Source organism: Zingiber officinale, chromosome 2B, assembly GCF_018446385.1.
Source record: "Zingiber officinale cultivar Zhangliang chromosome 2B, Zo_v1.1, whole genome shotgun sequence".
NCBI classification, from domain to species: Eukaryota; Viridiplantae; Streptophyta; class Magnoliopsida; order Zingiberales; family Zingiberaceae; genus Zingiber; species Zingiber officinale.
Window position 1 is genome coordinate 132,936,088 of NC_055989.1, and position 144,179 is coordinate 133,080,266.

Sequence of the window (144,179 nt, forward strand, 5' to 3'; positions counted from 1 at the left end):
AGAACCTAGGGTATGGATAAAATTTTATCTATGGCACAACTGATCGACGACAGCATGACGCAGATAAGTTTTCTAGTACGGGCACCTGGACTAGGTCTGGGCACTCAGACCAGGCTGAACTAGCCTGGGGCCAGGGCACGAGCCCGGGATGCCCAAACTGGGCTAGACAGTCAACAACCTGTTGACTATCTGATTTCTCTCGTTCTAGCTCCGCTCACTTGAGTGATTTTGGCCATCCGGAATAAGGCTCACCCAAACTCATTTTCTGGCCTTCATGAGCAATCTTCCGCTCTGGTTTCTCGTCCCTCGGAAACATTGTGTGACTCTCATCCGCCAGCGTACTCTTCCATAGCACCTCATCTCTCGGATGCATGGAGCCTGTCGACACTCTCCCATGTCATCCTTCTCGTTAACTGCGTCTTTCGCTCGACTTCCTGTGCTTCTAAGTTCCTGCACACTTAGACACAAAGGCATCAAATTAACAACAAGACCTAACTTGATTTGGTTGATCACATCAAAACCTCCACAGAATACTTACAGATCGATGACCTGCTAGAAGGGGTTGAATAGCTTGGTTACCCCAAATTGTTTGTTTCTCTACAAATCGTTAGTTGCATAGCGAAATAATATAAACAAAGTAAAAAAAGAAAACAAACTTTAACAAGGTTATGTAACATGGTTCGGAGAGAGCTTGCTCCTACTCCATGGCTTGCCCTTGAGCTGGATGATCCTTCAATCCTTCGATGAATTAGTTCTCGACAATCTTCGGCTAAATCTTACTCCTTCTCAATGGAGTGAAACCTCTCATAAATCTCTCTTCCTCTTTACAAGATGAAAACTTAGCTTAGGAGGAAGAGAATTGACTTAAACGCTTGAGAGAATGACTTTGAGTATTCTAGCAAGAATCGGTAACCTCTTTCATCCCTCAAAGCTCCTTTAAATAGAGTGGAAAGAGTTTATCCCAATCAACTCATTTCTACGTATCAGTCGGCTGGCAAACTCATCAGTCGACCGGTGCTACTGTTGGTTATAGCCAACGACTACTTCATAGAATCAGGGATTCTACCAATGGTCACCAACAGCCACTTACCAGTCGATTGGTAGTTGCTGGCTGAGCAAACAAAATACCTCTGTTCGCTCCCAGTCGACTACTCAGCCAACTGGACTAGTCGACTGCAAATTCCATTAGTCGACTGATCTCGGTTACACACTTAACTCTCATACTCCAGACTCTCATCCTCTTTGGAGTTGCCCTTTAAAACCCTCTTCCTCAGCCTTCTTCCCTCAAATGCACTTGAGTCTGCGGCTCCTCTCTGTGCCATCCTTCACATTGCCTCAAAGTCTGCTTCCCTCGGCTTCACTCCACTGCTCCTCGCCCGGCGATCCCTCTGATGCTTTCCACATCATCTTTCATTGATCTCAAGGACCTGAGCCCTTGGATGAACTTCCCAAACTTGGCCACACCAAGCTTCTCATTTGTGGTTCTCCAAGTCTTGCATTATTAGTACCCCAAGGTAGTTTTGATATGATCAACCAAGTCAAGTTAGATCCTGTTGGATTTTAAGCCCTGTGTCTAAGTGTGTAGGAACTTATGATCACAAAAAGTCGAGCAAAAGACATAACTAGCGAGAAAAATGACACGGGAGAAAGCTGATGGGCTCGATGCGTTAGAGGGACGAGGTGCACAATGTTTTCGAGGGACGAGAAGCCGGAGCAGAAGATTGCTCGAAGGCTGGAAGTTGGGTTCGGGTAAGCTCTATTCCGAGAGGCTAAGATCACCCAAGTGGAGATGGAGCCGAAGAGGAAGACCCGGACCTAAGCGAGCAGGAACCGGAGTAAGAACCCGGACCAAACAAATTAACAAGATGTTAACTTGGGTTCGGGTGTCTAAATGATAAAACTTATCCAGATCACGTCAAACACTATCTGTTGTAATGGGGATAACGTTTTATCCCCTCCAGGTGTCTGGAACCCTTCTAGGCGCCCCGACTAGGGCTATAAATACAACCTCGGTCTCAGAAGTCTAAAAAAGAATAAGAATAATACTAAAGAACACTTGTAAATGATTTCTTTTGTCTAGCTTTTTATTTTTAGTACTTCAACCACTGTAAAGAGGTTTCTCTGCCTGAAGGAGAAATTAGTGCGCTTTCCACTTTCTTAGATTAACAACCTCCCCGATTGTAACCAAATAATTTGTTGTGCCTCTTCCTTTCATTATTTAGTCTTTATTCCTTTATATGCAAGTGTTAATTTTGTTAAAGGTATAAAGTTTGAGGAAGGTTGTTTTTCTTTACAGGGCTATTCACCCTCCTCTAGTCGGCCGCCAAGGGTCCTAACATGCATGACTTAACCACACATATCAAACTAATATGAAATCTAACTTAAACTCTTTGACAAACACATCAAAACCATGATCGTATTTGATCAAACCTAGGTCGATTGTACCCACACCTTGGCCCAAACTTGGACGGATGCCTGGGCCTGAGCGGCAACGAGCTCGCTTGACGAGCTGGCTGACCACTTTAGTCAACATTCCACTGGGGTAATTTTGCTTGTCACTCAAACATTTATACTTCTCCATGCGCTCTAGTTAACCACTCTTTTATTTTAACAGTTTTGGGTAGATGGCTTAGCCATATGCCAAAGGTTGGCCCAATTGAGTCATGAGCGTAAACTGTCACAGGACCCGATTGGAGGGACGGGCACATCCCAAGTCTTAGCCGATCGGCTATCTGCAACCGTCCGATCAAACATGTAACTCATGTTGCATTACAATAGGCAAAATACCCGACAGCTCATGGGTCGCCCATGCAAAATATCATTATTGTGTTTTAGGCAGACGATCAATTCTACCTTTTTCTCAGGGCTCAGATCGACTGCAATATAAGTAGTAGCCTCTAATCGATTAGGATGGATTTGTACTTCCCCTTTTTCTTCATAGATTAGATTTGGGGGAGTTTCTTAGATTATATTAACTTTGAGCCACTGAATTTTTCGAGGGGCCCAAGATTCAGTCTTCACGATATTCACGTAGCATTTATGGGCTCCAAGTTGATCTCCTCTGACTTTGCCGATTGAGTCATCTACTGAAAATTTAATTTTTTGACAGAATGTAGAGATGAAAACCCAAAATTCGTTCAACGTCGGCTGGCCAAGTACCACATTATATGTTGAGGGTGTGCCAACTACAATTAAATTCGTTCGGTGGGTCCTTATGAGTGGCTCTTCCCTGAGAGATAGCCATCCGGATTTGCCAGATCGGCTGTACTTCATTTCTTGTAAACCCATATAGCAGTGTTGTCATTGGCTGAAGCTCATTCTTGTCTATTTGAAGTTGATTGAACATCTTTTTGAAGATGATGTTGACCGAGTTGCGTGTGTCAATAAAGATTCATGAATAGTAGAATAGCGATACAACTTTAATAATGAGGGCATCATCACAGGGTATCTCTACCCCTTCTAAGTCTTTAGGACCAAAACTAATTTGGGATCCATGTGTTTTCTTCTTACTGCACTTGACCGCATGAATTTCTAGTCATCGTGCATGTGATTTTCTTATCCGGTTGGAATCACCGTCGGTTGGGTCACCCGCTATCATAACTATGTCCCCTCGAGCGGTATTGCCACAATTTTCTTCCTCCCGAGTCGGTTGGTATGGCGACCACTCGACTGACGTTCGTGTAGGTCTCTGGTTGTCCTTTTGTAGAGGCAATGGTTGGTTCTAATCGGCTGGCACGTTGTTTCAACCTAGGGGTTCATTCGGTTGACGATAACATTGGGGCTTAGGAGAAGGAGATTGCTGGCAGAATTCTTGATGTGTCAGTTGGCATGGGCCTTGGTTGAAGTGGTAGCAATGTTTTGTGTCGTGAGTCCCTGAGCAATGGTAGATGCAAAACATTAGAGTCCATGATTGAGACTCAGGGACTCACGGTCGATTAGCTTCCACATGCTGGACCGTGTATGACCTTGACTCATGTTGCTGTGGCAGAGGGCCTAGTCGGGGCCCTATTGGAGGTAAATTGTTGTTGTCCGATCGACACTCAGGAGCGACACCATGCTCAAGAACTACTTTTTTTTTAGCTAACTGAGATTTGTCAACATTAACGTATTTGGTGGCTTGTCTGAGAAGATAGTCAAAATCCCTCGGAGACTTCCTAATGAGGGATTGGAAAAAGTCATTATCTATAAGTCCCTAGGAGAAGACACTTACCAAAATTTCTAAGGTGACCGAGGGGATATCCATGACAACTTGATTAAATCACTTAATGTAAGCCCTCAGCATCCCCTTTGGCCCCTACTTTAGTGAGAACAAATTCACCTTAGTCTTGTGGTAACGATGACTACTGGCAAAGTGATGAAGGAAGATCGTTGGGAAGCCCTTGAAACTACAGATGAACTGACAGTAGTTGTTTAAACCATCTTTGTGCTGAACCCACCAAAGTAGTGAGGAACACTAGACACTTGATTTCGTCCGTATACTTGTGGAGTATGACCATGTTTTCAAATTTTAGTAAGTGGTTCTCAAGGTCGGTTTCTCCTACGTACTTCCCGATTGACAAGGGGTCGATAATGTTCTAGTAGTTTGTCCTTCAGGATTTCTCGAGAAAATGACATATCTATCCACTCGGGAGAATCACTCACCATAGATGTTTTACCTTTACGATTAGCTTGGCAGAGCCATTTTAGGAAGATGACTCTTGAGGCCTCTCCACTTGACCCATATCATTGAGGGGCATTTGGAACAAAGCCATGTGATATATAATTGGTGATCGAGGCACTAGAGGCACGCAGGTCAGTAGAACAAGTACTTGATGATATGTAGCCAAGGGAGGTTGGGTCGGCTAGAACCTGATCGAGTCCACCACTCAGGTTCCGTGTTCAGTCGGTCGCTCAGTCATCGAGATAGCTAGGTCGTTCGACAAACAGCTCTCGGCTGTCTCTTATTGTTGTTGCACCATTATAGCAGCTCGAGTGTTTACCATCCACATGTCTTAGATACATGTGAGATTCACACAGAAGGCGTCAAATATGATCTTGTCTGAAAGCTAAGAAAATGGTTAGTTGGGAGCGTGGCTCTGATGTTGAGCAGATAAAAACTCCTCGTTGCCTTGCCTATCACAAAGAGCATTAGTTGTCGAGCAAGGAAAGGAGTCCCCGATATTGGTCCTTCGATGATCACATCAGTGATTGGTTTTTTAGAGATAAATAGTGAATTGAACAGCAATAACGAGCATGTGAAACTATATAGCGTCGTGTACCAGTGCTGTAGAAGGAGATCCCTTTTTATAGTATCATTGTTATGTTTGTACAGGAATGTCGAAGCACTTCTAAAAAAGGACATATCATAAAGTGACTTTGACACTTTTCCTAAAATGAATCCTTAAATTTCTATGATTTGACAGGCTGGAAACTTTGAAAGCACAATTTACCCGCAGAATATCTTTTGTCCACCACGGCACAAAATGCTAAAAAGGGATGCAAGGTCGTTTGCCCACTGGACCCACCATAGGCTCTCCTGGCCCGACAATCAACTCCCTACTATAGTCCGATCGACAATCGTTCATGAGAATCATCAGCTTGACTTTGTTGAGCATAGTCGGCGATTCAATCTTCACTTGGCCTTTTCATTTGGTTCGAGCGCACAATGTGTCTGATCGACCAGTGAGTTTTATCGACTGGAGCAATTGATCGAGCTTAATTAATTCCTGGCCTCAGGCCTTCTCTTCTTGGCCAACAGTTTCGATCAAATGAGTTCTCGATCCATCTAAAACTTCGTCTATGAGTAAGGAGATAGTAGATCGGGATCCAAGGCCTGATCGACCATAGGGTCCGATCATGCCTAGGGCCCAGTCGGGTGAGCTCCCTATTGATGACTTAGAAGGTTGACTACCTCTTGACTTTGAACGCCCTGTCAGTCAACCTCCTGAATTTTGACCCGCATTCAGGGGGGTCCATCCTAATCGCCGTATCATTACGTATGCAATTGGATTTTAAACTCATTTACTAAATATCCATAATATAATTTATATTTTAAGAGATTTTATATCACAACTAGTGAACATCTCTATATATGTAATTTTAAATGTATTAAAATATTCCCTAGTTGACGAATTGATGTGTTTAGGCGTCATCGATTCTGTGAAACTGGCACAAATTATACTTCTTAGTATAACTAAGCAACTATTTCTCACTTACCGGAGATATTGGGATGGCGAGAGTCAAATGTGGATGCTAGTTATGATTGTTGATACAGTCTGACCTGGCTGTTGTTTTGATGTTGACACTGATTTAAGTTTGTATCAGATATTAATTAAACTCAGATTGATTACTGATCAAGGTTGATCAGATGGAAGGGAAAAATCCAAGTATGGAAACTTGGCACGCGGAGTCGGAGAGGGCTTGGTAGCTCGTTCTCTGGACTAGGTCAGAGAGGGCTTGGTAGCTCGTTCTCTGGACCGGACGGAGTCGGAAAGGGCTCGACAGCTCGTTCTCCGGACTAGGTCAGAGAGGGCTCGGTAGCTCGTTCTCTGGACTGGACGTGGAAGTCGGAGAGGCTCGGTAGCTCGTTCTCCGAACTAGGTCAGAGAGGGCTCGGTAGCTCATTCTCTAGACCAGGAAGGCTTTAGGGTTTAGGGCTGGAAAGCTCTAAACCTACATAGGCATTGGATCGGTCTGTTGACCGATCCAGTGATACTATGGTTATCTGATCGGTCACCAGACCGATCAGTAACCAATCAGTAACTCTCTGTGAGAATTATTGATCGGTCTGGTGACCGATCAGTAACCAATCAGTAAGTAACCAATCAGTAACTCTCTGTGAGAATTACTGATCGGTCTGGTGACCGATCAGGAGGCAACGGATTTCGGGAGAAAGGATAGGGGATCGGTCTGTGGACCGATCCACCTATAGCCTGATTGGTCCACAGACCGATCAGAGCCTTCCTGGACCGATCAGGCTATGGCCTGATCGGTCAGAAAGGTTGTGGATCGGTCTGCTGACCGATCCACGATAATGTCTGTAGTTTCTGCTGTTTCTCTGCAACTTCTGATTCGTCTGATTTAACCATCTGCTGTGAGCTTTTTAATTTGCAGGTTGCAGGTATCATGCCAATGCTTAAATTCAAATTAAACTTCATCAGGAGAATAAAACAAAGGTTTCTTTCTACTGTGTTTCACTGCAAATGGTGCAATTGGAGCATCAACGTTCACTGGCTGCGATCTGGCTGCGATCTGTTGATAGTCAGCTTGACTCTTGCTTATTGGTTCGAGCTCAGAGACACCTGTGAAGAACATGGGTTCTATTGGTGTGAGTTCAGAGAATCAGATGAGGAGGAAGAGTGATTGGCGACGCCTTAGCTTGCAGCAGCGATTCGGTGCAAGTTGACAGTGATTCTGTACAGGTTGAACACAGTGGAAAAACAGAGGCATAAGAAGAAGGAAGATGATAGAAGAACTAGAATCGATCAAGCAAGTGAAAAGTTTTTTTTCGAGCTCTTGACTGAGAAGCTGTTGTTTTCCTTCTTGCGCTCTGTTGTCGTCTTCGTGTGGCTGTGAGCGTATTCTTCATTCTTTCTAGCCATTGATTGCTGTAAGTCTTGTGCTTCATTTACATATCTCTGAAGACTTTGTGGAGAGGTTACTCCACCGAGAAGGAGGAAATCTTTAGCCGGAATCTATCCGGGGTGTGATCTACCGAAAGATCAAGGAATCGTCCACCTTACGGACACGCCGAGGAGTAGGGGCAAGTTATCCCCGAACCTCGTACATACTGGTGTTAGTAGTGCTTGTCTTTCTTTTTCGTGTATTACATTTTTGTTTGCATATTTCCGCTGCGCTAACGATTTGTAGGAAGAAATTCCTTAAGCGTTTAGAGGAGGCTATTCACACCCCCTCTCTCTAGCCATCCGAAGATCCTAACAATGATGAAGTGACATACTGTAAGACTTCATGTAGTTCTCTATGTATATGAATATGTCAATGAAGCTCTTATTATAGCTTGAGTAAAAGTTTCCTTCGACCTAAATATTCAAGTCATCTTAGTCATTGAGACTTATACTTTAACATCTTAAGCAAGTATCTCCTTAGATATGTGAAAGTAGGATGCTTGGGTATAAGTCAAAGTGTCATAATGTCTTTAGATATCCCGTAGAGGATTCACCACTCTTTACAATAAGAGATGCATATCATATGATCACTTGTCAGGATTGTTACTCAAAGTCTTTGACCAAAGTAATACATGTTAAGAGTATAATACTCTTGGACACATGTCTGAGTAATTTGAATATATAGAACAAGGAAATATTACTTGAGCTAGGTGTGACGTAGTCAGCCTAGTGGGGACTACCATATATAAACTATGCCTTTAACTAAGTGAGTATAAGACGAGTGAAAGGAACGAGACATAATTTATTGATCCCGGTTAGGCCGGCAAAAGGGGATGAATTGCCTTGAAATTTCAATTATACCTTTATCATTCTTTCGACTTTAACTAAGACATACTTGTTAATAAAAAGAAATTAATTACATAAAAGAATAAATGAGGCTACCAGATGTTGGGACCAAAATGTAGCTAGAGGGGGGGTGAATAGCTCGTCGCGATCGTCATGCTCGTCGTTGCTTGCTTCTTGGGATGATGTGCAGCGAAAATACAAGAAACACAAACAACAACGCTAACTCTAGGGATTTACTTGGTATCTACTTCAAGAAGAGATGACTAGTCCAAGGATCCACACACTCACGCACCCTCCACTATAAAAACACTCATTCTCGGTAACTACCGAAGGCGGAGAAGCCTTACAACCTCATAATACAACAATGAAAAAGAAAGAAGCAAAATACAAATGAATCTTACAAGATTATAATGAAAACCCTAGCTTCTTCTTCTTCTTATTGCAACTTGCCTCTTGACTTGGATGAGCCTCCAAGAACTGGTGGTGAGGAAGAAAAGATCACTGTGGAGAGCTGCTGTGATCGTCTGTGAAGAAGAGATGAAGAACTGCCGAAGGAATCGTTCGCCAACGGCTTTATCCTGGCCAATGGTCGAATCCCAATCGATTGGATTGCTCCCAATCAATTGGGGAGGCTTTGGATCGATCGGCCGATCGATCCAGAGCGCCTCTGTGCTCTCCGGAAATACCCTGAATCGATTGCTCAATCGATTCAAAGCTTCTCGCGCGATTTCCAGCGCTCCAATCGATTGCCAGATTGATTGGAGACTTCAATCAATCAATTGATCGATTCAAAAGCTTACTGTTCGCTCAGAAACTCTCCCAATCGATTGACCAATCGATTGAGGAAGTTTCAATCAATTACCTAATCGATCCACAGCTTTTCTGCATAAAATCATGTCGCCCAATCGATTGAACCCCCCAATCGATTGTCCAATTGATTGGAAATCAAAAATCTGTGTAGAGCTTGAAATTAGCTTCGTTTTGCATCCGAGATCACCTCATTCTGATATCCGAGTCAAAAGCTATGGTCTTCGAAAGTTACTACGTCTGAACTTTCTAGTTCCATGCCAACTCTCTATTGGACTTACGACAGCTAAGAGTTTGGTCAACTTTTGATTCATCTGGACTTTCTCTTTGTGCCAAGTGTCCGGTCCTCCATTACCCACTTGAACTTCCTTCCACCAGATGTCCGGTCACTCTTGACCCATCTGGATTTCCTTGTGCCTCACTTCATGTTGGTTGCTACTCGGAAAGCCTAGAGGTTCCACTGTACAAAAATTTTGTACAAAGGTCTGAACCTTTTCCTAGCTACCATGTGTTCTTTTAAATTAAATTTTGGACCGCCTGCGGAACTTAACACGTTTGATCCAAAACTTAATCTATTCGTTCTTTTAGGTTTTGACTTGGGTCTCCTGCGGAACTTAACACGTTCGACCCAAATCACCTTAAGTTATTAATTCCATTAAATATTATTTTCCATAATTGATTCCCAGTACTGACGTGGCGAGGCACACGGCCTTCTTGGATATGGGAGCAACCACCACCGACTAGACAAAACCTTTTATGGAAAGCTAATATTTAATTTCCTAAAATAACTTTAGGTTAACCGAAAAGAACAATCAAATCACAAGGAAAAATAAAACAAAAGAACACAACATCGAAAAACATATTCGAAACACTAAAATCATATGCCTCTTGTATTTGGTATTATTTTCAAAAATAACTAGTATGATGCGGAAAAGAAAAATACTAGTTATACCTTTTAGAAAGACCTCTTGATCTTCTACCATATTCCTCTTCTAACCTCGGACGTTGTGTGGGCAACGATCTTCCGAGATGAGAACCACCTTTCCACCTTCCTTCTTTCTTCTAGATTTCGGCCACAATAAACTCCTCCAAGGATGAAGAATTTCGGCCACCACCAATGCTCCAAGGGATGCTAGAGACGAGGCTTGCTTTCTCTCCTTCTTCTCCTTCCTTGATCCGGCCACAAACAAAAGCTCCACCAAGAGATGAATTTCGGCCAACAAGAGGAGAGGAGAGAAATAAGGTCGGCCACCAAAACCAAAGAGGAAAAGAGGGAGAAAAATAATAGAAGTTCATCTCATGAAGACTCCTCTACCTCCTCTTTTATAATCCTTGGTTTTGGCAAATAAGGAAACTTTAATAAAAACTTCCTTAATTCCTTTGCCATGAAAAAGAAAATTTAATTAATTAAAATCAAATTCCTCTTCTTAATCAACATGGCCGGCCACACAACAAACCTCCAATCAAAGGAAATTTAATTCAATCAAGAATTAAAACCTTCCTAATTTGTTTCCGGAAATTTATAAAAATTTCTCCAATAATTTAATCCCTTCATGATTGGTTTATAAAAAGGAAATTTAATAAATTAAAATCTTTCTTTTAAACAGATAAAAAGAAAATTATCTCTAAAAATTAAAATCTCTTTTAATCTACAAATAAGGAAAGATATCAAATCTTTTCTTAATCTTTTGTAGAAACTAATAAAAGAGAATTATTAATTTTTTAAACTTTCTTTTAAATCATGAACATGATTAAAAAGGAAAGTTTTTACCAAAATTAAAATCAACCTTTTAATCTACAAATAAGGAAAGAGATTTAGCTCTTCTCTTAATCTTTTGTAGAATCTTATAAAAGGAAAGATTTAAATTTTTAAACTCTCTTTTAAAACATGTTATCCACATAAGAAAAATTTTAAAAAATAAAAATCCTTTTTATTTTAATTTGGGCCGGCCACACCAAGCTTGAACCCAAGCTAGGGCCGACCACCTTGAAGCACCCATGAACCAAACTTTGGTCGGCCCTAGCTTAGTCTCCAAGCTAGCTTGGCCGGCCCCTTATGGGATGGGTAAGAAGGTGGGTATAGGTGGGTATAGTACTCTATAATTAAGAGGCTATGATAGGGACCGAGAGGAGGAATTGGTTTTGGTCTCCCGATAAAATTAAGCATCTCGTGTTCGCCCCGAACACACAACTTAATTTTATCAATAATAATTCATTCCACTAAAGAACTATTATTGAACTACCGCACCAATCCCAAATTACATTTTGGGCTCCTTCTTATTATGAGTGTGTTAGTCTCCCTGTGTTTAAGATAACAAATGTCCACTAATTTAGTAAGTTATTGACAACTCACTTAATTAATATCTAGCTCCAAGAGTAGTACCACTCAACTTCATCGTCATGTCGGACTAAGTCCACCTGCAGGGTTTAACATGACAATCCTTATGAGCTCCTCTTGGGGACATTCTCAACTTAGATTACTAGGACACAGTTTCCTTCTATAATCAATAACACACACTATAAGTGATATCATTTCCCAACTTATCGGGCTTATTGATTCATCGAACTAAATCTCACTCATTGATAAATTAAAGAAATAAATATCAAATATATGTGCTTGTTATTTTATTAGGATTAAGAGCACACGCTTCCATAATAATTGAGGTCTTTGTTCCTTTATAAAGTCAGTATAAAAGAAACGACCTCTAATGGTCCTACTCAATACACTCTTAGTGTACCAGTGTAATTATATAGTTAAGATAAACTAACACCTAATTACACTACGACCTTCCAATGGTTTGTTCCTTTCCATCATGGTCGTGAGCTACTGTTTATAATTTATAAGGTACTGATAATATGATCCTCTGTGTGTGACACCACACACCATATTATCTACAATATAAATTAATTGAACAACTACATTTATCATAAATGTAGTCATTTGACCAATGTGATTCTTATTTCTAGATAAATGTTTATACCAAAAGCTAGGCTTTTAGTATACATCCTAACACTTCACTCACCATGTCTTTCCATCTGCCTAGCTTCACTCACTAGGTCTTTCACCTGGCTTCACTCACCAGGATTTTCCCACTGCCTGGCTTCACTCACCGGGACTTTCCATCTGCCTAGCTTCACTCACCAGGACTTTCACCTAGCTTCACTCACTAGGACTTCTCATCTGCCTGGCTTCACTCACCAGGACTTTCACCTAGCTTCACTTACTAGGATTTTCCAGTCAAGTATCCAGTCAACCTTGACCTATTTGACTCTTCTTCACAATCTCCCCACATGAACAATTGCACCTGCAATCTTCATGTATTATCTCAATGTATTGTCAAACATCGAAACCCAAACATCAAGACTCAAGCTTGAGCCAACTCAAGCTTAGTCAAACAAGTCAACCTTGACCTAGGGATATTGCACCAACAATCTCCCCCTTTTTGATGTTTGACAATACCTTTAAGTTAGGCTAATCTCATAACCTCAACTTTCTTCATGTCAATGTATGAATGATGATTTCCTTCATTCTCCCCCTTTCCTAGAGAGCAAACTCCCTTTTTAGGTAATAAAGGCCTAACTTAACCACACACCAGATTTACTTGGTTTGTAACTGGAGAGGTTGCTAATTCAAGACAAGTGAAGCGTACTATTGAAACTCCTTTGAGCGAGATTAGAGGTGGAGAAGCCCCGTACAATGATTAACAGTTCAAAAAATGAAAACAAAATTTATAAGTTCTTAATCAAGTGTTGTTTAAATGAAGAGGACCAAGGTTCTATTTATAGTTTGCTGGTCAAAAGTGTCTGTTGGCTGATGTGGCATCTCTATGCGCCTCCAGCGGTGCACTTTATCTACTCGCAATAGCTCTTCAATGGCGCAATGATCAATTTTTATCGATATTCACGCGTTTGGATCGGTTAGGGCACTTAGACTATTGCTGAAGTGGACCTAAACTTTATCTGCTGCAACGTCTCGAAGATAAGGCGCTTGTTCGATACCAGGTCACTCCGGCTTCTCGTCCCTTGGAAGCGTTGCACACATCCTTCTCATTCTTCAGTGTATTCTTTCGCAGTTCCTCGTCCCTCAGATGCATCGAGCTAGTCGACCCACTTCTTGTGTCATCCTTCTCACTATCTATGTCTTCCCTTCAACTTCTTGTGTTCCTAAGTTCCTGCACACTTACACACAAAGATCAAATACAACATGATCTAACTTAACTCAATTGATCACATAAAAAATTATCCAAGGTATTTACAATCTCTCTATTTTTTATATTCATCAACCCAAGGTTAAGTTAGGATAACAAAAACAAACAATAACATAAGTAAATATTGATTTTGCAATTTACTATAATAATTTGGCAATTATAACAAGTAGTAACAAAAGTTTAAATTCTAAAACTTATTTCTCCTCCTAAACTTATTATTCTTCCCCTTTGATTAGATTAAAAAAAGAAATATATATCGAAAACATCCGTAAAATTTTCTAAGGATGATTGAAATAGTAAACAAGTTTCAGAAATTTTTTCAAGATTTACTTTTCGAATATTCAAATTTCTAAAAATTAAAAACTAGATTTGTCAAAAAAAAATACTTTAAAAATTATTTTAAAGTGTCAAAAAAAAATCTTGAAATTTTTTTTATAAATAATAATCATAATAATTTGAGAATATGATAAAAATTTAAAGTATAGAATATTTTTTATTTTGATCGTATAAAATATTTTAAACAGGTAAAATTATTTTTAAAAATAAAATATTTAAAATTAGTTTTACAATTCTAAAAATAGGGCTGTTTTTTTAAATATTCAAAACACAAGGATAATTATCCAAAAAATTAGGTTTTTCAAAAGTTTATCTTTGAAAAATTTTAATTTTTAAATTACACTTTTCAATAAAAAATTCACAATAAATTATATAATCTTTGAAAAATCCTAAACAAATTATACTAATATATTATCCATTTTTGAAATATAGGGAAAACATTTCAACAAAAAATATAAATATATTTTAACAAATATAATTCGTCTAATATAGAAACATATATTTTTAAAAAATAAATATTTAAAAATTAATTTTTACCTTTAAAAATATTTCTAATTTTTCTGAGTGTGTAAAATAAAACATTTATTTGTAAAAAAAAAAAAAATTTGAAAATACAATTTTTGAGAATTTTTAATATTCAAAATTATTTTTTTTGGTAATTAATTTATGAAAAATTATTTATCAATCAAAAAATTCTGAAAATATTTCTGCTAACAGAAAATCTATGGTTTTATCACAGTTATAATTTTGAGAATAAAATTCAAACAATAAGTTTGTACAAAAAATAGCATATCAATTAAGTCAAACAAAAACTCTAATCTAGTAAATTTATTATTAATTTGATGGAGATCTAGATTAGGTATACTTTTTGAGCCTAATATAGGTTCCTACCTACTTGATTCAAACCCAGAAGCCCAATTGATCGGCTGATCGATTGACCTCCCTTGACTTGCTTAACTCAAGTTCAAGAGTCTCCAAATCCAACATCCGGTCAACTGTGACCTATTGGAACTTCTCATGCCTAGCATCCGGTCAACCTTGATTTGTTGAGACTTCTTCACCAAGTGCCCGGTCAATCCTTTAACCCACTTGGACTTTTCTCCTCATGCCAAGTGTCCAGTCATCCTTGATCCACTTGGACTTACCGTCTCATGCCAAGTGTCCGATCCTCCATGACCCACTTAGACTTTCTTCCACTAGATGTCCGGTCACCCTTGACCCATCTAGATTTTCTTATGCCAAGTGTCTGGTCACTCCTTTGACCTACTTGGACTTCCCAACACTAGGTGTCCGGTCAACCTTGACCCACCTGGATTTCCACGGGCCTTGTTTCACTCACCAGGTCTTTCCTTCTACCTAGCTTCACTTACTAGGGCTTTCCATCTGCTTGGCTTCACTCACCAGGACTCTCCATCTGCCTGACTTCACTTACCAGGACTCTCCATCTGCCTACCTTTGTTGGGATCTTAGATGGCTAGAGGGGGGGGGGGGTGAATAGCCTCTTAAACACTTTAAACACAAATTTCTACAAAGAAACTTGTTAGCACAGCGGAATTAGGAAACTAAAACAAAGAGGAAACAAGCACACTAACACACGGATTTACGAGGTTCGGGAATAACTTGCCCCTACTCCTCGGCATATCCGTAAGGTGGACGACCCCTGATCTTCGGTAGATCGCACCCCGGATAAATTCCGGCTAAAGATCCTCCTTCTCGGTGGAGTAACCTCTCCTCAAAGTCTCAAGAAATATATATGTTAAAGCACAAGACTTACAGAGCTCGGTGGCAAAAGAAGAATGAACTAACGCTTACAACCACGCGAGGATCAGTGGAAACAGAGAACTCACAGATAGCAGTTTCTCACCCGAGAGCTCAAGAACTTAGCACACCTCAACGATCAACAGAACGTTTTGTTTTCTTTTTTCACTTTCTTGCTTTCTAGTTGTTCTTTCCTCTCGCTTTTTACTGCTTCTTAAGCCCCTATTCTCTGCTGTCACAGATCGTGGTCAAACTGCACAGGATCATCGCTGCAGCCAATCCCTCTTCCTCCTTACCTGGTTCTCTGAACTCACACCAATGAAATCACAGTCTTCACTGGTGTCTTCTGAACTCGAACCAATCACCAGGAGTCAAGCGGATCGCAGCCAGATCACACCAGTAGCCGTTGATACTTCAAATGCACCATGCGCCGCGAATCACAGCAGAAAGGCCATTTGTCGTATTCCTCTTATGGACTTAATTTGAAATTAGGCTTGGAATGATACCTGTGATCCTGCAAACTCAAAGGCTAACAGCACAGAGGGTTATATCACATGAATCAGGCAGATCAAATGCAGTGGAGGAATCGCAGAAACAGCGAACAAATCTGATTGTATCACGGTCTCGTGAGACCGAGGAACCCTATCCTTCGTCTACTGTAGAGGTCTGATATCCTGGATCTACGAAGAAGACACAGAATCTCGCCGTTCTTCTCAACGGCTAGGCCTGACCGATCAGGCTCCAACCTGATCGGTCTGGGAGTTTTCTGATCGGTCTACGGACCGATCAAATACATATGTTATTGATGTTTTCTCGCTGACGTGGTAAGTACCACAGTAATACCGCACATAGGCGCCGACCGATCCATGGAAACTTAGTTTCACTGGATCGGTCGCCGACCGATCCAATGTACCATGGAATGTCCACTTAGGTCCCTCTCTGACCTAATCCGGAGAACGAGCTACCGAGCCCTCTCTGACCTAGTCCAGAGAATGAGCTATCGAGCCCTCTCCGACTTCCACGTCTGGTCCAGAGAACGAGCTACCGAACCCTCTCGGACCTAGTCCGGAGAACGAGCTACTGATCCCTCTCTCGACTTCGTCCGGTCCAGAGAACGAGCTACCGAGCCCTCTCTGACCTAGTCCGGAGAACGAGCTACCGAGCCCTCTCTGACCTAGTCCGGAGAACGAGCTATCGAGCCCTCTCCGACTTCCACTTGCCAAGTTCCCATACTTGGACTTCTCCGTGCCAAATCTCCATACTTGGATTTTTCCCGTGCCACTTGATCAACCTTGATAATTAATCAAACCGAGTTTAATTAACATCTGATACAAACTTAAATCCGTGTCAACATCAAAACAACAGCCAAGTCAGACTGTATCAACAATCTCCCCCTTTTTGTTGTTTGACAACACGATTTAAGTTTGGATCAGAAATGTTCTTATTTTCATAATTTTAGGGGAATCAAGATCCTCCCCCTAAGATGGATACACTACTAAATCAATAACGGGAATCAAGATCCTTCCCGTTATCTTCTCCCCTAAAATCAAGCCTTCATACATCTCTAAACTTAGGTATCCTCTCCCCCTTTGTCAAACACCGAAAAGGTGCAAATGAGGTGATAAAACTCAAAAGACTCCCCCTTAACCCATACTGTCTTTTTCTTAATGTACCTAGAATTCCCTCTAAGTGTATTATGAGACAGTAATAAAGAAATAAGAGGCAGTCAAGATAAAGCATATGAACAGCATATCAATAGCCAATAGGAAATGACACATAAAGAAAAACAGGAAAATGAGTAGCATAAATAGATGAAATAAGCAAATATCCAGGTCATACAAAAATATCCAACAAAATAGCATCCAAAACACAGACAGTCAAAGTGACAAACAGAATGTATCAATCAACGTCCTTAACACGATGAACATCATCATCATCTGCGGGAGGCACGTAACCCTGAGGCGGCATGCTGGAGCTCGAAGGTGGATGACCCGAGAAATGCTGCGGAGGTGGGTAGTTGGCCATCCAGCCCAGAAGCAGCTGCTGCGTCACCAACTGCTGACTGCGTAAGTCATCGTAGCGCTGGTCGATCCGAACACGCAGTCTATGGAGCTCAGCAGACAACAGCTCATCGTGCTGATCGAAGCGGCTCTCTAGCTCAGCGATCTGCCAGCACAGATCAGGATCGGCCTCATCAGCAGTAGGAGGAGGAGTAGCAACCTGTCGAGGAAGTGCCCGTGGTAACTCTCCCAGACCTCTCCCATCCTTCCACCGAACAGCCCCATTCTGTCCCAAGATACCGGACTTGGAAAATGCCCGTTTCCCAAGTCTGTAATCATGTTTGACCATCTTCACTATCCTACCCTTAGACACATCTATCAGAAGGGTCTCGAGCCAATCTGTAATTATATGCCCATAAGGCATATAAACAGTGGAGCTGCTAGGCTGAGTATATGAGATGATCGAAGAATAGATGCTCGACATGATATCAAAATCGAGACGCCGACGCAAACCATAAAGCATCAGGCAGTGGTATGGTCGGATCTCTGCTAGAGGTTTGGATGTGATTGGAAGAAGACAGTTTGTGACTATCTTAAAAAGAATATAGTCAGGAGGAGATAGTCTCAGAGCCGCAAAAGTCGGAAACTCGACATCCAACTCATCCAGTCCATCCGGTCTAGGGTGTCCAAAGAAATACTCATAGATAGTGTCAGGTGATACATCAAGTGGAGGAGGTAATTGTTCTGGTAAATCAGGATAAATGGGAAAAGGATCTCCTGAACACATTCGGCAACCTAGATACCCAAAGAATTCTACGACGGAGAAATCGATAGTTCTCTTAGCGACTCTGGTTTTATAAGCACCATCACTGGTCTGATGAAGATTGTTGTAGAATTCAGATACTAGGTCATAGTTGATGTCCCTTTCTAGGTAGACTAACGAGTCAAGTTTATAATATGCCAGGGTTTCGGATACAGAGGGACAAAACTCATCCATGTACTTTCGATCCACAGATCGACATGGTAGTAGCTTGAATGTCCTATGTTGAAACGCTTGTTTAAACTGTCGGTTCGGGAATCTCGAAGAAGAGGAAGGTTGAGGTCGGGAGGGTGCCTAGGACTTGGATTTCTCAGCAGATGACTTAAATGTACCCTTACCGGCTGATTTCTTCCTAAATAGGTCAAAAATGGGACATGGTCAGGGCAAATGGGAGTCCACGGGAGCCACAGAGTCGAGAACCGAGACAACACACAGAGATACACTTGAAAAGAAACTAAAATGCCAAAAATAAATAGATTTCGGGGAGAAAGGAAGTTACCTGGGCGCCATTTGAGGCTTTCGGAGAAGATGGAGAGAAGAGTCGGGACTGAGGAGTGGTTCGGCTAGGGTTTTCGGCGTGAAATGAGAGGACGAAGGATTGGGGGAAGTTAAAGGGGGTGATCAGATCATAAGATCGGACGGCTGTCCGAATAGGAGAAATCCTGACCGATCAGGGAACGTCCTGATCGGTCAGGGAGTGTCCTGATCGGTCGTGGAGACCGATCAGGGAGCTTCCTGATCGGTCCCTGGACCGATCAGATGTGGATCAGTAAGGTCGATGCGTGCCAGTGTCTCCTGATTGGTCGTGGAGACCAATCAGATATCGAACAGAGAGGTGGAACTCTCCTGATCGGTCGTAGAGACCGATCAGATATCATCCTGATCGGTCCCTGGACTGATCAGTGTCTGATAATCAGTGATTTTAGTCTCTGAAATTCGTATCGAAGGCTCTGAAACTTGGTTCAACAACTTCCAAGTTCAGAACCTAGGATCTGAAGAGCCCACAGATTATATTCAGTGATACCAATGAATATTTCCTAATGATGAGCTCTAATGATTTGGAATTATTTAGGGCTCGAAAGTTTCAGACACTTCATAACAAATGTGTTGAATCTCAAAGTTTCAAAACCAGAGAAGTTTGTTTTGTTTGTTTGCTGAAACTAAGGTAATAAATCTGACTCAGGCTATCGGTTCAAAATATATCCTTGCTATGAGTAGTTACAAGTTTGTCAAAATATGTCAAAATTTCTTCACCAACTTGTCCTATTTTCAATCAAAATCAGGAAGGTATCAATCAAGGGTATCAATCAACACATGAACAAGGTTAGATGATTTCTAGACACAGGTCCAACCAAGATTCCTTGGTTGGAATATATGAGTAAGATCTAGGAGCCAAATACACATGAATTATGTAATGACCTTCCCCATACTCAATTTATGTCTCTTCAACCTAATTATTCAAGCGATGCATGATACATTTTGAATAATTTGGTTGATTCTAGCATCTCACCCCATATTTAGCAAACAAAAATAATTTGTTAAACCTTATAGTTTGTGTGAGATGTCCCCAAGTTGTCCAAATTAATTTCCCAATTTCTCTTGTCATTTTAATGGTCCTTATTGATCATGATGTGGTCAAAATGACTTATTGAGCCAAACACATTCCCAATTCCCTCCTTAAATGACTAAATTAATTTTTCGGAAGGGGTTTGGTGAAAATATCGGCTAGGTTTGACTTTGACTCAACATATGTGAGTGCAATGTCTCCCCTAGCTACGTGATCTCTAATGAAGTGATGACGCACTTCAATGTGTTTGGTCCTTGAATGATGGACTGGATTTTTCGTTAGGTTTATTGTGCTAATGTTGTCACACAACACTTGCACTCCCTTATATGAAAGTCCATAATCTTCTAGAGTGTGAATCATCCACAACAATTGTGATACAATCTCTCCCATGGCAATGTATTCAGCCTCGGTCGTGGAGAGAGCAACACAATGTTGCTTCCGACTTGACCAACTAACCAATGATGATCCTAAGAATTGGCAACCCCCACTAGTGCTTTTCCGATCCAATTTGTATCCAGCATAATCGGAATCGGTATAGCCTATCAAATTAAAAGACTTCGTACGAGGGTACCACAGTCCTACTCTAATTGTGCCCTTGAGATATCTTAGAATTCTCTTAACTGCAGTTAAATGAGATTCCTTGGCACAAACTTGATATATGGCGCACATGCCCACAGCAAAAAGTATGTCCGGTCGACTAGCTGTGAGATATAGAAGACTACCAATCATGCTTCTATATTGCGTTAGATCAACTGGTTTCCCACTCTCATCATTGTCAAGACGAGTGTTTGTCGCCATTGGAGTGGATACTTCCTTAGAGTCACTCATTTTGAATTTTTTGAGCATCTCTTGAGTGTATTTTGTCTGATGGACATAAATTCCATCTCGAGTTTGTTTGATTTCAAGTCCAAGGAAGAATGTCAATTCTCCTACTAGACTCATCTCAAACTCACTTTCCATGTGAGTGATAAATTCATTCAAATAGTCTTTGTTATTTGAGCCACAAATTATGTCATCGACATACACTTGGGCTACAAAAATATTTTCACCATCTCTACGCAGAAATAGTGTTGGATCTATTTGACCTCTCACAAAACCCTTTTCTAGTAGGTAAGTTGACAACCTTTCGTACCAAGCTCGAGGTGCTTGTTTAAGCCCATAAAGAGCTTTCTTGAGCTTGTACACGTGGTTTGGAGCTTCGGTATTCACAAACCCTGGTGGTTGTTCAACATAGACCTCTTCTTTGATGAATCTGTTTAAGAAGGCCGATTTAACGTCCATTTGATAGAGCTTGAAACCTCTATGTGCAGCAAAAGCTAGCATTAAACGAATGGACTCTAATCGTGCCATGGGAGCATAAGTCTCATCATAATCGAGGCCTTCGACTTGACTATAGCCCTTGGCTACAAGTCTTGCCTTGTTTCTTACGACTTCTCCCTTTTGGTTTAACTTATTTTTGAAGACCCATTTAGTTCCAATAATAGTGGTCTTCTTAGGTCTAGGAACTAAGTCCCACACTTGGCTCCTTTCAAATTGACCTAACTCATCTTGCATAGCTATGATCCAGTTAGGATCGTGCAATGCCTCATCAACTATTTTTGGTTCAATTTCTGAGATCAAGGCGACCTCAATTAGACTCATTTCTAAAGAATGATCTAGTCCTAACCCCTTGTTGGATGTCTCCCACAATCTGGTCTTGGGGATGACTAGAGGCTATCCTAGATTGGCTTGGTGTTGGCGGTGCCTCATGAATGGTCTCACTAGGCACAGGCAGAGACTCAAAATGATCAGCCTGAGCCCTTTGTTGCCTTTGCTCATCGTCATCAGAGTCAACCTCGACTCTTTCTTCATTTTGATCATTTAAACTTAGATTTCTAAGTTCAAGTTGAATTTCTCCTACATCCCTTGATTGATCATTCGATTTAGGGATTTCTTCAAATGCTACATCTGAGGACTCTTCAATCAATTTAGTCCTATTGTTGTAGACTCGATAGACTTTGCTGAAGAGAGAGTACCCGACCAGTATCCCTTTATCAGCCTTAGCCGTGAACTTTCCAAGATGATCCTTGGTGTTCAAGATAAACACCTTACAACCAAACACCCTAAGATGTTTAATTGTAGGGGGTTTCCCAAACCAAAGTTCATGAGGAGTTTTTCCTAAAAACCTATGTATCAGGACTCGGTTTTGCACATAGCAAGCTGTATTCACAGCTTCAGCCCACAAGTAGCTCGGTAGTGAGTACTCATTGAGCATGCTTCGTGCAACCTCTTGCAAAGCTCGGTTCTTTCTCTCCACAACCCCATTTTGCTGTGGGGTCCTTGGAGTAGAGAACTCATGCCTATATCCTTTTTCTTGACAAAACTCTAAAAATCTATGGTTTTGAAATTCTCCACCATGATCACTTCTAATTGTTTTAATTGTTGTTGATTTTTCATTTTCAGTTCTTCTACAAAAAGAAATAAAAATATCTATGGTGTGATCCTTATTTTTCAAAAAGAAAGTCCATGTATATCTAGTAAAATCATCAATAATCACTAAGAAATATCTACTACCATTCAAAGAAATGACACTACTACAATCAAACAAGTCCATATGCAGTAAATCTAAAACAGTAGAGGTACTTACAGCGCTTTTACCTTTATGAGTTGCTTTTGTTTGCTTACCCTTTTGACATGCATCACATAGTTTTGTCTTTTGGTACTTGATGCTTGGTAAGCTTCGCACTAATCCTTTGTTGGTCAGCTTTCTAATATTCTTCATGTTCACATGAGCCAACCTCCTATGCCAAAGCCATGATTCTTCTTCTTTTGACATGAAACACTTAGCAGAGGCATTAGTAGCGCTTTTAAAAGAAACTTGATAAATGTTATCTACCCTTGTGCCTACTAGTACCGTGTCAAGTGTGTCAATGTTTTTGACTAGACATTGACTCGAATGAAACTCAATTGTGTAACCCGTATCACACAATTGACTGACACTTAGGAGATTAAAAGTCATCCCCTTGACTAGAAGGACATTCTTGATTTGGAGATATTCGGATATATGAATGTCTCCAACCCCTATAACCTTAAGGTTACAATTATTACCAAAGGACACATTACCTCTATTTTTGTTTTGAATGGTAGAAAATAGTGACTTGTCCCCGGTCATGTGCTTGGAGCATCCACTATCAACAAACCAAGTTGATAGACGCTCCCCCTTTACCAATGCCTACAAGACACTAAAGATAGATGTTTTAGGTACCCAAATCTTAGGACCTAATGCATCTACAATGAAAGACTTAGGCACCCATGCCTTTGTTACCTTCTTCCTAGTCTCATGAACCCTAGAAACATGCGATCTATGAAATTGGGTTCTTGACACTAAAGAAATAAAACTAGACTCCTTAGGTTGGTATCCTAATCAAGCCTTGTTGTAGACCGCCCTTTGGGCATTTAGAATCATGTCTAGGGTCTTAGAGCTAGTTGAGAATTTTTCAAGCATTTTCTTGAGTTTCTCAACCTCACCCTTCAAGGCCTTGTTCTCATCCTCAAGGACCTCTAGATGTAGGTCATCAACCTCATCTTCCCTAAGGGCCCTCAAGTTTTCTACTTCTTCTTTTAATGATTTATTTTCTGTTTTTGATTTTTTAAGCAAGGTAGACAAATGTGTAATAGTCTTATAGCATTTTTCTAAGTGAGAAGAGGTTACCTCTTCATCATCCGAAGATGATGAAGCCGCGGCTGAAGTGCTTGAGTCATCACTCTCGGATTCGGACTCCTCCCTTGCCATGAGTGCCAATTGCCGAGTACTCTTCTCCTTCTTCTCTTCCTCCTCCGATGAGCTTGAGGAAGATTCATCCCAAGTGGCCTTGAGAGCTTTCTTCTTCTTGGCTCTTTCCTCCTTCTTTTTGGCCCGTTCCTCCTTCTTGAGTTTTGGACACTCACTCCGGTAGTGGCCTTTCTTGCTACACTCATAACATGTAACATTAGTCTTATCGATATTTTGATCATTAGGTTTACCTTTTCCTTTGTATCTTCGGCTTCTTCTCATAATTCTCCTCACGAAGTTGGTCATCTCGCTTGATGATGATCCGCCTTCATCATCAGACTCGGAGGAGGATGTAGATGAAGAAATCTCTTTCTCCTTCTTCTTTTCCCTCTTTCTTCTTCCATCCTTGTTCTTTGGTCCTGCAACTAAGGTAATACCTTTATCTCTTTGACCTTTGTTAGCAAGTTCATGAAGTTCCATTTCACAAAAGAATTCGTCTAATTTAACAATGAAAAGATCCTTGGAAACCTTGTAGGCATCTACCATAGATGACCACAAGGCATTCCTTGGAAAGGCTTTAAGAGAGTACCTTACTAGATCGCGATTCTCCACGCGTTCATCTACGGAATGTAGACCATTGATGATTTCCTTGAACCTCCCTTCACTCACTAGAGCTTTCACCTGACTTCACTCATCAGGATTTTTCCACTACCTGGCTTCACTCACCAGGATTTACAACTGCCTAACCTCCAGTTAGGAATTTTTCAGTCAAGTATCCGGTCAACCCTTTAACCTACTTGACTCTTCTTCACATCTAATTGGTCAACACTTGACCAGAGGAAAATTGCACTAACATTCTCCCCAATCGAATGATTGCATCTGCAATCTCCACATAGTGTCAAACATCGAAACCCAAACATCAAGACTCAAACTTGAGCCAACTCAAGCTTAGTCAACCTGACTCAAGGGATATTGCACCAATATAACTCATGGAAAGTGCCTTCTGGCCCTTCCGTTGACCTGAAGGCGCCTTCAACACAGATTTTTACAATGAACAGAGACATTCTTTATTCCTAAAACTTATTTTGGGAAGGCACCTTCCAACGACCATTTACACCTCTTTCTTCACTTTTCTCCTTCAAAACCCTAACTATGTCCCTTAGGTACCCTCTAACTCGATTTATCTAGTTGGTTTTCTATATTTGTGTATTTTTTTTTATATTTGCATATATACACTACTTTAGGAAGTGACAGAATGTTATTCCGCCCAGGCTAGTTCCAGCAGTACCCCCTCTGCTGATGCCAAATTTCCTACCGAGGGTTGTAAGCTAGACTTCCTAGAGCGTTCATATATTATATTAAAATCTAGGTTTCTAAGTAGAATGTTCTTTACATGTTACTGTGCCCCTATTATAGAAGTTATAGATTATTATAAGTTAGATAGGTCAGTTTACTGTAGTCATCCAGTAAACTTAAACTTATGTGCCCAATTTTAAAACAACTTAGTTGAGATTGATGACTTACTATACTCCACTAGAGTAGGCGGTAAGGATTTTAGATTCTCACACACTCTATTGTATGATAGTTTAGGATTTAGGAGGTTTGCATGCTCTTTTTGTGTTATCCTAGTAGAGATTTGTCATTTGGCGAACCCTACTCCCATATTACATTGAATACTATCTATATGTATTTTTTGGGGGAACCCATTGTAACTAACTTCAAGTCTCTCTATCTCAGGATTCAGGACTATATCCTGTATAGAGTTCTGACTACCTATATTTTGCTGATCACATCTCGCGATATTGCAATGATGCGATCCTCCCACTCTTTCTTCCTTTATATATTATGCCAGCGACTAGACATCGACATTGCATTACATATATTTCAGAATGTCATTCATGCATCTAGTCTCATCACTAGGCAACAGGTTCATATATCCTATTGTCACATTTTGACTTTCATATTTTCGACCATAGGGGTGGATATAACCCAGGGTACATCTACTTCCCTTAGCGTATATGATAAGATTGGTTAGTGTCAGATTACATTAGTGAATATAGATGTTACCGCTTAAAGGGGGACTGACTTGGAGAGTGGGCCCTCATCCAGACATTCTAAACGAGGTCGAGGATGATATCCCACTTGTCATTCTGTTCAAGGGGGAGGAGATACCAGCATTTATGATGGAAGAGCTCGTTGGACCTCTTCCAACTTCGACCCAGCCCTCGACCTTGCTTTTTGTAGAGAACCGACTTGCTCGACTAAAGGAATCTTCCGTACAAATCTGGCAGTCAGTCTTGGAGGGATTCACCTCTCTCCAGGGGGAGATGACCACCGGATATCTCTCTCCGGGAGGAGATGACCACCGGATTCAGGCAGTTTGACCTACAGATATAGTCGATACTTCAGGCTTTACAAGTGACTGATCAACCCCCACCTCCACCTGCTGATGATAACCAAACTTGATTGTATTCAGTGTACTTATATATATTATGTATCTATTTGACTTGATCTATATAGTCAGTTACTCTTTAACCACTTTATTTGGATAATCTAGGAAATTTCTTTTTAAAATAGTAGGATATGCTTTTCATTAAAACAAATTTTCAAGTGATTTATAAATTCTAGGAAAATTTATTACTTATGTTTTCTAAAAATTTTCATTTCCCTAGTTTTTCAAAATTTGTGTTGACCTTAGCCTAGATTTAACCCATAGAAGTATGATCCTATAAATCTAGGTAACGATCATCTCACAAACACACTAAGTCTACCATGATTGTGTATTCAAACACTTAGAATGACGTGAGATACATAGACATTCTGTCTAAACTTTAGATGCTTATATCTGTGCATCAACGTAAATCTGGATGAAAAATACAAACAATACTTTGATTAAGTTAAGTAGTACTTTTTTGGTAAATTTCTAACTGGATATTATTACCTAAATTGACTAACCAAGTGAATATTATTATATTATAATAGTTAGTTAGTAACTAATGTTTAGAAATTTAAGGATAATTTTAAATTTTTTTAACAATATCAAATTCAGGAGGAGGACATTTAAAAACCACTTTCAAAAGAGTTTTATTTCAATTTTTTGTTATTTTTTTTAAAATGTTGGTTTAAAAATTCTTTTGAAATCTTACTAAAACTTGCTTCTAAAATATTCTGACACATTTTCAAATTTCATTATTTATTTTGAAAAATAAAATATAAATGCTTTGAAAATTACATTGAACTGCTTTAACATATTTGAAAAATATTTTAAAAGATGTTTTTGAAAACACTTTGGAAAATTTTTGAAAAAATTTATAAAATTCTTACTTTGACAAACTTTTTAAATTATGTTTGAAAACTACAAATTACTTTGCAACAAACTATTTTTTTAACAAGTGTTTTAAAATCTATCTTGAAAAATAGTTTATAAAATTCTTGCAAAATTTATTTTTACAAATGATTTTTTTTTGCAAAAGTAGTTTTGAAAATTTCTTTTAAAACACTTTAGAAATTTTTTTAACTTGTCCCTCCAATAACCGTACAGGTTTTTGTGATCACTTTGAAAGTTTTATTACTTGTCATGCTTACTTAAGTTTTATTACATTTTTTATAATTTGGTACATTTATCTGCGTATTTTTTTTATGAATGGAAAAGGGGAAGGTTAGATTTTAAGTAAGAAAATCAATGAAAATTTGAAAAACTTAACACTAGAATGATAAAGATTCTCTTAAAGTCATTTATTTTTGTATATTTTTTTAACTTTAATCCAAGTTGTCATTGCATTAAAAAGGAGGAGATTGTTGGTGCAGTTAGCATCAATGATCAAATCTGAATTTTGATGAATGATAAGTGGATTAAAGTTAGATGTATTGTTGATCTAACCTTATTACTGAGTGTGCAGAGTTGACTAACTTGATGAGTCAAGAGGACCTGACACCAGACATGAAGTATAGTCAGGATGTACGATTCCCAATTGGCGAAGTCCAAATGTGGGATTCTAGCAGGAGGTCGGGATATTCTATTCTCGACGGGTGGAAATCCGGATATGCTATTCTGGCAGGAGGTCGGGATGTTCGATTCCCGATAGGTGAAGTCCAGATGTGCAATTTCAGCAGGAAGACCTGGTGGGTCAATTGGATGTCAAGAAGGTAACTTGATACTTGGTAAATGGAGGTAAGTCACTGGAGGGAGGATGTATCCCGATTTTGGAGATAGTAGACATCGATCCAATTTAGGTCATTTTGAAAACCTAAATTTAGACCCTGACTAGATTCTGGTCTAGAGGATAGAGTCTAATTAAATTAATCATATTACTATTGTGCTAAATTTGTTTTGCAAATTAAATATTTTTGTGTTGGATTAACACATTTTATAGGGAAAAGGAAGCACAAAGGGCTCAGGTGAACAATACCTGAGGGGCTTTCTATGTACGAAAAGCGTTTTGAGTACTGTTCATAGAAGGAACCTTCGGGAGCTTGAGATAGAATGTTTAGTCAATGATAAGGAGCATATTTGTAGGGACAAAAGTTTGCCTATGGAAGACGCCTTCAGTTCTATGAAAGACGCCTTAGGAGGCATTCAACCAAGGCTTCATACACATCTCATCTATGATTTTCTACATGTTCGTTTAACATTCCGACTTCTTGCTGCTCTGCTACGACATTTTTGCGCCCGACTACTGCCGAGAAGCCTTCCAACACAAAGCGCAGTTCGATCGTCTTCGAAAGTGTTGGGTAACAAAGTTTAGTTTTGTACTTAATTATTGCAAAAGGAAAAGTGTAGCGTGTTATATTTTTTCCTATTCTTTTTGTACTTGATCCCCTTTTTTTGCGGTTCCAGAAGAGGTTATTAGTGGATTACCCGTTGATAGGTCCACGAGACTTGAGTCTTAGAGTAGGAGTCGCCGAAGGTTCTGAACCAAGTAAAACCGACCGAGTTTCTATTTTTCGAGTTTAATTTTCCGCTGCACACTTTGTTTTCAAATTAAAAAAAAATTAAAACCACGTGATTCACGCCCCTCCCCTCACGTGCGTCTCGATCCAATAGTAGTATCTAATTTTCTTTTTGCCTTGAAGAAGCTTCGTTACCTGTTTCTTACCAAAGTTATTAAACTTAATTTTTGTTTGAAAACTTTCTTACCATAAAAGTTGTTTCGTCTTCGTCAAGTGATGTGTTAGAGTCTGGTTCAATCTTTTCAGCTTTGAATGCTATATTCTGGGTTAGCTCCTTTTCTTTTGTAATTTTTGCACATCTAGACTCGTATAATTCAAAAGTTGAGAATTGTTCTTCTAGAGTACATACATCTAAGTCTTTAGAGATGTAGTATACATCTACTAAAGATGACCATTATGTTCTTGGAAAGGCGTTGAGAGCGTATCGGATTGAGTCACAATTCGTTATCGACTCTCTGAGGTTGCTGAGTTGGGTGATCAGTTCCTTGATCTTTGCATGGAGTTGAACAACTTTCTCTCCCTTGTTGATCATCCGGAGGTTTCTTAGCTAATTCCAAAGGATGTCCCGTCTCGCTAGCTTGGCTTTCAAGGTGCCTTCATGGAGCTCCAAAAATTTCTACCAGAGATCTTTGGCAGAGTTATAGACGCCAATTTGGTTAACTTCTTGCGGTAGCAGTACAATTAGTAGATGAAATTCTACTTTGCTGTTGGCCACAAAGTCGACCTGCTGCTTTTTGTTCCAGAGCTGTTCCTCTTTTTGTTCTCCATTTTCATCCCTAGATACTTCAAAACTATTTTTTAACGTTAGAAATATATCAAAATCGGTTTTAAAATATACCTCCATTTTACACTTTCAAAGAGCAAATTCTCCTTTGAACTTCGGTGGATGAATGACTGAATATGCCATCGTCTTGTTGCTTCAGTCAACGGTTAGTCTTTCTGAGGCGGTTGGACTCTGATACAAGTCGTTGATCCCAGTTAGACCGACAAGAGGGAGTGAATTGCCCTGAAATTACAATTATATTTTCTTGTTCTTTTGACCTTAACTAAGACCACTTGTTAATAAAAAGAAATTAATTGCATAAAATAATAAAACGAGGCTACTGGATTTACTTGATTTGTAATCAGGGAAATTGCTAATCTAAGACAAGTGAAGCGTACTATTGAACTCCTTCTTCGATCAAAATCAGAGGTGGAGAAGTCTCGTATAATGATTAGTAGCTTAGAAAATGAAACCAGAATTTAGAAGTTCTTATTCTAAGGATTGTTCAAATGAAGAGGACCAAGGTTTTAGTTATAACCTATTGATCAAAAGTGTCCATTGGCTGACGTGGCATCTCCAGGTGCTTGGAGTGGATCCGTACGCCCCCAACAGTACACTTTATCTGCTCGCAACGACTCTTCAACGATGCGATGATAAATCTTTATCGGTACTTGAGCGCTTGAACCGATCTAGGTGTTTGGACTGTTACTGGCGTGAACCCAAACTTTATCTACAGTAACGTCTGGAAAATAAGGTGCATCTTCGATACTAAATTGGTCCGGGTACCTGGAGTCCCGATGCTTAGACTTGATCAGGACATCTGTGTTGACTTTGTCCGACTATGGCTCCAGTAGGAGCCGACTCATGATAAATTGACTCGGTAGAAGAGAACTCATCCGAATTTGACCCCATAGGAGCCGACTCTATAGGAACCTACTCGTCAGAAACCCGGCTTGTTAAAAGCATTTTTATTTCACACAGAACTTATTTGACATGATGCTCGCAATTAAATCATGACACTAAACTTTTCACTAATTTTAACCCACTTTTTCGTTCAAAACATCTATGAAAATGTTTAAATAGAACGTGACAGAGCAATTTTAATTTATATTTAAGTCATTTTAATTAATATTAGCATAAAACAATGCTGAAAATAGTTTGAGCCAAACTTATTGCCCTAAAAAGATGGCATCGCAACGAACATGGAATATTCCGTCTGGTTCTCACCTCCGTAGACGCCGCTTACCTACGCGTGTTTGTCTCTTCAAATATGCCTTCACCGGATCCTTCTCCTGCCGCCATTGAAGCCGTCACATCATCGCTCGGTATAAAGCCCTTTCTCTCCGATCTCCGCCGTGCAGGTGAAGAAGAAGGATTGGGCGATGGCCAGCGCTACGGTAGTGGTGGTATTCGATTTCGACAAGACCATCATCGACTGCGACAGCGACGACTGGGTCGTCAACCAGTTGGGGCTCAGGGATGTCTTCGAGCTGCTTCTTCCCACGATGCAGTGGAATCTCCTCATGGTTCGTCATCGACCGACTTTATTCGTTTTTTTTTGTTTGCATTGCTAGATGAAAAATCGTTTCTCGTGCGTGGATGTTGAGCTTGATATGTCGATCCCTTTTCATGTTGTTTTGTTGTGAATCAATGCCAGGGTAGGATGATGAGCGTGCTGCACTCGCGGGGCAAGTCCATTGAAGCTATCGCAGAGTGCCTGAGGAGAGCGCCTGTGGATCCCCATGTCATCGAAGCCATCAAGACAGCTTATTCTCTAGGGTTTCATTCATCTCTTTACCCTTGTTATTCGTGTTTCTGTTTTATTATTCTGCACCTATTTATTGGGTCTTTCATAAATTCTTAGCTATTGTCATAGATAATCTAACCAATCGTTCATCGATGACCCAGTGGTTGTTGCCTGATCTACGTACGATTTGTGGTTCAGGTGTGAGCTCAGGGTGGTGAGTGATGCCAATCTGTTCTTCATAGAGACAATACTCAAGCATCATGGATTGCTGGAGTGTTTTTCTGAAATTAACACAAACCCTAGCTATGTCGATGAGGAAGGGAGGCTAAGGATCTTACCCTGCCATGATTTTACCATTTCGTCTCATGGTTGCAGTCTCTGCCCTGCCAATATGTGCAAGGTAAATTCGTTTTATTCCCTTATTTATTTCCCCCTAAAGTTGCTTGGATAATTGTAATTGGTAGACAATAGCTTGTTCCATGGCTTATTATTGTTGTTGTTTTGGAATATGATGAGAGTTAAAGGAGATCCTATGATCAAAGGTATATAACTAGTTATTTCACTTAGTTTTTAAGAACAAATTAAAAGAAACTTTTAGCTAAGCGATCAATTAACTTCACAATATGATTCCAACCTAAGTTCTGGAATTAGGCCATTTAGATTGGACAAAGAATTAATCAAATGCTTTTAGTGATTTTGTATTTTCTTTTTTCAATCATGGGGAAAAAAATCAAACAAATTGAATATTAGTTTGAGCAAGTTTATAGGAGTAGTAGATTCAAATTGTTGGGACGGCACAAAGGATGATATCATAAGCTGGGACCTTGTTATTTCTCTGCTACCAAAATTTTCAACTTTTTTTCTCATATCGTAGTTCTTATTTATGCATTTCAAATTTGTATTGCAGATTAATTTTGGCTTTTGCGAATTAATTAGGTATTTTGTTCATAGTTAGAGTTACCCAGTCAAAATATGGGTGCAACATATCTAATCAGCTTTATGCACTCAGTCGTCTTTTTCCTGAATGCAGGGAAAGATCATTGATCGAATCCGATCAACCTCTTCCACCGAAGGAAAAAAGCGATTCATCTACCTGGGCGATGGCAAGGGCGACTACTGCCCATCCCTCAAGCTAAATCAAGGCGACTTTGTGATGCCAAGGAAGAACTACCCCTTGTGGAATCTCATACTTGGCAATCGCCAACTGCTTAAAGCTGAAGTGCATGAATGGAGCAATGGGGAGGAACTGAAGTTGATCCTTCTTCAGCTCATCAACAGGGCCATCGATGGCGGCAACTACAGGACCCCCACACAGGTGCTCTCGGTCGATTGCAAACATGTGCCAGTAGCTGTTTCTGGAGCAGAAGATCGACCTATTCCTCTTCGCATTCCTCAGTAGCTATGCATTGTTTCCAATTTCTATGGATGTCGACGATCTTACTGATGAGAAAGATACTGATTGGGAAGAGGACGGTTGAGTTTCTTACATTGATTCCTGACTATCAGTTAAGGCGTCATAAACTAATCAAATAAATATTCCTTATATATACTGTATAAATATTTTGTAAGAATCAAATAAAAAATTAATTATTTAACATTGGTTGTTTTTTTTTTAAAAAAAAACTGAATTCGTTTGACTTTGAGTTTGCCTACCCAATAATCCATCGTCACTATCACCGTATCTCGACCGTCCTGAGAGGACGACGATAAATTAAATTGCAGAAGCAAACAGGCTCAACAACTTTGCTTCCTTCGTCATCTCAATTGAAACCCAAAAATAGAGCTTCGTTCTCATCATCATCGATACACTGATATATATATATATATATGTGGCCTTCCAAGAACCAAAACAAATCCATGGATTCATCCGACGACGACGCCTCACTCTCCTTCTCGTTCAAATTTGAAGCCATCGGCGATCCTCCTCCGCAGGAGCCGGCCGACCTCCTCTTCTCCAGCGGACGGTTTTTCACCGAGAGCAGCAGGAGCTATGGGAGTGAGAAGGGGATGATCAGCTCTCCGGCGAAGCGGGTGTCGTTCAAGTTGTGCGATGCGCACGGCCGCCGGAGTGTTGGTGGTGGTGGATCAGGCGTGAGGAGAGTGGGATCGATTGGAATTGGAAGAGTGAGGAATATTGGTGTGCCTGAGAAGGGAGGCGGCGGGCAGAAGATGCGGCGAGTTGGGGTGCTGGGGATGCTTGCGGCGGCTTGCCGGCAGTGCCACGCATTTGAGCCAAACAAGTACGTAGCTGAAGAGAGAGCGGCGCCGCCTAACAATTGTAGAAGAAAGATGGTCGCTACTTGAAGAAGAGTCGATTTTTTTAAAAAATGTGTTATTTTTTACTGGATTTTTTTTGTTATACTATATTTTGAATCTCTGCCATATTTTGTAAATTTAATTACAAATTTAAGACATTGATGAAATAATTTATATTCTGATTCAATAATTATAATATTTTTGTTTGAGCCATCGATGAAATTCTAGAAATGCCCAATAGAATTCAGATTCAGATTCGCGAAGTTGGGCCCAAGTAGAAGTCGGGTCCATAGGATATTGGACGGTCCTGATTCATTGTTCGCGTGTTCCAAATGATCCTCTTCCGTTCCAATCAGGGCTTCAGCGATAACTACGTCGAAATGGCGGCCTGCCTTCGCTCCTCCTCTTTTGACTTCTTCCTCGCTGCGTAGGTTGGCAGAGCAAGGCGGCATCTAGCAGCTCGACCCCGGGCAAAATGGTAAGCGTCGGCTTCTTACGATTTGACTCATTGTGTAGATTTCCTTTCTTGGTGGATGTTTTGTTTAAATTCTTCCTAGAGATTATGAGAAAGTGAACGTGGCTGGAATTTTTGGCTTTCCCCCTTGTTCTCTGTTGTTTGATAGCTGTATTCAAATTTGGTATCAAATTTTCTAGACTTCACTGTATCAGTCCGAAGTAATAAGCAACAATTTATGAATATTAGTTTCTAATAGTTTAATAGACTGTAAAAATGCTATCAAAAAGGTATTTTTGTGTTAGGTTAGTGAATTTAGTGTTGAAGGTTAATTTACATTATAACAGTTAAAAACATCAAAACAGGTTTGAAAGTGTTTACACGCCTTAGATTCAATTCTTGTTCATTGTTCTTGTTCAAACTTTGTGTTATTTCCTCTCTGGCACTACTCTGTTTCAACCATCTTAAAGAGTTAATTCATTCATAACCATGGAGTCCACTCAAGAATTTGCCATCAAGATTTTTTTTTAAAAAAAATTCAATAGTAAATTTCATATGTGAAAAGAAAAACCCTAGTATGAGGGGGCCAAACCTGACCTCATACTACAATTTACAAGGACTCCAAAGATTTACATGTATATTCAAACTAAGATAACTCCTCTCGATACTTACATTCTAAGATCTCAAAACAAAAAGACTTCACTTACAAACTCTTTAACAAAATAACACCAACATACCAAAGAGGTTTCTTCCACTTCCTTAAGACTTGTATCTCCAAATAATCACCAACAATGAACGCTTGAGAATATGCCTCCAAGCTCACAAAAATAAGTCCATACCATGATCTCCAAACAGACTACTCCATTCCAATTCTTGCACACATCAGAAGTGCAAGAATTACAAGTGATTATCACATCACCGAATCACCGATAGAGGAAGCCAAAACAATTGTACCAATGGGAATACCAATAAAAATCAGGTACCAAAAAGACTTACATCAATTTCTTGAAACCAAAACCATCCAAACACACTTCAGATTTATGATACCATCTCAAATCAATAGAATATACATCCAAGCACCAAACAAGCTTCCTCATCCATAAGCTTTCACCAATATAAAAAACCCATCAGAAAAAACACCAGCTTCCATATCAATACCACCAATAGAATTACATCAGCTCCTTACAACATCACAAGGAGAAAAACACGTTGAACTAATTGCAGCTCCACAATTTTGCCGAAACAATTCGAATAACAGCAGCCCTCCCCCATTCCAAAAACAAACAATAGCATTAACAATCATCATCATTTTTGCAGGTTTAAACATACACTCATCAATCAATTACCACATAGCAGAAGTTGAGAATCAAAACTCCATGGTAATAATGAAACTGCACTAAACAGATGCTGGATTCATTAAATATCAAAGCTATCAAAACAAGCTTACCAACATCACCAATAAAACCTCATCAACTTCTGATCAAAACAAATCATAGCCTCAGGGTATTTAAAAGAACATTTCCTAATCACAAGAAACAAGAATCCACCACCAAATAAAAGAAATAACTTCTCCAATCCAAACTGAACTACACCATTGCAAAGAAAAGTTTGAATTCCCGGCCCAAGAAAACCCTTTACTATAACCACCAATCCACAACACAAAGAAGCCACCAAATCACAAAGATCTTGCAAAACCCTTTACAAAAATATTCAAAGAAAACCTCCCAGAAGCCAACCCAAAAGATCCTCAACTTCCTTTATGCTGTACAAAATTCCTTTAACGTACTCACCTAACCGAAGCACCAGAAAACATGCCAAGCTCTGTCATCAACTCCAAAAGAAACCCCTTTAAAACTAGGAAATACCAATAACCAGCAGAACCCTCACATTTTGGGAACCTCCAGCCGGCAAAACACCAAAAAGACCATTCCACAAGTGCTTCACAATATGAAAAGAAGGAAACCTGTAGCAAAATACAAAACCCCTGTGCTTGTGACACACAAACCAAAAATCTCAAAATCCATGCCTTCAAAAGCTAGACATGCACCCTTGAGGTTTTCCATAAAATAGCCATATCAGAAACTCCATATAAACAAACATAAACCCATACCAGAACAGATCCATAAAAATTCAGAAACCCATATCAGAGAAACCAATCTTCATGAAACACCACAAATCTACTTTTCTAATAACATCACATTTCAACAAAATAAAAGCTGTCTTCATGTCCAACTCCACACTCCCCTATGTATCAGGTTTACATGAAAGTCTCACATAAGGAAGACCAATCCTCTCCAATTTACAGATTCCAGAAAGCTCCTTGTTAATAGAGTGACTAAATAAAACAATGTCCTCAGAATAGCCAAAAGCTTAGCAAGGTGGTCAACCGCTGCATTTGCCTCTCTATTTTCATGGGAACAATGAACATTATACTTACCAATCAGGTTCTTAATTTTTTTTTTTTTAAATGTCTAAACTCCCAGCACACAAAAGGAGATCGAATAATTTGTAAAGCAACCATGGAATCAGATTCAAGCCATAAAGGAAAATAAAAGTTATCAATACAAAATTGCAAACCTTTACAAATGGCAAATAATTCTGCTCTAACATTTGTTTCCATACCAATAGATCCCTGCATAGCTCTAATAACCAATCCATTAGAAGCTCTAACAATAAACCCATAAGAAGAGGGACCCGGGTTGCTGTTTGAGCACCCATCAGTGTTGAGCTTATAGACACCCACTTCGGGCTTTTGCCACTTCACCATAGTAACTATATTGATCGACTTAATCTCAGCATGTATCCCAAGCAACTAAGCTACTAAAATGTAACCTTTCCAATGACAATTCTTAATAAACTCAGCAACACTACCATGACAGATATATTGCATAATATTCCTAATAATTTTTTGCACCGATGAGGTAATACCACGATGCTTAGCATAATTCCGAGCCACCCACAAAAACCAAATAATAAGGAAAGGTATCACCTCATGGACATTGCCTTGATGAGACCATCCAACTCCAACCATCCAACTCTCGAACATGATAAAATTTCTAACCTGAAAAAGATGTGCAAAATAGGACCATACCTCAAGAGCAATTGTCCCATTGAAAAAAAGATATAGAGATATTTGGAATCAACAATCTACTCCAACAAGCCTTCCAAATTAAATGGGAGTGATGTGAAGTTCTAACACAATTCCATACAGGTTTTAGAGAGAATTGGCCATCTTTAGAAGGTCTCCACACTAATGTATCTGGTTCATTCATGAAAATAGGTAGCTCACCAATCTCTTTCACAATAACATACGGAAGGGCTTCCCAAAGTTTAACCAGATTCCAACCCTGCTCATCAATAAAATTTGAAACCAAAGCATTTAGAATCCCTAAAACAGTATAAGACCGAAATAATGGACCACTATCAAGCCAATAAACGATACTACAATTTAATTGATAATGCAGTAGCTACATCCGAAAGTCTCCTCATCCCCAATCCTCCTAATTTTGGTCTACAAATTTTGGACCAAGAAATCCAATGTGTATTCTTTTTTGAACCCAAAGATCCCCAAAAAAAAATTAGCAAACATCATTTCAATCTGATGAAGCATTACTAAAGGAGGAAGTATAATCCGCAATAAATAAAAAGGCAAGGAACACAACACACTTCAAATAAGAAGTAATCGACCCCCATGTGAGAGCCATGAGATATTCCATCCAAGAAGCTTTTTCCTTATTTTTCTAAAAGAGGCTGAAAATAAACTGACTTTCTATTTCAAGAAAATATAGGAACCCCCAAATAAATAATTGGGAACTGCCCTTACTGAAACTCGGAAATGGTAGCAATCAACTTTCTACGCTCGACACATATTCCTTTAGAAGGAAAAAACTGACTCTTAGCCTCATTAATCAATTGACCCGAACAAGCTTCATATGTCCTCAAAAAATCTTTAACTCTTTTCACACCATTAATAGAACCATTCATTAAGATCATAATATCATCTGCATACGCAAGATGTGATATCTTAACCCCACATCCAGATTCAAAGAACATTTGAGGACATTTATTAAAAAGAGAATCCAATCCCCTACAAAGAAATTCAGCAACAATAATAAATAATAGTGGGGAAATAGGATCCCCTTGTCGAAGGCCTCGTTTTGCTTGAAAGAAATCAGACAAATGACCATTAATACGCACAGAAAACCAACATGCATCAACACATCTTCTAATAAGATCAATAACAGAATCAGAAAACCCAAAAGCCGCCATTACTTTAAATAAGAAACACCATTGAACCTGTCATAAGCCTTAGTCATATCAAGCTTTAGAATTAAGTTACCACCTCTCACATGATAATTCAATTTGTGATTAAGCTCCTGAGCCAAAAGAATATTATTTGATATTAAACGACCTGACACAAAGCCACTTTGCAAGGGAGATATAATTTTCTCTAGTGTTTGTCTCAATCTAATAGAAATCAATTTAGAAACAATCTTGTTTGAGACATTACACAAACTAATTAGCCTGAAATCTTGCCATTGCTGTGGACTATCAATCTTCGGTAAAAGGACAATGGTAGTGGCAACCATTCCCTTTGGAAGATGTCCCTCTCTGAAAAAGTCCAAAACAGCTTGATATACATCTTCCTTAATAATCTCCCAGCAAGCAACATAAAAGGCCACTAAAAAATCATCTGGACCAGCTGCACTATCTTCACACATATCCAAAATAACCTACTTAATCTCCTCCATAGAAGGTAATGCACATAAAACAGAATTCTTATTAGCACTAATCAATGAAGGAATATGCTCCCTATCTATTTTGGTGCAATCAAATTCCTCTCACGTCAACAAGTCCTCAAAAAAATCTGCACCCGAAGCTTGAATAAGCTCCGGCTTGTCCAAGCAAATCCTCTCATTCCATATCCGAAAGATCCTATTTGTCATTCTCCTTTTTTGTACCATACTATGGAAGAATTTAGTGTTTCGGTCACCTTCACCCATCCACCTAATAGCTGCCTTTTTTCTTTCAAAAAGTCTCCTCTGTATATAAAGTTTGAAACAAAGAAGTCTGCTTCTTAGCCGTATTCAATTTATTCACTTCAATGAGATCCAGATCAAAAGACTTTTCAGCAATAGAAAATTCCTCTTCAGCTTGCTTGACCTTGTCATGAATGTTCCCAAACACATCTGTGTTCCACCATTTCAAATGAGCTTTTAACCTCAAGTTTAAATTGCAGTTTATGAAGTCCAAAGCCATCACAAGGCAACATCCAATTCAGCCTAGCCGTGAGCAAAAAAATTGTGATGTTTAATCCACATATTTTGAAATCGAAATGATGACACCGGTTGAGAAAATCAGGAAATGAAATAAATAAAGGGCAGTGATCAGAAGCATCTCTACTTAAATCTCCACCCGAACTGAAACATATGGTTATTCCATGATAGAGAAATAAGTATTCTATCCAAACGCTTCCAAATTTTATTATTAGTCTACGTAAATCTGTCTCCCATAAAACCAGCATCCAATAAACCAACTAACATAAAAAAATTATTAAAATCATCCACTATATACCCAACTTAGGAAGAATTCTTGCAGAATGCTCATTATGACATTAAAATCTCCACCCACTAACCAGAAATCATCAACATCAGGCTGGATATCTAAAAGCTTTCCCCAAAGAACATTTCTTTCAATTCTTGTGCTTTTAGTAGAAACCACAGTCACCAACATACTAATAGGGAATATATGAGATTGTAATTTAAGATGTAAAAATTGTTCATGATCCATCAACATAGTACAATCTACATTATTATCATAAAGAAATCAAATTTTCCCAGAACAGTTTGTCACGCCATGATTAAAACCCAACCTCCTAGTGATAAAAAGATGCATCAAAAGAAACAAAAGGCAGGCTCAAGGATACCCATAAAATTAGCATGATGATATTTTTTCAAGAACAGTGTTCTCCTAAGAGATTGGAATTATCCTAGACATTTAATTTTTTTTTAAGAAGTTCTTTGAGCATTTGCTTTGCTTCGAGTTACCCTTTGATTAACAACCGGATGTTGTTGGATGGCCAAATCCTTATGCAAGACATCATTTTTCTCAAGGATCACACTTGAAAAATCTGAAAGAGAAGAGCTTCTTTGTAAATGCACAGAAACAGATGTATCAGACTCATCCGTATCCACAAAAGATTTGGACATTCCCACACCAACATTTCCAACCTGCATCTCTAAAAGAAGAAGAACCTCCTGATTGCTCTACATTATCAGCCATTTGATTCAATTGACAAACTGCTAAACACTTTCCTGTAGATGAAACAAATGCTGTAGGCGATTCTGCATCCTTCACAGACAAGGTCGGCACAGCTAGAAGCTCCAACTTTAACAATTCTCTGTGTTCAGAAACTGAGCCAGCCTTTTTCACTGTAAACACCTCTGCCCGAATGGAATTCTTCACCTTTTCATTCTGACCAGCCACTGTTTGCTCTGATCCAACACACAAAAGACCACTATCTTCAATTAAGTTCATATCCTTCTGACTTTGATGCCCACCAGCCACATTTAAATCAGAATTAGAATCCAAAATTTCAACTAAATCTCCAATCACCAAGACTTCTTCCCTCATCTGTTCACTACTTGTCTTCCCATCAAAACTTCTATTTTTATTCCTTTCTTGCGCAATTCCATCTGTACTAATAATCACCTCATCCCGGTTCAGTTTTGCGTCTTCTTGCATGGTACATTGCTCAACTTCCTCCAAAGCACAAAGAGGTTGGAATCTATTTCCACCTTCATTATCTTCTTTGGCCGCCATTTCCATTCTATTGGAACTCACCTTTTTCTGAATCCAAACCTGATTTGCCACATCTTTATTATTAAGCATCAAGATGTGTCTCCTTTAAATCAGCAGTATTCTCTTTTTCTTTCCCAGCATTCCTCCTTCGATTTATAATCACTCTTAAATCCTCATTATCAACATTAGTCTCCATCTTATCAGACCTCCACATAGGTTTTGGCTTCTTGCCATTAGCATAACAATCATCTACAGAATGGCCCAGATGCAAACAATCTACACAGTATTTAGGGTGTTTTTCAAACACCACTTTTTGCAGCCTCTTTTCCTCACCAATGCCAATCCAAAAATGGTCTACCTTTGACTTTAAGAGATCCATTTCCACACATACCTGAGCCATAAACAATCTGGTTCCATCAGCCGTTGCTTCATCGATTTTAATCGGTTTCCCAATAATGCGAGCCATTGAAAACAAACACCTCTTGTCATATATATGAATAGGCAGATCTGGAAGCTGAATCCAAACAGGAACAATAGAGGATTCTGCCTCATAGGAGAAATGAGGAAACCACTTAAAAATTCTCAAAGGAACACCTCCAATGAACCAAACATCTCGAGCCCAAATACAAGCCATATCCTCGTTTGAAGTAAGATGCAATAAAATGTATCCGGAATGCAAAAACCGAACATTATAAAAGTTAGACAATCCCAAATTCTCAAAAGCTTGTAAAACAACCATATTATTTGGCCTCTGGCCAGGAAACTTTCCAATTAATGTGAATTCGTAAGGTTTAGCCATTCTAGCGATCTCATCCTCAGAGTAAAATATACCTAGTTTATTGTTGTAGATCGTTGCAGGCTTGCTCTCCTCCGCAAGGTCAGCGAAGCTCTTCTTCGAGGTGCACGGAGACTGTGGCTTCAAAGGGGTAGCATAGGAGACCTTGGTAGGGGCTGACTCCAGGTGGAGATAGGAAGAGGGGGGAAGTGTGATGGATCCGGTGCCGACGGCATGCCAGCGCCGCAAGTGAGAGGGTCACCGCCCAAATTGCCCAAAAAGAGAGAGCCGGGGGAGTAGACGGTTAGGGGTTTTTTCCAAACTTTGTCAAACTAGATAGGCTTGATGGAACGGGAACAAACTTCAATCGGTGGAAAGACAAGTTGATGTTCTTTCTCACCGCATTGAGGATCGCTTACGTGCTCAACCTTAATCTTCTTGCGATCACATCACCCACAGATGATGATTTGGAAGAATTAAGGAAGCAACGGGTCAAGCGGGAGGAGGATGAAGTGCTATGTAGGGGTCACATTTTCAACACACTTTCGGACACACTCTATGATTTGGTACGGCGGTGAAGAATCTAAGAGAGATTTGGACAACTTTGGAGCGTGAATATGTCATCCAAAAACAAGGATAAGATAAGTTTCTTGTTAAAAACTATTTTGGGTTTAAGTTAGATGATAATTCTCCTCTAATGGATCAAATTCATAATCAACAAGTGATAGTTTCAAAACTTAAGAACTATGGGGTAGAAATTTCAGAATCTATGCAAGTAGGTGCTATGATTACCAAGTTGCCATCTTCATGGAATGATTATTGATCCGGCGGTAAGAATGGGGGACCCACTTCCTGAAGGGTCCCAGCCTGAGGACGGATGGAGGGCTGACTAAGCGGGTAATGGCCGCGTCGAGCAGTCGAGCAGGTCCGAGCGGAGCCAGAGATAACCCAGCCATGGGCTTGGGTTTCCGACGCCAAGGCGGGAGGACTGAATGGCCGAGCGGGTGTCTGCCCGGCTGGGACCGAAGGGCCGAGCGGGTGGTCCGTTCGGCCAGGATAAGGGCGAGGATACAAAGGTTAGCCGAGCGGCCTATTCGTTCGGCTCGGGATATGGGATGTCAGCAAAGGCATGTCTGATGATTATGCCGTACACAAGATTGCATGATGGAGGATCTCGCCGTCACATCATGGAGAGGTTGATACAGTAGAGGTATGGCCTTATGGATGCCCTTCTGACAAACCCATACCTGGGCATGGTCGAAAGCAGGTGATTGCTTTGATTGGCGCGCCCAGGCTCCTTCGAGAGGTCTATATAAGGTCTCCATTTCTTCACCGGAGGTAGGTCTTCAATCTCTGAAGCCACCTCTTTGTTATTCCTCGCCTGACTTGATCGGCGGAGGGCCGTCGCCGGTACACCCTTCCGGCTCGGTTTTGTTGCAGGTGGCTTCAGAGATCTAGCCCAGCGTCCTTTGACTTCTGGTTCGGACAGGATCAATTTGGCGCCGTCTGTGGGAACGCACCTGCAGCCGAGCAGAAGCAATGGACGAGGCTGGAAGACTACATACCGTGGCACTCTCACAAGAAGAGTTTGATGCTATAGTCGAGGCGAGGGCAGCCAAGATAGTGGCGCGGCAAAAGGAGAAAGCACAAGCTGAGCGAGCGCAACAGCAAACAACCTCGGCTTCAGCAGGCCGGGCGACACAGGCAGATCGCCCGGAATATGTTTCAGCAGGAGGATTCCCTCGGGCTCTCTTCCGTACTCCCCCAGAAATCGCGCCTGCCCACGGGGAGCAAGGATCTTCATCCGATGAGCCTCCCATTCGGGATCATAGGAAGGCCAAAGCTCCCCGAGCGGACGCACCACCCGAGCAGGTTCACCGACAATTCTCTGAAGCCATACATCGGGATCCGTTACCAAAATACTATACACCACCGCCGATCGGAGCTTACAATGGAACGACCGACCCCGACGATTATTTGGGGAAGTTCGACAGCATCGCCACCTTGCATCAGTACTCTGATGGTGTAAAGTGCCGGGTATTTCTCACCACTCTATCGGAATCTGCACATAGGTGGTTTCGGAGGCTGTCGGACGACTCTATCACTAGCTTCCAGGAGTTCCTTCATCACTTTGCGAGCAGCCGACGTTATCAAAGGACAAGCGTCAGCCTGTTCACCATCAAACAAGAACCAAGAGAATCTCTCCGGGCGTATATACAGCGGTTTAATCAAATAGCGATGGACATCCCCACAGCCACCTCGGAGACGATGGTAAACGCATTCACGCAAGGCCTCGCGGAAGGGGATTTCTTCCGCACGCTCATTCGCAAACCGCCCAGAGACTACGACCACATGCTACACCGGGCGAATGAGTATATAAATGTGGAAGAGGCGGAGGCTGCCCGACGGAAGGGAACTCATGCCGAACGTCCGGCCCAAGCCGAACGAAAGCAGCCCGCTGCCCATCAGCCACCAAGAGGACCAAGAGTTGAGGCATCCCGGGCACATCATGCGAAGTCCCTGGTCCGAGCGGCCAAGGATGAAGAAAAAGAGGGTATGGACCCCAATGTTTTGCTCTTTCCATAATACTGACTCCCACAACACCCGCGACTGTCGGGGCCTGCCTTCAATCACCCATCCCGTACGACGGGGTGGCCCTCGTCGATCGCCTTCACCCGACCGCCGGCAGCGGCATCAAGAGTCCGGTCGGCGAACATATAGGAGATCTCCCGAACAGCGTTTCCCTCCAAGGCATGAAGATCGCTCTCGAAGGTCCAATGAGCGACCTAGGCAGTCCGCTCGGGAAGAGGAGAACAGAAACAACACCTCCCGGGGAGAAATCAATATTATTGCGGGTGGGCCGACCGGAGGAGATTCACACAGGGCGAGAAAAGAAAGCGCTCGGCAGCATGCGGTGAGGTGTAGTAAGGAGAAAGCCAAGGATCCGAGATTCGTTCCGGGCCCAAGGATCCGGAAGGAGTTGAGGTGCCCTATGATGATGCCCTCATTATTAAAGCGGTGATAGCTAACTACACCATCCATTGATCTTTCGTTGATACAGGCAGCTCGGTCAACATCATTTTCGAAAGGCCTTTGATCAACTAAATCGATAAGCTGAGCTCCCGATGACAACCCCCCTCTACGGGTTTCCGGTCAGACAGGTAAGACTGGCTATCTCCTTAGGGAAGAACCGCTCCGGAGAACGAGGACAACAAACTTTGTGGTGGTCGACTCCCCTTCATCCTACAACGTGATACTGGGGCGACCGGCGTTAAGCGAATTCCGAGCTGCTGTGTCGACGTTCTATCAGAAGATCAAATTCCCGGTCGAGGACAAAATCGGTGAAGTACGAGGAGATCAGTTAGCCGCTCGGAAATGCTATGTGGAAATGGTCCGAGCCGAATCCAGCGCCGCGCGAAAGGCTCCACGGATCGAGGTACACGCCATAACCGAGAAACCTCCTGCTTTAATTTATGATGAAAAGGAGGAGGTTCAGATCCATCCAAGCCGATCGGAGGCTACAACCTTTATTGCCGCCGACCTGGAGGACGAACAGAAAGAAGAAGTGGTCAAATGCCTCCAGATGAATCATGACGTCTTCGCCTGGTCGACGCATGAGCTGCCTGGTGTCTCCCCCAGCATAGCCCAACATAAGCTTCACGTCCGGCCGGACGCTCGGCCAGTAAAACAAAGGAGAAGAGATTTCAGCGCCGAGCAGAATATTATCATTCGAGCGGAAGTAGAAAGGCTCTTAGAGGCCGGCCACATACGGGAGGTTCAATTCCCAAGCTGGTTAGCCAATGTGGTGCTCGTCTCCAAGCCGGGCAACAAATGGAGGGTATGCATCGACTTCAGAGATCTGAACAAAGCCTGCCCGAAGGATTTCTACCCTCTGCCCCGAATCGACCAGCTCGTAGATTCTACAGTCGGATGCGAGCTTATATGTATGCTGGACGCCTACCAAGGCTATCATCAAGTGCCGCTCGCCCCGGAAGATCAGGAAAAAGTTAGCTTCGTTACACCGGATGGGACGTATTGCTATACGGTGATGCCGTTCGGACTGAAGAATGCCGGAGCAACATATCAAAGATTGATGAATAGGGTCTTCCGCGAGCAAATCGGACACAACCTGGAGGTCTATGTAGATGACATCCTCATCAAATCCTTCCGAGCGGCCACTTTATGCAAAGATATGGAAGAAACCTTCCATACACTCAGAAAATATGGGGTCAAGCTAAATCCTCATAAGTGTTTGTTCGGCGCCAAAGGAGGACGTTTCTTGGGCTATATTGTGACCGAACGGGGTATTGAAGCTAATCCTAGCAAGGTGAAGGCTCTTCAGGACATGCCACCGCCCAGAAACATGAGGGAAGTACAGAGGCTGACCGGTCGGATTACAGCGCTATCACGCTTCATCTCCAGGACTGCCGACCGGAGCCTTCCGTTCTTCAAAATCCTCCGCAAAGCTACAAAGTTCCAATGGAATGAAGACTGCGATCGGGCCTTTGAAGAACTGAAGACGTACTTAAATTCCCTACTGTTAGGACCAAAAGTAGCTATTTATCCTCAACCGAGCATGCTGTGGGATCGGCGTTAGTCCGGTCGGGAGGTGAGGAGCAACCTGTATATTTCCTTAGTCATATCTTGAAAGATGTTGAAACCCGCTACACCGGACTCGAGAAGTTGGCCTTTGCTTTGATCCTTGCCGCTCGGAGGCTTCGTCCTTATTTCCTGGCGCACACGATTATCGTCAAGACCAATAGCCCGTTGGGACGAGTGCTTTTAAATCCAGAAGCTTCCGGACGGCTCATCAAATGGACAACCGAGCTAAGCGAATTTCAAGCCTTAGCTGATTTCGTGACAGAGGTGTAGAACCCGGAACCTGAAGCTGTGTGGAAAGTGTTCGTGGATGGATCGTCCACTAGACACGGGAGCGGAATTGGCATAGTTTTGCTGTCCCCACAAGGAGAGCGGATGCAGCTCTCCGTCCGGCTAGATTACCGAGCGACCAACAATGAAGCAGAATATGAAGCCCTTATTGCTGGATTGCAGGCCGCTCGGCACGTTGGAGCCGTCCGGGTCATCCTCTATTCAGATTCCCAGTTGGCTGCTCAGCAAATCTCAGGGATTTTCGAGATAAATAGTACAAGGCTCAAGCTCTACGTGGAGGCTATTGAAAAACTTAAGCTCAACTTTAGGGAGGTGATTATTCAGAAGATCCCCCGGGCGGAGAATCAAGTCGCGGATGAATTGGCCAAGCTGGCAAGCGCGTTATCCCCGGTCGGCTCTCAGAAGCCGATCGAGCAAGTATCTTTAGTAGCACATGTCGATCGGATGGAGGGCATCACATACCCGAGCGACTGGAGGACAACTATTGTGGAGTTTTTGCGCTCGGGAGCTACCCCATCCGACCGGGAAGAAGCTCATTTACTGAAAAGAAGGGCTAGTCGATTCACCCTCGTAGGAGATCAACTCTACAAGAAGGCCTTCTCCCGTCCGCTCCTAAAATGCGTCAGCTGGGAAGATGCCGAGTACATCCTTCGAGAAGTGCACCAAGGTTCGTGCGGTGGACATCCAGGCGGACGGTCATTAACCAGGAAGATTTTGCTAGCCGGGTATTTTTGGCCAACACTTCAAAAGGATGCTGCCCGGACCGTGGCAAATTGTCTATCCTGTCAGAAGTATCACAGCATGTCCCACCGACCGGCAGATGAGATGAAAGCATCAACTGTGGCCTGCCCGTTCGACCAATGGGGGATGGACATCGTGGGACCCTTCCCCATGGCTACCGGGCAGCGGAAGTTCTTATTGGTGGCGGTCGACTACTTCTCAAAATGGGTAGAAGCTGAGCCACTTGCAAAGATATCCGAGCAGATGGTTAAAAAGTTCATATGGCAAAATATCATCTGCCGCTTTGGCATCCCAAGACGACTCGTCTCCGACAACGGACGTCAATTCACGGGGAAGTTGCTCGGGAGGTGGTGCGAAAGTTATGGCATCGAGCAGCACTTCACATCGGTGGCATACCCCCAGAGTAACGGTCAAGCCGAGGTAACCAACCGAGAGATTCTCAGAATTTTACGGACTCGGCTCGACCATGAAGGAGGCAGCTGGGTAGACGAGCTGCCGGGCGTCCTATGGGCTCTCCGCACGACACCAAAAGAGGGAACGGGCGTCACTCCATTTCACTTGGTATATGGAGGCGAAGCAGTCATCCCGATTGAAGTTGGGGTGGAGTCCGTTCGGGTGCAAAACTATGATGAAGATAACGCCGAACGGAGGAGCATGGAGCTAGACTTGGTCGAAGAGGAAAGAGCTAAAGCGTCCGTCCGGCTGATGGCGTACCGGCAACGTATGAAACAGAACTACAACCGGCGCGTGATCCCCAGAGCCTTTCAAGTAGGCGACCTAGTTTGGAAGAAAGTTAAGCCGGTCGGAGATGTCGGCAAGTTGGAAGCTCCCTGGGCAGGACCCTTTGAAGTGGTCGAGAAGCTCCGTTCGGGCGCTTATTACCTCAAGGATGCGGAAGGTCGGATGCTGGACCGGCCCTGGAGTGCAAATCACCTTCAGCCATATAGAGCTGGGTGAGAGGTGCGCTGTTGCTCTATTTTGTGTAAATTCAAAATAGCTGTACTCCTTTTGTCGCAGGAAACAAATTATTCCCAAGGCATTTTGTGTTCATAGCCGAACGGCTGGTTATCCGAAGGCCCCCGAACCGCTCGGCCGGGAGGTTTATATATGCAAGCTTAGTTAAAGATCGGGAGACTGTCCGACGTCTATAAATCCTCCGGCCGGGAAACCGGGAGACGGTCCGGCGTCTATAAACCCTCCGGCCGGGAAACCGGGAGACGGTCCGGCGTCTATAAACCCTCCGGCCGGGAAACCGGGAGACGAGCCGGCGTCTATAAACGTCCGAGCGGAAGATCGACGAGCTCCGTCGTTAAAGATCGAGAGCCGCGCCGACCGGCTATAAATATCCGCGCCGACGAGCTCCGTCGTTAAAGATCGAGAGCCGCGCCGACCGGCTATAAATATCCGAGCGGAAGACCGTCTAGCCCAGGTGTTAAACCGTATAGACGAGCCGGCGTCTATAAATCCCCGAGCAGAAGACCGACGAGCTCCGTCGTTAAAAATCGAGAGTCGGTCCGGCGACTATAAATACCCCGGGCGGACGAACGAATATCAGAGAATAAGAAACCGCGGAAACCACAAGTATTAAAACATTTAGGCCCGCTCGGGCGTTGGTCCTTCGATACTTGGCGTTTGTTGAGTTCACACTGGCTAGATACGAGTAGAGCGAGTAGGCCCTCCTGCTCGGACTTTGTTTAATGGGTTAAGCTGACCGGCCGCGTGACGGAGAACGCTTAAGAGCATGACTAACTCTAAGCATAAACGTTAAGCAAACAGAAGAATATTATGGATAGGAAGACACAAGCAAAGACATAATTACATTAAAAGGAAAGCATGCCGAACGGCAAGTACAAAAAGTTGCGCTGGGCTTAGGAAACGTAAAAACAAGGTACAGACAAGGAACACTCCTCACTCAGGGTCTTCGAAGTTGAAGAAGCCGTCCGGAATGTCGTCTATCATGGCCGCCAGATCGGAGGAGGGAATGTGCATTCCCGCAGGAAGGTGGCCACCCTTCTTCAAGTAGGCCACAGTGACCTTAACGGCCTCGGCAAAGGTCGAAGAGACGCTGCCGCCAAATTTCGTGCCAAACCTCCAGCAGTAATCTTGCAGCAGCCAGACGACTCGGCTCCCTTCCTTGTAGTTTCGAGCGCCGCCAGGGATCAGTGAATCGTGGAGGACTTTCCGATCCACCTCCGCTTTCGTGCGTTGGTGGCGCCCATCCGTTCGGCGATTAGTTGGGCTTCCGGCTCCTTAGATCGATCTAGGGCTCGGACTTGACTTTCATTTGTCCATATCGATCGCCCGCTTCTTCCATCTGCACGCCATGTCTTCGTCGCGCTTCTTCACGGGCCTTGAGTCGAGCCACCTCTGAGCGGTCGACGGCCTTCTTCGGCCTCACGGGCTTGTTTCTCCCGCTCGGCGATGGACCCCGAGACTTGGGTTTTCCATGAGGTCCTCCGGCTCGGCCGATGGCTAGTGGCGATTTGTTCCGCCATGTTGTAAGAGAAATAACAAAATCGGGAACTGAACAGTGGCATGACACAGGAAGAAAAACGAACCTACCGAGTGGCTTTCTGCATATGATTATCGCCGAGCTGCTTGGGCGTCATGAGGGCCACCCGAATCTGGGCGTCCTCGAAAAGTTTGGCGAGCGGACCCGTCAAGGTTATTTCGTGAACGGGGCTCGATGGCCGATCGGCAGACAATAAATAGTCCTCCGATGGGAATCGAAGGGTAGTCTTGATGGTCGGGTGGCCAGCCGGCACCCGCCTGGCGCGAGGACTCCCCTATGGTTGAAGTTTCACCAACCGAAGTGACGACGAGTTCGTGGAGGAGAGCCAGAGGGTATGCGGTGGGCGAGGCCACGGGGTCCTGATCTGCGACGGCGTGCGATCGGAGAAGCGATCTCGATCGGCGCCTGTGGTTCGCCCTCTTGGGTCGGCGGAAGGTGGAGCCTCTTGACGTTTCATGAACTTCGGTGGTGAATCCCGGCACTGGGGACTCGGCTCGGAGCGGAGAAGCAGGATCCGCCTCAACCTCCGTTGAGCGGCACAGGCAACCTTTGTTTGGTGATTGCGCCCCCTCTCCTGTCTGCCGGTGGGGATGAGACCCGCTCGGCGAGTTCTTTAGTAGCCGCCTCATTTCCACGGCCTTCAATTTCGGATGATCGGTAGCCTTGGAGCGCCACATCAGCAGTGGAAAAATTAAAATCGGTTAGATAAAAAGCGAAGGGAGTAAAGAGTCCTTACCCGTATGGTAGGGGAGAGCCGAACGGAGATAATCCAAAATGTACAACACCCTTGAGAAGCAATCGTCGATTTTGTCACCGTGGACAACCAGGTTGCGTGAAGGTGGATTATACGAATTTGAGCTCCGGTTGGGTCGGCAGTGATCTGTCATTTGGTTACGAATCTGGCGCTCGAAGTCGTATATAGAAGAAGAACTCCTTCCAGGGCTTGTTGGAGGTCGGCATATTCTCAAAACATTTGAAGCCTATTCTACTTTGGAAAATAAAAGTACCCACTCGGATTGTTTGGGGTAGAAGAAGTAGTGGAATATTTGGGGTCGAGTGGGATACTGTGCAGCCTAAAGAGGACGACCACCCCGCTCAGAGCCTAAAGGAATTCGGCACAAGTTGGTCGAGCGGGATGCGAAAATAATTACAAACTTCCAAAACAAAAGGATGGGTGGGAAATCTAAGGCCGCCCTGGAATTGGTCCAGAAAAAACAAATGGTACCGATCGGCGGGTTATGGGGCCGGTCGGTCGGGCTATAACTATTTCATGGTCGTCCGGATCCCGTACGTCCGAACAAGACGCCGAGCGCCCTCTTCATCAAACCGACTCTCCGTGGTCATATACCGGGACCATGAACATCAACAGGAATGCGGAAGTGCTCGCCATGACTAAAGTACCAAAAAAAGAAAGAAGGAAGCCGAAAGAAACTCGGAAACGGAGGACAGATAAGAGTTCGCAAGCAAGGGAACGAAAGGAGTTCCACGCGAAAGGGAAAGGCCGAACGAAAGGAAGGGAGAAGCTTACTGAGGGAAGATGAACGGAGAGGATCACCAGAAAGCCGAAAACCACCAAAAGGCGAGAACTAGGACAGCCGGATGAGGCAACCGCGGGCACCTTCGACGGAGGACGCGCAATGAAACAGAGAATGCAGCGTAAAGGCGAAGACGAAGGCTTTATGCGAACGAGGCTGGTCGGCCTCGTCCGTCGGATGCAGGTCACGAGAGACGAGGTCATCATCTAACCGTCCATTTCAAAATAATCGGCGTCCCATCGTACGGATCATCACCGCCACGCGAGAAGAGCCACGTGGCGCTCTGTCGCCAAGCGCAATTAATGCGCCCATACCGTTCATGCTTCGACTTAATGAAAAGGATTTGCGTGATTTTCGAGAAGATTTAGACAAGCAAACATCCACGTTGAGCGCCAAGACATCCAAAACGAAGAGCCGAGCGGCTGAATTTGACATAAGGGCCGAACGGCTCAAGGGATATTATAAGCGACGGTAAGGCGACGACCGCCCGCTCGGACACATAGTCCAGTCAGTCGGACTCACTGTCTCCTTCGACTAGACTTGAAGGGAAGGCAAGTGATATGGGTAAGAGGACCCACTTCGAAGGGTCGGCGAGGGAGTGGAGGGCGACTAAGCGGGTAATGGCTGCGTCGGCGGTCGGCGAGCGGGCGAGATAACCAATGATGGGCTTGGGTTTCGGCCTTGGCGGGGAGGGAATGGCCGAAGCGGGTGTCTGCCATTTGGACCGAAGGAGCGGGTGGTCCGTTCGGCCAGGATAAGGGCGAGGATACAAAGGTTAGCCGAGCGGCCTATTCGTTCGGCTCGGGATATGGGATGTCAGCAAAGGCATGTCTGATGATTATGCCGTACACAAGATTACACGATGGAGGATCTCGCCGTCACATCATGGAGAGGTTGATACAGTAGAGGTATGACCTTATGGATGCCCTTCTGACAAACTCATACCTGGGCATGGTCGAAAGCAGGTGATTGCTTTGATTGGCGCGCCCAGGCTCCTTCGAGAGGTCTATATAAGGTCTCCATTTCTTCACCGGAGGTAGGCTGGTCTGAATCTCTGAAGCCACCTCTTTGTTATTCCTCGCCTGACTTGAGCGTCGGAGGGCCGTCGCCGGGACACCCCTCCCGGCTCGGTTTTGTTGCAGGTTCGCCGGAGCACTCGAGGATCCAGCAGGGAGCGCCACGTCCCCAGCGTCCTTTGACTTCTGATTCGGACAGGATCAATTATCAAAAGAAATTACTTCATACTTCTGAAATTTTGACCATATCTAGTGTGTTGAAACACCTTAGAATTGAAGAAGGCACTAGGATCTTGCATAGGAAAGAAAAGAAAAGTGGTCCTAGAGTGAATTTGGTTGAGGAGAATAGATTTACTAAAAAAACCTAAAAATACCTTTTCTAGTGACAAGACGAAGAAGAGTAGAGTTTGTTACAATTGTGGCAAAAAATATAAGAATGAATTTAGTGCTAATGCTATTGAAAATGCAGAAATTGAAGCAATGGTTACACTTGGTGTGTCAACCGAACCCCACATGGCAACACCTTCCTCATCAAAGGATTGGTGGTATGACTCGGGTGCAACCATACATGTGTGCAGTGACAAAGATCAATTCAAGACATATGAAGTGCTTGAAGGACATGAAGTGATTATGGCAAATGGTGTAAGAGCCAAGGTGCTTGGCAAGGGTGATGTGCACCTTCAATTCACATCCTTAAAGAAATTAATCCTTACCAATTTACTTCATGTCCCAATCAAGAATCTTGTCTCCACGGATATCCTTAACAAGAAAGGATTGAAGGCCGTAATAGAGTCCAACAATGTAATTTTGTCTAAGAATGACATTTTTATAGGAAAGGGCATATGCTTGTAATGGTATGTTTAAGTTGAGTATCAATGAAATAAATAATATTTCTATTTATATGCTTGACTCTTCTTATTGTTTATGGCATGGTAGATTCAGACATGCTAGTCATAAAGTGTTAAAATTTATGTCTAAAAATAGACTAATCAACTATAGTGATCATAATAAACTAAATAAGTGTGAAACATGCATACAAGCAAAAATAACTAGATTGCCTTTTCCAAAAGTTGAAAGAACAAATCAAGTTCTTGAGTTAATTCATTCGGATGTGTGTGAACTTAATGGGTTACTAACAAGAGGGGGTAATAAATACTTCATCACATTCATAGATGATTTTTCAAGATTTACTTATGTGTACTTGATGAAATCAAAGGATGAAGCATTTAACTCTTTTAAGACATATAAAGCTATGTAGAAAACCAAATGAGCCAAAAGATTAAAATTTTTGAGAAGTGATAGAGGAGATGAATATCTCTCAAGTGAATTCTCAAAATTTTGTGAAGAAAGTGACATAGTGCACCAAATTAGTGCGTCATACACACCACAGCAAAATGGTTTGGCTGAAAGAAAAAATATAACTTTAAATGATATGGTTAATACCATGTTATTAAGTTCAGGATTATCAACTAATATGTGGGGTGAGGTATTGTTGGCTGCTTGTCATGTCCAAAATAGAGTTCCTTCGTTAAGGACTAAAATGTGTCCGTATGAGTTATTGAAAGGAAGAAAACCAAACCTATCATAGTTAAGGGTTTGGGGATGTGGCTTACTATAGTTCCGGATAACAAAAGAACAAAATTAGGACTTAGAGCACTCAAAAGTGTGCTAGTAGACTATGTTGAAAATTCAAAGGCATATAGATTACTTGACATTGAGAACAATGTCATAGTGGTGGGATCAAGAGATGTGCAATTTTCAGAAAGTCAATTTCTTAAGGACTTAAAAGAGGGAATGATTCCAGTTAGTGCATCAAGTTCTTTCCATGAAAAGACTTCTAGTGAGTCAAGAACCAATGAAGTTGACATCTCTAGTGAACCTAGAAGAAATCAAAGACAAAGAAAGAATGAGCATCTTTCTTCAGATTTCATATGGTCACAAAACAGTGTGTTTCTTATGGAAGGTACCATGGATTCTCTATTAAACAAAATTCTATTTTTGCTTAGTGTTGAGGAAGACCCTAAGACCTATAAAGAAACCATGGACTCTAGGGATGCAGCTTGTTGGAAAGAAGCTATAAATGATGAAATGGACTCAATACTATCTAATGGTACTTGGGTTCTAGTTAATCTACCACAAGGCTCAAAACCTATTGGTTGCAAGTGGGTGTTTAGAAAGAAACTAGCTACTAATGGAACCATTCTCACCTACAAAGTTAGGTTAGTAGCTAAAGGGTTTAGACAAAAAGAAGGAATTGATTACTTTGATTCATATGCACCCGTAGCTAGAATAACCTCTATAAGAGTAATTTTGGCTTTGACTTCCATTTTGAATCTTCATGTTCACCAGATGGATGGATGTGAAAACAACCTTTCTAAATGGTGATTTAGATGAAGAGATGTATATGGATCAATCGGAAGGCTTTGTGCTTCCTGGAAATGAGACTAAAGTGTGTAAACTAGTAAAATCTCAGTATGGTCTAAAACAAGCCCCAAAACAATGGCATGAAAAGTTTGAGGGTGTTCTACTTTCTAATGGTTTTAGATATAATAATGCAGATAAGTGCATTTACTTTAAATTCACTAGTAAAAGTAGAGTTGTAATTTGTATCTATGTTGATGACACGCTAATTGTAAGTGACACTACAAAGGGCATAGTTGAAACTAAAGAGTATCTATCTTCTAAGTTCAAAATGAAAGATCTTGATGAGGTTCATCCTATCTTAGGGATAAAAGTTAAGAGACATAGTGGCGGTTTTGCTCTTTCTCAAACTCACTATGTTGATAGGATTTTAAAGAAATATCAATATTTGAATGTGAAAGAAGCGAGTACACCTTTTGATCAAAACCTCAAAGTTTGTGATAATGATGGTAATTCGGTAGCACAACTTGAGTATGTAGTCTTATTGGAAGTCTCATATATGGTATGGGTTGTACAAGACCTGATATACCTTATGCGGTGTGCGAATTACTAGATATACAAAGAATCCAAGTAAAGAACATTGGAAAGCGTGACTAGAGTGTTTGGTTATCTAACAAGGACAAGAGATTTAAGCATTTTATACAATAATTTTCCTTGTGTTCTAGAGGGATTTACGGATGCTAATTGGATCACTAGCATAAGTGATCAAAAACCTACCAGTGGTTTTATCTTTTTACTTGGTGGTGGAGATGTTTCTTGGATCTCAAAGAAACAAACACTAATAACTCATTCGACAATGGAATCTGAGTTTGTGGCGTTAGCCTCAGCTTGTAAAGAAGTCGAGTGGCCGGGAGATCTATTACTTGATATAGATTTTTGGACTAAGTCAATGCCACCTATAACCATGTATTGTGACAGTGAAACTACTATGTCTAGACATATTAGTTTTAGGCATGCATTTATTAGAGAAATACATATGATGTTGTCTCTATTGTGTTTGTTAGAATACACAAGAATTTAGCGGATCTGCTTACCAAATCTCTAGCAAGAGATTTTGTGAGTTTGACAACATCCAGAATGGGATTGAAACTCCTAATCTAAAGTCATTTAATGATGGGAACCCAACCTCCTTCTAGTATATCCTAGATTGAGAGGTTTAAAGGGTAAAAATAAGTTATTAAATGATTGTGAGCCCCTGGTTCATGTGTACCATTCCAAGTTCAAGATCCATACTTTGTTACTCTTAAGTGAGTAGGTTGAACTTAGGTTCTTAATGCAATTTTCTCAGAAGTGTTTTATTAGGTCAATTAATAAGAATTAAGATAATGAATCCACCTATGTAATCATAAGAAGTGGTGCCGCTTCTAACAAAAGTTTGGGGTAAAGCTTTTGTAAATGGTTATGATACTAGGATGAGCACATGGCCAGTAAACGTGCTAAAAGTGTGTGAATCATAGATAAAATTGATGGTTCGTATGTGTGATAAGTTTAAGACATAGTTGAATATTGGTTTAAGCAATGAGCCACCAATCATTTGACATGGACTTGTGACTTATTTACACTAAGAGAGTTTAAGATGAAAATCACTTTCTTTTATGTGTAATATCAATAAGTGTTAGTTTGGAGTTACATTGCAAACTAAGTGGGAGAATGTTGAAGGTTAGTTTGCATTGTAACAGTTAAAAGACATCAAAACAGGTTTGAAAGTGTTTACACGCCTTAGATTCAATTCGTGTTCATTGTTCTTGTTCAAGCTTTGTGTTATTTCCTCTCCGGCGCTACTCTGTTTCAACATTTAGACTATAGGTATCTTCCGTGTATAGTTAATATTGGTTCATTATTTGGTCTACCCCCCAATTTTTGTGAAAAGCTACATGCAAATGTTTTTTTTTCTAGTTGGTGATCGCCTTATTTCTCGCAACCTGCTTCTATGTTTTATGACTATCCACGCAACTGTTAAGTCTTGTTGGCTTTCATTCTTTCCACTGACTGGTCACTTTTGTTTCATCTGATTACAGACTAAGCGCACCAAGAAGGCTGGAATTGTTGGGAAATATGGTAGTCCAATAGTTCAGTAGCTCAATCTTTGTTCATCAAGAAGGTTGTTTCTGATTTGGCCTTTTTGGCTTTCAGGTACCAGATACGGTGCAAGTTTGCGAAAGCAAATTAAAAAAATGGAGGTTTCTCAGCATGCCAAGTACTTCTGTGAATTCTGTGGGAAGGTACAATTTCTTGTTTTGACTTTCAGCTTGCTAAGTTATCTCATGCTGACTTACTGGATAAAAGCTTGATCTACATTCTATTTGTGGATAAGTTGCAACACTGATTAAGCTGAGTGATGCTGTTTTTGTGATCATTGCATCTAATTTTAGCATTCAGGTGTTGAATTTTGTCTTGTGTATTAGATTTTGAAACATAGTTGTTAGTGGTATTTGTATCATTCTTGTGAGCACAATGATGCATCCAATAATCTTTTTTAAGTGGGTGTGGCAATTCATATTGATGAAATCTTAATCATATATCAAGACAATTCATTGAAAATGTTCTGCAACTAATATATTTTGAATTTGCAGTCTCAGGCACAAATATAATATTTTTATGATCAATTCACTCCACTATGTAACTAGCTCTGCTCAACCATCTTATTTATGTTCTTTTTATGCATTGAAATTCATTCCCAAGAAGAAATCTTCTATTCTTCATATTGCATAAGAAACTTGTGAATGTTACACTTAGGATCTGTAAGTTTTGCATAAATTATTTGTTTTTTTTTAAAGTTCTTTCTTCATTTTCATGTGCTTGGTGTAATCAATGGAAAATTGAGGGGAAATGAGTTCCACTCGAGACAAAGCGGAAGTCAATTTTCCCCATGCTCTCCTTTGGAGTGGAACTCATTTTCCTCACGAGCTACTCTCTCCTTAATGACCTCCAACCCCCTCGTAATCATGTGAGCCCCTTTGCCAGCCCTGCAAGCCCTTTTACTTCTCTGGCAGCCCTGGCAAGCCATTCTGGTGAAATTATAAGAAAGTTCATGAAAATATTTCACACAAAAGGGGACCTATTCTTCCACCGGTTTCAAGGTTTTCATTTCTGAAAGTTATGATACTCCTCTTGTTTATGAGATCAACGTATCATGTCTGTATTATAGGATCACGCTAGCTGCTGATTGCCCTCTTGGGTATAAACCTCTGACTGATTATTTCTTAGAATGCAGCATCATTCCATTTCTCCTTTTTTTATAGTTTGCTGTGAAAAGAAAGGCAGTTGGAATTTGGGGCTGCAAGGACTGTGGCAAGGTCAAGGCCGGAGGTGCTTATACATTGAAGTGAGTATGAGAATCCTACTCTTGCATGGTTTGGTCATTGCATTTCCCTTTGCTCACACTTCATTCTTCTTCTTTGATAGCACTGCTAGTGCCGTGACTGTGAGGAGCACTATCCGTCGCCTGAGAGAACAAACTGAAAGTTAAAAAGGAGTGAAGCGTTGCGCAAACATGCAGCTCAAAAGTCAGCTCAGACTAGCTATTATTTTATCCAGACAAATTTAAATCTGTTTAGGCTTTTGTATGCCTACTCTTGTTAACGTTCTTTGGGCTCTTCAGTTTGTTCGTGGTTTGTGTTTGTGTAAGCACAATGCTGTATTCCATTTTTCAGAAGAGTACAATTCTAAAAACTAAATATTCATCATATAGTTTGACATTCTAAAATTCATTCTTCGATTAATTTTAAACTTTGATTGCGGTATTAAGTAATCACGCAGATCTTAGCTTCAGTGTATTAATGCTTAAGCGAAGATTAGTAAGGAGGCATTCCGGTCCGGTTCGTCCGGCTCGTCTATTTCTTCTACAGTGATGTGGTATCTGACGTGGCTATCCCATGTGTTTGCCACGCTGCGAGTCGGTTCTGCCTGGGGGTGTCGATATAAACCAGGTTGAGGGTAATGGAGTCTCGGTTCTCACTTCGCCGTGTCTTCTTCCCCAAGTAGCTTCTCCTCTTCGATCCGTGCGGCTATGGAAGTGGATCTGCCTGCCGATCTCGCTCCTCTTCTCCACGCGGCCTCCGAGTTCGCTTCCTATCCCGGTATCTTCTCTTACTCATCTCATTTCGCGCGGATCATGTTTCGATTTCTCTCGATTTGGTTTCTGCTGTAGGATTGCAAAACGATGCTTCTGTCAAGGAATTCCTCGATCGGTTCCCCCTTCATGTATTATTAAGGTTGGTCTGTCGGCTTTCTTTCCTGTGATTGTTTACTATGTTGTCGTTTTTATTTTATTTTTGTTTGGGAGTCTCATTTGGGTGATAGGGTTTAGCGTTGAATTGTATTCGGTGAACGTTGGTCGTTATCTTGCTGTCGTTGTGAATATGCACATATTAGCTTTGAATAACCTTGTCCTTTCCGTCTCTGCAGTGTTTTGCAAAGGAATGCAGATGTTAATGGAGTTGAAGATACTCTTGTTTCTTGTTTGGATAAAATATTCAGGACAAGTTACGGAGCTTCTCTGCTCCCGGACTACTCCGTAAGTAGTGACTCATGTCTTTTTTACCTTGGCACGCCTTGCGTTTGTGTTGATCTCACGGTTTGATTGCCATATTTGTTCTCAATGTACGTGGAAGAGCTTTAAATATTAGACGTTATATCTTGAGTTTAGACGTGATTGCGCTATGTAATCAGAACAATACAATCTCGTTCGGATTTATGCAATATTTGGAGTTATTGCTAATCAAATTTCATTTTTTTTTTATTACATTGCTATTTATTGTCTATATTACATGATACACTAAAAAGATAATGGGAGCCAGTGATAAAACACTAAAGCTGATTCCACTTTAGGAAACAATACTTGCTTAGTTGCTTTAACTGATTAACTAAGGAAGATATTTCTAGAAGCATCTCCAATGACTCTTGAAACTTGTGTTGGATTAAATCATCTATGTTTCCTATTAGCTTTTCATATCAGAAAACTTTGATAGTTTTTCACAACACTGATTGGCAGGTTAATGCAAATGTTCTCATTAAAATTTACATTTATATGTTGTTTTAGTTTTATAATTACATATTAATTATTTTCTCTTTCACATGTTCTGTTTTTCAGCAATTTATACAAGCAGGGCTTCAGGCAAATTCACAGTTTATTAGATGTTTGTCTTGCAAAGCAGTACGTGTATAACAATTCACTTCCTATTATTGTTACTGATTTGCCTTGAAAAAGCAAGGGAACAATTTGCTGTTACATTTTTTAAAGAAAACAATTTGTTTCCCTTGTCGCATTTGAAATTTTATATGCATATTTTTTGCTAACACACTCTTAAAGTTGATATGTGAAAGTAGGAACAAGAATTTTGATTAGAAGCATATATATATATATTTTGTTTATAATGATTCATGCATTTAAATGTCTCGCTTGAACCTGAATAGAGGATGCTCCTGCAGAAACTCTGCACCAAGCATAATATAAATTGTTAATTCATAATCTGCTTCTCGACCTTTATGATTTCATGGCATAGTTGAGCGTGGTAGATTTGTAGAATCGAGCAAGGGTCAAATCTTGGCAAAACCTTGGAAATACCCTCCCACATGGGGCCTGCTCGGTACCTGATTTACTCTTGCCTAATGGTGTAGGGCAGTCGTGGTGGCAGGGTACCTGATTTACTCCTTCCTAATGGTGTAGGGCAGTCGTGAGAGCTGCTAGGGTGACGGATTTCACCTATTGTAGAAATAGTACTGATTACTGAAACTTTTCAGATTGTGATTAACAGTGCTGATGCAGTAGGGAGAGAGAAAGAGAACAGTGGAGAGAAGTTGGACAAATCATATCCAATGAAGATCTTGTTTTATGGGAATTAGACTAGGTGCTATTGGTTAATTCAACTTTATGAACATTCCCAATTACTGAAACACCTATAATGATCATTTAAAAGTTTAAAAATTGAAACTCTATTGCATCACATAAGTTATTCTTGTCTTTGCATTGTGACATCTATGGAAATAATGAATATACCTCTTCCTATTTCTTTATTCTTGTGGTGCTATTAACATTCACATAAAAAATATTTTGACAATTCCATGTACTTAAGTTATGATATGTGTTGATCCTAAAACCTATTATAAAGTGCTGCTTCAAATGAAAATAGAAAGCAAAGCTAGCCATTAAAGATAAAACATTAAGGCAAACTATATTGAAAATTTGGAATCACTATAGGCATACTTGCCTTACAAGAGTGTATCCTTCAGAGTTTGTTGGAATAATGTATATCCTCTGCTGTTACTTCTTTATATTACTTCGTATTTTTACTACTAAACTTGATACGGATCATATCATTTTCCTGTCTATTCCGCTGCTAAATTACATGGAACGAATTAAGTAATAACCCACCCTCTACTTTTACCAGGTATCTTATCTTTTGGAGAACAGCAGCAATGTGGTTTCTTCTGTACAGGTTATTATTGAGTACAATATCTATCCACTTCTGCTTACGTGCTTAGTTCATGGGTAAGCATATTTAAACCTTCCTTGATTTTCTTGTCATTTTCTTACTTGTTCTGAAACTGGGTTACAATGACTTGAACATGGGGCTTGGAAGATGGAACATTGTTTTGATAATACACTTTATTTTGTTTCCTTTAAAATTGATCACCTGATTTTTTTTCTTTTGAAAATTGACTTAGGAATTCAACTTCTTTTTTATGCTTTATCATAACTTTCAATTCTTCAATGTCATAATTTTACTGTAATAGTATTTTGATACAATGCTTGCTGTAGACGCTTATGTTTTGGGTATGAATTGACTGTCTGTATTAGTATACCATTTTAGAGGGAGAGTATTGGTATAAATCAATGCTATTTTTAAATTTCATGATTTTTGTTAGCATGGCATGGACATGAATCTCATACTGATTTATACTGGTAAGCATCTGTGAAATTTAAGCCATTCACATCATATTTTGCTTATTTATTAATACATAGTTTTGACTTTTTGTAAGTATAGTCTTAATAAGGCTGAATAGTTCATAATTGTGGCTGTACTCTTAATAAGGCTGTATAGTTGACAATTGTGAGTTTGTTTGGTGTAACACAAAGATGAAAGAGAAAACACGATATGAAAATAGTGAAAGGATCTCTCCAGCTAAGATACGCATGACAGGAGAATTTAATTTAACTATATATTCTTATTTGTTCCTTTTGTTTTGAAATGCTTGGTTTTATACAACATTAATGTATGCTTGCATTGTTGATGCATGGTGAAATGCCATTTTCCACGGTCTGCCCTTGTGACGTTCATCTAACACACATTTCCTTAAGGCAGAGATGAAAAAACTTCAGCAGCTTCTCTTGGAGCAATTCAAAGTATTGCTAAATTTCCAGAGGGCATTGTAAGCTAAGCAGTTATCGAATTTAGTTACTCAAGTTAAATGTTCATATTATTAGGAACGCTCATGATTTTTCATTTTCATTGCATGAATTGCCTAGAGCATCATTTTTCCAACAGATGGTGAAGAGTATTCATTGATCAAGAATATAGCTGCCCAGTCTTCTTCAGTGGTATTCCACTTTTTTCTTTCTGGACAGAGAAATTTCTTTTTCTTTGTTAGTTTGAACATCAAATACAACAGCAGTACCTCATAATCCCATATGCTCAATAGCAAGATATGAGGTTTTTCTACTTCAGAGTATTGCTACATTGTCTTCTTAATATATAGTTAAGTTTCTTCTTCTATGTTAGTTTGAGTGTCCTTTTCTAGTCACTTACTTTATGCAGCTCTTCACTAAAATTTTCATGATATTTTCACATTATCTCTTAATCTCACAGTTATCACAATTATAATATAGCTGATATGTTCCTTAACCTTATAATCATGTCTGCTTGGGATTTGTTTCTGTGTTTTTAGAACCAATTATCAAAACTAAAAAATTATAATTTCCTTGAAAAGTACAAATTATTCAGTCTTTTATTATATAACCATGTATATTTCTGATTCCCAATTGAATCTGTGCTAGATCGACAACTATCTGTAGCCATGACGCAAGGGTAATTTGTTTTTTACTCATCACCTATTTCTCAATATCAGCAATAGAAGAATGCTAGTGTAAACTAAATTAGCACCAGAGAAGAGAAGCTAAAATGTTGGATGCACCAAGGCTGATGAAAATTCGTCATCTGAGATAAACCAAATAGCAATTCCTATGTGGTACTATTGAGCTACAAATTCAATCAATTAGAAATTACTATATGGTACTAACGAGGTACAAAACCAATCAATGATAGGTGATACTGATGTTCAACTGCATGTGGATCAAAGCATTAATCTGATGAGTATTAATACAAACAATGAACTTATTGTAGTGTGGTCGTAATCACATTGAATTTCAGCTTCAATCCTATCATCTTGTCCAAAAATTAAATTTTACAACATAATGTTTCAAAGCACTGGTCGCTGAGTGATCTATTAATTTAGATGCTTTAATTTCTTTCTGTGATGACTTTTTCCCTCTTATTTAGTTATTAAATTCTGATCTCATACTAATTTTGTGGTACATGCTATAAGTTGTCTATAGCTTGAAATCTAGCATTTCCTTTCTTTTCCTATCGTGATGGAATGGTACATTGTTGATAATTTTACTTTTCATAAATTTTTCTCAAGTGTTTTTTTATGATTGGTTTTTGTTCCATGATTTAGGCACGAACACGAATCTTAGCTCTCTTGGCAAAGCTATTCTCTCTTTCTAGTACTGTAGCATCTGCAATTTACAGCTCAAACCTACTTAACTTGTTTGAGATAGAAATCAACAATGGGAATGATATGTTGGCAACTCTGAGTGCTTTGGAGATTTTGTATGAGGTATGTGTCATGATTGAAAACTCGGATATCAGGGTTCCTCTACTTATTTCCTTGTCATAATTTCTCTCTTTTATGCTTGAATATGTTAACCTTGATTCGTGTCTTATATTAAACTAGAAATAGATTTGTACTTCTTTTTCTGCATACATTAATAGTTGTAGAAAAGAAGCCTATGTGTTGACTGTTGAGGTGTTTATGCAATCAACTCTAGTTTGTACCAAAGTCAATTGATGTTTCATTGTTCCATAGTAGTGCATGTAGCTGTTTAGTCAGATATTAATTGGATTCTCTGTTTACTCAGTTAGTGGAGTCTCCTCACAGTAGCATGTTCTTATTGAGGACCACTTTATTTCAGTTATTAACTAATATGATCAGGTATGAGTAGTATGTTTTTCCTTTAGATTTTAGTCGTCATTACTTCGTCTGAAATCTTTAGCTTTGTATCAGCAATTCATCAGTTGATTCAATCTTACGATCAAGAGCAGCTTTGATTAGTGGAAGGATTCTCTCTTCATCCGAGGCCTATGCAGCTGTTAATATATCAAGTAAAACACCTTACTCTGTACCATTGGTAAACTTGTTATATTTCTACTATGTTTATGGCTAGGCCTAGGGTTACAGTTTCCTCATTCCTGTTAGATATGATGATTTATTCTTGTTGAATCGCTCTTCATATTAGTTGTGCTCATATAGATCTATCTGGGAGGACAAACATAAGCAGCCCATAATTTTAAGATCTGACAATTTTGTTAATCTTGTTCCTGAACTTGACTTTCAGGTGTTACAGCCCTTCTTGAGGCCATTGATAGAAGACTAAAAGTACTTGGTAGTCAAAATACAGATGAGTCTGAAAGTGCCTTGGAAGCATTGGGCATGACGGGAGCAAGTAAGTAGATGCTTTCTGTAATTCAGAAAATTTGATGTTCATAACTTGATGCTTATATTTTAGGTTAAGCTAATTTTCATTAATTTGATCAGCATTACTTTTATCTTCAATCATGAACCTTGTTCATGCTATATCATCTATTGTCTGCCCAATTTTGGTCCTCCAAGTTCCTCTTGTCGAGTAAAGAAGTTGAAGTCATATTCATGCTATATCACCTATTTTCTCTCCTATTTTGGTACTCCGCATTCCTCTTATCAAGCAAAGAAAGCACCAAGTTTACAGCCGTGTCCTCTAGTCAGTGTCGAGTAGCACCAAATTGGCATAGACAATAGAAGTAGAACAGAGACTTGGTGCTGATTCTTTGTTGGTAAAGAAAAGAAAAAGAGATTGTCACCTCAATGTGTGAAGTCTTATATGCTGTTTTAACTTTTGCAGCAAATCAAGGAGCAAACCTCTTACTGACAAGCTCATCTTCTGTAGCAGCCCATGTGGTAGAGTCTGCTTTTGACCGTCATAGTAGAGGCAAACAGCTGGTAAGAAATTCACTCCCCCCATAAGAATATTCATATCTTGTTTTTTAAGGGTACCTGACATACTGAATAAGTTATATCATTAGGTAATTCTTGTTTTTGGAACAGTTATCTTAAGGAAAAAGAAAAGAAAGAAACTACACTATTTTCTTCCACCCTTCTGTACACTTTTTTTACTTGGACAGAATAGAGAGTGGGTAATCTTACTTGTGTTGTGTTTATTTCTGATTGATTCAAGTTGAAATAAAATACATGACTTGGAAGTAATTAAATTCTGGTATCCTCTTTTCTTCCTTGCTGGTAAATTGAAACGATAAATTAGAAAAAATAATTTAAATGGTTATAGTTTGGCAGATGTCTTTTAAGTTTTTTTTTGGATTTCCAAATTTTTTCAATCAGAAAACTGAAAAGGGTTCTATTTTTTTTCCTTCCCATCCTATTTCAGTCTGAGTAAAATACTTCAGTAAACTATAGGCTACTCTATAATAAGTTGCATCTGCTTAGATGGTTCCTCTTTTGCCCTTCTTTTTGATTTGCCAGTTAGTTATTGGTGCATTGGTCATGATATCTTGTAGTTTCTATCAATTGCAAGAAAAGGATTTGTTTGATTACCTATTTTTAGCCATTTACATACCGGTCTTAGTGATATAAGCTTATGTCTGAATTGCCTCCTTTGCTTGTCTTGTTTTTTTTGACTCATTTCGTCATGAGGTGGATATGTTGCTCAGGCTGGTCTGCATGCTCTGGCTACCATATGTGGAGCTGACCGACCAGAAAATAGCAGGGTACTGGATGATAAGGCTGAGGAAAATCTTAGGCGTCTCATCTATACTGCTGCTGCAAACACACCAAAACTTAAACCATCAGTTAGTTTCTTCTTCACATTTTTCATATTGTATCACACTTATTCTAATTTTCTTCTAAGGTGTGATGGAGCAGAATTCCAAGCGATGCTATCCGAGTGGGTTGTTATTTGTATATTGGAACTATACTTATTCACAAACATTTTTCAACCATAGTCGCACAACATGGTGTCTGAGATACATTTTACTTTAGTTGCCTGTGTCATCTACAAATTTGGTTTTGTTGAAGTTTAGTCACTATTTAAAATTTGGCTGGCAGGGATTACTTCTCTCCGCACTAAAACAGGAACCAGAAATCAGATTGGCTGTAAGTGTTTTTCTTCTTTTTTTACCCTCTTGCACAAGAAAACAGTACAACTTGTCTGATTTGCCCTTACCCTTGTGTAATCTTGTAGTCGCTGCATTTTATTCCTATTTGTAGGAACCTATGATAATGCTGAAATAATTAATTTTAATTCCACACTAATATTTCTCATTAACCAACCACAGGGATATAGAGTGGTTTCTGCCTTGGTTGCTCGGCGTTGGTGTTTGACAGAGGTTTGCTCAGAACCAGAGATTATTGATATCGTGACTGATGCAAAGATTGAGACTGCAAAAAATGGTTTGTCTTCCTACATAGATTAACATCTTCATCTCAATGTGGTTGCATTAATATGATGTAAGATTGAATGGGAAATTATTCTCCAATTTTGTATTTTACAATAATCATTCAGGCATGGATGCTCGATATGAATGTTGTGCCTCTATCAGCAAAGCTCTGTTGTCGTCAAATCTGCTCCATGATGCTGCCTTTGCCGACATAGCAGGAAAGGTATGCTTTAGTACTCAGAGTCCTTGTGCTATAAATAAAAGAGTTCTTATACTAGAGATTAAACACAAGAGGTGCAGAGACGTTGAAGTTGGTGTTCTGTTGTTGTTTCAGTTGCAGGGAGCCGTTAGAAGGGGGCCATATCTCACTAAAGAGCGCCAGGAAGCCCAGCCACTTGTTATGACGGCCGAACGATTTTGAGTCAACTATTACAACATGCTTCTAAACACAAGTACTACTTAGACATGTACTCATGGTTATAGTTTTTTCATCGCCAAACTAATTTTCTTTTTGTTTGTTGGTTGTATCCAAACAGATACCAGCTAATTATTGTGCACACGGACTACCTGATTTCCAGTATACTAATCGGTATAAAGGTGATCGTCAAAACGGTCTTTAAATCTTGGCTTGATATCCATTTTAAAGGTGGTTTTAAACTTGAATAAGATTGCCGAATTCCTTTTTTTTCCCTTTAAATTTTGAGAAAGAATTCACTCGTATGATCATTTTGATAGGTTTGTTTTTTTGTGGGGTCTAATCAACTGGTTAAACTTTAAGAATCATTTTATTTATCAATCGATTTAGCTTATAAAGTAAAAGTGTAACGAAAGGAATACATTTTATTTTAATTTGAATATTCAAATTAAAATATTTGGATTTAATTTCAAACTGTTTTGGCAAATAATAATTGCAAACGTGCCCGACTCAATCCCGTTGAATTCATATTTGTTTAATTTGATCGTACCTCTGGCATAAAACTATCAATTTATGTTTGTGTCCATTTCCATTTTGTTTCAATGCTCGTCTTTAAATTCGTTTTGAAGTTTTAACTCTATCGAAGTTTTTAATTTGATTAAGATATTTGTTTGGCACTTACATCGACAAATCTAATATTATTTTAGTAATTACATAATTGAAGTGATTAATCAGGATAGGTTCAACTAATTAGCTTAAAAGTCGAAACATTTCCCATTCTTTTTTTATATAATTATGGTTGCAGCAATTTATTTTAGGCAATAAATGGTTTATTTGTTGAACAAAAATGCACTAAAGAAAGCCTTTTTTTTAATGAGTAATGATATTGTTAATAAATAATAACGATGACAGCATGTTATTATTTGCCATATTTAAGCCCCAAAAAGGAAACGCCACGCCACCCGCCTCGAAGTGTTGCCATTTCTCCTTCGAAAGTCCGTTCCCATCGTTCCTACTCGTTTCCGTGTCGGAGGCGCCGCCGACCAAGATCTCTCGGGAGCTCCGGTCGCTAAGAGGACGTGGATCTCGTTCTCACGGCTAAGACTTCGTCGGTGCTGCGTCTGCAGAGGTGGTCGTGGCTGTGGCAATCGCGGAATGGCGTACAGGTCAGATGACGACTATGACTACCTTTTCAAGGTGGTGCTCATCGGTGACTCCGGCGTCGGAAAATCCAACCTTCTTTCTCGATTCACTCGCAACGAGTTCAACCTTGAGTCCAAGTCCACCATCGGGGTTGAGTTCGCCACCCGGAGCATCCGCGTCGAGGATAAAGTGATCAAGGCCCAGATTTGGGACACCGCAGGGCAAGAAAGGTTTGATCTTTAACCCTACTTAGTGTTATTTTAGTCGATCGATATGTTTCCATCAGTTGTATTTTCGATTTATTGTAGTTTTAATCGTTTTGGGACAATAATGCTTCAGATCAGATTTAAGACTTAGATTATATTTCTGGTGAAATCTTGAGCGCGCTAATTTCGATTTGTACAAAGTAGGGTTTTGTTAGATAAGTTCGCATCGCAAATCATTTCGTTGAGCTTGTTGTCAACGTTGGACCGCCTAATCAAATACCTGTGGGGCGTTCGTGATCCATCATCTGGAAATATCTATACCTACACACTGCAGTTTGTAATGCCAGTTCTCGTGAATTTACTTTTTTTTTTTAGAGTGATTAAGAAGTTGAGACTGAATCCTGCAGTTGTCTAGCATTATCATGATGCTCAACTAAACATGTGGGAGGGCGAAGCTAGCCTTATTTTGGATGTTAAAACATCTCTCTCCTTTTGTGGTAGGTGGCTTATAGATTCCTATCATGTGCTGATTGAACATATTCCAACCATATAATTATGACAGATTGGTAATCGAAGTTGCCCATGGCTTTGTGGTCTTAAATCATTTTGATCTGGCCATGCACGGTATATGTGGTCCTTGATTTGAAGGTTGTGAATCATATGTTTGTTCCTCCTTTGAAAAAAAGGATGTAATAAGAAGGGATCAGTTAACTTTGAGCAGAGTAATTAGCATTTTGCAGCAGAGTTCTATTTCTTAACATTGTAGGCCATATGCTGATTCTGTAAACTATCAACAGTTTGCTGCAGAGACACCTGTTGGTCATTAGTCAAGTTAGATTTCTTATGTGGAACCTTCTCGAATCTGCCAAGGCCTCTATTAAGAATCAGTATAATGAAAATTTTCATTGTGCTGCTTTATCTATTATTTGCTCCACTGACTTTTAAAGGGATATGGCATGCAAACCCCATTAATTCGCAGGGTTTATAAAATTTCAAAAATTGCTAATAGCAAGTAATATCTTCGTTGATAGAGGGTCTTGGCATTTCTAATCATGTTTAATGTCTGTTCATTCTCTTAGGAAGAGATAACAAGACTGCCTTAACTCTTTAACCCAGATATTCTTCATATTCACATTTCATCTTTTTTCCGTCTTTCCATATCTGTTAAGCACAGTGAATAATAATTGCTATTCTTTTTTTTCCTGCTGTCCTTTTGTAATTTCATTCAATAAATATATCTAACATTTGTGATGCATATATTCACTTGCAAGTTCCTAATATTGCGACTGGAGATGGCTTTTGGCGTTGTCTTTAAAAAGTATGTTTATTAATGTAATTGAGAGTTTTACATATTAGATACAAACCTATAAAGTGGAAGCAATATGCTCAATAGCAATCAAATTGCTGGGCCAATCATGCAGATACCCGAGTGGGGCATGATTCTTGTATTGCTGGGTTAGGAAAATCAAATGAATAAGCAAAAAGGATAGCTAGTCAAATAGAAAACTTATGTTTGTTCTTAATGTTTTAGCTATTGAATTCCTGGTTAGCAATATATTGGAAGACTTGTCCATGGTCACAAGCATAACATAGTTTACATTTCTTAGAAGTTAATTTGAGACTTGTCCATGACCACTACAATCATTATCTCATGCCAACTGAGTCAGTCCTGGGGCAAAAAAAAAAAAAAAGAGAACACCTTAAAAAAAAAAGTAGATCTGCTACTTTAACGACCCCCCTAGTGCTGGTCCCACGGATATGGAGAGAGATAAATATAGGTACACAGGCGTTAGGCACATAGTAGGTTAAATCCTAGGTCGTTAGTTCCTGAGAATCGACCCCTGACCATTATACAAGAGATCACCTTAAAGTATTGATATGTCAAGGATCACCTTAAAGTATGTCTACCTCTGTACTTAATATTCTCTTATATCACTTATAATTATGCTAGAGTTTTCTTTGGCATGATGAGTTCACTAATGTCATCTTGTTCATTAATACCACTCTAATATGAATCAAGTTGCTGTTCATGTAATCCTATATACAATTGAGGTTATCTCTACTATGTTTATGGTGATAGGTGTCCATTTTTAACAATGACTACAAATCAGGAACTACAGCAGTAGTTTTTTTGCACTTTTTAAATGTAATATTATATTTATATTTCCAGTTTTTCTACCCTAATACACTGTTCTATTTTCCATATTAACAGCCAACATTTTATGGTTTAGATAAAGAACCACTTCTGGGTTGGACTGTGTTTCTTTTCATGGTAAAAGAACTTCATGCTCCTTTGATTTAACATTGTCTCTTTTCCTACCTATAATAGGTATCGAGCAATCACAAGTGCATACTATCGAGGAGCAATTGGTGCACTTTTGGTGTATGATGTTACCCGGCACATAACATTTGAGAATGTGACACGGTGGTTGAAAGAGCTCAGGGATCACACTGATTCCAACATTGTGATTATGCTTGTGGGCAACAAAGAGGACTTGCGCCATCTTAGGGCAGTTCCGACTGATGAGGCAAAGACTTTCGCTGAGAACGAAAATACTTTCTTCATGGAGACTTCCGCGCTCGAGTCAATGAATGTCGAGACTGCCTTCACAGAAGTGCTCACTCAGATATACAATATAACAAGCAGGAAGGCACTAGAAGCAAGTGATGATCAAGCAAACTTACCCAAGGGGCAAACAATAAACATTAGCGACGATGTATCAGCTGTCAAGAAAGCTGGTTGTTGTTCATCTTGAAATATAATGGTCTGTCTTCTCGATCTTCCCGTTTGATATACTGGAGTAACATATTATACAAGGTGAAACTCATCGATCTAGTGAGTTTATCAGATTTGTGTTTACTGGATGAATTATTACTGCTGCTTTTATACGTTTTGTTGTAATAGTGATCGTTTTAGCACCAATAAAAAATCTTCTATATAGTTTAAGAGTTCGTTTGTTTTGTTCTTAAAGTCGTGTTCGATGTTCTTTGCTACTAGAACTTTAAAGCCATCAAAATACTCTTGATTTTTTTTATCGTTATAACTTTAATCGCTAGCATTGTTGTTACCTTGATAAGATGTTTATATAATTTTGAATTTTCAAGATTTTTTTCTTCTTTTTAACAAAATAGAGTTAATGGTTAGGAGTGAAACGAAAATGAGAACCATTTGGGCCGAAGCTTATTGCTAGCCCATTTAATGACTGGCCCAATAAAACACCAACTTGGCGAAGCGCATGGATAGACCACAGAAGCAACCGCGTGCTGTGCCTTCGCCCTCCTCCGGCGGTCGACCAACCCAGGATGATGGCGGCAACAACCTTTCTCTCATCGCCGCCGGCGATCTTCTCTTGTCGCATTCGTTCCGTACCGACCCTCTTGGGCTCCTCTTCTGGCTTCGGAAACTCCACTATCACTTCCAAACCCTTTGCTTCGACTACCAAGCGGCGGCGCGGTACCATTAGCATGGTTACCAAGTTCCCCAATGGCAGATACATAAGAGAAGACTACCTCGTGGTATGGCTCTCACTCCGACTATTCTCTTTCTATCTGTTTATTAGTTCTTTTCCCTCTTTTTTCACTTAGATCCTGCCTTACTCGGTGGTTGTGCAGAAGAAGGTCTCGTCCAAGGAGGTGAAGGATCTGGTGAAAGGCGAGAGGAGCGTCCCCCTCGTCGTCGACTTCTACGCCACGTGGTGCGGGCCTTGCATTCTGATGGCCCAGGAGCTTGAAATGGTAATCCTACAACCGCTTCCCCTTTTCTCGATCTGTAAACCTGCTTGGTTGCCCTATTAATTCATTGAAAAAGAAAAGTAGGAATCCAATCTGCCCTAGTTCATGTAGTTATGGAATTTGATTAGAGAGTTTCGCGCTGTTTAAGCACGAAATCGAGCAGTAAATCTAGTATCGGCTTATTGTTTAAGCTACATCAATAGTCCCTTCCAACATTCCTATCCCATAATTTTATATCGTCCAATTTGGGTGCCCAGGATATCAATTTGCTGTGGAAGCTTATTAAAGTTTCTGCCCTGTGACCTTGCGGCAATGGGTTCGAGTCGTGTAAACAGCTCTGCTTATAATAGACAAAATGTGTTTTGACCTTTCCCCGGGACCCCATATTGGTGAGAGCTTCATGCAATCGGCTGCTCTTTTTGAAAGCCCAATAGCCTTCTACCCCGAAACCTATTGTAAGAGTTCAACAACTCCCCAATCTGTTCAAGCAAGAGAACAGGGCCATGAACTTTTCCCTTCAGCTGAAACTAAACATCTTACTAATTATGCAAGAGATTTAGTGTAACTTGTTGGAATCTGAGAACTTTTCAGCAGCCGTTGATTCTGTTCCGAGTTGAAATATCGTAACAGTCTCTCTTTATTAACTAGTGCACAGTGCATTTGCTGCTTTTGCCTTACCTGAGCTTGAGTCTGGGGGCTAAGATGAAGGCATTTGCTGCTACTTCCCCTCCCATCCTAAGCAGGAGAAAAGGATGAAAAACCTTGTGTGAAGAAGAGGCTGTCAAAAGCCACCCTGGGTGGTGAAAACTCACTGCAACCCAATTTAAGTTCTCATTGTTTCACCAACATCTACACGGTACGAATAGCCCGATACCAAAATCCATTGATTATTGGCCTGAAAGTACCATATTTCTTTTCTCAATCGATTAGGAACCTCCACCCTAACTTGATTAATGAGTTTCTACACTTGCAATGAGTGGGTTGTATACAAGCAGCACAAATGCACACCAATCTCAACTTTTTGCAGCGTCCATAAGGTACCTTTTTAGATCTTTATTATCTTGCTTTTTTGCCTCACTAGGTTGCACTAGAACTACACAATACTTCACTCTGTTCTCTCCCTGATCCCGTCCGAAGGCTGAGTCGGACGGAGGCTGGTCGTGGTGGTCTGGTCGCTGACGGAAAGTCGTGGGCGATTCGGCTCCCACGGGCGGCTGACGATGCTGCAGGACCCTGCACACACTCAGACGATCTCCCCTCCCTCACGTTAGAGACCAGAACCCAGGGAAAAAGTCCCCGGATCAGGCCCTCCGACGCTCAAGTCAGGTCCTTTTCCCCAGAAAAAGCAGAGAGACTGAAAAAATGAAAAGTTGTGGAAAAAGTGACGAGAGAGCGCGTACGAGGAATCTCCTCTTTTTTATGCACCCGCCTTCCTTCCAGAACCTGTCATCCTGTCAGAAAACGTTAGACGCTAGGCTTTGTCGTATATCCCCGACACCTGTCATGCTGCTATTGGTCGTGAAGGCATCTTCTTGTTTAGGAACCTTCGCCTTTTCACAGGAGTTTTGTCTCGTAGTGAAGGACATCTGTCAGGCTGTCATTGGTTATGAGAGCATCCTCTCGCTTAGGAACCTCCGCCTCCGCACATCTCCCTGGTATGCAATGATTACCCTTGACGGACAGTTGTGATCCTCCGACTCCTGCACAGCTTAGCTTGTCCTATTTATCGCTGTCTGCATCTACCTCACACCCCTCGACCAGATCTCGCCTCTATGCGTTACTTGTTAGTCGGGCTAACCCTGAACAACCCTGTCGATCACGGTCTGTATTCTATACCTTGTATTTGCCGGCCCTCGACTGTAAGCCTGTAGAACGGGCTGTCTTTACACAGCCTGTCGCTTCCGACCTGTGACTGGTGACTCGCACTTCCGGATCTTCGAGTCGCAGACCTGCAGACCGAGTCGTCTCTGCACAGCCCTGCCGCTTCTGACCTTTGATTTGTGGCTTGCACTTCCGGGCCTTCGAGTCGCAGACCTGTAGACCGAGCCGTCTCTGCACAGTCCTGCCGCTTCCGACCTTTGATTTGTGGCCTGCACTTCCGGGCCTTCGAGTCGCAGACCTGCAGACCGAGCCGTTTCTACACAGCCCTGTCGCTTCCGACCTTTGATTTGTTTCCTGTCGTTTCCCCTTGTCTTTCAACTACTTTGCCTCCTTGATCAACAAGTCTGTCTGGGCCTGACTACCCCTCATGCTTGCCTCTGACTGCCTAGTCAGCCTGACCATTGACTGCTGAATCACCCTGACTATTGACCGCCACGTCCTCTTTACTTTTGACCGCTATATGGCCTTGAGCTTTCTAACCCTTTCCTCTTGGGCCTCTCCCTTGCCAACCGTATCACTCCCTGAATGCAATACTACCGCTAAGTAGTTGTTCGGTTGAAAGGAAACTGCGACTTCCAAAAGATAAAACTATCCGTGTATCTCCATCACGATGATACTCTTTTATCATTTAAAGTCCATTTTTTGCTTCTGTATTTTTGCAGCTGGCCGTGGAATACGGAGACAATGTACTTTTTGTGAAGGTGGACACTGATGAGGAATATGAATTTGCCGGGGACATGCAGGTAAATATCATTGTGCTATGGAGAGGAGCGTTTGTAGAAATTTTGATCTCTGCGAACTGTTGTGACGTGAAAGTTGGTTTGACAACAGGTTCGAGGGCTTCCAACTTTGTACTTTATCAGCCCTGATCCTAGTAAAGATGCCATCCGCACTGAAGGGCTTGTGCCGACGGAGATGATCAAGAATATAATTGATAATGAAATGTGAAAATTATGATCGATGGAGACAACCCGTGAGAAGTTGTGGTCGATGGAAATGTGGAATGGTTATGAAATGGGTTTAGTTTTTTAAAATCAGGCGCAGTTAAAGGGCGTATATATATTTTTTATTTTATTCGTCCTGCTAATGACTTAGGTGCTGCATTCAAAGAACAATATCATATATTGGATTTCAAAAATGGGTGATGTTGATTTTCAAAATAGAGCGCTGGTATTGATTTTAGGACTAATGCAATATTAAAGTGATGATGCTTGTTTTTTGAAATTCAACGCTACAATTGGATTGTCTTTGGATACAAACACTGCATGGGACGGGTAAAGTGATAAATAATTGATTTTTTTGAAAATTTTAAATACGCCCAATCCTAACTTGACGCGTGACCGACTGGGGTTGGTGCTGACTCGGATCGTAGAAATCCACGCGTCACGCGCCTACAGGTGGGAAGTGAGCGGGGAAGGTCGCATCACGGCCGTTCGTTTGTGGTCTCGCTGGTACTGGTCGTCGTCTTCTCGCTAGTCGCCGACGGAAGGTCTCTTTATATAACGAGAGAGATGCTTGTTGGATCTCGAATCCTCCCTTTTTCTTCTCTTTTATCCCTCGCCTCTCCCTCGCTCACCTCCTCCTCCTCTTCCTCGCAGGCAAATTCCTTTCTGATCTGAGATCGAGGAGGGAGAGCGAGGAAGAGAGCGCAAAGGAGCTACAATTTTTGCGGAAGGAAGCTGCTGCCTAGTTAGGTATGAACTCTCGATCTCGATCTCTTTTATTTCGCGCTAGGAGACCTAAAGATGATGCTTCCTTTGTGCGCCTTTTCGCCGTCGGTTGTTCTTGATGTTTGGTTGCGTGTGGATTTGCCTCTCCGCGTCTTCCTTCTGGTACTGGATTGAGGATCTTTGAATATTTGGTGGATGGGAATTACTCTCCTTAGCTGAAAAATCTTGGTCTTTCTTCTTTATTTCCTTCAATTCCCAGCAGGATGAGAAAATTTGCTCCTTTATAGTTTTCCCCCTTAAATATCTATTTGTTTCGTGTCGAACCCTTCTATTGTTTGAGGGTTTTTTTTGACCCGATGGACACTTATTCTGATCCTCGCCCTGTTTCCTCTAGTTGCAATTTTGGTTTCAAAGAATCCTGCGTTTGCTTTTAGAGAGTTTAGACGCTAATTTTCATGCTTAATTCTATAAGGAAAAGTGCATAATGGTTAGTATTTTGGTTTTCTTACAAACGCTTATTAGTTATAACCACTTTTATCATGGGCCTTCCGTCCTTGTTCTAAACTACCTTCGTCGTCGGTACAGTCACAACACGTACTGTTCTGGTACTAATGCAAGTCAAATGTCTAATCGAAGGATTTTACTGTTTATATTGAGACAAACGAGATTAACAGACGCAACAGTGATATCCGTAGCTTTTTCTTAATTTATTATACGATAACTCTTGTTTATTATTTTTCTATAATTATGTTAATTCTTGTGCTGAGTATGTCTATTAGTGTTTTAATGCGTTTCCAGGTTTACTTGACTGCCTCTTGTTGCTGATTCTTTCCATCAGGTAATTGTAGACTTAGCTGGAGTTCCACATGTGAATATTGACGGCCGTAGAACCTATTATTTTGTCTGCTGAGGTAAGCTGCAACTAGTGCTGGCGTAGATTTTCTTAGATCTGTTTTTAATTTACCCTTTCAGAAGTAATTCAGCACCCTCTCGTCGCACTGTGGTAGTTCTATTACTAACTTGAGCTATTGATATAAGCATCAACTCATTGAGATGGAGATCATCATTGTTATTGTTGTTTTTTCTTTTTCTTTTTGTGACAACCTTCTGGAAACATCATCAGTAGATGATTATACTTTGTCTCTTTTTTCTTGCTGTATATGACTGTTAGGATAATTAATCACCACTTTATGATTGAGCAATTTGTATTTACCTTAATTACTTCTCTTTGATCATTTTAATGGCTTAAGGGCCTCTAATACCATAGTACATGCTTTCAATGTTTAACCATGTCTTGGTAGAAAGCTACTCGTTTGAGACTTATAGTTTAAGAACGAGTTGTATCTTATGTTTATCTTATAAAACTGATCAGTGTTAAACATGTAATCTTGCAATTTTTTTACTTCAATCATCTCTTTTTAAGGTTTATATCCACTTTTTCGGCTTGTGCTACAAGCAATTATAACTGTATTCCTGTCCCCATAATGTTAATTTCCTTTCCATTTTTAATTATATTTTTACAACTGCGCTTTAGGTTTTTGGCTTAAGTAATCCATCCTAAAGATGTGTATCTTGTCCTTTCTTGCAGTTGATTTTTCTCAAGTTAAATTATATGTGTAGCTCAAATGCCCGCCTTTAGAATAAAAAGCAAATCAAACGCTGAAAGGTTGTATGATCTTCACACAAGTCGTAAATCTGTTAAAATATCAAAAAGTTCAGAAAAGCAATTCAAGGCGCTTCAACAAGGAGCACAACTGGATACTTTTTCCCAAACCCATCATGATGGTGAGCCACGTTTGTAATGGACTTTTGAAATAGAAAGCAAACAAGTTATACAGAAGTTTTATTTTATTTAATTATTTGTCTGTTTATAAGAGTGGGGTTCGTGTGATTCAGAAGCACGGATCAGCTCTTTGAATTTTAAGGAATTGATATTTAAACAATCAAGCACCAGTGCTATTGCATGTAGCAGTATTCTCTAATTTAATTACCTTGCTCAAATAACACTGATTAGAAGGTAAAGGTATTTATGCATTCTTTAAAGGAACTGATATTTAAATAATCAAGCATCAGTGCATATAGCAGTATTCTCTAATTTACCTTTCTCAAATAACACTTATAGTAAAGTTATATATGCATTCTTTTAAGTTTCGGTGTCATATAACTTTTTTATTTCAAGCATTGTTTTTTGTGTGCACACTCACATAAATCTTCTTGCTTTTGCCGTACTTGTGCAAGAGAATAGCGCAAAGATAGCTATTCACTCAAGTTTCTTCAAATATGCAATTCTCGTTTCCCACTTCATTGTAGCATTGTAGCAACAATGAAGTGGGAAACGAGAAGGAATGGATAGGGGGTTATAAATGGGAATATTTGTGGTGAAAATAAGATTTAAGCCTTCAAGATCTGAATTGTCAAATATTTCTACTTTTGTAGTATAGAATGTTCTTTCCTTTATTTTGCGGGCCTATCTTGCCTATATTTATGGCTAAGCTTGTGCAAAGTTGCATTCTAAGTCTGAAACTGCAGCTTCTATCAATGTTGAAGTATCTATATGCAAGTCAACAACTGCTGAGCTTAATGGAACCTCTATTCAATCACTGAAGCCCTCATTTTTGTCTGATCCTGGATCAATGACAAAACAGGTACTAGTTATCTTTTTATCTTACACTATTATTGAGTTATCTATCATTTGAGTGTCCATTCATATGGCATGCTTATTTTAAAAGTATTATGCAGTCAGTTTGTTGTGAAGATCAATTTATTGGGCATAATTTGGCATTTAATCACATTATACATTATATTGTATTCAGCTAGGCTAATATTCTTGGTGAAATGGTGATATGAGCTTCAAACAAAGGATCTGCTTTAGAAAATCACTCGAGTTTGCAATAATTTTACCCACATTTATATCTCACTAATGAATATGTAAGATTTCAAGGAAATGCCCAATCTTATCCAAAGTGGCAAACCACCGAAATTATGTTTCTTTGACGCTAAAAGACAAATTTTCTTAAAGGCAGTATGCACTTGATCTAACCACCCATATGTTGTATGCAAGGGCATATGTGTGATCAATATTAAAAAATAATAATAATAACAATGCAAAACAAATTCATATATATAAGTAGCACATATATAAAGTATTTACCACTTGCAATAAATGTTAAAGGTTATGCTTGCAAGTTACAAGCTAAAATATAAGGTACCTTGGGGTTTTAAGTCAATTTAGTTTAGTGTAAACTAGTTCAAATGAGCATTTTTTTAATTACATATATGCATGCTAGATATGCCATATATGACCAATATGTGGTGTCCTTCCAAATTCGCATGGTAAGTGTTGGGGTTGCAAGGTTGCAAACATAGTCCCACATTGAAAAACACATGGGAAAGATCATGAGTTTATAAGAGAGAAAAATATCTCCATTGACATGAGGCCTTTTGGGGAGAGCCCAAGAGTAAAACCATGAGGACTTAGGCCTAAAGTGGATAATATCATACCCTTGTGGAAATATCTAAATTCTTTTCGATCCTACAGTAAGCATGTCTAAGACAGTGTGATACTCTTGCTTATTGCTGTTCTCTCTGAGGGATTCCAAAACCATGATTTGTCATGGCATTTCTCTGCTAATATGTGTGTTTTTGATATGAACTTCAATATACTCATTTCATGGTTACTCAAGGCATCTCTCTGCCATTATTTCTAAATATTTGAATGCTTTGTAAGTTTTTCTGTTAGGATTTTTTTGTAATAATTTACAATTGCAGGATTCTGGTCTACCTGATGTAGAAGCAATCTCACCAAACCTTGAGGATGGTCTATCCCAGATGAAGTCACTAAATCACAGTGGTCAAGGTATTGAGTTGTTTAATGTCATAATTTTACATGCCTATCTGTTAACTCCATTAAATAGACACATTATCCTTTTGATGACATCTCATGACTCCAGTTTATTCATTTACATAACAATAACATCGTCAGTTTATGAAAATATCTGTGTGTAAGATTGTTTTCACGGTTACCTTCACATTCCTGTTAAAGTATTTGGCGTCATTTACATGATTGCTGAGCTTGAAGAAGAATCACAATAGCATTGGTTTCCATGCCATGAAATGTTGTATGCCATGGAAGCACAGATGAACGTTCTTTGTGAAAACCTTGTAAAGCTCATCATGATTATCATGGGATCAACAAAAATGATGTAGAACTTTCATTATATTTATATTGTATTCGATTTTACAAATGTGTGTAAAAAAAAAGAAGAAGAAGAAGAAGGAATTACAGTTAGTGAAAGATATTGGATAATGTAAATGAGGTTGATTGAAAAACCCTGGGAACTTCATTGACATATTGTCGATGGAATGCAAGAAGTGAGAAGTGATATTACTTTTCTCAATTCTTATTTGATTCATGATGTTCTTGTCTGTCTTTTTCTTTCATTGGTGACAATAATCTGTTAAAATGATGAAAGAAAATGTTACTGAGACATATTTTCTGTGTTTTGCAGACAAATATGAATGCTCCAGATTGCCTCATCTTGTTGCAGATGAAAGTGAAGACGGAATCTTTGTCACTGATGAATATCAAACCTGCATTTTATCAAATTTCTATGATTCTGATAGCCTTTATACCTTACCCTTTGACAGTAGCATTGGAGTTGTGGATGTCTTAAATTCCACTTTCCCTATTTATGAATTTATGAATTCTGACATAATGATTGACATGGTGGGTGGATGCATGATAGTGCCCTCCCCTTATAGAACAGTTGAAACTGGTAGTATTCATGAAACGGAATCAGTTCAAGAGAACATGAACTTTGATGAAGCATGCTTGTATTTAGCAACTCATCCTGAAAATGAACTTACTTGTGACTTTGGCAATCTAGAAGAAATAGATTGCTGCAATCAACAGTTACCTTTGAAAACTTTAACATGTTTACCAGAGGCAGTTTCATCCATTTTATTACCACCCGAAGCACAAAACAAGAGGCAAGTAACTCTTGTACTTGATCTGGATGGTAAGAACCCTTCATTACTTTTCTCTTGTTTCCTTGATCTAGAATTCTTCAGGTGTCATTTCTGCGTCTGTAGTCTATTTTCTTTACTATTCTTGATTTTAGGTGAAATTGTTAGAAGGTGAATCCTCCTCAAACACTGTTATAGAGAACATAATATCAACCGTGAAAGTTTTTAAACCTTGGTTCTTTTTGTCTATTGCAGAAACCTTGGTTCATTCTACCATGGAACACTGTGATGATGCAGATTTCACCTTTCCCATTTTCTTTGACATGAAACATCATACAGTATATGTAAGACGAAGACCATTCCTTCAATTGTTTCTCGAAAGGGTGGCACAAATGTTCAAAATCATCATATTCACTGCCAGCCAAAGTATATATGCTGAAAAGCTACTGGACATACTGGATCCAGACAGGAACATAATATCAAAGCGTGTTTACCGTGAATCATGTGTTTTCTCTGATGGCAATTATACAAAGGATCTAACCATTTTGGGAATTGACCTAGCCAAAGTTGCCATAGTTGACAATACTCCACAGGTATTGAATCTCATCTATATATTTAGGATTTCTATCAGTTCTAAAGCATGTTATTTTGCAAAAGATAACTAATATACTATGTTATGGGCCTCACAAAAATTGCATTCTCAACTGCATTTTAAGAATTTATGCACTAAATTATACATTAATTACAATTTTTTCTTGCCTTGTTATCTCAAAGGTAAACCAAGCTGCAACTATAAATCTACTTGTAACTTTCCTTTTGTATTTTCAGGTGTTTCATCTGCAAGTCAATAATGGGATACCAATCAAGAGTTGGTTTGGTGATCCATTCGATGAAGCTCTAATCCAATTACTTCTCTTCCTCGAGACATTGGTTGATGTTGATGACGTCCGTCCAATCATTGCCAAGCAATTGAGCAATAAGGAGTAGCAGCACTCTCTTTTAGGCCGAGCAATTTTCGTGATTACGAGTCATCGAGTCTTGCAGAAAACCATCCTTTGACAAGCCTCTACACATGATATTTATATAATTCAATAGTTTTCTTAGATTCTATTGGCATCTTGTTCCTTAGCTACTATAGTTAAAGAGCTGACGATTGTATCTATATTCTTAAACTCTAGCCAACAACTTTTGAGATGTATAATTATTTTTCTATTATCTGTTATTCGAGTGGGTGTACAGGAATTTAGATTGAAATAGAATGATATTGAGTTTGTGAGCAAGTTCTGCAACATTTGTCTTGCAAATCAATCGCAGTCCTAATTTTTTTCACCTTTTTCTTTGGTGTTACCAGTCGAGAAGCTGTGGGATGAGCTTGAAGCCCTTCCGTTTTCCGATGAGCATTGAGCCCGATACAATTCTGTGCCTCACCTGTCACAGATAAAAGATAATGAATTTCAAGTAGTATTTAAGCCAAAATCAAAGGAATTTTATCCTGCGCGTTGGGGGCGCGCCCTCTACCAATTATTTTAATACTTTTTTTTAGAGGTTGAGTGGTTTTTTTAGAAGCAGAAGTTGGGTTTAGAGTTAAGTATAAGATTTTTAGTATTTTTACTCGTGAATAGAACACTGTTGGGTGTTTTTGGGTTTATGGAGGTGATTCTTGTGAATAATTTCAGTGTAGGGTGTTTTTGGGTTTATGGTGATTCTAGGAAAGAGAGAGGATATCTTATTTTTCTTATCCTGTTATTAATTTGTTTACGAGTTCACCTATAAATGATTTCATAGTCAATCGTTGCCCTGACTATCTTTAAAATTTTTAGGCTGAATGTTTTCCTTATTTAACCTGCACAGGATTTATCAAATCAGGATTCTGCTTATTTCTTTTACAGTTATTATTTCGTCAAGGTACTCAGACAAAGACTGAGAAAGTTTTATGAGATTAGCTTTTTAGAAAGAGACAATGCAGAACCTTCTATGAACTAATATAAGAAGTTAGTTCTTTATAAGAAAAAGCTTTTATTGAAATATACAGAAAGCTTAGAACATGACAAATCGTGCTTGAACAGAAAGTAGATAGTAGCTAATTACAAGCTTTACATAAAGATATTAAAAGACATTACATAAGCATACTTACAGACAACTTAAATTATATTGCCGTTGAAATACTTGCACACACTGAAACACTTACACACTCACGTTCTTGAACAAGTAAAGTAATTGACATAGACAACCATAATTCATGGTCTGGTCATATGTTTTGGAGAGCTTTTGACACTTTATAGCTGAACTCAGTTTCATAATCTATAGTCATACCTTCTGGCGTAGTGAGATTCTGAATTCCATTATTCTGACGTACTGATCACTTTGGCATTAAGTTTGGCTAAAGTCAAATAATTGGGCTTATGGATTAGGTCTGAAGGTTGTTTGTCTATTTTTTCAAGCTCAGCAGTAGCTTGAGCATAAGTTTTGTTTGATTGTACTTTTCCTCTTGCCTTTAGTAAGGTATTGAGTAAGAAATTTTGGCCTATTACTACCTTGGTCGAAGTAAATGCTCATCTAAGGAGTAAAAGGCTTTATAGGATGATTTTCCACATCCTTATATGATTATTTTGACTTCTTCCCAATCATAATACATTTTTAATTGTGTTCTTGAAAAATAACATAGCAAGAGTATTTCTTGCCTTCTGGTTTATGAATTATTGTTAGAAAGTAATTTATGTTAGTATTAGTCCTAGTACCAATTATGAGATGGTTGTAAAGGGTTCATTTTGTATCATATTTCATTATTAATAAAAAGTAAAGTTGGTTATTATATTTATTTCAATTCAGTGTCGATTGAATAAGTATAATAATGTTCTTGGGTAGTAGGTTCTTATTTACAACATATCAATTGGTTGAATTGATAGTGAGATATTGTAGATATACATGGAACACTAATCTTAACTATTCCTAGTCATGCATTAATATACAAGGATAATATTAATGCGTTGAGACTAGCATGTAGGTCAACGGATGACTTGATCTCACAAGTCATGGATATGAGATATCAGGTTGACACATGTGTATATATTAGAGAATATATACTGAATGACTCGCCATGAGAATGTTTCATGGATCATTATACGAGTGTCATAAACATTCTCATATGACTATTGGTATGAATAGTCCTTAGACATGAAGTCATTACGGTTCCCTACATAAGGAGTTGTGTATTTTGGTATCGGCAAACGTCACCTGTAATAAGATGGACAATAAAGTCGATCACTGGGTATGCAATGAATTATGCGGAGGAATATGAGTGATGTAGATGGGATATATCCCTTCCATATGACGGAAGTGATATCAGTGGACCCCTTGATTAGTAGGACACAAGAAAGCATGATCATGCGCAAATAAGTCAATAAGAGATATTGAGGTTATTTGATTGAGTGTGTCTACTTAGAGATCAAGAAACACAAAAGGTTGATAAGAGGATGATACGGTCTATGCCTCATTGATCAATCTAGATATCAAAGATAGAGGGACCAAGTCATACAAGATAATAGCCACGGACAGGTTAGGTCGATCTCGACTTTTTCGTCACTTGGGTAGCAATGATGTCTTGCTAGATGTCACTCATTACTTATGTATCTAAATGTTGATTTGGATACATTGTCAACATTACGAGAACCTATTGGGTCACATACAAAGAACAAATAGATTTGGAGATGGGTTTACATGATGAATCATTGGATTAAGTCTAATCCAAATTGGACTTATTGAGTTAGACTCAATTGGATCTAATTATTGGATTGAGTCCAATTCAAACTAGACTCAAAGAGTCAATACGAATTAATGAAATAATGATTCATTATATTTGAAATTGCATGAGATCAATTGAGTAAGACTCGATTGAATTGAACTTGAGTTAGACTCAAGTGAATTCATTTACTAAGAGGATTAATGAAGATTAATTTATTGAATTTTAAAATTCAATGAATCATTCAATTTTCGAAATTGAATTCAAAATGAAGATTTTCAAATGTGGTCTTTAATGGAGTGTCAATATTTATTAATGCTCATTAAGTATTTCCATTGGATGAAAATACTTAAGCATTTTTTTTCTCATTTTTGGTGTACTTCTTCATTCTCCTTCCTCTTCTCTTCTCCTCTAGTCTAAGGCCTCCTATCAAGGTTGCTAGCACAATCTTAGGTGGTTGCCTTCTCCACTTTGTGAGTTTGTGAGACAAACGAACACTTGTTCGTGTGGATACTATAGAGGCGCGAACATGTGATCGTGCTTAGATCCAAGCTGTCTGGAGTTCGTGTGCATGCACCAAAGATATACTATCATGATATAAACTTAGTATAGATTGTAACATGTCTTTCCCTTCGCATGAATCTTCTGTAGGAACTAGAAGTTTTCCGCTACGCTTAAGCGTGTTTAGTGCCCTAGTTCCTTACAATTTCAGTGTACATTAATAACAACAATCTTGTAATTGGAACTTCTTGGTATTGTTAGAATATTCCAAATGTTGTCAAGTAAACAATTTTATATATTATCAAGTTTGTCTCTTGAGGAGAAATGGAATTGATCCTCAAGCTTTGTGAATTGTTGAAGTTCTTGATTCTTAAATCTCATAGTTTCATGGTAAAAAGATTATCAAGCTAGACATGAACTGTGCATAGAAATAGGAGAAGCTATGATGAGAATAAAAGAAAACTACTTAGAAGATGTAACAAGAGTTGCATAGGAAGCTTATTAAATAAACTTTTCAAAAGAAATAGCTCGCATAACATCATAAGAAAACAACATCTTAAACTTCTTTTATACAGTTTATAGACTTTTAATAACGAGAGATGCCAATATAGGACTAGATCTAAGGCAAAGAAAAGTCATGAGAGATCTAGAACAACTCCAAATCTTTAATTAGAACTGGATAAAATCATTTTGTAATATTTCCTAGCACTTACAACAATTTTAGAAAATTATTATAATACTGAATTAGGAGAACGACTATTTAGTAAATTACGAGGAGACCTAGATAAGGAAATTCATAAAGCATTGACAGACATGAAAGTGACACCCCAATATAACAATATATGAGTATGGACACATCATCTCAGTATTATAAAAGTTGTACTTATATTCAGATAAAAAACAGCTAAAAACCAACAATACAATTTCTGTAGTCAAATATACGCTCCCAATAATACATAGTAAATCAACATAGACAAAGAAGAAGACCCAATAGACCTGTCATTCAGGACAAACAGAAAGTTAAGCCTAACATAAACCATACCTAAACAAAAGCAAACACGTTAGACAGTCAGTTTAAACCCAAGAAAACATATGCAAATACCATCACTTGTTTTACATGTAACAAACTAGACATTTGTCCTTTGCTTGTCCAACTAAGAAAAACTTACATACTAGGGAAGAAAAACAAGTAACTTGTACCAATTTAGATTTAATAGAAATCTAATCAGATGTATCAAACACTTCGTCTATCTACTCCATTGTGTAAGTAGATGATGTAGAAGGAATTTGATTTTCTTCATATTATAAATTAGTCAATTCATTTTTAAATACCCCAACTAGGACGGTTGAGAAATATGGATTGTCTAATGAAGACTTTCCGTACAAATTCAATGACATAGAAGATCAATGGGACAACTTGCTCCCATATGAGGACATGGACTTGATGTTTCAACAGGTTCCACCTCATAAGTCTATATTTACACAAATTGACCAATCTAAATCCCTCCATGAGTGGAACTTAACATCCATGTTTTCTATGTGGATTTTATCCATCCATAGACAAACGAGGTACGTGCAAACTTTGTTGAAGGCAAGTTTGTAACTTATGTCTAGAACAAATTTTTGCTATTATAATACCCATAGTATCCCACGTAAGAGGTAGTACTTAAAATATACTACTTGAAACACGAGTATCAGTCTTAGAAACCTGACTTAACTTATAGAAATAGAATTGACTACTCTCAAGCCATACATATCCTCTGCATCACAACTGGATAAAGGAAAATCTTTAATGGTAAATGAACCAAATCCAGATATGGATACAGTTTTTATAAAAATACCCAGTATTTGCAATACAAGTCAAACCACTAATATACGGGTTCAATGTTTAGTAAATATTCATGATCATGAATTTACACTTCATGCCTTCCTTGATAGTGGCGCAATCAGTTCCACGATTGATGAAGCTATTATATTAGGTATTTTGCCACCTGATCTCATCAAAACTGTTGCACAACCTTAAGTTACTACTTAGTTTGATGGTCAAAATTAAAACTATCATATACCAAATTTGTTACCAACATACATTTACATTTTTATAACAACAGTAATACTTTTGGCACTCTCTTATCCCCTTCTAAATTATGGATTAAACCTTATTACACCCAATACACACTAAATCTTGGAACTTAACTTCCCCATCGCTCCAACCAAGCCCTCCTCCTTACTAAGGATTATGTTATTTTTCTTTCCACTCCTATCATCTCCCCCATTGTTTCCGACTATCCTTCCACCGTGCATAACCGTGGTGATACCCCTTCAAATGCTACTACCTCTACTGATCCTTCTAATATTCCTTCAATCTCCATAGTTGTTGCACCAGTTATCAGATAAACAAAGAAAATTACAATTGTCCAAATAAAAACTCATGTAAAGCTTCATGTTTGATAAATACTCAAGACTTTTCTAGCTAGTTAGCTATCCAAGTATATCATGAAAACTAAAAATATTTGGTTGTGTTAGTCCCTATCATTATCTAGAAATAATAATAGAAAATTGTGAAGACTTAGACATCCCAACAGGTTTACTTTCTCCGTCATATTTACTTCAATCATTAAAAACTCAACCCAGCTTAGACTCCCTAATTTCTATACTAGAGAAAATAGAAATCATAGAGAAAAATCCTACTAAATATTGGGAAAGAGATAAGGTATATTGCAAACTATCCATAATAAATCCAGATCTTACAATTAAGACATAAGACTTAAGATATATTAACTGGGAAATAGAAGAATTTACTATGCATATTAAACAACTATTAAATCTTGGAGCAATCCAAAGATCCACCTCTAGACATAGGAGCCCAATATTTATAGTAAATAAAGGATCGAAGCAAAAATATGGGCAATCAAGAATAATATTAATTACAAAAGATTAAATGATAATTATCAAGAAAATGAATATAAAATACTGACAAAGAACAACCACTAGCACCATGTGTAAATTTAGAATTTAGGATTTAAGATTTGAACTATAGTATTCAAGCTAAATAAATTTTTAAAAAATTTACACATAGTGCTCACAAGATGTGCACCATTGGATGTGTAGATTAACATATATAGTTTTGTTATACTACGTATCTATTTATGGATAATCCGTGAACATTTAGTGTTAACTTTTTTTTAGGATTTAATATACTCTCAACAACTTTAAAAACTGTCATTTCACCAGATTCTTCAACTAACAAATTCTGTGGGTAAAATACAAAATTAGTAAACTTGAGGGGTGCGTTAAAAATTTCTCTTTAAAGAAATCATGGAGCATCATACACTTTCCTTATTTCGATATTAGTCCTTATTTTAACATTTTTTTTCAAAAATGTTTTCGAAATTGAATTAATATCAAATGAGCCCTAATATACCTATTTTTAATATAAACATGGTTCTATTTGACTAGTAGAAAAAAGTATACCTACTGATGGAGAGACAATATTTCCAGAGTAAAATAGAAATGTTTACGGACTTTAATATTAATGAAACTTTATGATAATTATTATAATAATCATAATCGTAACATAATAATATGGCGGAGAATGGAAGGGAAGTAGCCTTCTTCCTTCCCCCTTTCACCAACCGCTCCCTTCCTCCCTTCAACCTCTCGATATCGTGGAGACGGCGACTTCTCTCCAGACTTGCTACCATTATACCTCCACTTTCTCCTCCTCCTCTTCCTCTACTCATCTATCCCCTCAAACTCCCATCTTGGTGGTTGGGTCGTTGATGGAATCCCACAACCCTTCCCTCTGATCCTCGGACCGAGGAATGCGACAGATCACCCTCTTCCGCCCACTTCGTATTATTCTCCTTCGATCTTCCTTGGATTTGATCTAGACACCTCGGCTCAGCTCTTGTTTCAGTTCCCGTGGAGAATGGCGGTCCCCGGCCCGGTGAGCCCTGGTCAGGTACGAGGAATCTTTGTGTTTCTGAATTCATTCTGATCCTCTAATTATCTTGGATGGTATTTTGAATGCAAAGCTTGCTTTTTCTAGCACTGGATTGATTGACGCACTTAATAGTTTGTGGCACGCTGTTAGATCCAGAACATCTATCATCTTTTTTTTATGGGTAGAGTTCCGTGCCAATTAGTGGTGTTGAATCTCAATTGAATTCTGGCTTTTTGTTTAGTTAGATTTCAACTAGATGAAATTCTGAAATAACAAACTACAGCGTTTGTTTTTTTTTTTTTTAACTGTTTTTGGAATTTTTTTGGACGGTCCGTATTGGTAAATGTGCAAAATCCATTATGGCACATTTTAAGTTTGTTTGGACTAGTTTACTTGCGTCTTATATTGAATGCAAATAATTGATCGTACCAAGCATAGGCATCTGTTTGCTGAATGTGGTTGCAGAGAAACATAGTACTCAGGTTATATTGGTAGTTAAAACTTTTCATCTAACTATCCCTTGATACACCCAACTAACGCAAATAGAGATAATGCATGTTTACTTACATTTGTTGCATGCTTATCATAAATTATTTATGGGTTCTTTTTTATGTTGCAGGTGTCATTTTTGCTTGGTTTTTTGCCTGTTTTTATTGCATGGTTATATTCAGAGATTTTGGAGTACCGAAAGTCTTCTTCTCCAACAAAAGTGTAAGCATTTTGTCTGAAATAGTTGATTTATCAAAAGAAGTTATTTAAACACAGGTAGTACACAAAGGGCATGAATGGTCAAATATCATATGGAAGAAATTATTTACCTAGGCTTCTTGGTTATGCATAATTTTCGTAGCAAGTTCATTTTTATATCTAAAATCATGCACTTATTAAGTGGAATTGCATAAGAGGAAATTTTTTTTTTTGAGGTCTTTGTTAACTAGGTTTGCCATGGGAGAAGAAATTAAGACATTTTGTAGATTCCTGGTCTCAAATGTTTTTGAGAATGATAATTGCATATATCCAGGAGACCTGAAAGCAATAAAACTTTGTATGTGAAAGGCACAAAGAAACTTTTCACAAGATAACTTGGTTTACAATGTTGGTGGAGGATCACATATATTCATTTAACGAGTCAACTCCTGTAACAAATATGTCACATGTAGTCTTAGAGTGACATGGAACACCTATTTCTTCATTTTTCCAAGACTTTCTTTTGGACCATAACAGTTTGTTATATCCATTAAATTACTTGCAACTTCTATTTGTATACATGTGTCATTAACGTGTAAAGTCATATGCTCAAACCAGTTGATCTTGTGTTGCCCAGTCATTCAGATGTGAATCTGGTTGGACTGGATAAAGAAGCTGAAAAGGAAGATGATCGAGCTGCTTTGCTTGAAGGAGGCTTGCCGAGATCTTCATCAAGAGGTTCTAATTCATCTTCCCGAGCAACTTTAATCAGGTCAGTTAAAGATTCCATGGGATGATAGGTTAGATGAGCCTTCCATATGTTCCATTGTGACATTGATGTTGACATTATGTTCTAGGTTTATATCATTGGATGAGTCTTTCTTGCTTGAACATCGAACAGTGCTAAGGACCATGTGAGTTCTTATGATATGAAGTATATCTATCTGATATGCTTAGGCAGTATGAATCTTGACTCCTGTTTATGTTATTAAAATCATGCAGGGCTGAATTTGGAACAATCCTTGTATACTTCTACGTCTGTGATCGGACAAATATATTTTCACAAACTACCAAGGTTCTCTCCTTCTACTTTGTTATTACTATGCTAAATGACAAGTATGCTGTAACAAATTGGTGATTTCAAAGTCTATCCTTTTATAGAGCAAGGATCTCTTATAAAAATATTTGAACTATTACCTGCTTATTCTGGTTGAGCTTCAGTGGAACGACACCTATACGTGTTTGGATCTTATTAATTTTGTTGGTTTAAGAATATTATGTCTTTAAATCTTCATGTTCTCCTCTGGCTATTGCTTTAGCATGTGATTTGACTATATGAAACACAATTACTTATTTACATTTTGCAAATAAAAGTATGTTTCTGATCTCTTTCCTTCAATTTTAAACCTTTTGTATCTTTCCTGATCTATTACTTGATTTTTCCAGAGTTACAGTCGGGACCTATTTCTTTTCCTCTATATTCTTCTAATCATAGCTTCCGCCTTGACTTCTCTAAAGAAGCACCATGACAAATCAGCTTTCACTGGAAAATCAATACTTTTCCTGAATCGTCATCAAACTGAAGAATGGAAAGGATGGATGCAGGTTGGTGTCTTTGGGTCTCTTTCCTTATATGTCTTCCATTATATTTCCTATCTGTTGGAAAATGTACACCATATTTGCTTTGATGACCCCTAGTCTTGGTATAACAATGAAGTATACCCTAAGCTGCCTATATGTGAGCTTGAATGTAAACTAATGAGTAGAATTTTGATGGAAATTAACTAACCAAATATTTTGCTTCAGAATATTGTATATTTGTTTGAGGAAGATAGACCACTACAAATCACAGCTTGCATGAGCAAGGCTCTTATAACTTAAAGAATGTGTATAGGTGACTTGGAAACGTACTGTTGTTACTAAAGCAAACCATTAAAGTTCTGCCTACTGAAATTTCCTTTAAATTTTTATTTTCATTAATGGTGATTCTAAATTGGAATTTGTGCATACCTAAATTCTTAGTCGCAACCAGTGCTGAACACATAGTATCTGGCAATTTCAAATGATTCACTTGCTAACTTTGTATTCAGCACAAAAAATCACTTTTCCAAATTGGCAAAACACTATCTCGCTACTGTTATTGATAAGCATATTTTATGCACCTTCATTTCAGGTTTTATTCTTAATGTACCATTATTTTGCTGCCACTGAAATGTACAATGCAATACGAGTATTCATTGCTGCTTATGTGTGGATGACTGGCTTTGGGAACTTCTCTTACTATTATGTCAGGAAGGATTTTAGCCTTGCTCGGTTTACTCAGGTGCTTAGATGATCTCTTAATAAGCACTTTAACTTAATCTTGATAATATTTTCTTGGTAACCTAGAGGCTTAATTTTACTCTATTATAATGCAGATGATGTGGCGGTTAAATTTCTTTGTGGCTTTTTGTTGCATTGTCCTAAACAATGATTACACCCTGTATTATATCTGTCCTATGCACACCCTTTTTACTCTCATGGTGTATGGAGCACTTGGCATTTTTAGCAAGTATAATGAGATTGGACCTGTTATGGCCATCAAGATAATTTGCTGTTTTCTCGTAGTGATCTTAGTCTGGGAAGTACCTGGGGTATTTGATCTCCTGTGGACTCCTTTTACGTTTCTGATAGGTTAGTAAGTTGTAGATGCATCAGCTACCTTATGTTACTCTAACCTTTCAAAGTTTCTAAAGGTTTCTTCTGCAGGATACAAAGATCCAGATCCTTCCAAGTCAAATTTACCACTTTTACATGAGTGGCACTTTAGATCAGGTCTTGACCGCTACATTTGGATTATTGGGATGATATATGCATATTACCACCCAACTGTAAGTTCCTTTTAATTCTTAATCAGTCCTAAATCTATGTTGTTGTAATCAGTCCTAAATCTATGTTGTTGTAATCTGTTGTGCCCTTGTTGAAACTCTGTTTAATCTCTGTTTGTCTGCATTTGGTTTATGCTTCTCTTGCTTGCTTATTTTTTCATATCCATTTTAGGTTGAAAGGTGGATGGAAAAGCTCGAAGAATCTGACACTAAAAGGAAATTCTATGTCAAAACAAGCATAGTTTCAGGTTCCTTATTGGTGAGTCATGGCTCATGATAATTTGTGTTGATATTCTTGAGTGTACCTTGTTGTGCAGATATTGAGGTATGCCGATCTTCTTTGTTTTCAGGTTGGTTATTTATGGTATGAGTACATCTACAAGCTAGATAAAATCACCTACAACAAGCTCCATCCATACACATCTTGGATCCCAATCAGGTGTGTATAACAGTTTCAGTCATACTTTAATTGCTAAATTACTCATTCAAACACATTGTGACTTTAGTTTGTGTTAATCGTAGTGTTTACATCTGCCTGCGGAACTTCACCCAGCAGCTTCGCAGTTCCTCCCTCACTCTCTTTGCGTGAGTTAAATTTGCTTCGGACCTTTTCTACAGAGATGTTTTAACTCTGACTTCATTTCTTGTTCTTCCATTGGGCAGATGGCTTGGCAAGGTTACACTAGAGACATATATTTCTCAGATCCATATTTGGCTAAGGTATGGAAAGTTTAATCTCACTGCTTCTAACTTTATTACTCCCATCTTGTTGGATCTTTTTACAGTCATGTTTAGTTTACCAACTCATTATTTTCTCGAAAAAACCTTGCAACTCAATAGGTTAAATCATGTGGCGTTACACCTTGGGTTGCTTAAACCTGACATGAAATTTTGTTTTAATAGTAATACATAGTTGGCCTGTGAAGTTTTGAGGCTAAGTTTTGTTGTACCTAGAAATCCTAATAAATTGCCTCTTGACTGCCTAGAAAGATGAAAATGAAAACTTGATCATCTTGTTGGACTTCCTGTAGTTTAAGAATTATGATGCTAGCATTGCCATAATATGTAGGAGTAAATTAATCTAATGTCTCGAAATCCTTTGTTTTGTCTCCTAAATCGATAAAGAGGAGCACTTATTAATTCTCCTAGAGATAATAGCAGAAAACGAAGTACAAGGATAGAAGCAGTGGGGAGAAAACAAAGTCAGTGTAGTAAAGGAATATTGGAACTATGATGTTTGAACGAACAATAGACTAAAGTTGGAATGAGCAACGAAACTAGATAGGTAGGAACTACCATAGGTTGTTTCGATTTTGCCTACTCTTTATCATTTTTGGATTGCTTCGATATATAATCTGTTTGCCATTTTTTTGGAAAGACTACAATTCCCCAAAACTTCTCTTTGCAATGAACTTGACATCCATCACTCATCTTCTACAGGTCAAACATGCCAAATGGCCAGCCAAAGTGGCTTCTTTGTTTCATCCCGAATTACCCTTTGCTCAATTTCCTGCTCACTACAGCAATCTATCTCTTTGTAAGTCAAATCCGCAAAAACTAAACCTAATTCCACACACATTTCTAGCTCAAACACTCAAAATGTACAATTATTGGCAGATATCCTACAGAGTATTCGGGCTGACGAATCTATTGAAGACGGCATTTATCCCTAGCAAAGACAACAAGCGCCTTTTTCATAACTTCATTGCCGGAGCAACCATTTGCGTCACGTTGTACTGCATCTCATGGATTCTACTTCACATTCCAGGAGTATCCATTTGACATGTAATGTTTTTCTTAAAGATTTTGACCACCCGCATAGAACTGCTGGATGTTGATTATCAAATCAAACCTTTGCAACAGGGACGGATAATTAATTTTCCATCAATGATTATGAAAATGAGGATGTTTTTTTTTTTGTGTCAAATCTGTGAAATGGTGATTCCCAAACATTCTGCCATTTGCATCCATGGATAGGGCCAAACAACTGCTCTTGATTTAGTTACTGAAAAAAGAACAATAGGGGAAAAATTCTAAGGTTTTGTATATTTCGTCGGGAACGTGGAACATTCATTGCCTGTAACATGATCCTTCTCAAGTAATTTCTACGTAATTTTCATTCACTTACTTTCTCTCGTTGTTTTCATATGTTTATCTTACTATTTTATTAAGAATATTTCTCCTTTACTAACTAACTTGGGTGAAGTCCAAATTATAAGTACGTTAATATTGTTTTTGCTATTGATATAAATAAATAATTTTAAGATTTATTAGTAATTTTTATAAATATTTTTATTAATGATTTAGAGTTCGAGATTCAATTGTGGCATATTATTAAGAATTCTTTTTATTAATTAATTAGAAATCTAGAGTTCTCTTTAATCTCACATTTTAGAATTGACAACACTGCGAGTAGAGAAATTTCTATAAATATCTTGGGTCGATAATGCTTAAAAAACATATTTTTCTCAGCTTTTTGGCATAGATCAAATATGATATTAAATTAAAAATAAGGGTAATTCTTAAAAATTAAATCGTGTGTGCCCAATCACTAATATATATAAAAAATAGAAGATTACCCTATCTTATAGTATTCATCTTTTAAGCATTAAGTGTATATATATATATTCAAGTTTAGAATTTAGGATTTAGCACAACTTATCTTACACACCTAATTTTTTTTTATTTAATTTTTTTACTTAATATATAATTCAACCCTAATCTTTAAAGTCAAAAGTTTATTGATATAACTGAGAGGTTAAAAAAAAATTTAAAAAAAAATCGATACTTTCAACAAGTGTGAGTGTCACTTACCATGTGTGATGTGTGTATCTAACATTTCCTTAAAAAGAAATATTTTATGATATGAGCATCTAAAATTTTTAATTTTAATCAATATAATCCAAGAAGGAAGTCTAAATCCTAAAGAAAAATCTTATTAGCTTAAATTTATTATAACTCAATCCCTAAATCCTAAAATCTTAAACCCTAAATAAATATAATGTACCTCGTGAGTATCTAAAATTTTTAATCTTAATACTATAACCAAAGAGGGAAGCTTGGACGAAAAATTTTATTGACTAAAATTCATTATAACCCAACTTTTAAATCCTAAAATTTTGAATTCTAAATACAAATAATATATCCCAAAAGTTATTGCATGAATCTAGACACCTTAGACCACTGTCATTCACGAGCACACAACGAATGGTTCGTAGCAGAGTAACTTCATGTGTGTGTATATATATATTTATATATATGAGAATTGTTATGCTACGAACTCTAATCTTGTGGATTGTTACGGATCAATTGTCATGCCATATTATTTTATTTTTTTAATACAACATTTCCTCTTTCTATTTTCTTCTTCTTATTCATTCGCTGCATGCTCGCTGCCTCGTCACCGCACCTCGTCACCGTGCCTCCCTGCGTCTCGTCTCGGTTGGCCACCCGCTTGGCCTCCAGCCACCCTCCCGGCCGCCGGCCACCCGCCAGGCCGCGCCTCGATTCCAGCCGCGATTAAAAAAATAAAATAATATGACATGGTAATTGGTCCGTAGCAATTCGTATAATAGAGTCCGTAGCATAATAATTCTTTTATATATATATATAAATATAATAGGATGTTACCATGTACACCCCGGTCGGTGGATGATCATGGGTAATTCTCTGTGAATCCAGACACCAAGATTACTCCCGGAAGTCAAGAGTGGTCGAAATCCACTCGGGGCGTTTGAGAGTGATTTAAGTATCTAGATTCATAGAGTCGTCCATAAGTCATTCATCGACCGGGTATACAGGGTAACACCATTATATATTTGTGGTGATCAATTCATCTTGCAACGTGGAGGTACAATGCATTCCCCCAACCTTAATAAAATTATTCATAATTTGACGTACTGTCCACGTTATTCAGCGGGCTCAATTAATTTTATTAATAGTTTTATCATAATTCTAACAAATATCGTTATATATATTTATACACAATTTTTGTTCGACACGATTGTATTGTGAATCTAAGCTACTAGGTTTACCCAAATACAACTACGTACCGAGTCATTTTCAAACACGAAGAACCACTACTTAGACTCGATCAACTTGGCACATCGCTACTTGGACTTTCCAAATCAGATTGGTTCACTAATTACGTTTGATCGACCCACAATCGTTTGTGTCATTTCCATCTTAAGTCTCAGATTCGATCGGGTATAAATTGTCCGATCCAATTGGCACCTTTGTTATGGCGGGGAAGATAAGTTTAAAGATATAAACGACATGCCCCAACCACTTGCCATCTACAGAGATCGTCGGGCCAATTATTGAGAGAGTAATAATTGAGGAATTAAATGCAACTGTGTAGTATTTGAGTGACTAGTTGCCTTGTAATTTTTATTATTATTATTTTTTAAAAAGGAACTTATTTAAATTAATTATGAAATGCATTAATGATGCATGGCGAGCTGCCAACAAACATAATTTATAATGATATAAATACATAAATTCCAAAAACAAAATAAATGCAACGAAAGGATGATAAAGAAATAAATTATTGCAGACATCACTTTTTTTTTTGTTTTATATGGAATTTTTACATGGAATACAGTGCGATCTTATTTTCTATTTTTTGATATATAGGACTTGGAACGGAAGGACCATAATCAGCTGACAAGAAAATAATAATAATAATGGAAAAACATAACATATTTCCACAATTAAAACAAAATCAAGAACAAATAGGTATACTATGACATTGGGCAAGAAAACAAAACAGAACTAATTAACTGGTTTTGATAATAATGGTGTCGTCACTATTAATATAAGCTCCGAAAGGAATAAAAAATGTCATATGATTCAAATTCCACTGCAATGTATTGTAAAATATTTTCTCCAGTGTAATAAAAATATACGATGTTGACTATTAGATAAGGAATCGTTTCATCCCGTTTGATAAAAAATCCGGGACATTGATAAAAAAAAGCATTTACGCTTTCGAATTTATCAAATAGATGAAAGATAGTCTAGCTCCTGAATTTGTGGGATGGATTATTAAAAAAAATTAAAATGTCCATGCAAACTTAATATAAAGCTTAAAAATGGAAGATAACGTCTTCTTGTACCTCTATTTTTATCAATTTTTTCTTATAGAGACATAAATGAATGAATAAAAATGAGTCGGTGGAAGGCATCACATTCACAGCTAGCAAGCAAGCTCTATTCCCCAGGCTTCACTAGCATGAAGCAGTGATTGAGTTATCGATCGTAATCTGCATTCATATCCATTCTCTAAATATAAATCTGTATATTCCATGCATGCACACTGTGTGACCATGCCCACCAATTCAACCCCTCGCTCCTACCCCCAACACAACATAACAGAACCCTACTAGGGCTCCCAATTTAATGCCTTCCAGAGTCCCGAGCAAGCGGTCAACCACCTCACTCGATCTCGATAAATGTCCCTCCACTCATGCTCTTGCCACAGGTACTTTCAACAGATGAATTTAGTTGGTACGTAATATATATCTATCTAGAAACTAGTGCATTCAGAAATACAAAGCTGATGGACTTGTATCCCTATCAAACCGGTGCGTATTATAAATACAAATTAAAATTACTCTATCTATAGATTCGTTAGTATATGCTTACATGTTTACTCGTAAAGTAACAAAGGTAGACCTGGACCTACTTAAATAGTTAAATTAGTGCACCTACTGACCTATCTTTATCATCATATCTTATCACATTTAGGCACTATATAATTCATGTATTAATTATCATATACTTACACATGTTGTATATACGTATCTGCAATCTAAGAAAATACTATATATTTGTGAGATTGAAAACTAAGGATCTGTATCCCAATCAACACCTCCCCCTCCCCTCTTCTATCCATCTTTATTGCACCTTTCCGTCTCAACCCTCTCCTGCTACTATATATGCATCAAGCTGCTCAGTACACTGCATTCCAAATCAACACCAATCCTTCTTATGGCTTCTCGCAGCATGACCAAATTTTGAATGTAGCAGACCGACCTCCTTTGAACTGCGAGAGCTTCCTAGCAAGTTCCGACCATGGTTTTGCTAAAGCTAGCTCTACGTTGGGAGCACAGCTGCTACAAGCTGGCCAAGAAGCTGCTCGCCCATGTCTTCCTCCAGTACAAGACCACCACCTCCAACCAGAGATCAGCATCAGGCCTCCAGACTGTCTACCCCAGTGTCACCGAGTGCAGCTCTAGCTCTAACTTAGAAGGCCAAACGATTGTGTGTGATGACTTCCATGGCACCCTCCTTAGGGCTCCCGACTCCTTGTTTCCTTACTTCATGCTCGTGGCGTTCGAGGGCGGCAGCCTCTTGAGGGCCCTCCTCCTCCTCGCGCTCTCCCCTGCCTTGTGTCTCTTGGGGAAGCACGAGTTCGGGATGAGGATCATGGCCTTCGTGACCTTCTGCGGGCTGAGGACGGGGGACCTGCGGCTGATCACTAGGACTGTGCTGCCTAAAATTTTCTTGGAGAACCTCCATCTGCAGGCATGCGAGGCGCTGAAAGGGAGGCGAGCTGTGGTGCTCACCACCTTGCCGAGGCTCATGGTGGAGGGATTCTTGAAGGAGTACTTAGAGGTGGGGGAGGTGGTGGGGGCGGAACTGCAGGTGGTGAAGGGCTGCTACTTCACGGGGGTCATCTCTTGGCCTGACAAACAGAGAGCTCTCAGGGACATGGTCAAGGCCGGTGCGGCCATTGTGAACCTCTCCAACGTCCACCACCACCACCTCTTGGCCAAGGTTTTTGGACCTGCGTTTCTTTCAGGAAATTTAAAAGACGAGTTAAAAGTGATTGTTTTATTTTTCAGGAAATTTATGTCGTGAGAGAGGAGGAATCAAGGAGTGAGAGCAGCAAAATGCCAAGAAACAAGTACCCGAAGCCACTTGTGTTTCATGACGGAAGACTGGCTTTTCTCCCGACGCCATGCGAGATGATGGCGTTCTTCATGTGGATACCCATGGCAATCCCTTTGGCCGTGTTCAGGATCGCGATGGGGATCGTTTTCCCTTATAAAATATCCATCTTCATCGCCGCCGTCACCGGAATCCGATTCCGGAGGGCCGGAGATGGGAAAGCGAACGGGGAGAAGAAGGGGGTGGTGTACGTGTGCACGCACCGGACGCTGTTGGACCCGGTGATGCTGTGCTCGGCGCTGGAGAGGACGGTGCCGGCCGTGACGTACAGCCTGAGCCGGGTGTCGGAGGCGCTGGCGCCGATGCGGACTGTGCGGTTGACCCGGGACAGGGGACGAGACGCGGCGACGATGCGGCGGCTGCTGGCGGTGGAGGGGGGCCTGGCGGTGTGCCCGGAGGGGACGACGTGCCGGGAGCCGTACCTGCTGCGGTTCAGCCCGCTGTTCGCGGAGGTGGCGGAGGAGGTGGTGCCGGTGGCTCTGGACGCGCGGGTGGGAATGCTGTACGGTACCACGGCGAGCGGGCACAAGTGGCTCGATCCGGTGGTGTTCATGATGAACCCGACGCCGGGGTACGAGGTGCATATCCTGCCGCCGGTGCGGCCGAGGGAGATGACGACAGGAGAGGAGGGGTGGAGCGCGGCGGAGGTGGCGAACCGGATCCAGAAGCAGCTGGCAGAAAAGCTGGGGTTCGAGTGCACGGCGTTGACTCGGCGGGACAAGTACATGATGTTGGCCGGGAACGAAGGAGTGGCAGCGCCGATGCACCGACGTGAACACGAGAAGCAGCCGACCGACCAATAGTCTGTAATAATTAAGCACTCCCGTTGCTGCCTGTTCCCGTAAAGTAATTAGATTTCCTGCATGTAAAAAACAAAAATTATGGTATGCAAGTCTTCGATCGTTATGTAAACCTGATATCACTATGGGAAATGTCATCTGACTTAATTATTAAGCTTAAATATTATTTTTAACTCTTGCGGGGCATTAATTTCTTTTATATAATGCAAACAATATATTGTCATTTGGTCTTCTTTCGCGCAAGACACCTTGTTGTAAATTAATCAAACTTCAGGTAGATGAATAGAATGCTCACTTTTAGGTAAATAATGAAGAGAATGTTCACGGACAAATTTAATATTCAACTTAATATCATCAATAAAATTCTTATTAACTTATTAAATAAATAAATTTATATTATCAAATTTAATAATTAATAAAATAATTTTTAAATAAAAAATCAAACAAATTTAATAACATTTAAATGAATCAACTCACTAAAAAAACAAATCAAACTAGAACAATTATTTCAACCATTTAATTTATTTTAATTTCAACTTAACTTAACTCAATTTTCTTATCAAATAAATTTAAATACCTCATTCGGCATTTACAGCCTTACTCATCCCCCTCCCTTCTCACACACGTAATAATCACAATTAAAATAAAGATAATAGATAACGTGTTAACATCAACATGATTGCTGACAATGATAAACTTCAACGGTTTCACATGATGCATATCATCAATCAAGCATTATTAGTGCTAGTTTAAAGAAAATAAAAACAGTTAAAATAAAAAAGTTAATGCAAGGGTCAATTGCCATAACCTTACTAGTAGCAAATTCAACTTTCTCATAGTAAACTCAACTTGGTCGTAGGTCCATGTGTCAGAAAAAATTTATTTTCACTTTTGCATGTGAATTTTTCATTGCTTGAACTCCCTAATGCATATTGATTTACCTAATTATCCTATTTTTTTAAAATAAAAGTCTAAAATAAAATATAATTTTTCTTAAATTCAGCATATTTAAATTAGAATATAGTATATTTTTATTAAATTGAGCACAATTTTTTTATTTTCGTCTGACCAATCAATTAATTTACTTGATTCTAATTAAATAAATTTAGGAAGAATTATATCATTATTTTTTAGAGAATAAAAATTCTCATTATTTTTTATACATATAAAAAAATCTAAAATGATATATAATTTTTTCTAAATTCAACATTATTTAACTAAAATTGAGTATATCAATCGATTAGTCAAGAAGAAAAAGAACCGTACTTAATTTGATAGAAAATATACTAGGTTATAGTTTAAATGTACTGAATTTAAAAAAAAATTATCTCATTTTAAACTTATTGTACTTAAAAAAAAATAAAGATAATTAGATAAATTGATATACATTAGAAAGGTGAAAGAGAGTTAGAAGAAAAAAAAATAGCATGCAAAGAATGAGAATAAATTTTTTTTAACATAGGGATGGAGGAAGAAGTTGAGCTTGTTATTAGGGATTTTAGGATAATTTAATGTTAATGGCATACTTTGGAGTGACTTTATAGTATAACTGACATGGATCTTGGAACATCTATACACTAGACAGAAGAAATTAAAAGGAAGATGAAAAATGAAAACTGTATATCTGCCAGCCATTGATTCAAAAGTTTAGACACATACAATCCAGACAATTTGCAATTTAAAATGGAACTTATACTCCACCTTTTTTTTTTTCTTTATGTGCATATTATGAATAGGCTGTCATTCCAAGAGCATATCCAAAATTTTAAATTTAAAGGGGTCGTATAATAAAAATCATCTACTCCTTTGAATTCAAAAATTACCCAAAGGCACTTGTCAAGGGCCTAACTACAACTTTAAACACTTGAATAATTTAAAAAGAAAAATAATGACTAAATTAGCATTTATAATCCTTAGTACATAAATCTAATATAGCATGATATAATCACTATATGAAATTCCTTGCAATTAGATTACTAATTTATGCTATGCATCCCATAAACCATCGGTCACTTTCACATTTTTTAAAATGAATGATGCAACAACATCTACATATTTACAAACATGCAATTACCAACTTCAAGTTTTTTTGCCATCTATCTTCCATTGCATATAATAGAAAGGAAAGAAAAATGAAAATCAAGGATCTAAGAGGATATAAAAACAGATTGTTAACAAACAAAAAGTTTGTACCTTGTCCTTGATCAAACCATCAGATTAAAATTTTTCAGAATTCTTAAGATCAGAAAGAACTCTTTAACCAGCCACAGATATACATGAATTAAACAGAAACACATGAATTAAACAGAAATTGTGAAATTGATTTCCAAGAAAAAAAAATGCAGTGCTGCAAAATTCCACTGTAATTTTGTATAAAATAATAAATCAGTTTAGTTATATATTTAAATAAAAAAAGCAAGGCAGTAAGATATTATCAAATATATTTTATTAAACCTCCAATAAAAACTTTTGAAGGTGACATACATCAAATTGATTGGAATAATGATAGACAGGAAGTTAGAGATTTCTTCAAGAGATTTCTAACTCAATTAAGTTTTAAGTATCAAATACAATTCTTTAACTAAAAGAAATTTGACCTTCTTTTAAATTTTCGAAGTCTTCAATGATAGCTTCTATGTTTACATTTCTGGCAATTTCTCTCTCAATATATACCATTAATGCGTCTGAGAGAAAAACATCCTCGATTTTGCTCCGAAACTTTGTTTTCACAATATTTATCACAGAAAATGATCGTTCTGTAGGAATGGAAACTAGAAGAGTAAGCACCAATACGATCACTCTAAAAATAAAGTTGTATGTAACAGACTTGTTAGTCTTCACCAACCATTGACATAATTCTGAAATGGTTGATAAATTTTTGTAGTCGAGCCCTTTGACTACATTATACTCATAATGCTTTAATTGCATCTTCAATTGCTCTTTTCCATCTTTTGTAAAATCTTGGACATAAAACTTTTCAACTAATTTACATATATCCACAACATTGAAAAACTCCACTGCATTTTGAGGATTTAAGACATTACTAAGAATAAACAATTTCATAGCATCATCACTAAAGCGCTCATTAATTGCTTGCAATTGTGAATCTATCAAAGCATAAAAGAAGTCTACATGATAATGATGTTCAATGGTAAAATTGTCTTGACAAGTACGGGCTTGACCTCGTCTATTAATATACAAAGCATTGAAATCAGGAATATCAATATTTCGAAGTTCACAAAAAGATTTCACTTTTGCAAGCAAATCATTCCACTTATTATCCCTCATCTGTTGAAGTAAATTCTTGGTAGATAATACAAGCTTCATTGCATTTATAATATCCTAAGACTTACTTTGTAAAGCCTGACAAAAGATATTTGTGATCCCCATAATCTCTTTCATAAGATGCAAAATGAATACAAAATCAAAAGAAGTCATTTCATCATAAACAAATGTTGCATCTGCTCTTTGAGAAAGAAGCTCATCATCCATAACCTTGAGCAATACCATACATGATGCACTAAACATCTTAATTAAACCTTTCAATAATCTCAAATGAGAACTCTAGCATGTATCAACAGCTCGTTGTAAAGTACCTATCTGATTAAATCTACGCCCTGTCTCAAGCTCATTAATAGCGATCAAATGTGCAATATCATCCGCATGAGCATTCTTCAATTCATCATTACGCTTACATGAAGAACCAACAATATTAACTATAAAAATTTTTCTATCAAAAAATTGATGAATAGGTGTCACATTTTTTGATGTTGTAACTAAAGCCAATTATAATCGATGAGCAAAGCAATGAACATAATAAACACTTCTACAATCTTTTATAATCAAAGATTGCAATCCATTAAACTCACCCCTCATATTATTAGCATCATCATAATCTTGACCTCTAATATTTTGAACATCCAAATTGTAGTGAGCCAAAGCAGAATATATAACATCTTTTAAAGTCAAAGTCGAAGTATCAGATACATGAACAAGGTCAAAAAAATGTTCTTAAATGAATCCATTAGTATCCACGAATCTCAATACTATAGACATTTGCTGTCTTTTTGACTTATCTTGGGCTTCATCAACAATTATACAATACTTGGCAACTCCATTTTTTTCACGAATTGTATTTTTCACTTTTACTGATAGCACATGAAGTATTTGTTTCTGAATATCATGACTTGTATACTTGGCATTTTTTGGAGCTTTCTCAATTGCCTTTGAAAGTTCGTCATTATACATAGCTAGCACATCTAAAAATTCAAGAAAATTGCCACGATTAGATGAACTAGATTTCTCATCATGACCTCTAAACGGAATTCCTTGAAATGCAAGCAACAACACCACATGTATATGAGCCTTTAATCGAAGACGATTAGTTGTGATTTGTTCATCATTAAAATTGTCGAATATCCTTGATATATGTTGTGGTTGATTCATCAAATCCTTACATGCCTTTTCAACATTACGATGGGTGAAGATACATTATCTTTACCTATGTGGCCTAGGAAAGCATAAGCTTTTCCATTTCGAACTTTCTTCTAATTATCAAATCCATCAACAGTAAATGCAGTTTGATTTGAGCATCCTGATGGTTTGTTGAAGATAAAACATAGAAAGCAATATGCTTTATCTTTAGTTGGTGAATACTCCAACCAAGAAAATTATCCATACCAAGCAAACTAAAATCTTCGAGGGTGTTTAACATTTTTATTTAATGGATATTCTTGAAGAATAGGTTGATATGCCTTCATAGTCAAATAAGCTCGATGAACCTCCTCTCGTTGGTTAGGATGATATTCCCAAATTTGTCGACGTAATCCAGGATCACGCTCTAAAGAATTGAGATCAACTTCTTCAGTTTCTATATTTTTGAATATTTTAGGAGAAATTTCAGATGGAAGATCATTGTTATTTGATCTTGTCAATGGGGTGGGTTACATGAGTAATTGGATCAAGTTCATTTGCTCTCTTCCTTTGAAAAAACCTATCAATTGTAATAGATTTTCCCATTTGAAGTATACGAAGCCTTTAGCAATGAAAAATTAGTTCAAATAAGTGAATAATAATTAATAACAAAAATATTAAATCAAACATTAAGTCAGTGAATAATAACAACATCATCAAAAAAAAAAAAATGTCAAGCTTTTTATCATTTCATCAAATATTAAATTAACAATTTCAACTTCAACTATTTAGCCATTTAGATACTTTAATTTCCAAAATCAAACATTAAGTCAGTGAATAATAACAACATCATCAAAAAAAAAATGTCAAGCTTTTTATCATTTCATCAAATATTAAATTAACAATTTCAACTTCAACTATTTAGCCATTTAGATACTTTAATTTCCAAAATCACAAGATTTGATTAAAATAATTAAAATGAATCATTTCAGTAGGAGAAAAGCAAACAAAATCAAGGAGTCTAACAAAAAGGAGAAAAATAAATAAAATCAAATAATCTAATAAAATTATGAACTTTAGACTATTCTCATGGAGAAAGAAGCTATAAATAATAACTATGTATCTATTTGTTGTTTCAAAGTCACAGGCCCACTGTAACTAAATAGTAGAATCATTACCAATTATAATATAATATGTTTGCATAATCGCATGTGTGTGCATATATCATAGGCGAAAAAAATTCTAAAGCAACCTTCAACTGGACAAGGAGGGTCATGCCATGTAATATACTAATACCGAATATTAAGATTTTTTTTCTCAGAAATTTATGGAATCATAAAACACTCCTTTACGGTAACTACCGAAGGCGGAGAAAGTTTACAAGCTCTCAGTACAAGAAGAAAGGAAAGGGGAACAAAATACAATGATATCTTACAAGTTTGCACAAGAAACCCTAACCCTAACTTCTTCCTTGCCTCTTGACTTGGACGTGCACCAGCACAAGCCTCCAAGAATTTTCAAGAACTGGCGGTGAGAGCTGTGGAGAAGTGGCTGTGAAGTAGCTGTGGAGAAAGAATCGAAGTCGTGGAAGCACTGCCGAGAGAAACGCTCGCCAACAGCTAAATACGACGCCAACGGTCGAATCCCAATCGATTGGATTGCTCCCAATCGATTGGGGAGGCTTTGGATCGATCGGTCAATCGATCCAGAGCACCTCTGTGCTCCTCAAAATCGCCTGGATCGATCGACTGATCGATCCAGGGCTTATCGCGCAAAATCGCAGCTCCCAATCGATCAACCGATCGATTGGAGGCTCTCAATCGATCGATCGATCGATTGGGAGGCTTTCTGTGCGATCGAGAATTCTCCCCAATCGATCGGCTGATCGATTGGGGAAGCCTTTGTCGCGAGGACTCACCCAATCGATCAGTTGATCGATTGGGCATGAGCCAATCGATCAGCTGATCGATCCATCTCTTCTTTTTTTTTTGCCCAAAACCAAGTCTAAAGTCCCCTAAACCAACATCCGGTCAACCATGACCCATTGGTACATCATGCCTAGCATCCGACCACCCTTGACCTGCCAGGACACCCTCATCAAGTGTCTGGTCAATCCCTTTGACTCACTTGGACTTTTCTCCTCGTGCCAAGTGTCCGGTCCTCCATGACCCACTTGGACTTTCACCAGATGTCTGGTCAAATCTTGACCAATCTGGATTTCCTCGTACCAAGTATCCGGTTAATCCCTTTGACCTACTTAGACTTCCCAACTGCCTGACTTCACTCACCAGGTCTTTCCTTACTACCTAGCTTCACTCACCAGAATTTCCCAACTACCTAGCTTCACTCACTAGGTCTTTCACCTGGCTTTACTCACCAGGACTTTCCAGTCTGCCTAACCTCCCAGTTAGGACTTTTACCTGACTTCACTCACCAGGATTTTCAAGTCAAGTATCCAGTCAACCTTGACCTACTTGACTCTCCTTCACAATCTCCCCACATGAACAATCGCACCTGCAATCTCCATGTGTTGTCTACATGTATTGTCAAACATCGAAATCCAAACATCAAGACTCGAGCTTGATCCAATTTAAGCTCAATCAACCATGTCAACCTTGACCTAGAGAATATTGTACCAACAATCTCCCCTTTTTTGATGTTTGACAATACCACTTTTAAGTTAGGCTAATCTCATAGCCTCAACTCCCTTCATGCCAATATATAAATGATGGTTTCCTTTATTCTTCCCCTTTCCCAGAGGGTAAACTCCCTTTTCAGGTAATGAAGGCCTAACTTAACCACACATTCTCCCCCTATTGACACACATCAAAAACTCTCCCCCTGAAGAGTTACCCAACGTTGTTTACAACTTCACTAGTTGTTCACAACACAATAACGAAGGTCTCATAACCTTCATTATTCTCAACGCTCATCCTTGTGCATATACCACTTGATATATTCACACACAATTCAAATGAAGGTCATATACCCTTCATTGTTATCAAATGCTCATCCGTGAGCATACACCACTTGAATAATGAAGATATCCACTCTCCATCACACTCACATGCCCAACTTTGAGCATTTTCGCTAAAGAATGTTAACCACCTTCCAAGGTGTATGAAAAAATAGATTTTCATGTCCTTAAAGAGTAGCTCCCCCTAAAGACATGCACGTAACTTCTTTCATTACACCAATAATTACTTGGAATCCCTAAACCTTTAGGAAACCTAAATTTAGAAGTTTTGAGGTTCAAAAATTCAATATTGAAACCAAACCTCAACCTAAACCTCTACTTAGTCTTCCTTGACCAATCCATCCTTGTTTTCATCATGAAAACTCCCCTTAAATGTATACAAATATGTTTTGAGGGGTTAGGAATGGTTTTATAGACTAAAAATGGTTCAAAATACTGAAAATAAGCTTTTCCAGCTAAAATCAGCATCCCTAATCGATTGACCCCTTCTGAATCGATCCACTGATCGATTCAGACTGCGTGGATCGATTGACTGATCGATCCAGTGAGCTTCTGCTCGCGGGAAAACTCCTCTCATTCGATCACCCGATCGATTGAGGCACTCCAATCAATTGGGTGATCGATTGGAGCTCTGAAAAACTGAAAATTTATTTCAGTGAATTTCAAAAACTCCCTAAAATTATACAAAAATCGAAAAATTATGAAAATTCATGTAGACATTCCTTAGGGCATATACTATCAAGGAAAAATAGTTTTCTATGAAAATACTTCATATTTTCAAAGATTGACACAAACTTCGAAACTTATAAAAACTTTAGTGTTTTCTTCCAAGTTTGTGCTCAACTATTCAATGATGATTACTATCAAAAGATATCCTTCATCAAGGTTTTCCAAAATATATTTAAAAATATTTTTAAAACCAATATCCAACCATGTTCTTTGGGCTCAATGCACATGACTTGTACATTAGCTTTCCCAATGATTGGAAAACACATAACTATGTGTTTTGATGAACCTAAAACTCATAAAAATGCACTAAATCAATATTTTGAGTTTTGTTCATCATCCTAACATCTCACTTGTATTTAATGTGTACAAAATCACAAACAAGTCACCTTATAGTTGGGATTCAATCAAAGTCCCACATTGGCGAGATTTGGTAAAGATCATGGGGTTAAAAGGATGCATGATATCTCCATTGGTATGAGGCCTTTTGGGGAGAGCCCAAGAGCAAAATCATGAGGGCTTAGGCCCAAAGTCGACAATATCATGCCATTGTGGAGATATGTGGACATCCTTTGGGTCCCAACAAGTGATATCAGAGCGAGGCCGCTCTTCATCGGAATCATCAACGGAAGGGGCAAAAAGCTAGAGGATGAATAAGTTGAAGCAAATTCATCAAAGTCAAAGAATTCTGAGATGGACTCGGATTCGACACGAGAGTGCCTCCACCATTCACAATGATGAGCTTCGATATTTAGAAATCAAGGATCGAAAATTTCTTGATGGTGGAGATAGAGCAATGGTTTGCTCTTATGGAAGGCTTCGAAGCTCCAACAAGTTCAAAGGGAAAAATTCTCAAGAGAAGTAAGTGGAACCAAGAACAAATTTAAAGGAACGAGGCCAATTATAAAGTGACCAAGCTTTTGGTCAATCTATTGCCTAGCCACATTTTGGAGCAAATTGGAGAATTCAAGGATGCCAAGGAGCTTTGGAGCAAATTGGCAACAATTCATGAGATCTCCTCCACTGTACCAGATCAAGAAGAATCCAAAGAGGGTGACTCATTGGATCAAAATCAAGAGGACTCCGAAGTTGAGAGATGCTCAATTTCCGAAGAAGAGGTCCAAGAAGCTTCATCTTCAAAGGAATACAATGAAAAGGACAAAGAGAGAGCGTACTCTTTGTTTCATGTACAAGAGAAAGATGAAGAAGCCTCCACCTCTAGGATTGAGGGGGAGCGACCTTTGTTGACATCGGATCAAGAAGAAAGAGAAGCTTCTACATCCGGGTCAAATGGAGAAGAAGACATTGCATCCTCCAAAGATCAAGAAACATCAAATGGAGGATCAAGTGTCATCCCTACATGTGAAGGTAAAAATATTTCCATTAAAAATAAAAATCATATCATATGTTTTGAATGTAGGGAACATGAGCACTACAAGAGCAAGTGCCCTAAATTGGCCAAGAAGAAGGGTCAAGTGGCACCAAAGGGCAAGGAGAAGCCAAAGGAGACCGCCCCCACAACAAAGAAGAACAAGGAGCATATTGTGTGCTTCTTGTGCAACCAAAAGGGACATTATAGAAGTCAATATCCTAAGGGGAAGAAGGCGGTCAAGCCTAAGGGAGGAAGCATGAGTAAAGGGGGAGCCTTCAAGGTAAAACAAATGGTATCAGAGCCATGGTCCAAACCAGATGCCAAGTGGGACGACCTTGAACGAAGTTGAGGGTGGGCCCGGAGTAGGTCAGGGTGACCGGATGTTCGTGGGAGGCCTGGAGCAGGTCAGGGTGATCGGATACTTGTGCGGAAGCAAGTAGGTCAGGGAGACCAGATGCTTGCAGGGAGGCCCGAAGCAGGTCAGGGTGACCAGGTACTTGCGGTGAGGTGACTAGGTCAGGGTGGCCGGATGCTCGCAGGTAGGCCTGGAATAGGTCAAGGTGACCGAGCGCGGATGCTGGCGGGTAGGCTCGGAGCAGGTCAAGGTGACCGAATACTTACGGGGACAAGTAGGTCAGGGTGACCAGATGCTCACGGGGAGGCCCGAAGCAGGTCAGGATGACCGAGTACTTGCGGGAGGGAGGGGGGTAGGGCCTGGAGCAGGTCAGGGTGACCTGGTACTTGCGGTGAGGCGAGTAGGTCAGGGTGGCCGGATGCTCGTAGGTAGGCCCGGAGTAGGTCAAGGTGACCGACCGCGGATGCTTACGGGGAGGCCTAGAGCAGGTCAGGGTGACCAGATGCTCGCGGGGAAGCCCATACCATGAGAGTAATTGTGGTCCTTCGTTTGAGGGGAGGATTGTTGGGATTCAATCAAAGTCCCACATTGGCAAGATTTGGTAAAAATCATGTGGTTAAAAGGATGCATGATATCTTCATTGGTATGAGGCATTTTGGGGAGAGCCCAAAAGCAAAACCATGAGGGTTTAGGTCCAAAGTGGACAATATCATTTCATTGTGGAGATATATGGATATCTTTTGGGTCACAACATTATACTCATAGTGTGCAGAAATGAATATGAAAATACTAACAAAATAAAAAATCTTTTTTTCTTCTAAGTTTTAAGGATTTCAAAGCCCTAAGTATGCAAGAGTAAGGAGTAAGTAAAATTGCATTTTTCTCTTCATTTGGGCTCAAGAATATGACCTTCACATTCAATGTCCAATGTCCAACGATCATTGCCGCGGCACCGCCACTTGTTCGAAGTCGTATTTGCGAAAAGGAAGATAATTAATTTATATTTACTAATAATTAATATTATTACTACTTATTATAGTACATGTTACACGTGAACTTTTAAAGGTGGCAAAGGGCACAACATTTTAAAAAACATGAACGGGGCCCTGGAAATTGACTGGAAAAATTAAAGGCCTAACCCAATTTCATAATATTTAGTTAAAGATTTACAGGTGGACGGGGAAGGGAGCCGGAAAGGACAAAATCTAGGCAGGTCCACAAATCCAGATGGCATAGGAGACAGCAGATCAAAGTAATGAGCTCTTATGATCTCTTTGATCTCACAGATATGACAGGACAGTCCACCCAATACTCATTGACCAGAATTTTAAATTAACTTACCACACGTTGAAATAGAAAGAGATACAATGAATCAAGTCACAGTTTCTCTTAATTGCAATGTCTACAAATTCCAAGCGCCCTTATAAATGAGATAAAGATTATGATCCTTCTCTAAAACTGATAACACTCAAATGAAGAAGAGTCAAAGAAAACACCTGATAGCACTTAGATGAATAAGAGAAAGATAGCAGAGAATTAATGTACTATTGGTTTCTCATTAAAAGTTCATACAAAGCATAGGCTATACATATGTCTTTATATAGCAGTAAGAAAAAACAATCCGATCCTAAAATTATGCATCTAGATCTAGCCTTAGCCTTTCATTTATTCAAAGCATATCCATTAAATACAGATATATTCTATCTTAATTATGACTTGATTTAAATAATACAACATAGCCTCCCTTAAACCAAGTCACAAATGTTAGCCATCCCAATTGCCTTCTTCAACTTGAGAAAAATCTCTGTCTTCATTGGTTTTGTAAAGATATCTGCAACTTGACATTCACTAGGACAATACTCGATGTTGATTTGTTTTTCCGCAACCCATTCTCTGATTTTATGATACTTGATATCTATATGCTTGCTGCGGCCATGAAATACTGGATTCTTAGATAATGCAATTGTTGACTTGTTATCACAAAAAATTGTCGTAGGACCATCTTGTTTGTGTTGTAGAAAATCTAAAATCTTTCTTAGCCAAATTGCTTGCATAGCACAATTTGTTGCCGCTATATATTCTGCTTCTGTTGTTGAAAGTGCTACCACCGGTTGCTTTTTAGAAGACCAAGAAAATATAGCTGAACCAAGATGAAAAGCATATCCCGATGTACTCTTTCTAGTCTCAACATCTCCAGCCCAATCACTATCTGTATATCCAATAAGTCCCACAGTTTTATTAGTAGAATACAAAATTCCATCATTAATTGTACCTTTGACATATCTAAGAATTCGCTTTGCTGCGGCCCAATGCGAATCCTTTGGTTTCTCCATAAACCTGCTAAGTACTCCAACTCCAAAAGAAATATCTGGCCTTGTAGCAACCAAATATCTTAGACTCCCAATCAAACTTTTATAAGCAGTAATATCCATACTCTTACCAGTTTCATCTTTAGACAACTTTATCTTTTCAATCACTGGAGTAGGAACTGGTTTGGAGCATTCCATCCTAAACCTTTTCAAAATATCAGAAGCATATTTCTTTTGTGAGACAAAAAACCCATCATCCATCTGAATAACTTCAAGCCCTAGGAAATAACTCATTAGACCCATATCTGTCATTTCAAATTTACTAACCAAGGCTTCCCTGAATTCTATGATTAACTTTAAGTTATTTCCGGTAAAAATCAAGTCATCAACATAAAGACAGACTATGAGTGTATCACCAGATTCAATATGCTTAACATACAAAGTATGCTCATAAGGACATCTCAAAAAACCATTTTCAATAAAATAAGAATCAATACAACTATACCATGCCCTTGGTGCTTGTTTTAAACCATATAGAGCTTTCTTCAACCTGTACACCTTATTCTCTTCCCCTTTCTTCACATATCCTGCAGGTTGTTCGACATATATTTCTTCTTCCAAGAAGCCATTCAGAAAAGCAGATTTTACATCCATTTGATACAGTTTCCAATTATTTTGAGCAGAAAGTGAAATAAGCATGCGTACTGTATCAAGTCTACTTACAGGAGCAAAGACCTCAAAATAATCAATACCTGCTTTTTGCTTGTAACCTTTTGCAACCAACCTCGCTTTAAAACGATCAATTTCACCATTTGGCTTATACTTTGTCTTGTATACCCACTTTACTCCAACTGGTTCTTTTCTTGGAGGTAATTCAGTCAATTCCCAAGTACCATTAGTTTCAATGGCTTGAATTTCCTCGTCCATTGCCTTCAACCAATGAGTCTTTTTAGCAGCATCTTCAAAAAATATAGGATCACAATCTGAAAAAAGAGCAAACTGAACAATTTCTTCATCAGACAGATCATTATCATTACTTAACACATAATCTTGCAAGCGAGCTGGTAATCGGCACTCGCGTTGTGATCTTCTAGTTGGTGCTTCAGATTGTACAGAAACTTGAACATTATCTTGAGTAGGCTGTTCATCCAGAAAGTCGTCAGGAATATCAGGAACAATAATAGACTTTTCTTTTTTTATACACCAATTCCAACTACCATGTTCATCAAAGACCACATCACGACTAATAATAACTTTCTTAGTTTCAGGGTTATATAGCTTATAAGCCTTTGATGTATCACTGTAACCAATAAAAATACACTTCTCGCCTTTATCATCAAGTTTCTTCCTCAACTTATCTGGTACATGTGCATATGCCAAACAACCAAAGATCTTGAGATATTTGACAGTCGGCTTTCTTCCACTCCAAGCTTCCTCAGGTGTCTTATCATGAACACTTCTTGTTGGACACCTGTTCAACACATAAATAGCACAAGATACAGCTTCTGCCCAGAAATGCTTAGGCAGATTTTTTGATTTCAACATACATCTTACCATATCCATAATAGTTCTATTTTTTCTCTCAGCCACTCCATTTTGTTGTGGAGTATATCTAGCTGTCATTTGATGTTGAATACCATGCTTCTTTAAAAAATCATCACACACAATATATTCTGTACCTCTATCAGTTCTTAAGATTTTGATTTCAAGTCCACTTTGTTTTTCAACAAATAATTTAAATTGCTTGAAAATATCACATGCTTCTGACTTTTGATGTAGAGGATAAACCCAAGTTTTTCGACTCAAATCATCGATAAAAGTAATAAAATACTTATTACCTCCAAGTGATGGTACTTCCACTGTGCACAAATCTGAATGTATAAGTTCTAACTGTTTTGTGGCTCTCCATGACTTGCCTACAGGAAAAGGTTCTCTATGCTTCTTGCCAATTAAACAAGTCTCACAAACATGATTAGACTTCACAATATCAGGCAACTCAAAAACAAGCTTCTTTCTTGCTAAATAATTTAATCCAGAAAAATGAAAATGCCCAAAGCGCATATGCCACAACCAATTATCATCCAAAATCTCAGAATTAAAGCAAGAAAGAAATTTATGCTGAATTTTCAAAGGAAATAATCTATTCTGAGACATTTTTACCTTTGCTATCAACTTCCCATTTCCATCTGTTATGATGCAATACCCCTGAATAATGCATATTTTATAACCCTTTTCTGATAATTGTCCCATACTTAATAAGTTTTGGTGAAGTTCTGGAACATAAAAGACATCAGATATAAAATTTTGAGAACCATCCTTCAACTGTTTACCTTTTCCCAATATTGGTACTTTTGTCTTATTTCCAAAAGTAACCTCTGATTGAATTGATTCATCTAATTCCGAGAATAACTCTCTTCTTCCACACATATGGTTACTACATCCAGTATCCAAAAACCATACGTTCTCATTTGCAGGTAAACTATTACTAGCCAAAAGTAAAGTCTCAGATTCATTAGAGTCCTCACCATAATTTCCAGCAATGTTTGCCTGGTTGCCATGATTGTTGAATTTCTTGTATCTACAATCTGCAATTTTGTGCCCATATTTTCCACAATTATAGCAGTGAGCCGAAAACCTCTCTTGCATGGCATTATCTCCACTTCTTCCTTGATTTGAGTAGTTACCTCGACCTCTTCCTCTATATCCTCTTCTTGCTCTTCCTCGACCTCTATTGAATCCTCCTCCTCTTTGACTAGAGTCAGTCGTGTTAAGAGTAACCTGACTCTTTAAAGCTTCTTCATTTGCTGGTGTTTCCGTCTTTGCTTCGATCCTGTCAATATGGCTTTCTATCATACCTTTTAATTCTGCAATTGTCAGCAGTTCAATGTCATGTGATTCTTGAATTGAGGCCACCACATGATCATACTTCAATGGTATGGTTCGAAGAATCTTCTCAACAACAGCATCATCTCCAATTTTATCACCATATAATCTCATTTTATTGACAAGATCAGTAAGACGTGAAAAATAATGCTCAACTGTTTCTGTAGATGACATCTCGCATCGATCGTATAACCTTCGTAGCGACTGCAACTTGGATTTTTGTGCTCGATCAACTCCTTTGTATGACAATTTTAAGGTGTCCCACGCCTCCTTTGCCGTCTTGGCATTTGCAATCAAACCAAAAATTGAATAATCAACTCCTTGATGAATTTGTCCCAACGCAAGTTGATCTCGACGTTGAGAGTTTGCATCGGCTCCTTCTGAAAGACCTGAATCAATAGAGCTCCAAAGATTTTGAGCTTTTAAATGTGTAGACATCATTATCTGCCAATAATTATAATCGAGCTTCCCATCTAATTTGGGACCAGACCAAACAACATTAAAATTGTTTGTCATATTTTACTACAAAAAAAAAAACGAGCTAGAAGGTTACCGGCTCTGATACCACTTTGATAACACTCAAATGAAGAAGAGTCAAAGAAAACACCTGATAGCACTTAGATGAATAAGAGAAAGATAGCAGAGAATTAATGTACTATTGGTTTCTCATTAAAAATTCATACAAAGCATAGGCTATACATATGTCTTTATATAGCAGTAAGAAAAAACAATCCGATCCTAAAATTATGCATCTAGATCTAGCCTTAGCCTTTCATTTATTCAAAGCATATCCATTAAATACGGATATATTCTATCTTAATTATGACTTGATTTAAATAATACAACAAAAACTCATTCTTTGATACCTTTCACAAACTTGTTAGGTCATCACTTATCATAGAAGTTTTGAACTATAAAGGACAAAAAATAGATATCATCAATCAACACTTATTTCTCACGGAGAAAGAAGATTCTTTAATGAATTGTTTCAAAACAAAAAAATCATTGTCAATCAATGAGTAACTCAATGGAAAGTGACCGAGCCATAGGATCACCATTAAGCGTAATTGACTATCACGAGATTCAAAATTCAGTGTAAAATGAGCATATAACATAAGGATGTGCAGGATAATATGTGAAAGAGAAAAAGGATTATCCGTAACCAAATTCTAAGTTTATATTGAATGGAGATACCTGGACGAGACGAGGAGAAAGGAGATTAACTTGATGGATTCATACTCAGATTATTGGTTCAGAGGTCTGAATGGTTTCTTATCAGAAGTAAAGAGGATCAAGATCCAGCAAGAACATGCAGACAATAATGCCGATGAAGAAATAATAAACTTGGGTTTCCTTCAAGTTTAAGAACAATGATTGGAATTTAGGCTTTTAGACTGCCATTGCCATAATAATTTAAGAAATTTGATCCCTATACTGAAACAGTCAACTTGTGTTTCTTTCATAAAGGTGAATTTTTATCATTTTACCTTTTCATTGGTTAGAGGATAACAATATTACTACAATGGGTAAAGAATTAATTTTCGATGGACACATGTTTTTGGGAAAACAAATCCTCTCACCCTCTAATTATTTGACGATTGACTATAAGCTAACTTTTCCTTCACATAGCTAAGAACGGACTGCCAGGGACGTTTAGGGTAAGTGTGCTCATCTTTACTACCGGAGTTAAGAAAAGGCAACCAAAGGCCTACATAGCAAAAAGAAACTATTGAGTGTTCCATGCAAGATTTTTAACCTTCATTTTCCAATTGCTTTTTCCACTTTTCATACCTATGCTGCTTTATCTCCATATCTTTTGTATAATCTTATTGTGGATTGATTTCTAAATTGCCAATTGCCGAAAATACTTTCATAGCTGAGGTGGAGGCTGCTGTGCTTGATGAGATGTCAAATTCACAATTTGAGAAGAGTTTAGCTTCAATTATAATGACACTAGGATCTAGTTCCTTTACCTCGCAGGCCCTAACTGGGTTCAATGTTTCTCCATATGTTTATATAGACATCAATTGAACCTTACATGCAATGTTGTTACTGGATGAAGTCCCCGTGATTTACCTTCCTTCAGGAGGAGACTACCGAAGTGACGGTTTCATTTTTGTTGCCAATATATACATCAATTGAAAACTAGATTAGTTACCAATGACTATTCTCAAATACTTGGCACTTAGATTATTAGGTCCTTTGGCAAAAAGGTGGTGAGACAATTGTCTTAAGGGAATTATCTCATATCGATCATCAATGAATTGAATGCTATGGTCGAACAATAACAGCAGAGGTGGAGGACCATTCAGCTAGCACAAGCATAAATCCTTGCTATGACCTTTGCTGTCTCGTATATTGGCCTATTACTAGAAGTGGCGGAAAAGACAGAGGAAAGAAGATAGAGAGCTTGTTGTGGGGAGTGAAGTCTATTATCTCAAGATACTAGTAATTTGCAAATTGTTGTGTCACTTCTTCCTCTTCCATATAGAAAGTATTACATACCCTACTGTAAATAAATAGAAATTGCAAAAGATGTTTAAAAGGATGCTTACTACTATAATGCCAAAAGCTCCTAATTACATCATCCAATATATGTTGATCCTTATCCTAATTAATTGCCAAAGAACCCTCATTTGGCAAAATACCAAAGAAAGATTTTTCTGCATGTCAGATAAATGAACACACTTCTTCAAGGGAATGTGCCCCTTCTAGACTTGGTTACGAGTGTGCAAAGGTGGTAAGGAGATAGTTTCCACTTCTTTTATAAGCATGTATCACAGAATCAACCTCACAAGACTTGCAAATCGACTCCATTTCATTCCCTGACATCTCGAGGTCATTATCGCTCTTGAGGTGAGATCAAGACTCTTCTGTTCATCAATTTTGAGAGGAAAGTCTTGGAAGGGTCAGAGCATCTTAGCATTTTAAATTTTTGGGAACTCCATCTGTAGTTTGACTAATTTTGTATACTATTTGCTCTTTATTACAGTGTCTTGGTGTCCTTGTAAGCTCGAGAGAATGCCAAAATAAAATGTTGTTTAAGGCTCTAAGAATCTAGGTATCACCCACTACGAGAGAATGACTTCTTTTTAAGCCTAATAAAACAATGAACACCAGCTCCCCTGTTCAACTACAACGTCTCAATGAGACAATGACAGTAATCATTACACCACGAATACTCAGGTGGCTGTTTGGTTCACCCTTATAAATTAAAATAGAAATGGATATTAATATGGCGATAAGGAAGAATCTATCTGTTATTGGTCAATTACCACGGTGTAGGTTAAAGGCAAGACAGTCAACACCAGGGTTTAAGCAAGGCTCGTCTACATGACCCGAGCGGGAAGTGGCTACATCGACTGATCGGAGGAACCACTGTCCGGTCGTCCATCTGGATGAACCAATGTCTGGTCAACTCAGTCGGCAGGAGAGTTGGCCGAGTGGGCCACTCGTCTGGCTTGGGATATGACATTATACGTATTCATAACAAACTGATAAAATAATAAAAGAGGAAAAGGCTGAGATACTTAATCAGGAGAAGAGAAAATAAAAGAGAATATTCCATCTATCATTGAATTCAACGAAGTCAAGACAAAATAGTCTTCTGCCGATAGTTAATATTAGTTCCATGAATGTAAGAAGCCAAGGCAAAGATGCCTTCTATCGGCAATTAATATGGAAGATGGAGGGTCACTAAGAAAGGTATAAAAGAGTATGCTAAGTATGAAGAAAGTAAGATTGATCTCTGTCCCTATTATTTTTTGATTTCTCTTCTCACTTCTGTTTTTAACTTAGGCGTCGGAGGGCCAATGCTAGAGACTCCTTCCCTGGTTTGATTTGTTTTGCAGAGAAAAACGAGGTCTTCGTCCAATCAGTAGAGCCACCACATTCCTTGCTTTCTAGCTTCACGCTTTCAGACAAGATCATTTTGGCGCCGTCTATGGGAACGTAACTTGCATCCGAATGAGAAGATAGAAGATGCTGGACGACTCACAATGGTGACACTGACGCAAGAGGATCTCGACATGATAATACAAGCCAGAGCAGCGAAGATGGTGGAGCAACAGCAACAATAGGCACTGGCCGACCGCCAAGCTCAAGAGCTTGCAGCCTCAGCAGCAGGTCGCCAGGCTGAGCAAGGGAACTAAGCGGAACAACTCTCCACTCGGGGACCGAACAAGAGGCCGATCGACACTTATGGGGAAGCCCCTAATGCGCCGGTCTCATTCCACCAAGCACTGTTATAGACTCCAACAGAAGAGAAGGGTCGAGCGGACAAAGATCGGGGAACTTCCTTGGATGAGGCGCCCGCTCGAGACACAAGGAAAAGGAAAACACTCAGATAGGATGATTCGCCTGAGTGGGTCAATCAACAGTTTTCGGAGGGGATTCTAAACAACCCTCTGTCGAAGCATTACACCCACTGACGATCGAGAAATCTGTTGGAGTGAGCGATCTTGACGACCACTTGGCTAAGTTTGATAACCTGGCCACACTTCACCAATACATGGATGGGGTGAAATGCCGAGTCTTCCTCACCACGTTATCTGGATCGGCACAATATTAGTTCAAACGGTTGCCGAGCAGTTCAATCCATAGCTTCAAAGACTTCCGAGCGACCTTCCTGCATCACTTCGCTAGTAGTCGCTGCCACCAGAAAATGAGTGTGAATCTATTCTCGCTGAAGCAGGGGCCTCGAGAGGCATTAAGGGCCTATATACAGCGCTTCAATTAGGTAGCGATGGACATCCCGATAGTCTCCTTGAACGTATTGGTGAACGCCTTCACTCAAGGGCTCACCGAAGGAGAGTTCTTTCGGTTGCTTATTCAGAGCCCGCTGAGGTACTTTGCCCACCTACAAAAGAATGCAAATGAATACATCAACATGGAAGAAGCCCAGACAGCAAGGAAGAAGGAGATGCCCGCCAAGCCCGTAGGAGCGTCTGAATGTCGACAGCCGAGCAGTCATCAAGCCCCCCGAGGGGCCTCGATCAAGAGGAGCCCCACCACACGAGCCCATGACACATGCCGTGCAGCATGTGGCGGCCGCTTGTCCAAAGGCCGCAAAAGGTAAGATGTGGACGCTGATGTTCTGCTCCTTCCACTAGTCGACGACACACAACACCCGAGACTGCTACGACCTGGCAACTAGCAGGCCGGCCCTGCGGGGATATCGTCGTCGATCGCCATCACCTGATTTGCGACAAAGATGTCGATCAACCGTTCAAAGGGAAGAAGAAAGGGCAATAGCCAAACCATGCCACCATCGGCCTCAGCATGGGAACAATCCAAGTCCTGCCAAAGTCTCTGTCGAGCGGAACAAACCGTTGGCACGGGTGGAAGAGAATCGGAGTAACGTTGCTCGGGGAGAGATAGGAATGATCGTCAACTGACCAACAGACGGAGATTCTAACCGAGCAAGAAAGTCGCATGCTAGACGACTCGAGATCCACAGTCGCTGCAGCAAGGAGAGAGCTAAAGGACCCGAGATCAGTTTCGGCCCTAGAAATTTAGAAGGAGTGGAAATTTCTTACGATGATGCACTGATCATCCGAGCAGTAATCGCCAATTATACGATCCATCGAACTTTTGTTGATACAGGGAGCTCGGTGAATATCATATACAAGAAGGCATTCAATCAGTTGCAAATCGACCGAAGCAAATTGTTGCCAATGACGACCTTACTCATGGTTTCATGGGCAACAAAGTATTGCCGATTGGCAAGACCAAGTTGGCCATCTCACTCGGCGAGGAGCCCCTAAAGAGGACAAGGACCACAAACTTTATTGTAGTAGACCCACCGTCGGCCTACAACGTTATATTAGGCCTACCAGCCCTCAATGAGTTTCGAGCGGTAATGTCCACCTACTTCCGGAAGATTAAGTTCCCGGTGGACGACAAGGTGGGGGAGAAGTCAATGGTGACCAATTGGTTACTCGGTGATGCTATGTCGAGATGGTCAGATCAGGAGCAAGGACAACTCTGGAAAACCCGCGCTTGGAGGTGAATGCCATCATTGAGAAGGCCCCTACGATGATTTATGAAGAAAAGGAAGAGGTCCAGATTCATCCTAGCCGGTCGAAAGCGACCACCTTCATTGCCGCCGATCTAGAGAGAGAGAGAAAGGCAGAGCTATTTATTGGAGCAATCCCAATGGTCCGTGCGACCATGTGTTTTGGTGTTTGGGCAAAGGGTTTAAGTTAGGTTCACCCTTGTATTTGATATGTGTATTTGAGTTGTGCAGGTTTGCAGGATACACATGTGACTCAGGTTGATGGCTTCGGGTCTGGTGAAGGATGGAGCATCTGAGGGACCATGGACAAGGCAGCGAGGACAAGGGCCGAGGGAAGCGACTTCGAGGCATACGCGAAGGATGGCATTGGGGACGAGCCGCGGGCTTGAATGCATCCGAGGGACGAGAGCCAAAGGAAGTAGGCTTGAAGGTAAAAGGTCAAAGCTGCAAAGGAAGCATCAAGTGAGTCATAAGGGTGAGGGTACGAGTGCACGAGAGATTGTACTCGGAGTAAAATCCTAGTTTTTAGGGTTTCACTGTAGCAGTACTGTAGTGCTACTGTAGCAGTACTGTAGCGCTACTGTAGCAGTACTGTAGCAGTCGACTGCATGTTTTGGCAGTCGACTGGCAGCGAACAGAATGTGTGGAATCGAGCCGTTGGGATGTAACGTCGACTGCATGTTTTAGCAGTCGACTGGTAGGCGGGGTTTTCCAACCCGTGGCCTATAAAACCAAAGCTTGGGAGCTTGGTTTGAGTTGACGAAATAGAGGTGGTTAATCTCTATTAGTAGTCTACTTGTGCCCTAGCATCAAAAGAGCTCTTGTGAGGGTTGTGGTGAGGTTTCTCCACCCACAAGGAGGTTTGAGCTAGCCGGAAGTTTTCCGGGGAGTAATCCACCGAAGGATCGGGATCGTCCACCTTACGGACACGCCGTGGAGTAGGAGCTTTATCTCCGAACCACGTAAATGATCGTGTAGCTTGGTTTGAATTCTTTCCTTTAGTATTTAGCTTTCTACTTGTTTTGTTTGCATTTCCGCTTGCGCACTAACGTTGTAGAAAGAAGCGAGTATTTGGGGGCGCCGTCTATCCAACCCCCCTTCAAGCCGGCCGTCCGATCCCCAACAAGTGGTATCAGAGCAAGGGCGCACTTCATCGGACTAACCACCGAGAAGAGCAACGCATAAGAAGATGGCCGGGTTGATTGTCCCTCCAAAGTTTGAAGGAGGAAGCCTTGTGGACATCACATTTTGGATGATGAAGATGGAAGTCTTCTTCAACACGGATTGGGACACCATGATGGTGGTAAAGGAGTCATTCAAAGTCCCAAAGAACAAGAAAGAAAAGAAGCTCCGAACACGACATTGGACGGAGGAGCAAACCTCACGATCGGAGGCAAACTCAAAGGTAATAGCAATTTTAATTGATTTATTGCCTCCTAATGTGATAAGTGGTGTAGGTAAATATGAGAATGCCCATGAATTGTGGAGCAAAGTGAAGAAATTACCATGGGAGGAATTTTTGCCTACACAAGAAGATGAAAAATCCGAAGAAAGTGATGAAGTGGTCCAAGAGGAGAAGAAGGACCAATCGGATGTGGAGAGCAATTCAACATCAAAAGAAGAAGAACCCAAGGAGATGGGTTTAATTGCTCAAGTTGAGGAGGAGGAAAATGAAGATGAGGCATTATCTACATCCTCAAGAATTGAAGAAAATTCCAAGGCAAGTGAAGAAGAAGAAGAGGTCTTGGAAGTGGTCAATCTAGCAAGCACCTCCACCGAAGTGAAGTCAAAGGACCACATAATTTGCTTCGGGTGTAATAAGAAGGGACACTACAAGAGTAGATGTCCTTTGGGTAAGAAAGAGGTAACTCCTAAACTCAATTCAATTCATTTTGAATCTAATTTGAGTTGTAGGAAGAAGAACGAGAAGAAGCACATTAGATGCTTCACTTGTGGTGAAATAGGGCACTACCACACCAAATGCCCAAGGAAGAGAGAGCTCAAAAGGTTGGGGCATTTAAGGATGTGGGAAAAGAAGTGGAGGAAGAATGGAGGCTCATGTCAAGGGGGAGCTCCAAAGGTAAAGGGTAAGGTAAACCCAAATTTAAATTCGAAATCAAATTTAAATTCCTCCATGCATGCTAGGAATAATTGTTATTATTTACCCATGCAAAATTTTGGATTTAAATATCATGATAGGAATAGGGTTAATGTAGATCAAAACCCTAGGAAATCTATGCATGAAAAATCTAGAAACAATAGACCTAGGGAGACCCAAGGCATTAATCCCAAGAAGGGGAGACACATGCCTAGGAAGGGTAGGTCTAGGAATGTCCAATTTGGACAAATTAACTCTAGGGTTAGAAACCTAGAGAAGGAGAATCAAGCTTTAAGGGAAAGCTTGATAAGTTGGAACAATTCCTTAAGAGATTCAATGTTGGATCTAAGGAATTAAGGATGATGTTGGGTAGCCAAAGACCCAATAATGATAGATCGGGCTTGGGATACCGATCTAGTCCCTCCAAGGCCAATGAGAGTTCATATGCTAGGGTGGCAAATGATCATGGCAAGGGAGAGGTCTCCAAGGCTAAGGGAAAGTCTTATGCTAGGGTTGCATATGACTATAGCAAGGAGAAGTCAATTAATGGCAAGGGAAAGTCATTTAATGGTAAGAAGAAATTAACCAAGGATAAGGTGTCCAAGGTTAAGAAAGTTACGTTTGTAGGCCAAGTGTCACCGGGGGTGGACCGATGTGGCCTAGCCATTGTGGAAGAGTCACCTAGGGAGGTGGCTAAGGCTAAGAGCTCTAGGGGGAGCTCAAAGAGTCAATTTGGGACCCATGGCCAATGGATCTCAGGTGGGTTCTACTTGGGGGTCTAGAGGAGCCATGGAGTGTGCCAAGTGGTTTAGAGACGGACTTGAGTCTCAAACCTAGGGAATTGGCACACATGGTTTATGTTTCATGCAAGAAATATGACAATTGGGGTCATATTGCATGATAATTGGTTTTGGAAGTATAGATGCCATATAAACCAATGCTAGGGATGCATTGTGGGTTGGTATGGGCAAATACATCAAGAGGAAGCCAAAACTAGGACTTTAGGTCAAGGTTCAATTGAACTTTTTAGCTAGTTTTGTGTTTTGTGTCAATCTTGGGATTGGTGATAGATATATTTTTATATATATTTTTCCCAAGTAGATATTGATATAATAGACCTCTCCACAAAATTTGGGGATTTTTGGAGGTCTGTGGAATTTCTGGCGCATTTCTGAAGTTGGCCAGAAAAGGCTGATTTTTTCATGAATAGTGTACCAGTCGACTGGTACAGTTACCAGTCGACTGGTAACACTGTTCACGAGCACAGAATGTCTCTGTAAGCTCGTTTTCATGGGGGCAGTCGACTGGTACTTCTTGCAGTCGACTGATACCAGTCTGAAAGTGTTTTCAGCACTAGATTTTGACCGGGTCAGCTCATATAGATGTATGCGATCCATGGGTGATACATACATGAGTTTAGGGTCATTTGGATGACAAGTTTTCAATAATTGGGATATTGTTGGAGAACTTTTTGGATGTTAGGCAAAGGGGGAGAAGTAAGGTTTAGTTAGGAAAACCTGAAGGGGAGCCTTGGGATAGGTTCTTAAAAAGCCCGTTGTAAAAATCCTAGCTCAATGGAGAGCTTAGGTAAAGGGGGAGCCTTGGGATAGGTCCTTCAAAAGCCTTATGTGGAAAATCCTAGCTCAATGGGAGCTTAGGTGTAGGGGGAGCCTTGGGATAGGTTCTTAAAAAGCCCTATGCATTGTTTCGGCGGTTGCCAAGTGTGTTGCCTTGGCAACGTAAGTCCATTCGGCGGTATAAGTCCAAGTGTGTAACCTTGGCAACGTAAGTCCATTTGTTTTAGCATGTTTATTTGCTATATGTTTTCCCTAACTTAAATGTATTGCCAAACACCAAAAAGGGGGAGATTATTGGAGCAATCCCAATGGTCCGTGCGACCATGTGTTTTGGTGTTTGGGCAAAGGGTTTAAGTTAGGTTCACCCTTGTATTTGATATGTGTATTTGAGTTGTGCAGGTTTGCAGGATACACATGTGACTCAGGTTGATGGCTTCGGGTCTGGTGAAGGATGGAGCATCTGAGGGACCATGGACAAGGCAGCGAGGACAAGGGCCGAGGGAAGCGACTTCGAGGCATACGCGAAGGATGGCATTGGGGACGAGCCGCGGGCTTGAATGCATCCGAGGGACGAGAGCCAAAGGAAGTAGGCTTGAAGGTAAAAGGTCAAAGCTGCAAAGGAAGCATCAAGTGAGTCATAAGGGTGAGGGTGCAGTGCACGAGAGATTGTACTGGAGTAAAATCCTAGTTTTAGGGTTTCTTGTGGCAAGATCAGTAAGCGCTCGTAGCACCGTAGCGCCATCTTGTAGCAATCGTGATCATTGCATGTTTTAGCATCGTGCGATCGCGCCGATCGGGCGATCGAATGTGTGGAATCGAGCCGTTGGGATGTAGCGGTCGAATTTCCACAGAGGGTACACCATGTCGACTGGTAAGGGGGTTTTCAACCGTGGCCTATAAAACCAAAGCTTGGGAGCTTGGTTTGAGTTGACGAAATAGAGGTGGTTAATCTCTATTAGTAGTCTACTTGTGCCCTAGCATCAAAAGAGCTCTTGTGAGGGTTGTGGTGAGGTTTCTCCACCCACAAGGAGGTTTGAGCTAGCCGGAAGTTTTCCGGGGAGTAATCCACCGAAGGATCGGGATCGTCCACCTTACGGACACGCCGTGGAGTAGGAGCTTTATCTCCGAACCACGTAAATGATCGTGTAGCTTGGTTTGAATTCTTTCCTTTAGTATTTAGCTTTCTACTTGTTTTGTTTGCATTTCCGCTTGCGCACTAACGTTGTAGAAAGAAGCGAGTATTTGGGGGCGCCGTCTATCCAACCCCCCTTCAAGCCGGCCGTCCGATCCCCAACACTATTTGCTTACCTTAGGCGGAATCATGAGGTGTTCGTCTAGTCAACCCACGAGCTCCCCAGAATCTCGTTGAGCGTCACCCAGCACGAGCTTCATATTCGACCAGACACCTGACCCGTGAAGCAGAGGAAAAATGACTTCAGCGCAGAGCAAAACCTGATCATCTGGACAGAAATAGAGAAATTACTAGAGGCCGACCACATCCGGGAAGTCCAATTCCCAAGCTGGTTAGCTAATGTCGTGCTGGTCTCTAAGCCGGGAAACAAATGGTGGGTGTGCATCAACTTTCGTAACTTGAATAAGGTGTGCCCGAATGATTTCTATCCGCTGTCCTGGATAGACCAGATGATGGACTCTACGGTGGGCTATGAGCTGATCTGCATGCTCAACGCGTATCAAGGTTACCACCAAGTGTCGCTTGCCAAAGAAGATTAGGAAAATGTTAGTTTTATCACGGTCGATGGAATGCTCTGCTACAACGTCATGCCGTTCGGACTGAAGAACGCTGGTACCACTTACCAGAGGCTAATGAATAAGGTGTTTCGGAAGCAGATTGGCCGCAACTTAGAGGTATACGTCGACGACATATTAATAAAGTCAGTCTGAGCTGCTGATCCATGTGCAGATATCGAAGAAACATGCCGAACCTTGAGGACATACGGGATGAAGCTGAACTCGAGCAAGTGTCTGTTCGACGCTAAGAGTGGACACTTCCTCGAATATATCATTACCGAATGGGGTATTAAGGCGAATCCAAGCAAACTGAAGGTGTTATAAGACATGTTCCTGCCCTGCAACTTGAAGGAGGTCCAATGGCTGACCGGACTGATGATCGCACTGTTCAGATTCATATCCAAGTCATCTGACCAGATCCTGATGTTCTTCAAGGTGCTGCACCAAGCGATAAAATTTTAGTGGGACGCGGAGTGCGACCGGGCGTTGGAAGAGCTCAAGGAGTATCTTAACTCCTTGCTTGTGTTAGCTAAGCCAAGTGCTGGGGAGCCGCTCTGGATCTATCTGTCATCCACCAAGTATGTGGTCAGCTCATCATTAGTTAAGCAAAATGACCTTGAACAGTAGCTCGTGTATTTTCTAAGTCATATATTGAAAGATTCAGAGTCCCGCTACACTTGTCTTGAAAGTTAGCTTATGCATTGGTGTTAGCCGTTCTGAGACTCCGCCCGTACTTCTTCGCCCATTCTATCATCATCATGACCAACAGTACCTTGGGAAGAGTTCTTCTCAACCCAGAAGCATCCGAGTGGCTAATCAAATGGACAACCGAACTAAGCGAGTTTGATATTTAATATCAACCTCGAACGACAATCAAAGCTCAGGCCTTAGCTGATTTCGTCATAGAGGTTCAGAACGCCGAGCCAGCAGCAACTTGGAGAATATATGTCGATGGTTTGTCCACTCGACAAGAAAGCAGGATTGACATTCTGCTCATTTCACCACGGGAAGACCGGATGCAACTTTCCGTTCGACTAGATTATCCGACCACCAACAACGAAGCTGAGTATAAAGCCTTGATAGCCGACTTACAGGCATCGTGGCATGTCAGAGCCACAAAGGTCCTCATTCACTCAGACTCTCAATTAGCCACCCAACAGCTATCTGGGATATTCGAGATTAGCAACTCTCAACTCAAGTTATATGCAGAAAATTTCGAGAAGCTGAAGGTAATTTTTCAAGAGGTCATTGTAAAGAAGGTGCCTCGATCGAATAATCAAGCAGCAGACGAACTGACTAAATTAGCCAGTTCATTATCACCGGTCGTGATTAGTCAGCCGATCGAACAGGTTTCATTGGTGGTGCACATCGACCGGATGGAAGGAGCGGTCTTCCCAAGCGACTGGAGAATGTCGCTGATTGAATTCCTCCGATCGGGTAGTACGCCGATAGATCATGAGGTAGCTCGACTACTAAAGAAGAGGGTTGGGTGATTCACCCTGATCGGAGACGAGCTTTACAAGAGGTCTTTCTCAAGGCCGCTACTTAAATGTGTGGGCCCAAAGGACATAAAGTACATACTCCAAGAAGTACATCTTAGCTCCTGTGAAAGCCACCCGGGCGGCCATTCATTGACTTGAAAGATTCTCCTAGCCAGATATTTTTTGCTAACTTTCCAAGAGGATACCGCTCAGGCAGTCGCTATATGTTTGTCCTGTCAAAGGTATCACAACATCCTGCACCAACCGACCGAGGAGATGAAGGCATTCGCGGTGTCTTGCTCGTTCGACCAATGGAACATGGACATCATGGGACCGTTTCCCATGGCGACTGGTCAACGGAGGTTCTTGCTCATTGCGGTGGACTACTTCTCAAAGTGGATGGAGGTCGAGCCACTGGCAAAGATAAGTGAATAGATGGCCATCAAATTCATCTAGTAGAACATCTTGTGTCAGTTCAGCATCCCCTACCAGCTCGTCTTGGATAATAGAAGGCAGTTTGTGGGTCGGAGGCTCAGGGAGTGGTGCGAAGACTATGACATCTAACAGGCCTTCACCTCAATAGCCTACTCCCAAAGTAACGGCCAAATGGAAGTCACAAACTAGGATATCCTTAGAGGCTTACGAGCTCGGCTTGACCACGTCAGGGACAGTTAGGTCGACGAGCTCCTGAGTGTCTTGTGAGCACTTCATACGACTCCAAAAGAGGCGACTGGTGCAACACCATTTTAGCTGGTGTATGGAGGAGAAGCGGTGGTCCCCGTGGAGGTGGGAGTGGAATCCGACTGAGTGCGACTCTACGATGAGGGAAATGCCGAGCGGAGGTTATTAGAGCTCAACTTGGTGGATGAAATGCGGGATAAAGCTATCGTTCGGCTAATGACATACCGATAGCGGATGAGGTAGAACTACAACCGAAGGGTGATCCGGAAGTCTTTCTAGGTCGGCGGTCTAGTGTGGAAGAAAATCAAGCAAGTCGGCAACGTCACCAAAGTAGAGGCACCATGGGGAGGACCTTACAAAATCGTGCAGAAACTTCATTCGGGGCCTACTACTTGGAGGACGAAGACAGAAGACAGCTTGAGCTGCCATGGAGTGCGAATTATCTCCAACCCTATAGAGCCGGGTGAGAGGTGCATGAGTAAATATAGATGTACTTGTGTATATACCTTCTGGATACAGGACAAACATGAATAAATAACCAAGTTTTCCAGACTCTTGAGCTGATCGGTCAAGTTAAAAGTTGAGCAGCGATCGTAAACCTATGTCTACGCCTATCAACCGTTGAGCAACGACGTTAAACCCCTATCTTAGTCGATCGTTGAGCGGCGATCTTAAACCCTTGTCTTCGTCAACTATCGAGCGACAACGTTAAACCTCTGTCTTTGCTAATCGTTGAGTGATGACGTTAAACCCCAGTATTCACCAACTATCGAGCGGTGACATTAAACCCTTGTCATCGTCAGCGGTCGAACGACGACCTTAAACCCCAGTCTTCAACAGCGGTCGACCGACGACCTTAAACCCTTGTCATCGTCATTCAACGGTCGAGTGACAACCTTAAATTCTACTCTACATCAATAGTTGAGCGGCGGTTATAAACGCGAGATCGACGAAAAAAGGCTTGTCTTCGCAGACTTGCTTGATCTTGAGCGATGACACGGTGAAACAAAGCGAAAAATATGAAAAGGAAAAGCCAAATGGTGTAGAATGAAGGATCTATATTAAATAAAGAGGTACGTTGAACGGGCGACCATTCATTAATACTTGCCGTAACTTTTACAAGTCTAAACAGAGTACAGAAAGAAGATAAGATATGCGGGAGGCGACTCACTCAAGATAATCCAAGACATCGTCGGGTAGCAACTCGGTTAGCTTATCCTAGCTGATGACCTTGTTTGTCAGAGCACTCGGAATGTAGCTGCCCTCTTTAAGTTGATTGAGCGTACCGTTGATGGCAAGGTTGAATAAACGGAGTGCCCGATTGACAACCTTGTCATTAAAGAGATCCGAGCGGATGTAAGCCAATCTCATGAGCTCGAATCTACTAGGCTCGACCTCCTGATACGTCGTTAGGGTCGCTCGGGAGGCTTTCGACTCTTTCTTCAACTTGGCCAGCTCTTCATCTTTGACGTTGAGCTTGGTCTTCATGGCAGAGCGTTTAGCTGACCTACTCCCCCGCTCGACGTTCAAAGAGGCCTCCACATCCTTCAGGTTTTGAGCCAGCACTCGAAACTCCTTATTTTTGATCACCAAGTCCTCAATGGCCCGAAGCTTCCTGGTGTTAGCCAAGTTGAGTTTAGACTCAAAGGAGCTAGCCTGTTTATCAAGCCGAGCTAATTGTACAGCCTGCTCGACGCCTTTGCTCTTCTCCACCTCTAGCTACTCGGAGCAACTCAGATCGGCTCTTAATTGAGCCATCTCAACGCTCATTTTCTCCAGCTGCGCCTAAGAAGCCGCTGCCTGGCCTCTTGGGGTGTGCAACTGTTTAACTTCTTGCTCTAAAAAGACGAGCCTTTGGCACATGGCCAGGTTTTCTACCAAATACTATGACGAAGCGGGAATTTATTAGGGTCGAGCGACAATAAATAGGAACATACAAGTAAAATACGTACCTCAATGCACATCTGGGTATGACTATCGGCGAGCGCCTCTGGAGGCATGACCGTCGTTCGGGCCCATACGTTGGCCTATATCTGCGCGAGCGGCCCCTGGATAATTATTTGGTGCTTGGGGGCTCGAGATTCGGCGCTATCGGAGTCGTACCACTTGTCCATAGGCAGATGGATGACCGTCGTTATGTGGCGTCGGCCACTCGAAGCGGATGGGGCTGAAGTTGCTCTGCCAGCCGACTAAGACGTTGACGCCGATCGGATGCGAGACTTCTGAGCCTTCATCAGAGGTGGAGGCGGTATGAAAGCAACTAGCGATGCGAAGATGGTTCGTTGTGGCAGCCCGGATAGGGAAGGCGTCCAATCGGACGACAGGGACGTATGGGGAACGACCGTCGTTTGGGCAGCAGGCACCGAGGTTTCACCCCGATCGGAAGGATGGGGCGGGCTAGTTCTGGTTGGGGTCAGCATCGCGGAGGAAGCGTATCGGGAGGCAGTCTCCGTGCAACGCCTCTTTCGTCTTATCAGCGGCTCCTCGGAATAAGCCGATTCCGAGGCCCTGTCGACTGGAATCACCGAAAGTCATTCTGGTGGAGGATTTGCTACGCCAACTGCTTCACTGCTAGCCATCCGGCTAGCTACCCATTCGCTCCCTAGAGCTGGTACTCTCGCACTCTCTCCGAGTGGATCTTCTCGCGAGCCGATCGGATGTAAGCATCCACGAGTTTGATCTCTGCATCCGCGAGTTTGGACTTGCTGGCCAGACATGCACGCAACATAACTCGAGCTGCAAAAGAAAGAGAGAAATCAGTTAGATTCAAAGGTTAGACTAAGAGAAAGTATACCTAGGCTGGACGGAAGCTTCGAGCGGATCGGACTCAAGCTGAACACGTAGAGGACTCCCTCATGCAACAACTTATGGATGTGGTACTTCTAATTGGCCAAGTGTGAAGCCGCATGACGATAGTCCAATCGACTCTTATATTTCTTGAGTTCCTGCGGGTTCAACACTTCAAGCTGCCAGCCGATCGAGAAATCTAGCCGCTTGGGAAAGTGAACGAAAAAATAGTAGTCCTTTTAATGCTTATTGGAGGACGACATCTTATCGAAGAAGACTAAGCCCACTCGGGCTTGGAATAGGAAGGTCTCCGGCTCGGACAATTTAGGATAGTAAAAGTAGTGGAAAAGTTGAGGGATTAAAGGAATATCATACAGGCAGAAAAGGACGACGACCCCACACAGCAGCCTAAAGGAGTTCGGGACTAATTGGCAGAGAGAAATGTAAAAATATTTATAGATTGCGGAAAATAAGGGGTGGACAGGGAACCGCAGACCCGCGGTAAATTGGTCCCTAAAGAAGCACACAAAACCCGGAGGCAGCTCGATCGGGCGGTTGAAAGTCGAAGGAAGACCGATTTGATAATCAGATGGAATTTCAAAAGCAGCTCTCAAACTCTTAGCGTCACCTCCATCGAACCAGGACTCGATGGATATGTACCATAGCCCAGGAATGAAGACGAGAGGTTGTGAGGAGCTTTCCATTAGAAATAAAGGTCGACGAGAAATAACAAACCAGTTCGATTGAAAGAAAGGACGCTAAGAACAAAAAAAAGATTCGAGTGAGGGAGAGGAAGCTTACAAGAAAGATCACCGAGGAAGAGAGCAGAACGTCACAGCGGCAACGTTCGAAGATGAAGGCACGAAGTAGAAGATGGAGACACACGAGAGGATTATAAACCTCGTGGCCGATCGACCTCAGTCGTCCGATCCAAAATTATGAAAACCTAGAAGCAGATCCAATCGTTGAATTTGGAAAGACGTGCGTCACGTCGCAAGCGGATATCCACCTGTCACATCAAGCATGCGACAGTAGTGTGGGACACGTGTCCTTCGATCATCGAGCATCATTTAAGGCACTTAATTAAAAGGTATGGTCGCGTGCTCGTCCATAATCATCAGGGATTTACACGGTTTTCGAGAAATTTAGATGATGTTATTTGTGACCGCGCTCTCCCAAGGAAGTGCATAGAAAGGATGAAAATTTTCCAAGTGTTGCTGCTCATCGTCTCGATCGATGCAAAGAACGGGTCATAGTGCTGAACCCGGCAATGACAAAATGAAGTCAAGCGGCATTGGCTTATGGGTCGATTAGCGATTAAGGACCGAGCACAGTCCGATCGGACGTGGAAATCACCTAAGGCACCACCTGTCTAGTCAGTTGGACTTGTAGTCTCCTTCGACTGGACTTAAGGGGGAAGCTTATGATGTGATGATAAGAGGAGCCTACTTGGCACGGGTCAATTGTCACGGTGTAGGTCAAAGTCAAGGCGATCAACACCAGAGTTTAAGCAAGGTTCGTCCGCATGACTCGAGCGGGAAGTGGTTACATCGGTCGATTGGAGGAACCATTGTTCGGTCGACCATTTGGATGAACCAGTGTCTAGTCAGCTCGGTCGGTAGGAGAGCTGGCCGAGTGGGCCACCTGTTTGGCTTGGGATATGGCATTGCATGTATTAATAACGAACTGACAAAATAATAAAAGAGGAAAAGACTGAGATACTTAATCAGGAGAAGAGAAAATAAAAGAGCACATTCCATCTATCGTTGAATGCAACGAAGCCAAGACAAAATAGTCTTCTGCCAATGGTTAATACTAGTTCCATGAATGTAAGAAGCCAAGACAAAAATGCCTTATGTCGGTAATTAATATGGAAGATGGAGAGTCACTAAGAAAGGTATAAAAAAGTATGCTAAGTATGAAGAAAGTAAGATTGATCTATGTCCCTATTATTTTTTGATTTCTCTTCTCACTTCTGTTTCTAACTTGGGCGTCGGAGGACCAATGCTAGGGACCCCTTCCCTGGTTTGGTTTGTTTTGCAGAGAGGATCGAGGTTTTCATCTAGTCAACAGAGCTGCCACATCCCTGCTTTCCAGCTTCACGCTTTCGGAGAGGATCAAGTATCATAGTACTATGGAATGAGAATGTGTATAAGCTTGAGTATCATTCTTAAAAATAATATTTGGTTAGTTGAATATTTTCAATCGAAATGAACTTAAATTTCCTTTTTTACCCTTAGAGGGAAATAAGAGAAAAAAATTAGATGTGAGAGAAAAATAGAATGAGAGAGAATGATGAGAGATAAAGTGTGATGAGAGAGAAAGTATAATGGAAAATGAAGAGAGGGAAAGTGTGGTGAGAGAAAATGAGGAGAGAGAATGTGCTAGGAGAGATTAAGGAGAGAAAAAGTATGATGAGAGAGAAAATGTGTTGAGAGAGAAACTGTGATAGGAAAAATAAAGAGAAGGAAAGTGTGATGAGAAAAAATGAGGAGAGATTAAAGAGAGAAAATATGATGAGAGAGAAAGTGTGCTGAGAGAGAAAGTGTAATGGAAAAAATGATTAGAGAAAAAGTGTGATGAGAGACAATGAGGAGAGAGTGTGATGAGAGTGAATGAAGAGAGAGAAAATATGAGGGGATAGAGTAGTAGGAGAGATTAAGGAGAGAGAAAGTATGATGAGAGAGAAAGTATGATAAAAAATGAGGAGAGAGTGTATAATGAGAGAGAAAGTGTGATGGAAGAGAATGGAGAGAGAGAGAGTATGTGATGGGAGAGAATACGGGGAGAAAATGGTAGAGAATGTGTGATGAGAGAAAATTAGGAGAGAGAAAGTATGATGAGAGCATGAGGAGAGATAAAGTATGATGAGAGAGAATAAGGAGAGAGAAAGTGAAATGGAAAAAAAGAACAAATATATGAAGGGTATTTTTGTCCAAAACTTAATTTGCATTCTCATTCCTATCAAAACCTAAGGGAAGAAGTGTGTTTCATTAATACCCAAGTTTTTGGGTTTCATTCCAAAATCTTGATTCTATTTCTATCAACCAAACACAATATTTGGGAATGAATCCATTCCCTTATTCTCAAACCTTTAAACAAAACGCCACCTCAGTATAAATATGAACGACAAATCTTCAATGCAAGATCAAAACCACAATGTGAAATTCACAAATTTTCTTTAGTAGTTTTCTGCAATGCAAAGCCCTAAACAAACAAGACGAGCTACAAAGAATGGACACACATTCATAATTAGTGCAATAAGAAAGAATCGGGAAGAAACATTCAAAAGTATAACCGAAATCAAGATTCGCAAGGTCGGTGGGGCAAGGGGAATGGAAAACTACCTGAGAGCATCAGCAGGTCTGGTGCTTCATCCACCGAAGCTGCATCTGGAGATGGAGAAGAGAAAAGACGAACGCCATCAGAAGTCAAGGCGGGGGAACGTAGTGGCGAGGAGCGGGAGAGAAGGAGGCGATGGACATCGTCGTGGGAGACGCTCACGAGACGAAGGAAAACGGAGTTGAGACTCTCTAGTGCATCCGACTCAAAAAGGTATAGCATTTTACTGAACCGCGCATATAGAGTTTTAAAATACCTATTTCACATAGATCACTTCTAAAATGATGAAAATACATATCGGATATCAATTTTACCCTCTGCCTCTGTCCGCCTTTTTCCACGTTGGCTGTTGCGTGCGTCCGAACCACGTGATTTGTCTTCCTGAAGTGCTACGAACCAACACCAATGACCGGCGACGATACATCTTCTTCGTTAAACCTAAACCTAAACACATCACCATTCATCTTCTTCTTTAAATCACGATGCAGCAATTCAACGTGTTTCCAACGTTGCAGCACTGTGCGACGGTCGATTTCTTTTCTTGACGTGTATCTGAACCAACAACGACGACTGGTGCATCTTCTTTGTCAAACCTAAACCTAAACACCACGGTATAGCCTGATTCAGTAACTCAATGTATTTCATTCGTTGTAGCACAATGCAGGATCTCAACGTAGACAAACTACACTCCTCTCCAAAGTCCTAACCGGTGAAACACACCCTTCCTCCTCACCATTCTTATTGCAATGGTCGAGCGAGGTATGTTTTATATTTGGTTCAGTGTTGAAAGCTTCTTTTAGTGTGAATCATCCATATAAATGAAGTTTGCGCTTTGGTTTTGTGTAAATCAATATTTTGGTAGCTCCAAACCTTTTGACATTGTTCTAGACATTGTAATCAGTCAAGAAAAACTCCAAAGCACCGAAAATATTTAAAATCCTACCGAGGAAGAAACTTTTCACTGTGATCAATCTAAACATGTATGTTGTCTTCTACTCTATTTTAGTTATCTTTTTCCCTTGTTATATATTAGTATTAAGAATTTTTATGAAGAATAACATTTATGATGTTTAGATGTCTTTATTTAACTCTTTAAATCAAAACACTAATTTTAGATTTATCTTACAAATAATTGTTTCTTGAAGGATAGATTGTAAAAGATTTTTAGTACAATTGTAGTAAGATACAATTTTAATGATATCTTGACTCCTCTACTCGGTGTATGTGTTTTTTTAAATATTAATAGAATTTTTTGTTTGTAATATGGTAAATTTATGATTTTATAAATGCCGGGAAGATCAAATTTCTGATGACGTTCTCACAATTATGATGCTATCTATAGATTCACAAACAGAGAATCAAAACAAATTCATTACTCCAAATATAAATTTGGGTACCAGCGGTTTGACACATTCAACTTCATCTAGTGTTATGGTCAATACTAGAGAGACTATTCATTACCGGTTCAATTTGAATGAACAAGCTCCTAGTTTGGAGGATTACCCAGTACATATGAGTACAGGATTAGAAAATCTTTTTGAGGATACATGGACTGAACAAGAATATAATGAGAATAGAATGGAAGCGAAAATTCAAATGAATGTTTCTGAGAATGAATTCTTAGCAAATAATAGACATTATTCATTAGATGAGCCAATCAACACTAATGAATATAGCAACCTTGAAGAGCAGTTTTCATTAGCTGAAGATGCATATGAAATGAACACAAGACGTTTTCCATTGCTAATCAAACAAGTAGATGATTCAGTTGAGGAATTTTTTGTTTGTCAGGTAATTGTGTGCGCTTTTTTTAACTTTTATTATGTTAACTTAACTAAATTTTAATAGTACTTACATAAACATATATAAATTAATATTGTAGGTATATGCAACGTAAAAACATTTTAAAGATGCACTTGCTAAATATGCTATAAACAAATACTTCACATACAAAATAAAGGACACAAGGAAGAATAGAGTTAAAACAATTTGTGATGAAGAAAATTGCACATGGACAATAATTGCAAGGGGAGATATTGAGTTCATGGTTACAAAATATTTAGATCGTCATTAATGTGGTCTTTGTATGACAACAGCTAATATAATCATCCTACATGCACATCTTCGTTTATAGCTTCTTAGATTGAAAGTCATTTTGTGGCATCAGAAGACTATAGACCCATATACATTTAGAATGAGATGAAATCATGATTTGGAGTGAATATATCATATAGAAAGGTATACTATGCACGTACGAAAGCTATAAATAAGCTGGTAAGTGATTTCAATATGGATTATGGTGATGTCCCTAGGCTATTTCGTGAGCTTAAATATAGAGACCTAGATACATACGTTGCATTGAAAAGAAATGGTGATAAATTCCATCGTTGTTTTTGGACTTTTGGTGCATGTGGAAAAATTTTTCGAACCTATTTTCAAAATTTAATTAGAATTGATGCAACACATTTGAGGGGCAAGTACCCTGGTGTATTATTGACAACCACAACAGTAGATGGTAATGGAAATCTTCTTCCAGTTGACTTTGCAATTGTTGAGGTTAAGTGTGGCTCTTTATGGGAGTAGTTTTTAAATCATTTAAAGATATTTCTTGCAGTTGATCCATCAAATATGACAATTATATCTGATAGACATCGTAGAATATTATCTACAATTAGTAAATTTTACCCTACTGCCTACCATGAATTATGTTGTCATCACTTGTCATGTAATATGGTTACTGATACTCATGACAAAGCTGCATTAGGATTGTTTTAGACTGCAGCTAGAGCACATACAATTCTACAATTTGATCGAATCATACAGACTATGTCAGAGACACATGTAGATGCTTATAAATGGCTTCAAAAATATAGAATCTACAAAATGGGTAAATGCACATTTCCCTGGTAAAAGGTGTTGGTGCAAACTGCACCAGAATCAAACCTGAGTTTTGATGTTGTCAAAGGTTCAAGTTAAGTATTGTTATGATCTAACAAGTTGACTGAGTGTGCAGGATGTTTACTCAACCGAGAAAGTCCTAGCTGGAGGCTAGGTAGAAAAGTCTTAGCAGATCGTGGAACCTAGGTGCAAGTCCAAGCAGGTCAAGGGGACCCAATGCTTGGCGGTATGATCGAGAAGTCTGGATGACTGAAGATCAAGAGAAAAGTCTTGGGGAGCCGATCAAGGCTGAGTGAAAAGTCCAAACTGGATCTGGAGGATCAAAGTTTGGCAGGTAGGTTGAGGTAAGCAAACTGGAGGAGCGACAGTGAGGTCGGGTTCCCAGAGGGAACAACCTTAGGTCGCTAATCCAACTGAAGAAACCGGGAAGGTTTCCAAGTTGAGATCAAGACAGCTCTACTGTCTATGTTACTCATGCACTATATTACTGTGCTAACACTTGTTTTGCAGGAATATTGTTTAAACTCTGTTTTACAGATTCGGCCTGATCGATCGACCGAACAGGAGGTTTGGTCGACCGAACCAGCTTGACTCAGACCAGAGATCAGTTCAAATCAGGCAAAGCAGAGTTCAGTCCGGTTAAAAGCTTGATCGGTCGACCGAACCAGAAGATTGGTCGACCGAACCATAGTGACTCAGCAAGCCAGTTCATCAGCACCGAATCAACAAGCAAAGGAAAGAAGGGCTGATCGGTCGACTGAACAAGAGGATCGGTCGACCGATCCAATCAGCATTAATCAGCATCAAAGGGTGATCTCGGCAGATTTCAGCGAACAAGGAAAAACCTTGTTCGGTCGACCGATATAAGGGTTCGGTCGACCGAACCATTGAAGGCCAGTTAATGCAGAATTTACGAGCCAGCGTCAGACTCCAGATGTGGGTGATCGGAGCTGGTTCGGTCGACCGAACAGAGGGATCGGTCGACCGAACCTCAGTCCACCTATAAATTCAGACTCGAAGACAGAGGCCAATTAAGAATTTTTCTGATCACAAGTTACTACTCTGCAAGCGACTCATCTTCAGTGCAAAGCTACATCATTTGGAAGAACCGACATACGCTACATCTTCGATTCATTTGTCGGTATACTTGTTTTTTGTTTTATACTTAATTGCTAATAAGATAGTAGATTTGTTACTATCTTATTCTATTGTACTTGTACGATCTGCTTCTCTCCGAGGAGTTCGGAGAGAAGGGTTTTAGTGCTTTGCCCATCGGTGCGGTCAAGGACCATGGGCCTTCGAGTAGGAGTCGAGCTAGGCTCCGAACGAAGTAAACGATTGTGTCTCCTTTCTTATTTTCCGCTGCACAATTCTGACTTAAAAAGAAAAGAATAGTTTTAAAAAGAAGCGATATTCACCCCCCCCTCTATCGCGCTACTCGATCCTATCAATTGGTATCAGAGCCAGGTTAGCTCTGAAATTTCTTAACCGATTTTCTAAGCATCTTTAAAATCTTTTCTTTTCTTAAAATTTCTTTAATATTTTTCATTATCTCTATTTTTTCAAGCACTACTAATCCCAAGACAAAAGTCTTGGAAATATTTCTTTTTATCTGTGCTTTGCAAGGATGTCGAATTCATATCAAGAAGGCTATAGCACGGTCCGACCTCCACTATTCAAAGGAGAAAACTTTAGCTACTGGAAGAATAGGATGGAGTGTTTCCTGAAGTCCGACATCGAGCTCTGGTTCACAATCTTGAAAGGTTATACTCCTCCAATGAAGGACGGAACAACTCTAGAACCGGAAGAATGGACTCCACAAATGGTCAAAAAGGCACAACTAAATTACAAGGCGATCAACACCATTCAGTGTGGACTCACAATGGAGGAATTGAATCGAGTTGGTCCCTACGACAACGCCAAAGACTTGTGGGACTCACAAATCAAATTACACGAAGGAACCGACGACTCAAAGGTAAACAAACGAGATATTCTTTTAAATAATTTACTTAATATAAAAATGTTTCCTGGAGAGACGGCCTCGCAACTACACGCCCGACTGAAAGACATCCTCAACGGTCTTCACCTGATCAGGCACGAACTCGAAAATCGCGACACGATAAGGTACGCTCTGAACGCCTTTCCGAGGAATGCTTTGTGGGCATCAATTGCAGATGCATACAAAGTTTCCAAAGATCTTTCAATTCTTAAGTTAGACGAATTGTTTTGCGAGTTGGAATTACACGAGCAATCTAACATGAGCCATGTCGAGAAAGGAGTTGCTTTGTATGCAGGTTCAAACAAAGAGTCAAAATCAAAAACGAAGATCGAGTCTGAAAGCGAGTCAGACTTAGATTCAACAAACGAAGAAGAACTAGTCAACATGGTCCGAAGATTGTTGACTAAGAAAAAGTTCAGAAGAAATATCAAAAAGATTCCACCAAACCAGATCCAAAACAAATCAGAAATGATTTGTTATGGATGCAACAAAAAGGGGCATTTCAAAAACAAATGCCCAAATTGGAAAGAAGAACGACCCAAATCGACAAGATGGAAGAAGACACTTCAAGCGACTTGGGACGAAACCTCTTCCGACACGGAACAAACGAAGCACTCGAGTCACCTTGCATTTATGGCAAGGAACGCAGATTCTGAGTCCGAGTTAGACGAAGAATACGAGTTCGAGATTGACCTCGATTCTGAGAGAAGCCCCGGATCGAAAGATCCGAATATGGTAATGATTTATTCAAAGTCAAATTTACTTAAAGTAGTTAAATGTTTGTTTAAAAAATTAGCAAATTCGGAAAAACAAAATAACTTGTTACTTAAGGAAATAGACCACCTTAAGTAACAAGTTAGCTTGAGTGACTCGACTAACCAAGTTCAAGTCGGAACTTCGACTCAAGTTGAAAAACTCGAGGAAGAAAATTCCGATTTGAAAGGTCAAGTCGAGCGACTCAAGAAAACTTTTGAAGGGTTCGAAATAGGATCCAAGTGTCTAAATATGATACTTGGATCGCAACGAGCCGTGTACAACAAATCGGGGCTTGGCTATAAACCGAACAAAACGAACAAATCTTACATGTCTCTAATTAGTCAAAATGTTAGAAGTCAAGTCCAAGCATGGGTTCAAACAAAACACTTAACCAAACCAATCAAACCAAATCACTACTTGGTCCCTAAGAGTCAAATTCATTACTTAAATAGACCTTATCTAAGCTATGACTCAGGGGGAGCAACTAGAAAAACAATCCAACCAACTTAATTAAACCAAACTCAATACTTAGGATTAGGATTATTAGAACGGTTAGATGAAAAAGGTTTACCAAACCCTATAACATATCACCGGAATGGATTAGGATGATAGTACGTCAAGTAAACTCTGTCGAAGGCATGTCTAGGTTGAATATGGAATTCTACCTGGTGCACTAGACTTAGTGGATCTGACCGAAGCTACCCCAGTCAAACATGAGCTAGTTAGACCAAAATTTAGTATTAAGTTTTTTGGGCAGGAACAATTTGGAAAGTCTTCAGCAAGTGGTCTAATGATATTCAAGTAGGTCATATGCCTCGCCACTGAACTGAAACTTATCCTTAGGACGCCTGCTTGATTAACCCAAAGCTAAGTTTGAATCTAACATGGGTTCAATAACCTCTTTCAATAAAATTAATTCTAATTTGAACTAAATTAATTTTGATCTAATTCAAACTAATTAAATTATTTTACACTTAATTAAAATTACTTTAAACTTAATTAAAACTATTTTAAACTTATTAATATTATTTTAAACTTAATTAAATTATTTTAAACTTATTAAAAATTATTTTAAACTTAATTAAAATTATTTTAAATGTAATTAAATTAATTAAATTATTTAAACTTTTTTAAACGTAATTTTAAACTTAATTAAAATTATTTTAAAATTAATTAAATGATTTTAAACTTATTTTAAACTTATTAAAAATTATTTTAAACTTAATTAAATTATTTTAAACTTATTAAAAATTATTTTAAACTTAATTAAATTATTTTAAATTTAATTAAAAATTAAAATGATTTTAAAGGTAATTAAATTATTTTAAAAACTTAATAAAAATTATTAAATTATTTTAAATTTAATTATTAAATTATTTTAAACTTAATTAAAATTATTTTAAACTTATTAAAAATTATTTTAAACTTAATTTAAATTATTTTAAATTTATTAAAAATTATTTTAAACTTAATTAAAATTATTAAAAACTTAATAAAAATTATTTTAAACTTAATTAAATTATTTTAAATTTAATTAAAATTATTTTAAACTTAATTAAAATTATTTTAAACTTAATTAAAATTAAAACTTTTAAAATTACTTTAAATTTAAAACTTAATCACTTTACTTGATTCGAACAATAAATTATACATATAAATCAACTAGATTTCGAAACTACTTACTTAATTCTTTAACCACACTTTGGTCTCATCCTACATTTTGTATGATTCCAAAGTTCTGGATAAATGGATCTTGGATAGCGGGTGTTCCAGACACATGACTGGGGATCAACACAAATTTACCAACATTTAATTCAAAAATTTAGGGTCAGTTACTTTTGGAAACAATGGCAAGTTAAAGGTAATCGGTACAGATGAAATTCAATTACAGTCAAACATTTTAATTAAAAAGGTTTTACTTGTTGAACATTTTAATTATAATTTACTTAGTATAAGTCAACTTTGTGATTCAGGTTTTAAGGTTCAATTTTTGTCTTCTAAATGCTTAATAAGTTACAATGACTCAACTAATGTTTTACTAAAAGGTTTTAGAGACAAAAATATATACTCCATTCATCTACCTAAAATAATATCTAAATGTCTTCTAGCAAATAATGATGAAACTTGGTTATGACATAGGAGATTAGCTCATACTCACCTTAGAAATTTATTAAAATTAAGCAAAAATGGTTTAGTTAAAGGTTTGCCAAAATTAGGAAATCCTTTAAATAAATTTTGTAATTCCTGTCAACAAGGTAAACAAATTAAATCAACTCATAAACTTACAAATCAAAATAGAACAAATAAAATACTTGAACTAATACATTTGGATTTATTTGATTCTCATGGAATAAAATCTTTTAATGGAAATCTATATTTTTTAGTAATCATTGATGACTACTCTAGATATACTTGGGTAAAATTTTTATCTAACAAAAATGAAACCTTTGAAACATTCAAGAATTTTTGTAAACAAGTAGAAAATGATAGAGATATTAAAATAAAAAGGATAAGAAGTGATAATGGAGGAGAATTCAGAAATCATAATTTTAATAATTTTTGTTTAGAAAATGGTTATCACCATGAGTTTTCATGCCCTAAAACTCCACAACAAAATGGCTTAGTAGAACGTAAGAATAGAACCTTACAAGAAGCTGCCCGAACCATGTTAAATGAATACAATACACCAAAATACTTTTGGGCTGAGGCTGTTAACACAGCTTGTTATGTTCAAAATCGGATCATAATTAATAAAGATAAAAATAAAACATCCTATGAAATTTATTTCAACAAAATTCCTAATATAAAATACTTTAAAGTTTTTGGTTGTAATGTTCATATTTTAAATCTTAAAGATCACTTAGGCAAATTCACTTCAAAAACTAACTTGGGAATTTTTCTAGGGTATTCATCTACAAGTAGGGCATATAGGGTTTATAACAAATCTACTTTAAATATTGAGGAAACAACAAATGTAACTTTTAATGAAATTGATACTGATTCTACTACTCAACCTCATTCAAATGGTAATCAAGTAGATGATGAAGAATTACCTAACCTTAAAGAATCTGAAAATTCAAAATTATTAAAATCTAACCCTCACCATCCGATCAATCAAATCATAAGAAACCCTGAATTAAGAGTCCAAACAAGATCTGCTTTTAGAAATCTAAGTCAAATAGTATTGATATCTAAAATTGAACCTAAAAATATAAATGATGCATTAATAGAACCAGACTGGGTAATCGCAATGCAAGAAGAATTAAACCAATTTGAACGAAATCAGGTTTGGGACTTAGTACCTCCACCAATAAATAAAACGGTCATTGATACTAAATGAGTGTTTAGAAACAAATTAGATGATCAAGGCAATATTTTAAGAAATAAAGCTCGTTTAGTAGCAAAAGGGTTTAGTCAAGTCGAAGGACTAGATTACGACGAGACTTATGCCCCGGTAGCTAGACTTGAATCAATTAGAATGTTGTTAGCCTATGCTGCATTTAAGGGGTTCAAGTTGTACCAAATGGATGTTAAATCCGCTTTTCTAAATGGCGTTATTAAGGAGGAAGTCTACGTTAGTCAACCACCCGGTTTTGAAGATCTAGAAAATCCAACCTGTGTCTTTAGACTTAAAAAAGCTTTATATGGATTAAAACAAGCACCTAGGGCTTGGTATGAACATTTATCTAGTTTTCTAAAATCCAAGGGTTTTAAAGAAGGCCAAATTGATCCTACACTTTTTATTAAAACCTTTAACTCAGACATTTTTATAGCCCAGGTTTATGTAGACGATATTGTATTTGGTTCAACTAATTCAAAATTCTTAAAAGAATTTGTCACCTTAATGGAAAATGAATTTGAAATGAGTTTAGTTGGTGAATTAAATTATTTTTTAGGTCTCCAAATTAAACAAACTAAAGATGGTAATTATGTACATCAAACTAAATATACAAAAGAACTTAAAAAATTTGGTATGGAAAACTGTAAAGGG

General features: G+C 39.5%; 7 protein-coding genes and 1 pseudogene across 9 annotated transcripts; all 8 read left to right on the plus strand.

The window, feature by feature from the left end:
• Nucleotides 1-30,602: 30,602 nt before the first annotated feature.
• On the plus strand, nucleotides 30,603-32,752 carry LOC122047314 (thiamine phosphate phosphatase-like protein). Its single transcript, XM_042608497.1, has 4 exons — nucleotides 30,603-30,936; nucleotides 31,068-31,189; nucleotides 31,356-31,557; nucleotides 32,188-32,752. Exons 1-4 carry the CDS (start codon nucleotides 30,793-30,795, stop codon nucleotides 32,554-32,556), a joined length of 837 nt encoding a protein of 278 aa, XP_042464431.1. The 5' UTR covers nucleotides 30,603-30,792; the 3' UTR covers nucleotides 32,557-32,752.
• Nucleotides 32,753-33,755: 1,003 nt separating this feature from the next.
• On the plus strand, nucleotides 33,756-58,244 carry LOC122047315 (60S ribosomal protein L37a-1). The gene is made up of 5 exons (XM_042608498.1): nucleotides 33,756-33,891; nucleotides 56,577-56,616; nucleotides 56,692-56,780; nucleotides 57,801-57,883; nucleotides 57,964-58,244. Exons 1-5 carry the CDS (start codon nucleotides 33,889-33,891, stop codon nucleotides 58,025-58,027), a joined length of 279 nt encoding a protein of 92 aa, XP_042464432.1. The 5' UTR covers nucleotides 33,756-33,888; the 3' UTR covers nucleotides 58,028-58,244.
• Nucleotides 58,245-58,476: 232 nt separating this feature from the next.
• LOC122047316 lies at nucleotides 58,477-66,846 on the plus strand. 2 transcript variants are annotated; one of them, XM_042608501.1, is made up of 18 exons: nucleotides 58,477-58,637; nucleotides 58,709-58,772; nucleotides 58,966-59,074; nucleotides 59,651-59,713; nucleotides 60,948-61,048; nucleotides 61,863-61,929; nucleotides 62,027-62,098; nucleotides 63,235-63,396; nucleotides 63,698-63,771; nucleotides 63,844-63,941; nucleotides 64,175-64,282; nucleotides 64,718-64,815; nucleotides 65,541-65,678; nucleotides 65,935-65,982; nucleotides 66,165-66,279; nucleotides 66,392-66,489; nucleotides 66,601-66,718; nucleotides 66,803-66,846. In XM_042608501.1, exons 1-17 carry the CDS (start codon nucleotides 58,568-58,570, stop codon nucleotides 66,685-66,687), a joined length of 1,572 nt encoding a protein of 523 aa, XP_042464435.1. In that variant the 5' UTR covers nucleotides 58,477-58,567; the 3' UTR covers nucleotides 66,688-66,718; nucleotides 66,803-66,846. The 2 variants fall into 2 exon arrangements, with proteins under 2 accessions (XP_042464435.1, XP_042464433.1); XM_042608499.1 differs by having other exon boundaries at nucleotides 66,601-66,846.
• Nucleotides 66,847-67,746: 900 nt separating this feature from the next.
• LOC122047318 (ras-related protein RABA1f-like) lies at nucleotides 67,747-70,971 on the plus strand. Its single transcript, XM_042608504.1, has 2 exons — nucleotides 67,747-68,054; nucleotides 70,360-70,971. The coding sequence occupies exons 1-2, from the start codon at nucleotides 67,837-67,839 to the stop codon at nucleotides 70,784-70,786; spliced, it is 645 nt and encodes a 214-aa protein (XP_042464438.1). The 5' UTR covers nucleotides 67,747-67,836; the 3' UTR covers nucleotides 70,787-70,971.
• Nucleotides 70,972-71,256: 285 nt separating this feature from the next.
• Nucleotides 71,257-74,680, plus strand: LOC122047319 (thioredoxin-like protein CITRX, chloroplastic). Its single transcript, XM_042608505.1, has 4 exons — nucleotides 71,257-71,546; nucleotides 71,643-71,765; nucleotides 74,306-74,386; nucleotides 74,475-74,680. The coding sequence occupies exons 1-4, from the start codon at nucleotides 71,334-71,336 to the stop codon at nucleotides 74,589-74,591; spliced, it is 534 nt and encodes a 177-aa protein (XP_042464439.1). The 5' UTR covers nucleotides 71,257-71,333; the 3' UTR covers nucleotides 74,592-74,680.
• Nucleotides 74,681-75,148: 468 nt separating this feature from the next.
• LOC122047317 lies at nucleotides 75,149-81,567 on the plus strand. 2 transcript variants are annotated; one of them, XM_042608503.1, is made up of 8 exons: nucleotides 75,149-75,337; nucleotides 76,112-76,224; nucleotides 76,902-77,098; nucleotides 77,843-77,958; nucleotides 79,082-79,169; nucleotides 79,822-80,331; nucleotides 80,534-80,871; nucleotides 81,107-81,567. In XM_042608503.1, exons 3-8 carry the CDS (start codon nucleotides 76,939-76,941, stop codon nucleotides 81,263-81,265), a joined length of 1,371 nt encoding a protein of 456 aa, XP_042464437.1. In that variant the 5' UTR covers nucleotides 75,149-75,337; nucleotides 76,112-76,224; nucleotides 76,902-76,938; the 3' UTR covers nucleotides 81,266-81,567. The 2 variants fall into 2 exon arrangements, with proteins under 2 accessions (XP_042464437.1, XP_042464436.1); XM_042608502.1 differs by having other exon boundaries at nucleotides 76,152-76,224.
• Nucleotides 81,568-88,106: 6,539 nt separating this feature from the next.
• Nucleotides 88,107-93,933, plus strand: LOC122047320 (annotated as a pseudogene).
• Nucleotides 93,934-97,894: 3,961 nt separating this feature from the next.
• On the plus strand, nucleotides 97,895-99,930 carry LOC122047321 (glycerol-3-phosphate acyltransferase 1-like). Its single transcript, XM_042608506.1, has 2 exons — nucleotides 97,895-98,795; nucleotides 98,864-99,930. The coding sequence occupies exons 1-2, from the start codon at nucleotides 98,091-98,093 to the stop codon at nucleotides 99,770-99,772; spliced, it is 1,614 nt and encodes a 537-aa protein (XP_042464440.1). The 5' UTR covers nucleotides 97,895-98,090; the 3' UTR covers nucleotides 99,773-99,930.
• The last annotated feature ends 44,249 nt before the right edge of the window (nucleotides 99,931-144,179 follow it).

Bases quoted from the DNA above. Each gene is read 5' to 3' on its own strand.
- LOC122047314 (XM_042608497.1), top strand. From the start codon at position 30,793: ATGGCCAGCGCTACGGTAGTGGTGGTATTCGATTTCGACAAGACCATC. The intron at 31,190-31,355 runs GTTTCATTCATC...TTTGTGGTTCAG, and splicing joins AAGACAGCTTATTCTCTAGG to GTGTGAGCTCAGGGTGGTGA. The intron at 31,558-32,187 runs GTAAATTCGTTT...TCCTGAATGCAG, and splicing joins GCCCTGCCAATATGTGCAAG to GGAAAGATCATTGATCGAAT.
- LOC122047318 (XM_042608504.1), top strand. From the start codon at position 67,837: ATGGCGTACAGGTCAGATGACGACTATGACTACCTTTTCAAGGTGGTG. The intron at 68,055-70,359 runs GTTTGATCTTTA...TACCTATAATAG, and splicing joins GACACCGCAGGGCAAGAAAG to GTATCGAGCAATCACAAGTG.
- LOC122047317 (XM_042608503.1), top strand. From the start codon at position 76,939: ATGCCCGCCTTTAGAATAAAAAGCAAATCAAACGCTGAAAGGTTGTAT. The intron at 80,332-80,533 runs GTAAGAACCCTT...TGTCTATTGCAG, and splicing joins TCTTGTACTTGATCTGGATG to AAACCTTGGTTCATTCTACC. The intron at 80,872-81,106 runs GTATTGAATCTC...TTGTATTTTCAG, and splicing joins TAGTTGACAATACTCCACAG to GTGTTTCATCTGCAAGTCAA.
- LOC122047316 (XM_042608499.1), top strand. From the start codon at position 58,568: ATGGAAGTGGATCTGCCTGCCGATCTCGCTCCTCTTCTCCACGCGGCC. The intron at 59,075-59,650 runs GTAAGTAGTGAC...TCTGTTTTTCAG, and splicing joins CTCTGCTCCCGGACTACTCC to CAATTTATACAAGCAGGGCT. The intron at 63,942-64,174 runs GTAAAACACCTT...CTTGACTTTCAG, and splicing joins TGCAGCTGTTAATATATCAA to GTGTTACAGCCCTTCTTGAG.
- LOC122047315 (XM_042608498.1), top strand. The intron at 56,617-56,691 runs GTAGTCCAATAG...TTTGGCTTTCAG, and splicing joins TGGAATTGTTGGGAAATATG to GTACCAGATACGGTGCAAGT. The intron at 56,781-57,800 runs GTACAATTTCTT...CTTTTTTTATAG, and splicing joins TCTGTGAATTCTGTGGGAAG to TTTGCTGTGAAAAGAAAGGC.
- LOC122047321 (XM_042608506.1), top strand. From the start codon at position 98,091: ATGGTTTTGCTAAAGCTAGCTCTACGTTGGGAGCACAGCTGCTACAAG. The intron at 98,796-98,863 runs GTTTTTGGACCT...TTTATTTTTCAG, and splicing joins ACCACCACCTCTTGGCCAAG to GAAATTTATGTCGTGAGAGA.
- LOC122047319 (XM_042608505.1), top strand. From the start codon at position 71,334: ATGATGGCGGCAACAACCTTTCTCTCATCGCCGCCGGCGATCTTCTCT. The intron at 71,766-74,305 runs GTAATCCTACAA...GTATTTTTGCAG, and splicing joins TGGCCCAGGAGCTTGAAATG to CTGGCCGTGGAATACGGAGA. The intron at 74,387-74,474 runs GTAAATATCATT...GTTTGACAACAG, and splicing joins AATTTGCCGGGGACATGCAG to GTTCGAGGGCTTCCAACTTT.